Raw genomic sequence first — 144179 nt, 5'->3', positions numbered from 1 at the left:
GACAAAAACGTCTCTTGAGATTATACAACAAATACTTTAAAAAGAGATTGTTACCAGACTCAAGAAATGTCAAGGCTAAGAGTCATTCTGGGACACGTCAGAAATACAAGGAAAAACATTTTTTTTTTCAGTAAAGATCAACTAGACATCTTAAAATAGGTATACTTGTGTCTGAATTGACCCAGAAGATCAGACATTCTGTTATGCTCTGGTATAAAAGGAGATATTTGGTGTAAACATAAAAAAAATAGACAGACTTTGCAGGACTTTAAAAGAGCTTTCTGCAGTGTGATTCATTATTTATAGAGTTTAGGGGTCAGAGGTTACATAGGAAGGTTGGAGAAGCAGGCTTTTAAAGCATCTCTGTCTGTTCAAATCCTCTGACTGCCTCTCCTTGAGCCTGGCTTACCTTCCAGCTGCTGCTCAGCAGCAAACAGCAGACGACGGGCATGTATGTCAGAATAGTTCCCATTCAGTACAAAACACACAGCAGACAGAGCAGACTATTTGGGGCAATTTCATTAAATACCCAAATACCCTTGTGTACTACTTTGCTGGAATTGGGGATGTCACAAGAACCTACACTTTGGTACAAAGTCGATGCAAAACTGCTGAAAAGATGACGGTACTCATTCTTCAACTGTACCACAGGTACTGTAGGTACTAAGTCTGACGGTGTTAATGGAGGTTATCCTGAGTTACATTATGATGCATTCTAGCTTTATTATGTAAAAATGAGAATTGCGCGGAGGTCAAATCTAACACTATCATGATGTGTTCAAATGTAATCTTGTAAAATTTAGAATTTTTCTTTTTTTTTTACCATGATATCCAATTTGTTACCGAGAATTGTGGAATAGGGCTGCACCTATGGATTTTTATTGATTAATGGAATTACTATTTATTGATGAGTCAATTAATCTAGTGACTCATTTATTAATTATTTGAAAGATTATGTTCAAAATTCCTGATTAATATAACAAGTAATTTATCAACTTTTTCTATTAATATTTTGGTATTTAAAACCAGATACACCCGAGGGTCCCCCATTTGGACGCAGAGTACATCAAAACTTAGAGAGTTTTGTGTTAAAAGTAACTGGCAGAGAACCCACGAAGAACGAATATAGTGATGTTATAGTTCTGCAGAAACCTCAGCGTCCTGGGAACAACATGAACTAGGTCACTTCTACATGAGACAAACACATCTCCCATCAGCCAAGCAAACAAATAACAAAATAGCATAAATCATACTCGATATGACTGGGACAGACCGGAGAAAAAGGCTGCTACACTCCGTTAGCAACGTGCTACCTACGAACATGCAGCATGAAAAAGCACGAGCGCCTGACGGAGATTACGGACATAGTTTCCATTTCTCTCCCCGGTAAACCATCGCAGAGATATTCAGCTTCGAACACAAAAAGTCACACAGCTTTCATCGAATATTGTACTTACTTTTGGTCGAATCTCAGCGAAAAAATGGAATATCTCCGTACTTCCAACGCATGTTTGTCCAGCTGCTGGTGCTCCGTGTGAATCCGTTCGATTCGTGTCTCTCCGACACTCCTCGGATTCTTGGGAGGGTTGGAAGCTCAGCAAATCAGATTTCAGAGCTGGACCTTTTTGAGCTTTATTGGCTAATAGTGCTGTCAATCATCTAGCTTTCAATTCCAGGCAATTCTATTGGCTCCTACGGTTCGAAGGATGTCTCAATGGTGAAAATCGGAGAAGGGGGGGCTGAGATACAGCCCTGAACAGAGAGTCGAAGCAGGATTTGACCTTAAACTAAATAATTAAAAAGGGCATAGAAAGAGCTTAAAACACTCAAAAAAGGTCCAATCTTCGGTCTATTGATTCAATGAACATCATGAGTGATACATAGAAGTGATATAGAGTGTTTTTGAATTTTAAAAATACTTTTTTATTCAAATATTGGAGTATTTGATCAGTTTTCTAATTTGAAATGCTCTATATTTCATAAATGTTTCACTGTATCTATGTATAGCTGTGTATATAGAGCCTATATCAGTTGTTCTAAGAGCCCAGCATATTAAAAGTCTTGGATACCCATACTTTCCAAAAAACAATACCCTAAAAGTGCTGTTTTTCAAGATCGAGCTTTTGAGTTTTCCAAGTTCTGCTGTGTTCCATCCTTATCTTATGTGAACCAGTAACATGTATTCTGATAGTTCCATGATTTTTCTCATCTCAAAAATATATTAAAAAAAATTATTTTTTATTTTATTTTTTTATTTTTTTATTTTTTTTTATACAATTAATTAGGTATTTCTTATCTTTATTCGAGCTGAGGCCTGCAAATATTAATGCAATCATCTTCTCTCAAAAACAAACAAAAGGAACAACATTACATAATAATCAGAACAATACTGGCCCTCAAATTCAAAAGGATTGCTGTCCCTAGCTGGAATTACACTGACTGACCAAGTGTTTTGTGTTTGTGGTCACTTGTGAAGGTGGTAACCATGTGAGCGCAACATAAACAGAAATTACATCATAAACTATAAAGGCGTTAAACAGATTTTGCGTCAGTGACCCTCTATAAGACAGGGCAACATGTTGAGGTAATAACGGTGGACATTTAATAATGTACAGTTTGAAATCAATCATATTGCCAAACCGCTATTTACAAATTGCATTGTTGGTAATCCAGCCTCATAGATAACTCGACCAACCCACTGTGCTGTTCTATTGAGAACTGCCACAAACTTTCTAACATACTTTTCTGCGAGGTGATTGGCTATGTGCGCACTGTCTAGAAATGTCAATGTATACTGACATTTCCCTTTTCTGTATAGTGGATTGTTTTTGTATTTTTACTGAGGTTAAGTATATATATTTTCTATATACTGTGTCTATCCCTCAGCCCCAGTGTGCACACACAGATGCATTCAGAATGTTAAGCAGGTCTTTTCTGAAAAGAGCCAACTTTTCGAAAAACATGAAAGTTGTGAACTCCAGATCCCTGAGGTGCATTGTACACCTCTGTATGCCATCGGCAGCTGAACATATAATTTCCCAGCCCTCGACCGTGCCGCTATCTGGCCTACAATGTCCGTCTGGAACTCATGAGACGATCTCCAACACAACAGCTCTGCAGATTTATTCAGCCTCACTGAACTGCCTTTGACTTGCGATATGGTGCTTTCCGATTATCGGTCCAGCAGTGCAGGTGTAAAAGGCTGGCGGAAGCTGCTTCCTATTCGCCGCTTCTCAGCTGAGCCCAGACACATCAGTTGGGCCAATTAGGTTTTGCCGTCACTCTGCTGTCACACGCGGACTTAGAGAGGCTGGATGTTACACTGAGACACCAGAATAGACCCAGTGGAGGCTGAATCCAAACCTGTGGCTTCACTGGAATTCATTCATCAATTCATCCAGTCTGCTTAAATTGTGAATTGATGTGTGTACACTGGCAACAGGTTTTAGATTCAAGTAATTGATGACCTTAGAGATGACAAACACAATGATTTGATATCATTAAATAGTGTGTATATGACTGTATATGTTCCAGCATGTACATATTCTTATTTTTCTGTCTGTTTTATTGCTTTTTCTGTATGACTTACACACAATTTTCTTTAGATATTTAGTTTTTTTAGAGTAAAAAGCAGCAAATCAGTAATATTTAACATAATAATTAAATACCCTTAAATAAAACTGTTTGAAATCTTTCTAGAATAAGCGAAGGACATCCAACAACTGTGTGTACTACGGGCAAATAAAATTAATCTTATTTCATATGATCCTGAAAAAAACAAGTGAATTATTTTTCTGTCTATTTTTGTAACATGTTATAGCAAGGAGAGAACATTTCAAAATGTCAAAAAACTGAAATCTGTAACTTTCCACACTGTCAATTTCTCCAGCAGTGAGAAGTACCTGCAATACAATTACAACTTTGACAAAGGTGGCAAAGTTGTGAAGGAAACTATGTCGAATCCTGCTGTTTTTTCTGAATCCACCTCAGGAAAACCCGAAAAAAAATCATCAGCTTGTGTGTTGCTATTAAAGTTCAGTGTGGAGGATGTATCATTTCACATTTCCTCTGCAGGTGAATCCCTGCCATTTTTCTCTCACTCCCTTTATTACATTTTCTGACCGCTTTCAACTGAATTCAATTTCGAAGCAGACTCTAAAAGCTTCTCTCATTCACAAGAAAAAAAGAAAATCTGTTGTTGGACGCTGTTCTTTAAATATCACACTGATGTTATCCATCTGTCTGCCTTTCAGACTGAATATTGTGAAACTCTTCGCCTCCTTCATTACCTTTATTATCCGATTGTCTCAGGAGGTCTTCGCTTCTCCCGTCTTCATGGATCTGCATTTTATGAAAATGCGACGCTTCAGTGACGTCAACATTCCTGAAACGCTTCTCTGTAGCTTTAAAATCGATATATACATTTGATGTGTTTCAACTTTATGTTATCTCTCCTTTTTGAGCTAATCTCAGATCATGATTGATGTCAACCTTATCACTTCCACTGGCTCTGACCCAACCCCAATGGGTGCAACTCAACGACAAAAATCACATTACCGTTGCATTATATTTCTGTAACAACAAAATGGGTGATACCAGCTTTAAAATGCCAATGTGCCCACAATCCTTCCTCCATGCACGCGAGCAGTTGTGTTGTTTGAGGTCTGTTGCATGGGGAGAGCCTCGTGTTCTCCACAGATGCAGTGGGAACCAGCAAAGGAAAAAAACAACAACAAATAAGCTAACAACGCATAAATAAAACATGAGAGTGAACAAACCTGGAACCAAAGGCGGAGCTTTGCAGCTTATTCAGCAGCAGAAAGAGCTTCAGAGTAATTGGGTTTGGTTGAGGTTACATTCGGGGTTATGCAATGTAAAACAGAACATAAACACTACCAGATAACAAAGACGGCTACTACACAAAGACAAATACATCCGTGCACATTTACACATGTGGACAAAGAGATTTGCACATGGTGACATGGAGTACAGCTTTCACTACTTGAGGTCACAAAGTTGATACTATATTAAAATTTTAGTTGTTTGCCTTACAGCCTCACCATAGGAGGCCGGGGATAATTTCCAGTACAACGTGAATTTCAAATCTGTCTGGAAGCCTTTTTGTATTATCTTTAAATATTTAATAACAAAGGATGTTTCTTCATCAACTTTAAGATGTTTAATAGTAAAAATGTTGCTGTTGTTGAAATGCTAACCGAGATGCAACACATCAAACATCTTCATCCCCCAGGACCAGATGTGTGCGCACTAAAAACTTGCATTTGTAATTTCCTACACATGAACTGGTATTTGTACATGTCGTGGAAATGTGTCACGCATACTAAAGGGTTTCTGTAAAATGTGATGTAGGGCTGCAATTACAGTAATGATTACTTTCCCAGTCAATTAACATGTTTACTGCATTAATCAATCAGGTAAATTGTTGATTTGATTAAACAAATGATGTTTTACTCAATCTATAATGAGAAAACAGAGAGACACGGCAAAATCTCACATTTGAAAAGCTGGAAACAGAACGTTTTATTGATTGACTTCAGCTCATCGCTTCATCACCTGCTAAATTATTAAATAAAAATAAAAAATAGGGTGAGATGAAATCTAATATGTAACATTATCCTTATAGTTTATTATTCTTTAAACATGCATTACACTCTGAGGCAGTGGAAATACTAATGTATTATAATCTTTTAGGTTAATATGGCAAATTTATTAGCAAACAGTTGCTTATTTACTCCTGACTATCAGTTGGTGGAGATGCTCTGATTGCAATTTTCTTAGCCGATTCTGATTTTCTTTTTAATTGACAGCAAAGCTCCGGATCAATTTATGGTTCAAAAGGTCGTCAGTTACATAATATTCTGATGAAATTGGCGATTGTTAAAATTTCAGTCCTGGTTGATTTAAAATTTATATTTTAGTGAAAATAGAGAAACTGTGCTGACAGTTTAGCCATCTGGAGACTTTGACTGCGTCCTGAATTCCATATTAACATGCTAATTTTCAGAATTGTGTGCATGGTTTAATTCTTTTTGAGTATCCAATGGAGAAAAACTGTAATAAAGCAAATTTTCTAGGAGCGTGGCCACAGACACCCAGTTGGTAATATTGCAACTATATGAATATTGCAATATTTTCATCAGTGGGCAACAGCCTCTATCACCATTGTGTGACTGAGCCTCCTTCAGTGATAGATAGTGACTTACCAGACATTTATTTAAATCGACACTTTAACACAAACAGTAAAATATGACTTTATGATATATTGCCTCCTTTGATATCTTTTTCCCAACATTCTATGTAAACCTACAGGTCCAAGTATATTTTAGCCCGGCTGCCAAATAAACTATCACACTATTCATGCTTGAGTTCTTAGGAATCCATGTGACACCACTAAACACAGTGCAGACACGTTAAAATACACTGGTGGAGATCCAAGGGGCCAGACTCTTGCAGGGAAATCAAAAAACATGGAAACAAATCCACATGGGGCAATCGAACGCCATGGAAACAAATCCATTGTGACGCCACAGATTCTTGCTGGGTTTAGAAGTTTGCGAGCAGGCAAGGTGAGATTCTTTTCTGAAGAGAGGAATACAAAACGTTTTATCCCCAACTACACACACCCTGTTTTTCTGTGTCTCAGATGAATTCAGTTTAAGCAGTTTGGCTATCAATGCCAGGATAAAGTAAGATATTCGCAAGTCTTTTCAAAGGTGCCACTGCTTGCCAAACATCCCACATCCCTGCAGTCAGAGAGAGGTCAGAAGGACAGAGGACCAGGGGGAAGCCACAAACAAGCGCTGTGAGGCATGCTGGTGCCCATGTTTATGTAAAAGTGTATGTATTAATCTTTCAGATGCTACATTACCTGTGAACAACATGGAAAAAACACAATACTGCAATGATGCAACATGAAGACTTAAATGTATGTGAGAGGAGGATTATTGGTAGGGTTATTTCTTTGTTGGGGAGGAAATTCAACACTTATAAATGTGTTTTAGGTTGTCTTAACATTCCATTTTAATCCAATTCTGCCAGTTAATTAGTGGCTGTGAGCATTGCTGTATGATGCAGCAGTGTGTTGGTGTCACAGCAGACTGGAACGATGCGGAATGTGGTGTATCAGAGCCTCTGTTTCAGTGCTTTGCCAAGACTGTGAGTGGGCTGAACGTGAAAATAGAAAGGCATTTATAGGGAAGGTCAGATCGCTGATATTAGCAGCACACAACAGTATATGAAGCCTTTCGTCATGATATTCACTTCTTAAGTTATCTCTCAAATATATAATATGCATTAGTCAATTGACAGAGAAGCAAATGTTGGGTTTTGAAAGAAAGCTATTTGAAGGCTTTAGAAAACTGTGAAGGGCTTCCTTAGCTATGCTAGCGGCTAGCTGGCTTCTCATGTCAGTTTTATTATTGACATGCAAGTCAAAGTGTGATTGCACTCATTTGAGTTTTTGAAACGCCAATACTGATTCTACTTTCCCAACAAAGACAAAAAAAAAAAGCTGTTCAGTTCAGTCAGAACGGTTAGCGATGAACTCATCGGCATATTACTTTGGGGATGAAGTCAATCCATGTCATAACCATTTTAAGTTTTGATTCCTTAAAGTACTAAAGTAAAAATACTGATTCTCCAGTTCAGGGAAAGGGTTGCTATGTTAAACAGTCATTCAATTAATCTATGCCTCACAGAAATCCTTTGGAAATTGAGGTCCAGTATTTTTCTCATCAGGTATCAGGTATGTTTGATTCCATATTTTGGAATACATAATGTTTTTTAAATTATTAACATGCTCTTACAAACTAAATCCCACATGTGCCTTATAAAGCATTGACTGTATCATTATGAAACAGTTGAAGAATTCATCAGTGCAAATCGAAACAAAATTGTACGTTTTTTGTCGTCACACCTGCAAGTCTGGAGGCCTTTGGTTGAGTGAGCCATAAAAGCTCAAGAATAGCAATTCAATTAGTACAAAACAGCTCTGGTTGTCAGGCAACACCAAGGACACGGCATTCTTTTGCACCTCGGCATTCAGCTGCTTTGCAAACTCTAATGACATTAAAGTGAAATTCACAGCCAAGGATGATTACAAACCTTTTGAAAAGCTTGGATGAACCGCGATCCTCACCCACGCTCTCTTTTGTTTGATTCAGCCAATTGATGCGGGAAAACCGTGACTTGTGGTTTGACAGCACCACCTCGATGACAATGAACACCAAGAACTCAGTCGGAAGGCGTACAAGCTGTGAAGACAATAATATATCCTTTATTCATACGTACAGTTTGCAGACACTTTACCTTGTCACTGAGTAGAACATTGAAAAGTTATGCTAAAAGAGAACTGGGTTGAAAGGCTTTTACCTGAAGTTCAAATTGATATTTAAGTTCTAGCACACTTCAATTTTCAGTGTTGATCATTTTATCTTCAACCCAGAACAGAAACCAATTTTGTTTTACTATGTGTGACACAATTCTGACCAATTCTGCACTCACATGAAATATGCACCTTCTTTTGCAAGGCACGATTGCAAACTAACAATGGTTCGGTCCATCGGTTTCGTCTCTGTGCCCACTAGAACAGGGTCACAGGTCGGTTGGAGCCGGTACCAGCATGCACTGGGGGAGAGGAAGGGTTCCCCACGGGCAGGTTGCCAGTTCATGAGCCCATAACGTTATAGGACATCCTTCTCGTAAGACACAATTCTCTATTTAATGTGGTATTTACCTCAAGTTAAGGTTTAAACAAATCATAACTCTCTAGTATTGTAATATATGTATGTATATGTATACATATAGCTTAGAGGTGAGTTGTCTTTGGCCAAGTGTGACCATAAACAGCTTGCTATATTTGTGAGCTCATGAAGAAGCTCTAGTCTTTTAATAAAGGAACAAATAACATGTAATGCTTGAATTTTCATGCCAAAAAGAGAACAAATAAAATGTTAAGTTAAGTAAAATAAACAGGAAAAATGATGATACTGTAAACCAGACAAACAATCAGAATGTTGTGTTTGTGCTTTAAGCCCATTAACCACAAATCCAATATACTTACATTACTTAACATTTCTAACAAGAGGTCAAAGCATCAAATACAAAGTTAGATTTAGGGAGTGCTAAGGGCTATTTGTAACCTTTAGAGTTCATTGGATGGCCAACAGGAAGTTGTTTTTTTTTGCCTTAGCTACTGTTAATGTGGTCAGTGCCAGGAGCATTGGCAAGACGCAGGGTGTGCAAACACACAGATCACAGATCATAGAGATCAATAAAAAATAAACACATTGGCACAGTGCCCTATAGTTCCAACCAGCGGGTTTACCGGCACCATGTTGCATTCAATACATGCAACTAATAAAAAGCTCTGCATCCACATCTCGTCAACACCTTTACAGACCACTTGAGGTTCTTGGGTTGATTAAACGTCAATGGATTAATGACGACAAAACACACACAATTGTTCTAGCTTGCTTGTTATTAGTGTAAAAGTACACAGAGCATGACTATCCACCCTGGCAAAGTTACTCTACAGTGTATCACCCCTCCTCTGGCAAAACAACCTGCACCCAGGCAGTATCACCCTACAGTGCAGAAATATCACCCTATATTATTATTAATATTATATTATTATGCAGGGTTATTCTGCATGTGTGTCAGCACTAGGTACAGCATTTTGCAGCAGCTACGATATACAACAAAACGACGGTGAGAAGAACATCATTCAAACTGTTTCATGAATACATTTCATTTCCTAAACTAATTTAAAACAGACAAAAGAATACAAGACCTATGTTTCCACTTCACCAGTGAAGAAAAAGACTCAGATAAATTGCCAACACCTGCTATGAAGTCATGTTTCTCGGCTGTAAAAGAGTCATTTTAATCCCAAATACTGTAGACCACATACTTTAACAGGGGTAAACAAAAACAACATAACCAACGGCCACTTTCCGGTTTCAATAAATCAACAGGGCTTCCACACTCCTTTGATCAGCCATGCCGTCCCTTCAGAGGGATCAGCCAGTTCTGTTTTATTAGCTCAGCCACTCGTGGACAAACAAGGAACAATATAAACCATAGGTGGTCGAGCTGTCACAGAGACCAATAACAAAACAAGGCGTTATGAGAAATGATGCCATCCCAACTTTTCGCTTGTCCTTTTCACTCCCGACAACAGCATGAACACGAGTAACAGTAATAAACAGCAAACAGACTCCCACACACACATATGCCATCGGATTCTTCTGACACCTGCAGTGTACTTGTAACATTTACCATAATATCAACAGTCACAAGAAAGTCTCTTTTGACTCACTTTGCAGGTTTAAGTTCAGTCCACACTTTTACAACGAACGATACACACAAACTTTAACATTTGCTTCACGGTCCGCTCGATGAATAATCCTCTTTAGGAGGATTTATTTTATTTACAGGGGACCAAAGAGGTCATGACGTGTCTTCAAATTGAGAAACTGAGGTCGCTTTAAATGGATCACTTCAAAAATATAATAGAATCTGGTTTGCCTTCATTGGCTATGTGGAGAATCTATCCTTTCTGGCATCTTTAATGTTAATTTCATTCATAAGTAGACATTCTGACCTTTTGTTTTTGAGTGATAAAAACATGTATTTGTTTTCTTATCCCTTTCATTATATTGATGTTGTTGGTTTCATTTTAATAGTATTTATTTATTTTTGATTGTGAATATTGTTTTTGTTATATGTACTGCCTTGATCCCTGTATTTTTGCTGTACACTCCTATACACACAGACTTATGATATAGCAATACGACAGGGTTGTTCTGTCATTGAAACATAGAATCCCTTTAATATGTGGAGTCAACAACTGTCAACAAGTCAATAGAGATGCACCGATTTTTTTTCTAAGAATTAGAATTGACTAACTTTTTTCACCACTGTCCTGGAACCGTCATTTGTGTGTGTGTGTGTGTGTGTGTGTGTGTGTGTGTGTGTGTGTGTGTGTGTGTGTGTGTGTGTGTGTGTGTGTGTGTGTGTTCTACCTATAGTATGTGCGTGGAGTAAAACCAAAGCTATCATAATGAAAACCTATCCTATAGACTGCTTTGTTTGCCCCACTTGCCATTTCCATTACTTTCCTGCAGTGGCTTTTAAAAATAGACATTATAGCAGTGCAGCCTGCTAATGAAGAATGATTTCACAACCACTTTAATTGACCAATCATGTAAAACAACCCTACCAGCTCGGCTAAAGGTTCCAAGAATTCTGCTTTAGTATCACCTTTTGAATAGGCTGAGATTGACACCTATGACATACATGACAATTAGTGTTGTTTACAATTGCCCTTCATGGTGATGATGGAGGAACAGAGGTGTGTGTATGTGTGTATGTGTGTGTGTGTGTGTGTGTGTGTGTGTGTGTGTGTGTGTGTGTGTGTGTGTGTGTGTGTGTGTGTGTGTGTGTGTGTGTGTGTGTGCATGTGTGAAGAAATATCTTCTGTTAGAGTTTGTAATGTTCAAAGATTTCTCAAACAGAGAGGAAGAAGGCCATAGTGGAGAAGAAGGCCACTGAGGAGAAGAAGCAGCAGCCCCCCCCTTTGCACTCTTTGTTCCATCAGCAAGCAGGGCAGGAGTAAGCAGGTCCAGGTCAAAAGTATTTAATATTGTTAACAGAAGCCAAAACAATCACAAACCAAATTACACTATCGATAGTAAAATATTCAAGAAATATGAGACCTCGTTCATACCACAGGACAGATTGATGTATCTGCCCCATGGTACGAAGGAAGTCTGATTCTCTCAGGGGACAAACAGCTCCTTTGCCCCCCCAGAGTTACATTCCTCAACCTATCGATCAGCTCCACGATTGGCTGAAGTCCAATGGGCTCCTCCTTGGATCCTGACCCATTGTCCTGGGTAGACACCTCTGTGAACTACCCACTTCCCCCGCAGATTTACACCTCCTGGCATTCCTCAAACCCCCATCACAGACACTCAATATACATTCAATGACCACACTCCTTGGTTTAACACTTCCTAAACACACTGTGACACATAATATCCAGCACTAGGAATGCTTTAAAACTTAAAATTCCTCACAAGTTGTACAAAGCAAAGCACTTTAAGTGAGGTAAACAACAGGTTGTTGTTGAATGTGTTGCTTTAATTGACGCCATGCTTTGATTAAAACCTGTTGTGTGACCTAAGCTCTTAATAATGTAACTGAAATCCAACATGATTACAGCAGCATCACATTAAGTAAAGTGAAACCTTGCAATTACCTTACCCAGGAGGAGCACTGTAATTATGTAATATTGTAAGATGGGGGGTTAGGTCACCTCCTCAATGGCGAGGACTTTCACAAAAAACAACAACTAAGTAGTAAAGACATAATCAGGGAAAACAAAGGTTTAAATACCTGTTATGCTATCAGCTGAATAATAAATCAAGTCGTGTATCCATACAGATATTTTTGTGCACCCTGAAACTTCTTTACCGCTAATCTCCTCTGACTTTGTATTACGTGGAGGTCCCTATACATCACGATATATATATTTCGTAATCTCCGTTTCAGTCAAACTGTATAAAGTATCCTGACACCAACACTGGGAGTCTCCCAATGCAAGTCCATCAATATCAAAACACATAGCACACATATTCAGTATGTCACATACATCTCTAAACTAGTCAGTGAATGTCAGAAGCTCTGGACCCATCATGCCTTTGAAACTGGTTGTTCCAAGAAGTGTTTGATTTCTCATCCTAAGTAATTTGTTAGAATATTGCTTTCTCTGTAATGTGATGGCTTCAACCATCACATTATAATTATAAACCTCTACTTGTAAAAAACTGTAAGCATTCATCTAACCTCCTGCTGACTGTCAATGGCAAAGAGGTATTTTATTTCTTTCATGTTGTAACTCTCATCACTAATTTGAAAAGACACACTACAATTACTACTATTAAAAATGATACAAGACACAATTTCTGCTATTTTTTTCAGTTACAGCAAGGTATCAAGTTGTTTTTTTCATAAGATGGCTCTGAAAAATACATCACTTACTTGATTAATATAGATAGATAAGATATTTCATATTTAAAAAATCTCATCCAGTCTGCATCATTTGCTGTGAGAAAGTTATTAATTAATTAATTAATTGTCACATATATAACCCAGAATGATGACAGTGACAGCACCCCTGTGGCCTAAAGATTAAGCCATTTCTCAATTAATTTCCAAGAAAATCTGTTCTTACTTCCTGTTTTAGAAAAATAATTTGTTATCCCCCAACTGTGACTCTGAGAAACAAATCTGAAACCACATTTCTAAACACGAGGACCAATCCTGCCAGCAGGGTTCGTCACGATGTGGCCCACTGAACAGATTTCAAGGTGATACTTAGTCCTGGCGGAAGTTAAGCCAAAGCTTTTCATCTCTAATTAAAGGTGAGGTGATGAAATAGTCATTACGTGGGAGTCTGGGGGGGGGGGGTAGTTGTATCAGGTTTGAACCTGACACCACCTCTCCCACGGGGCAAGGTCTTTTTCTATCTTGCACTACATTACCCAGAAGTCACCAGACCAAAACAGCAAGGGAGTTTGTGAACTATAATTTAAACACATGGCCGCACCCCTGAGTAATTAATTCACCAGGGGAGAGCCATGTGGTTTGTCAACAAGAGCAACAGGTAAGAGTTCATTTTTAGAAGTTCCTGTTATTTGCTGCCTTTACTGATTGCAGTTCTGTTTCAGTCTTAGCCTTTAAAAATAGATGAGATAAACACACATCTCCCCGAGAATGTTTTTGTCATGTGATCGTCAGCCTCTTAACCCTCACTGCTTTGTAGTTTTCCATGATGTGTCACCGTGTACGCAAGCAGCTCATAGTGGAACAAACAAACGTGTGCCGGTAAAGCCTATACGTCCAACTCTGAGCTTTACTCACTCGGGAGTAGTGGAGGATGGTGACGGCTGTGGTAGTCACCGTGAACGGTGAGAAGAAAAACACTCAGGTGTAGTGATGGAAAAGTTGAAGGGGGGAAAACAAATCCATGCACAGCATCATGACTTTTGTAAGGTGGGTGGGATTCATTAACCCGGTCTAATAAGAACTAATAAAGTTGCTTTGACATTGTTTGGTGTCAAATTTCTTTTTTGCCCCTCCTGATGACTGTAACGCCAGCCCTCAGAAAGGTGGGTGGATCAATATGTTGGTTCATATGTCTGTTACGGCCGTGGCTTTCGATGGTTTTTCATGGTGAGTTATTGGCTTTGATGCATGAGGCTTTTATTAAGGCACCTGTGTGTTTGAGGAGATCTCGTCTCAATTGACCTGTGGTAAGTCGACGTTATTAAAACAGTCCCTTCTCGCCTTTTTCCTCACCAACCTCATCCCTTCGTTCCCACACCTCCCTCAGAGCCGCACACCTACTTGATCACTTTCTCTCCGGTTTGACAGCTCCCTCCCACTTGCTCTCATTCATCATTATTACTCTTTCTCTAGGTCCATCTCTCACCCTCTTCCTCTCCTGCTACCCGCTACCCACACTCTCCCCTGGGGTGTTCTCCAACTCTGTAAACTGCTTTCAACTCATCTTCTATCCACCGTCCTGTCAATTCAGCCGCCCTTCGTTGCCTGAACTTGCCACCGCATTGTAACAGGGGATCGTTTCCGAGGGTCTCGTGACAGCTAAAGTGAACACTTGTCATATTACTTTTTGTGACAGAGTGACTCTTTCTGGCTCAGAAGTGTCGAGGCTTGTCTCTTTGTTCTGTTTCCCATGGTGTTCCCGTCTAAATCCAAAGGCTGGCCCTAAATTCACAAACACATACGTACAAAAGATACATAATACTTAAATTGTATTTATCATTTTGGAGCAGAATCATCAGCCTGACTGGATCGAGGAAAGCGAAGATTTTCTATGCTTCAAGTGCAACACAAAGAATTAATCTCAAGAGGCTTAGCAAGTCATCTGCAGAGACGTGACTCTGCAGATGCGTTTTGGACTAGCTTTCTAAAAGGTGTCCGAGAAAACAAAAAACACTTTTGTTGGTTTCAACTTTTCGTGAAAGGTTACAGAAATAATCAGAAGTTTTCTGCTTGGGGAGGAAAACACTGCAGGCAAACCCGGGCCAGTGAAGGCACTTACAAAGCACTAAACCTAATAGCTACATTAAGTAGCAAGAGTGCTATTAAATGGATCTAAATATAGTCAGAGGCATCATGTTCCCAAAATTATAAATGTTTTTCCATGTGTAAGCAGATATGTTAAGGAAACAGGGTGTAGTGCTGTTGTAGAGACTGGAAAGAATAAGATTACACTCACCATGTGTATTGTTCTGCTTAAGAGTGAGCTCTAGTGGCAACATGCTGAACCACAAAAGATTGTGTGGTAAATGGTAAATGCATTACACTTGTAATCCACTTGTAACACAGCATGGATCTCATTCTGCTGGTATCATATTGGTGGTGGTTTTTTATTTTTTTTACCTTCCTTTTGTCAAGAAAACTCATCTCGCAGATATTGGCACATTGGTCAATTTGAGTGTTAAGTAATAAGAGCACCAACAGTACATCCACCCTGCTCTGTCTCCTGCCCGCAGACTTAACACCCACTTCAATTTGTAGCATCCACGAGGAAAACCAAAAGACATGAACTTTCCTTTATTCTTTGTGCATCGAAATTCTATTAGAAATTATGTATTTTTTTGACCTTTTTTTAGTCGTGATGCTCTTAAATTGCCTTAAACTGTTTTATGAAGTGTTAGAATTTGCCTTAAATGCCCTTGTATGCAGGGTTTATGCTCTTAAATCGATGTCAATGCCGCAATGTGCGCTGAACACAGCACAAACCGCGTTCTGTGTGATTGAATGCTGCCTTGTCAGACTTAAATAAATTAAACTGAAACCAATAATAAACCTTATTTTCCCCCCACTAGACTGCTGGATCCACTTTTCCCAAACTAGATTTATATCTTTAATAATTGCATGTCAAAGTGTCTTATGTTGATGGGAAAACTGCTACCATTTCATGCATAAAGGAAAAGTTACAGCCTTCCTCAACACCAAAACAAACACTTCATTCTTTGACAATAAACATTAAAACATTCACTGACCAGAAAACATTTATTCAAAATGACTTGAAGAGGGATTCTGGTGAAGGAAATGGAACTTTAATGGCTCCCGCAAAGTGCTTCTGAGATCACAATCCTCCAAAACAAAACAATAACCAGCAGTGTGGTAGCCTGGAGATTTGGCTAATGAGGAGAGAAAGCGATATAAACTATTTTACTTATATTACAGGCGCAGCTGAAAGCACTTTAACTGCTTTCACTTGGCGAAGATGGTGTATTCAATAACTAAGTGGGGGCATAAGTTATTATGTGAATGCTGCACTGTTGCCAGTTTCTGTAAAAGACAGACTCAGGAGCAATATTTGATGATCAACAAAAAATGAAATGAATCTATTTGGAACTGCAGTTTTGTCTGTTTAATGCGTTGGATGCTTTCTGACTAACAGAAACCGTTTTTGTGATGAGTAATAAAACAGAATTAAGAATGAACACCTTAAGTTTTGTCTCTCTGTCTCGCCTTGACTTAAGAGAACATGCAGCTTTCCTTCAGATAACTCTGATTGAAGCAATTCAGCAACCGATCTCCTGCTGGACGCGTCCTGATTGAACCTTCAGAGGTCGGTTCCTCCCCATGTACAAATCACTGTAGATGCTCGGCTCTCTCACTCCCTGTGTGTCTCTCTCAACACTGCCTCTGCAAAAGACAAAAAAAACTCTGTTTATTATTCATGTTTATCATCACACCATGTCTACTGTTTGCTACCAGTTTCATGGATGGACTGGCAGCAATTTAGAGTTGCTACATGAAACCCAGCTTTACCGTCAACACTGAAACGGATCCCACTTAGTTCAACACAGCCAACCGCATTGATGTGTGCTTGCAGAGAGGCTTGCGCACGCACACACACACACACACACACACACACACACACACACACACACACACACACACACACACACACACACTTAGACCAACCGCCCACACACGCCAAACATTCACATACAAACACACACATCAGTTCTGGGAAATGCCTGTCGTATCACCATTTGAGTTCATGTGTTTTCTCAACACCATGGGTTCTGGCTTCTCAGTCTCCAGCCATCATTCAGCACAGTGGAGGGAGGAGAAATGAGAGCAATGCCGCAGTAATTGCAAATCTACTGAGATGGTGGGTAATTACCTCACAATGACTTCCTGGGTATATTCTAAACCTATTGAGGGTCTGATACCGTTTTTTTCTGGGTGCTGATGTTATACATGAAGAGATGAAACACACAGGCAGGTGTGCACCATTATCCTGTTACATTCTCACCTCGACTCAGTGTGTCTGAACATCCGCTGAGCGTCTGCTTTATGGTTTTTAAAAACCATAAAGCAGCCGATGTCGGCTCAGCAAACTTTCTGCAAAAACTCTCCACAGACTCCTGTGATTTAAAACCTCCTAATTCTGATTCATGGCTCTAACTTTCCAATGAGATGCAAAGCAACAGCATGAGAAAGTCAAGGTCCAGTTCAGACTCCAGACATAATCAAAAGTAGCTCTGATAACAAACAAAAAAAGCCAAATGCAGAACAGGAGACATATTTCATTTTGACATTGATTAAGAGAAGTCTGTACACAAGATGACTAACAGCGTATGTCAACTGCATGAGATCATTAGATCTGATATTTCCAAATATAGACAAAGAAACAGTCGAAGGACTTTGACTAATGATTATAATGTTATTACAATCCGTCTTCAATCAAACCTTTTCAAGGAGGATCGTGTTTATGCTAGAAGTTTATCTTGTCCTTTCCCAACTTTTGGGTCAGGAGTTTAAAACTCTTTGTTCCCTTAGACTGGATTAAGTGCTCTTTGTAAGAAAATCAGTACTGGATCAAAACTGAACCATCATCACCCATGACATCAGCCTTTGACTTTAGGCTGGATTACGACATGCAAAACCATCTTGTGCGACATGGTGAGTTCAAACGAACATCAGGTAAAGGTTAAGTGTTAAAACAACAAGTTGCAGAAGTATTTTGTGGTCCGGGAGCAGAGAATTCCTGGAGTCTGATGGATTCCTGAGTTTCAGAGGTGCTGGTAGGCAGATTTAGTCATTGGCTAACGTGAAGCGCTAGCACTAGCTAGCGTTAGCTCACATTACGTGTTTGTTTACCAGGTGATATTTTAGCCTGACTGCTCTACCAGTGTTATACTGTGTGCCACACTAGCTAAACTATTTAAGCTGCTCATCATTTGAATAGGCGCCAAACCAAAACACAATGCACATTAAAGATTTATGAATAATAAAAGAACTTTGACACACAGTGCTGAGCTGCATCTCAAATTAAATCCCCAGGCTTTCAGATGATGTACAGCACTTCAATGTGGCGTATACTTTTCACCTGCTATCTCCCCCTAAAGACCACCTGTCTCCTCTAGAAAAGACAAAAATGGGTCCATGGTAGCGAGAGGGGAAGTGGAAGAGCATAAGCTAAAATGATTTAAGATGTTTTCTTGGGGTTGTAGAATATATTGTAGGCCAGGACATTTCGGCAGCAGGACAATATTTAATTCAAAATGGTATTTTGACACAAATATCGCCTTTAACAAATACTGCACCTCATGAGATTTGAACGTTTTTGTCGGCCATGTTAGGCCATTTTGATAAAAATCTGATTCATTGTTAAGCCTTAGTTTTAGTGCAATGATGCAATGTCCTGTTCCATCATTTAAAACCTGGAGGGAATATGTTTACAAATGACCACAAGCGCTACAATGTTCACCCGTTGTGCATTTACACCTTCCAACACTAAAAGCTGAAAGTCACAACTTTACCTTTAATCACCAATTCAACTCAAATTGCGACAAAGATGGTGTCACACTGGAGGAAATATGCTGCTTACACATCATGAAAACTGTGACGGATTTGGTGGAAAGCAGTTGTTCCACATTTCCTGAAGAGAACAGAGATAGCATTTCGATTTTTTAAACAATCAAATTCACATAAATGCTCGCGGGCTCGCTGGGGACAAAGCTCTCGGTCGGGATTCATCAAAACAAAAATATATCCTCGCTCGAGTGTCGCCGTCACTCTCATCCACATAAATGTCATCACCATCATCAGAGAAGATGTGGCAGTGATAACGGCATTACGCCTCTCAAAACAAAATAGGGCTGTCAAATATATGGCTGCGTCTATAGCCGTAACCCACGCTTGACCAATCGCGCCGCAGCCCGGGAGCTCAAAATAGCCCGAGTAAATGAGTTGACCCTGTGTGCACCACGGTTTAATAATAAAGCCACCTCTCACTATTCCCACTCAACAATAGGGAGTAGGATTTCACATGCACTGTCTTTGTCCAGCCTAAAGTAATTTCCTACTGGCAGGAATAAGGTCAATCTATTCAGTGAAAAAGCCAAATTAAAAATGTTAAAGACATGGTCATTGTCGCTCTATGAAAGGATGTTTTTCGCAGTCTGAACAAATCCTGTTGTTGTTGGATGCCTAAAGTCAGAGCACATCCATACTCTATCTATTACAATTTTTTTTTCTTCCTGGAACAGAGCAGCAGCAGCAGCAGACTTTTAAAAATGATCCTCTGGGTGGGAGGAGTGATTTCATTTTGTATCACACATATTTATTTCATGATGCCCTAAAAGTTCATGTTTCTCCAGACCCGCAGCTCACATTTCTACCTGCAATCACCATTCACGGCACCCGCCCAGGGTAAAATGAGAGCCTGTAATTCCTGACAAGCACCGTGTCTTAACAGCCACCTCCTGAATCTGAGGACTTATCCACCCAACAATCCTTCACCGGTTTCTTTTTCCCTGCATCTCAGAGGCCCGTGCCGCTCTCACTCCACTGAGGAGTGTCTGAGACGACCACTTTCCACCACTCTCACTAGCGGGAAATGAGATGGTGTCATGATGAATGTGGTCGATGCCTATTTTACACTGATGAGCTCAAGGATGACTGTGGCTTTACCGCTTCCCACATGTTGAGTATGATGTCGTAAAAAAAATCAAGCTTGTAGCAAATAAAGTGGCGATGAAGGAGAGAGAGAGAAAGGGGTATTTAATAGCACTGCAGACAATAGACATCACCGTCAAGGTTCTGCTTTTTCATCCTTTCACAGTCTGTTACCGTATCATCTGCAGAGTAACACCTAAACGCACACCCACAAGCGTTCACACACACACACACACACACACACACACACACACACACACACACACACACACACACACACACACTCGCCAAAAAAGGCTGTACTTTTTTACAAAACTTTGTCACAAGTACATTCCATCATCTTGCAAATCCTTGTTCTCATACAATTTGTACCCCCAAAAGAATAATTATGTACGTGCCCAAATGGCCTGCACCAGTATGAAGCTGTGAACGATGGTGGACAAAAGGTAGTAAACAGACATGAACCCTCACTGGTTTCACATCCACATACACTGACAAATGGGAACTGTACTTTCAAGAAAAAGAAGAACAAAATATTTTCTGGTAATTTTTTCAAATGGCCTATATTTACAATTCAATGCTCAGTGCTGTTACAGTATAACTCGCTAAAAAGCAAATGATTTTGACAAAAAGGATTATTTCCATTATCAGTTAATCTGTTGATTATTGACTTGCTTAATCACTTCATTGTTTGGGTCAGAAAAGGTCACACATTTATATTCAGACAGACAGAATGAGAAAAAAAATGTGTTGTTTAAACATTAAAGCATGTAAATATACATGTATGAACCTGAAAATGAGCAAAATATATTCCTCTGTAAATTAATTTAGTAACCATACCTTTTATTCAGGGTGAGTCATTACACATTCTCACACACACACACACACACACACACACACACACACACACACACACACACACACACAGCTACACACTCATGAGGTGGGTTATGATCTATAATATGCACCACACTATTTAATGTGAGAGAGAGCAACATAGTTTCCCAACACCACCGTCTATGAGAAGATTTCTAATAAAGGAAAAGAGCCTGGTCTGCTCAGAAGTATATATTTCCTCTGCAGAGATGAGACTATCTAATAATATAAAAAAACAAACACACACCAGCACGTTGTGATTCTAAATTAGACGGTCACACATGGCATTGAAGTGCCACATCTACACATTTACAGGCACAGAGAGAGAGAGACGCTCACGGAAGCCGTTTGAGACCTGCCTTCAGTAAATCAGTTTATGATTAGAATTCTATTTAGTGAGTCAATATCTGTGAACTTGGTCCACATAATGAATTCATAATGGACAAACACGTGAAAACACATTAGTGCGAGCATCCTCTTTTCCTTCCCTTGCCAACAACTTGATTTGCCGTCGGATGGTTCGCGGCATCAAAAATGCATCGGTAAGCACACCCTGCGGACGCATCCGCCATGACACCGCTGCTCCACATCGTTCTCAGCAAATTGGCTGCAATTGCATCAGGAGGTAAAGTAGCTTTCATTCAACCCCATTATCCTTTTATCTCCTTGGTGATGATATAAACTAATCCTCACAGAACGTGGTGGCAGGCCGGACAGGTTTTCAATGACCTGACAAAGTGAAGCGGGGACTTTTTAAGCGCCGTTGTACTCTGTGGAGGAACATCTCCACCATGTGCTTCGACTCTAACCACTGACTCAACTAACAAGAGAAGGAAGTCACCTTTTTCTTAATGTCAGCCGAAAAAAAACCTTTCCCCAGAAACCAATTAGTGGAGAGTGAGTTTCCCTAATTCGGCGTGACATGCCTGGCTGCGCAAAAACACGAGAAGCCCGAGACAGAGTTGTGATGAGGGATCAGAGGTTCGGGCCACTGTGAGATGAATTGTCTTTTCGTTTTTTGTTTTTTTTTGCACCCCATCCCGGTTTCTGTCACTGCGTGGTGACCTTAAGCTATAAGCCAACTGGGTCCGGTGCCTGACAACAGCAGCTTTAGTATTCTGCATTCAACCCACTCATCCATCACATTTTTAAGGTCAGCTTCTATTTCCAGTCAATCTATCAAATGATACACAAGCTCACTTATACATGCACAAAGCAAGTCACGCACATACATGACAATAACATGCATGCAGATCAGTTGTAAACATCCGCAGGCACACGAGTGCTAAACAGATAAAGCGTGAAAGCCACACACTCAACCATACGACTAATAAATGACGACGCATAACATTTTGCACGATCACAAGAGGTTCTGGTTTAAATTGCTTTCAATAGATGCAGAATAAATGAGGAAATATCCCCATCACATATCTAGTGTCTCCTCCTTGTACATTTTTATGCGATACTGAAAGAATCATCTTCGTACCAGAAGGGAAAAATAAAATTTTTAATCGAAACGGAAATTTTCCATTAAGTATTTGGGATTTTATAAAGGATATGCTCAAAAACATCTAACTATCCACTGGAGTATTGTGAATTTAAGATATAACATAATAGGTTACGTATAAAACTTAACTCTCCCCTAAGCACCTGCAATAATGGGGCCGTCTTGCAGCAATTTAACAGCACCCTAATTGTATATAACCACAATAACGCAAAAGATTTCCCCCATTCTTTTAAGGTGATATTATAAAATATGATTCCTTCAAAAACTTCAATCAAAGCTTCCGATATAAAATAATGACATTCGATACAGCTCTAGTAATTACAAACAGCATGAGAGGTGAGCTATTCTAGCATGTTGATACATTTTTTGAAAAGCATGAAAAAAACAACAGAAAAAAAGAGAAAGAACGGGACTGAATATAGCGCAACATGTTGCACAGATGTTGCATAATTAAATGTCTTTCTCTTTTCGAGGCCAACCAATATTTTTTTAACGATAAGCGCGTCATATTGCCCGAGCCCACCTCCATCACACTTTAACGGTTCACGTGTGACCTCGACAACTCTCATGTGGCATCACGGTGTTTAAATGGCTTTGGACTCCCTTACAAAAACAGAAGAACCGATCGGTCGTATTTTGAAATCTCAAGATTCAATTCAGCTTCGAGGTGCCATGATTCGATTCAGAGTGGAGTTCACAACAGATTCCTGATTAAAGGGGTAACTAGCTTCAGCCTCTTGCTCCTCTACTCCAGTTCCGTTCCAGTGTACCAAAACCGTTCAACTGAACTCTGCACAATTTCAATATTAAGATTATACCCCTTAATAGTGCAGTTATTTGGTGAGAAAATACACAAAGAGCAACACCAGTTCTTATGGCATGTTTTGTTTAAAAGTCTTTTTCTTTAACCCTCTGCATGCACAGTGCATTCTCCCATCACATCTGCAGCCAACACTACTGCCGTAAACAACAGACTACAAACTATAATAATAATAATACTTTAATTTTATATCGCGCTTTTCTAAGTACCCAAAGACGCTTTACATAGGGCAGAGACAAACTGAACAAACAAAGCAAAACAAGACAAAGCAAAACAAGACAAAACAAAACAAACGAACAAAACATTTTGGTAAAAAAAAAAAAGAAAAAAAAAGAAAGAAGAAAGCTGGAGAAGCTGTGCGGAATGAGTCATGTAGTGGAGGGTAGGGTGCAGGGGTTAGCAGGTGAAGGCGAGTTTGAAGAGGTGGGTTTTGAGGGCTTGTTTGAATCATGATAGGGAGGGAGCCTCACGGATGTGGATGGGGAGGGCGTTCCAGAGGGGGGGTGCAGCAGCTGAGAAGGCCCCGTCACCCCAGGTCCGGCGCTTGGTCCTGATGGTCTTCAGAGTGTTTGCACCGGCGGACCTGAGGCAACGGGTTGGGGCGTGAAGGGGGAGGAGGTCTGAAAGGTAGGGAGGGGCCAGGTTGTTTAGGGCTTCGTAGGTGGTGAGTAGCACTTTAAAGTCTATTCTGTATTTGACCGGGAGCCAGTGGAGGTTGCGAAGGACCGGGGTGATGTGTTCATAGCGGCGGGTGGAGGCGAGCAGTCGAGCGGCAGAGTTCTGAACATCTTGGAGTTTATTGAGGATTTTGTTGGGAGAGCCGTAGAGGATGCTGTTACAATAGTCGAGTCTGGAGGTTATGAGGGGATGGATGAGAATTTCGGTAGTGGCAGAGGACAGGGAGGACTGGGAGGGCAGGGAGGGACGAAACTGTCATGCAAGTTTTGATTGTATTACTGGACTGAATATATTTGATATTCCAGCTAGCCAGCAGATAGTAGCCTAAAGCATATTACACAGTTATAACTTGTTAAGGCCTTCTGCTAGTTCGTGCTTGCTAGCTGTTATAGTGTGGAATGTAGCTTGATTGAGCTAATTGAGGAGTTTAATTAATATATTTCCATTCATTCTTCACTGTAAAACATTTATTTTATGAATTAGTTGTTTTAAACTGAAAGTTTGGACAAAGCCAACATTGTAGTACCTTTCCTTACTTGCTAGCTACCTAATTCACCACATAACCACAAATGAATTGATTATGTCTGCTAATGATATGGTAAAATGTTTGTGAACTATCTGCAGATGACATGGTAAATACAGCCTAAGCAAATAACCCCTATTTCCATTTTATTCCAGTTATTACCCCGGTAATTAGATTACATCAATTCCTGTTAGTTTCCAAGGAAAGTTTCCACCTTAAATATTGCCAGAAATTTGCCGCTCTAATTCAAACCATAGCCAAATGAATTGCATGAAACATAACTGATGTTAAGCTAACTGGTGTTGTTCAATCTCTCTGACAAATAGTGAAAAGCAGAGAAAAGTGCAATTGTAAAGACTAATTGGTGTAGTTTTCGACTGTGCGCTACTCTATACACTGCATATAGACTGCAAACCCTTTCCATGCCTTACTGGGTTACTTGAGGTAGCAGCTGACGCTTCACCTAACTTTGTCTCAGTCTCACCCTGGAGACGCCCCCCAGGATGTGCAACTAAAACAAGAAACCTTTAGCTTCAGTGTGCTGCTGCTGGGGCTCCATCAGTCAAAGCCAGCATGTGTAGATGCAACAGTGTAAAGTATGTGTTTACTACATCTCAAAGGCAGTGAAGGAGCCTTTAAAGAAATGTCTGCACGTTTGCAGAAAGGGCAAAAAGTATGTAATGGATGAAGATTTGTCTTTTTGTTTTAGTTATTTTATTTTTTTGACAACATTTTAGATGCATTATACAGCAATCTAGGTTACATCTGTAACAGAGGGAGGAGAAAGTGTATTGATATACACCGCTGAGATGTTTCCTTGGTTAAAGCAAAGCAGGACAGGCAAGTCTCATTAGCAACGGATTGACATGATTGGAGGCGGATATGTCCAGATTAGTGGGAATATGAAGAAGGAGAGAGTGTGACACAGCGTTAGCGTGCTCCATTAGAGAGCATTGTCATCCTGCTTATGTGTAATAAAGCTAGCTATTCAAACTGATAGCCAAATGTTTGTGTGTGTGTGTGTGTGTGTGTGTCCGTGTGACATAACAGGCGGTACACACAACTGCCATCCATCACCCACACACTGTCAGCAGGGGAGCAAAAGAGTACACGTACACACACACACACACACACACACACACACACACACACACACACACACACACACAGAGTTAGAAGAAGAAAAGTTCTCATCATTTCTCAAGAATTGTTCCTCCCCACAGTCTCAGACATGCTATTTTTGTGATAAGTTAATAACCAGCAACTGACTTCCAACTCTCAAACCCTAAGTTTTTAACAATCAATTACAAAATTAATACAACATCAGGACACGAGGCAAAACTAAGCGTTATTATTTTTGTCATACTGAGCTGGCATACCCAAAGATGAGGTCTGTATTTATTATAAGCAGCGGTGAGTGTTAACTTTCCATTCAGCCACATCATGATCATTCCCCTACTTTTAATTGGATACACTTTGTAACCTTCCGCTCGCACTGGCTGGTGATTTACTGGAAGTGAGATCTCTATATTTTAGAGGTTTGTTATTTCACACGTAGAAAACTTTGCCATGGTGTCCTCAGAGAAGAAAAAAAATAGATGGATAAATAAATATATAGGTGGATAAATGTATTTAAATGTCATGCCATGTTTGCCAAAACGTCTCTTGGTATCTCACAGGGAAGCCCTTGTTAGCACAAGGCTCTAATTAGACTCGAGAGTTCCTTTGTGGTTGTTGTGTTCTAGGAAGCAGACAGGCATTGAAACAGGTAAAAGGTAAATAAATAAATAAAGACATGCCGTGTATGGACTTTTCTAATGGCTCGTTGACGATGTTCAGCAAACAGATGAAAAATTACTGCTCATTAATAATGTCAATCAGGAAGCGGTAACTTTAAAGTGAAGAATAACACTGAAATGCCAGGCTTGTGTGCACTTTTATCTTAAATGTTGGGATGTTAATAGTGTTGGTTGGGTCTTTTTTGCACCCTCCCAGTATTTGTTTGTGGTGCTAAACCACTAAAATGCTAAACGTCCTTAAGGGCCAACGCTGAATACCTGAAGGTAAAAATGTAACAGGCACACACAGAGAAGTGAGATATTGTAATGCAGATCATCTTATTGATGAGGGAGAACTCACTATACCTCTGTGGCATATGGGTTAACATCTTCCTCTAAGTATATGTATCCTATAGTGGGTCTTCAAGCAATAACAACATCATGCAAGAAACTGAGGAGTAACATACTTGAACTGGATGCACTTGCTCGCAAACACATAATCATACTTTCCACTCGCGCTTATAGGTCTCATTATCTTTCATGATCTCCTGTGCAATGTATCTCTTCAGATAAAGGTTGACTCTTGTTTCAGTGTCACAAGGTGGAAATCCACCTTTACACATATAAGTGAAGAGTGCAGCGCCAGGGAGGTGTCACTGAGAAAGAAAAAAAAAAAAAAATGTGCTCTTGACTAAATATCATATTTTATGTCTTACTTCCTCCCCTCTTGTAGAGTGCAGCAAACGCCTTTGGCACAGCACAGTCAGTCAGCCGAAGGTTTAAAGAAGACGACAAGGTGTAGGCCACATTTATGAAGCGCTCCAGAACCCTGAAGCTGGGATTTTATGAACTGGATGACATCTGCGATATCAAAAGTTTTTTTTAACGGAGAAATAGCTATCGTGTAAAATATGTTTTAATGGATCTCAAAGATAACAAGACAAGAATATCCACATCTCTCAGTCCAAGATCAAAATATAACCGTAATAAACCAAAGCGATGCATCGAGAGAGTATGAAGCATGCTTGCAAAATGGTAATGGTATTACCATTACTCTGGTAAAAAAAGAGTAATGGTATGAAAGTGATGTCATTATGTTCAATCAAGAGCGTGAATTACTCATTCCAGAGCATGAATTATGAATTGTGTACACAATTTTTTTTTTTTGGGGGGGGGGGTTCTCCATCTGTTGTGACAACCAACGTTATTTTCATAATTATATTGTTTGATACAGCACAATCAATTTTACAGTATGCAGAGCGAAAACAAAGGGTCTATTGTTAAGTGTATTTATTATCTGGCTTCCGTTATCGTTCATTTCTTGGGGAATATCATCATACATAAAAGATCTTTCGGCAAAGAGACATGCACGAGCGTCACAAAGTGAAATTTTACACCACTACATTTTAAGAGTAATGCCAATATTTCACCAATAAAGGAACTCTTTAATCTTTCCTTTCCCCTAACATACCCCTCTGTAAAAACTATATATACATACATAGTGCCTTGTTGCACTAGAAGGTGAAAGGTAGTTCATTGCCCTCGTTCAGGATGCATCTGACACCTGTCAGAGTTTGGCCATCTTGACTTTTAGCCTTGCGGCAGCAACAGTCCCGTTTTTAATGAGCTCATTTGTGGCTACCGATCTACACGGGGGTGGACTGTCAAGAGGCCATGGCAGGGCATCAGAACATGGTGGTTTATCCTTGGCCAACCTCATCAAGACACAAAACCCCAATCGCACACTCTTATTTGTCCTGTTCTCAGGTCTTCTTTAAATGTTTTTCTTTAAATCATCCAGGCTGTTGTTTTCATTCGGTCCGTGTCGGTGCTGCTATACATTTGATCTGTTTGAGGGCACTGCTGCTGCTAACAAACAACTTGCTGGACATTTTTGTGAGAAAAGATGAAATTTAATCATCATAATTTCATCATCTGAACACTGATCATGGCTTCTTCATGCAATGGAAATCAGTAGTCAAGACAACACCTCTGGTAGGCTGGATTCCAGTAGTGCATTGTGGGGGAGTTATGATTGATGACAGGCTTCTCTCTCTCCTTCAGTGTTTCTTTGGTGTTTGATGTCTCGGCCCTGCCCCGGGCCTTTCCCCAAGCTCTCGCCTCGAGCAGATCATCTCATCGCCCGAGCAGGCTGAAATAAGAAGCTCCACATACAATACAGGCCAACTGGCCACAGAGAGATTAACAGAATGTGTGATTAAAGCAGCTGTGTGCAGAGAGGCGATCAGAGCGGAGGAGTGAGCGACCTGAAAATAAATGTTGGAATCATTTCACTGTTAAAGAGTGTGCGCTTTAATCTTTGCTTCCTGGAGGACGGAGCAAGTGCTCATCTACTGCCCTCTTGCTGCTCAGTACAAATCTATGCTAGTAAATTATACAACACTGTCTTTATACGATGCAGAAGCTGTTGAGTAGTGTTGTAAGGATGTAGAATATGTGCATCAGGTGGCAGTGGAAATATCTAAGTGAAATTTGTATCACCAGAAAAAAATACTTTTTGTTATCCGGATGTAAATCTACAGCCAAGGCTGTGGTTGTATCTCAAATACATATTTCCTGTGCATTCAGGAGGACAGACATGAGAGCAGACAGACGGAGCTCTTAACATCACGCTGAAAGAGTTGTGATTCGTTGAAGGTCAAGCTTTCTTGCCTTACGGGGAAGTCTTTGTCCGCGATTTCAATAGCAAAGTATTGACGTGACAACATGTGGTCCCCTATTCAGATGGAGACATGGATCATTTCTTTTTCCAGGAGCTCTTAGTGGCCCTGAACAAATAACAAGCAGCAGCTTGGCCTCTGAATAAACCCCAGTATGGTGCATGTGAGGATCTTTGATCACTTTATTTCTAACACGCACGTACCAACTCACTTGCTTCTTCTCCTCCTCACTATTTCTTTCAAAACCTTCTTGATTTTCTTCTAGTAGTTTATTTATAAGTATCAATATTTCCACCTCATATAGATTAACAGACTTGCACAAAACAATGACATACTTGACACTCACAATATTAGCTCGTAATATCGGTGTATACTCTGGAGGTCCCTGAAATGGCAATACACTTCAGAAATGCCATGGCGAGTTGTCATCATAGGTGGAAATGTTCTTGTGCGGCAATTGATCCGATTACTGTGATTGGTCATAATGCCAAGACTGACATTTCATCATCCATTAGGGAACATACAATCGGAGGGAAGCACTCTCGTGGAATTTAATCAAACAACAACAAATATCGCAATCCTTTATGTTTGGCTGAAGCTCAGAGTCCACACAAAGGGAGTGGCTTTGTTGTTGAGAAACCAATATGAAAACCAATATGAATCAACTAACACATATATATATATATATATATATATATATATATATATATATATATATATATATATATATATATACATACATACATATATACATACATACGCTGACACAATTAGTTGCTTCATTAATGGGCATAAAATGTATCAACTAATCGTTATTTATCAAGCAAAAATACCATTCACTGTCTCATGGTTTCAGTTTCTTAAATGTGAGAATTTGTTGCTTTTCTCTGATACTATTGTTATTTTAATATATTTAGGTTTTGGCTTGTTGGTCTGGGAAAAACAAGACATTTCGAGAAATCACATTGGGTTTTGGGAACTTGAAATCAGCTATTTTACACAGACAAAGTTTGACAAAAGATTAAAGGATACAGCTGGTGATATTTCCATTTTAAGCCGATGTTCAGCAAGGCACAATGGGCTTAATGCTGCCACAGACAGGGTAGTGAGTTCAGACAGCACTGAGAGACAGACATGTTGGTTTGGGTATTTTTTGGGCATTTTGTTTACATTTAGAGAGAGAAATAAATAAGCCCCATTGTATCTGCTGTCCTTTGCGGTTGTGCTCGTACAATGTTTGTCGGTATGCAGCGTGAAATGCTTCAAGTAGTCAATATGTCTGAACACCAATGTCACCGAGACAAATCTGTCATTTGTTTCCTCTCTGTGACTAAAGCGCATCAATAAAGGCTGAAGAATGAGAACACTGTACACTCTAATGTGTGTGTCTGTACAGTATGTGTGTGTGTGTTTGACACCTCCACAGCAGACTTCTCCTTTTAGACGAGCCCCCACAGCTCCTCTGTGTTTCTTCACAGTGACGGCGTAGACACAATCAATGTGTTATATGCACATTTGACACTTCTGACACTTCTTCACAACAAAGAACAATTATCATTTTCTTCCAATATGAAGCGAGAGCAGATTACACTCCGGTCAACCTTTCTTATTGCCAGGTGAAACCTCAGCGGAATACAGTTGTTGACCCTTGGCTCTCTTAACCCCACCACAACAGGCACTTCACTCGGAGAGTGGAAGAAAGTTTCACAGGAAGATTAAATAAAAGTGGAAGATAAAATGTTTGTTTTTTTCTTTCTCGCTTTTGTTTGGCTCTAGTCGAGAAAGCGAACTCACCTCTGTGTGAGTGCGCTATTAAACTAGCAGAGATATTGGCGTTTTGAGCCTGCCAGCTCAGTGAATCTCAGCATCAACCGACGACTGTTCAAAAACAAAGAAAACCAAAGCTGCAGCCTCCGGGCCCCCCTTGTCCCTTTTTCGGCTCACATCAACCTCGACTCAGACCCGAGCGCTGAGAGGCAGCCCGCTAATCAAGCTGACCATAATGCTTTCAATCAGCCCTCTCACTCGGCATTTTCGACACCCCCTCCCCCCTTCGTGGCCCCCACCTCTCAGCTTCTTCACTTGGCTCACTCTCTCCCGCCATCACTCCCACTTAAACCCAGTACGCAGGAGGCCTGACCGAGCGGATTGATTTCCAGTAAGGCGGTGTCTGGAGCGCGTTCTGGAGCTTTCCGGATACGTTCATCCTCCTTTATTGCACTCTAATCTCAAGGGGCGACCATGTCTGCTTCTCAGGCTTTGCTGTAGACACACACACACACACACACACACACACACACACACACACACACATATAAAATACATAAAAGCTTACACACATCAACACACTCACACATCCACGTGGAGCCCACTGTCCAGTATTTTTAGTATTTGGCACTTCCCTCCAAAAGGCCCCTGCTTAATAGCTAAGCATTGTTATTGCCTTCTTTGTCTTAATGATTTCTATTGGCCTTTCACAGTCGAGTCAGTCTTATTGAAGAATGAATAGGCATTTCATCCATAGCAATATATTATACTTATATCAGTATTAATGCTCCAGTACAGGAGGCTCATACTCAGGTCAGGTAGCCTAAGTGTGAGAGACAGGATGCGGTCTCTTTTGACCCTCATCCCTCCGCCCTCCAGCTGTCGATGGGGAAAAATCCCTCCGCCTCTCCCAGTGCAGGCGCCCACCAAGTCATGTCCAATTAATGCCGGGGTCAAAGTTTTAATACACAGGCCGAACGTAGTTGCTATTCAGTCCGGTACCCCGAGATCAAGACCCAAGAAAATGAGATTTCTTTGCACCTGGTGATTACGCTGAGCAGCCGACCAGAAACACACCAGAACAGGAGGGCAGGATAAGCCCATTGATGGTTCCATTGCTTCAATCGACCCAAACAGCCTCGCTCTATTCTTAGCCGTGTCCGGCCTGCCATTTCCTCCAGGTTCAGGGTTTTGGGGGAGTATCACAGAAGTCCTGAGGTTTTCTTTTATACACACTCTGAACAACAATTACCAAAAAGGATAGAGGGGAAAAAAGTAGAGCTTGGACTCACCAACTAATAAATGAATTGTGTGGTGAATAATGTCAAAAAAGTCCCTCACAAGTTCCCAAACTCCAAGTTGATGACTTCAAATTGCTCATTTTGTACAGCCAAAAATCTAAAACAAAAAGTTTAAATGAGAACATTAAATTGACAGTGATGTAAAAGCTGAAACTAACAGTTATTGTCATTGTTAATTAATATTATATCATAACAATAGTGAAAAATGCCCATTGCAGTTTTCCATGTGACATGGAAAACTGGATGAACTGAATGGATGAACGTTAATCAATGGATTAATCTGTTAAACCTTTAGTCTAAAACACATGTAAAAATAATGAAAAATGCTCAGAGCCCAAGTTTTGTATTGTTTTTTGTCCGACCAACCATCCAAAGATATCTGGCTGGAAGGGAATGTTTTGCTGTTGTGCTTAATAAATAATTTAAACAATTAATAAATTGTCAACATTAGTGTGGGATATTTTTTGTTGACTAATTGGCTCTTGATTTCAGCACTATAAACGTTGCAAAGCAGCAAAAATTGTGACATTTCCTATAAAACGTCCTTCAATAGTTAATCAAGTCCTGCTTTCTAAAGTCCAACCCTATGGGAGACAAAACCTCAATAGGAAAACACCACATAGAAAGCCAAGAGGCTCTCGTCTACTGTCATTGAATCTGATCCTGCGGACTGCGGTTGAATGGAAATGCTCGTCGTGTGACACGAGGCTGACGGGGCGCCGCTCTCAGCGTCTCAATAATGATGAGATAGATGTATGACAGCCACTCACAGGAGAGTGCCAGCCTATTTGTCTCTCTGTCTCCACAGAAAGATGGAGGACCCTTCAGCCCTGCACCGCTGGAAATATTCACAGTGCCGCCATGTCACAAGAAGCCCATCATCATCCCTCACCCTCACGGCGGTCGCCCCTCAAGACTTCACAACTTGTTAAGACGGCATTAGTGAGCTGGTTTTGACGTCTGCTGTGAATTTAACCAGTCTGTGGGCAACTGCCATTTAGTGGATGGTGATTACTCATGCTGAAAACCCAAACATAGTGAAGACTATTGAAGGGATGCTTTAATGAAATCATGAAATTTGACACTTGATATTTCTTATTCGATTTGTAGAACACAAAAAAAACATGTAATATCACAATTTGTTTGTCTTTAATGCTTCTTTAGAAATAAAACTAGGTCTAATCCACATTGCACTAAAAACCTCCCTCATGAATGAAATGCAAAAAAAATAAATTAAATGTGTGAATGTACATTTTAGTAGTGAATTTATATATTTAGTAACTTTTTCATTAACATTGTATTATTTTCAGTAACAGCATCATCTGCATGTGAATGTAATTCCCCATTTTGCTTTTTACATCTTGTTAATCAGTAACGATTAATTACTGAGCAGGATTATGTAGACACATCCTCACACACACACACACACACACACACACACACAAGTCTCTGGGGATCAGAGGTCAGTCATAGACGGGACGCAGAGGACCACAGCAGAGGGCCGGCCGGAAGATTGGAGGAAATAATTATCTCCATACATTTCAGCCCCTCATTTCCCTCGGGGGGGAAGCATCACTCATGTTCCCAGCCCCCAACATCACATCAGCTGTACAGCCTTCCTACAGCTGATCTTATACAAGTGACATCCACCTTTTTGTTGAAAAGGAAAATTCACTCCATAACTTTCCAGCTTTTGTCACTACGAGCATTAAACTCTAAGACATGTCATGTGATCGACTTCAAGGACATTGTGCGGCGCATTGTTTGGTTCAGACTCGTTTGGTTGGCTCCCACAGTTACCTTGGTAACAGCAGGTTGTGCTGGGGGAGTTCAGAGAAGGTGCGAATTGAGTTTGTTGATGCAACAGTTGTTAATGAGAAAATAAGTATGGGCGGGTGCGTCTCCTCGTCAGATCTCTGGAGCCTTGACAGGCTATCACGGCATCCAGTACACCACATCCCATAAGGTTATTCCATGATTACTTTCAGTCATTCAAATTAATCAAATATTGAATTCTGCATAGTTTTTTTCATTCCATTACCTTGAGAAAAAAGGATCCATCCCATTTACATTTCAAATGGATGAACAGTGGCACTCTTAAGCAAGACTTTCAGCACAAAAGCCATTTAATGTCCCTTAAAATTCACAATGCATTTCATCATGCACACATTAAGGCCTTAAAGCTTGGGTAGGTAACACTCACAAGCAGAAGAACGGTAGATTTTTCAGTGTTGCCAACTCTTTTCCAATGAAAGCAGCTAGCAACAGTAGGTCCGAAACAATGCTAAATCCAGAGAGAAAGTCGCCAACTCGGCAACACTGACAGCACGTCCCATCAGGCCTCCCTCCTAAGCCACTCCCCCAGAAATGGTCGTGATGAACGTAAACAACAGACATGGCTATTGTTAGCACTAACAACTGTCAAGCTAGCAGCTTAAGGAAGACTCCAGTGAAGCAGAACATATATTCATTTATATTATGATGTCTAATTTATCCCAGAGATGTGTTTTTGTCTACCGTTTTATAATTCAATGAAACTAAATCTTGTTATTGGTCCATTAAGTTTCTGTTCTCATCTAAGTGACTTTTATAGACCACTGTGAGCATGAAAAGATTTAGGTTTGGTTGTGAGGCACAACCAAACCTAATCCTTACTGTCAAGCCACTTCCAACAGTTGATTTGGTCATTATTGTTTTGGACTTCAGAATTCATTTTTTAACACCTAACGATACATAAATGATATTCATAGCAAACAGACATTAACAAAAAACGGTAAACTTCATTAACAGCCAAAGCCTATAAAAGTCCATTCTGTAATGCCAGGGAACAGCAACCTCAGTGCGGAGTTTTAAAATGTTACTGTGTTTTATTGAGGTGGTTTAAGTGTTGTGGATCCACTGGAGGTAGACTCTTCACCATCCCCAGAGACAGTTTGATGGATGTGGATTTACAACTGAATAAGATTTGCTTTACAGTTTATGTGCGGTGTCTCTGTGTGTGTGGAACAAGAAGGTAAAGTTGTGTTCAAACAAACAACACTGTGGGAAACTGCCATCCAGTTCCTGCTCAGAACAACAACTAAAACATATAAGGGTAGTTACCTTATTTAGTTTACATTATTGTTGATGTTGTGTTTGTATGACTTCATACATTACAGATGTTAAGGAACTTTTTGAGACAGAAAGTATTCTCAAAAATCAAAAAAAAAATTCAAGTTCTTATGCCCAACTTATTCCTCAAGAACTTGCGTAAGATGTCAAACTATTCTTATTGGCTTTGAGCTAATGTAGGTATCAATGATTTCTTATAATACATGCAAGCTTTAAAGGACCAGTGAAACAAGTGATTTTGAAAAGTTAGTTGCAGAATAACATTTAGACAATAAAAATGGCAAAATAGGACCTCTGGCTGCATAAGGCTTTAAGACACTTTCCATCAAATTGCAACATCTCCAATTTGAGTTCATCTATGTAGAGAGTTGTCTTGGCTAACTTGTTGCTAAAAACAGAAACTTACTCACAGTCAGACGTCATGTAACTAGGAGGTTGTTACTTAATTAGCTGACAAACATAGCAACTCACATTCTCCAATTATTTAAGAATCTTTGCAGGTGAGAAAAACTGAATTTGTGAACCCTATTGCCAGTAAACAATCAATAGATTCTGCAAAACCAATGTTTTATATGTCCAACGTTTTTAAAATGATCACTTTTTACAGTATCTGTGTGTGGCAGCTATGGTATGGTTAAGGTAAGAGAAAGATGAAATCATGATTATGACTAAATTAAATATGGTACAATTTTGGTTAGGCTTAGTAAACTTAAACACTTTGTTAGAGAAAGATGGTGATTATGGTGGCAAATAAAAAGGCAAACATGCACGTCAGCCATGGCACATTCCTGGAGATACTGAGCTGGAACACATTGATAAGAAAGCGACACGTCACTGCTTGTCTTGTTTATCCCTTCCTACCAAAGACAAGCAGAGAATCAGAGTTCAGGAGCTGGATCATCACGACGTGACGACCCATTTACAGCAACATTAAACGTGGGTTTACCCTGGAGAGCGTCACTGCTGCTTGTGAGTGAGCAATTTTAATGAAAAAACCATTTTCAAAGGGTAGTATTACTTACAGGGATTGGAGCTCAAGAGGATACACTGCCCATTTAAATACATAAAAACTAACTTTTAAATAAGTGAAGGAACTTCAGATGAATCCTTCCATCCCACTCCCACTCGCCATGTAGTAACTAACTCTGATGAGCCTTTGTACAAGCGTGAATCACGACCATTGCCCAGTAAAAAGGAAAGCTACCTTTCGCATGAGAAGTGAGTGCTTTGACATATCACTTCAAAAGGGTTCAGCTGCAATACCGCTCTGAATTCCAGAAACATCCAATTATCATGTGTCCATTGTCCACTTTCTTCCTACCGGTAATCAGAAGAAACCAGTGACACGTGCAACAGAGTGATAGATCTGCTCTGAAATACACACCAAGGTACCTGGAAGTGATGAAATGCTTGACTGATGCCACCACGTAATAAATCAAAGCACCAACACCAACAAACAAACATATCTTGTGTTGCAGTATTACTAACAGCTGCTTCTCACACGAGTCGTGGCAGCTGACGATGATTAGATCTCCACAGTCTTCCTGTTAGAGCTGCACCAATCGATAGACCACTGGTCCAAAATGGCCGGTTGTCAGCGTGAAAAAAAAGGCCGTGATCGGTGACCAACCGATCTGTCTCACACATCCAATTTCTTGCTGGTCAAATTTACACACGTATGGCGGTTTTACGTTGCGCAGACAGCGGCACAGACAGTAAGGTCACAGCGTGGAATGGTGTTGAATAGCGATGCGCAGGTCAGGTTGGGTTCTGGGTAGCATACTGACTAGAAAACATCACAGGTTCAGACGGGTCAATAAGGGACAAAGCAGCGCAAGTACTCTGATCACTGCAACACATTGCCTGCAATAGTCTCTCAAACACACACACTAAGCGCCGCGGTGCTCCGCCACAAGATATAGTTCTGTATTTTCTATAAAGTGGGCTAAATGTTCAGTTGTAAGCATTACATTACATTACATTACAGTCATTTAGCAGACGCTTTTATCCAAAGTGATTTACAATAAGTGCATTCAACATTGGTAATCAAAAGAGCTACTAATCACCAGAAGTCATAAATACATTTCCTTTTCCAAACAAGCATCTAAGAGCATGAAGCAGAGCATAACTCAGAGCCAAAGTACAGTGCAGAAACAAGAAAAACAGTTGGTGCAAAAAAGTATGTATGCTAGTATGAATACAATAAGTGCTAAGTGGAAGGCTCAGGGTAGCACTGTCACACCTGTATGTCAAGCTGGGTTTTTGTCCTGTCTCCACGTTTGTTTTGTGACTTCCTGTTTTATTTTGGAAATTAACTCTCCTCTCGTTTCAGGTTCCTTGCCCTTCCCCATGTGTCACCAGTCTGATTGTCTTCCCTGATTCCTGATTGTGTCCACCTGTTCCCCACTTCCCTCATGTGTACTTATAGTCTGCGTCTCCCCTTGTCCTGTGCCAGTGTGTCATGTCCTTTTGTCTTGCACACCCGCCTTATGCGAGTATCAAGTCCAAGTCATAGTTTTGTCTGTTCCGAACCTTGTTATAGAGTCCTTGGTTGGCCTTGTGCCGTTTTTTGCTTCACAGCCTTTTTGTTAGTGACTGATTATTTTCTTGTTTCCTCGGTAAGAGAGATTTTGGTTTTGCCTTTTGCCTTTTCGACTATTCAGCTCTTCGAGTTAAATCAGAGCATTTTTACTTGTAGTTTACTACCTTCCTCGAGAAGAGATTTTTGGTTTGGCTTTTGCCGTTTGACTTTGCAGCTCTTTTGAGTTAAATCAGAGCATTTTTAGTTCTACTTTGTTATTTTCTTCTTTCCTCGCTAAGAGAGGTTTTTGTTGGCTTCCCGTATTTAATATTGCCCAGCTCTATTAGTTTAGCCAGAGCATTTCCCCGTTCTTCCCTCTTCGGAGGAGTTTTTTGTTTCTAGGGATTTCCCTGTGTTTTTTTGTTGGAAATAAAAGATTGTCAGCTGAACCTCTACTCTGCGTCCGAGTCCTCCTCAAGAGCTCCCTTCGTGACAAGCACTTCCTGAAGAGGTGGGTTTTCAGCCAGCGCCGAAAGATGGGCAGCGACTCCGCTGTCCTGACGTCAGTGGGAAGTTCATTCCACCACTGTGGGGCCAGGACAGAAAACAGCCGTGACCGGGTCGATCGGCCGCCAGGACCTCTGAGCGACGGGGCAACCAATCACCCCGAGGCAGCAGAGCCACATGTGAGATGTCACAAGCACGCTAATTTAAACAGCTACCATATTAGATGGTTATGCTATGTTTGAGACAAATAATTGAGGACTGTTTGAATTTAATAAATTCAACAATCATCCTATTTTCAACAGTTTTTAGTTCTGGAGAAGTCGTCTAAAGTGTGATTGTGTCATTTGTGTACTGTGTTAAACAGACCAGAGCTAGTCTAGGTTGCATCCCATGAAGATTCGGAACATCACAATGTAATATCTATGGGCCGAGCAACGAACTTGCAGGAAGGGCCAGCGGGCAAAACACTGCTGTGCGTATTCAGTAGGCCAGTTGCCCTGTAATAAATCTCTGGGTACATGCTGTCAATCATAGTTCTTAGAAAGAAAATCGCAATCAGCAAAAAATCGGAATCGGCAACAAAATTGCTACCGGTCGTCTGTACCTCCTGTGTCCTATACCTCTACTCTGAAGCGTTGCACAGCAGCTCATCGTCTTGTGAGGGAATGTTTGGCATCCCTTCAGGCCGAACGTTGAACAAGACATCTATAAGGCTGCAGTCAACCTTGTCTCATTTCTAAAGCCTGATTGATTTTTCTTCCACTATTTTTCTCTGAAAAGATAAATAGATAAATGTCAGCCGAGGGACGCAATCTCCCACCAAAGTGTTTGATCACAGGCTAACTGGGCAATTCAATAAAAGAGTTTGTCTCAGCTGAAGTCTTGCCAGACTTTTGTATTAAAATGCTATCCCTCTGAGTCAGAGGTGTTGCACTCATTGTTGCTCCAATACCTTTCACACTGCCAGGGCCCATACAGCTAAAACCAACCCTGCTGGAAGCTGTGAAACTATTATTGGCAGCACTGTTGGCCAAAAGGACATCGGTGATCAGAAAATACATTAACATTTACCAGCCTTATTGAATGGATCGTCACTCGTCAGAGGGAGGGCAAACACAGAAATAATTGGTTAGGTTGGTTTAATAAAGTTTCTAAAAGTACAGCTTGGATCTGCTTTCAGACTCTGGGGAAATATTCTCTCATTACGTTGGGTGTGGGGGAGGCGGGAGGCAGCAATAAGGTGGATTTCATCCGAGGCTCGGGGGGGGAAAAAAATGAGACCTTCCGATGACAGCAGAGCATGTAATGTTTTCAATTGGTTCCACCCATGGATGCAAATTAAACGCAAATTACTGTTGCATGTTTGTTTCTTACTTTTACTCAGTCTACTCTGTGTTTGATTGTTTGCTTCACAACAGGACAAATACATGGTGATATTCAGTCTTTATCTTAATGGAACTAGTACAAAAAACCTGTTTGATCAATCCGATCACCTTTGTGCAGGACATGTGAGAATAGGCTTACAGGTTGCTCCCATCCACACTGCAGTCTCTGTCATCAAGTCTTCCAATTGTTTACTTTGTCTGAACAGCAGCAGGACAGTTTCAGCTCTTCTTAGTTCAGTTTTTACTGAATCCTCCTGACTGGAGAGGTGAAGGTCTTTATATTATATGATGGTGAGCCAAGAAGGAGGAAAGACAAGATCAGGTGAAATAATGATATATTATTAGAGCAACAGAGGGAGAGTTGAGCAATGGTGTTTCCAGAAATATTCTCCCAGAAGAGCTGAACCATCACCGAAACATTAAATGTTTGAGAATTAACCAAATGTACGTTGGAACTACTGGGAGCTTTAGAAAACAATCTGCAGATTAAATCAATAATGAAAATAATATATAGTTGCTGCCCTTACAGTAACATTTTCGAAGATCTTGGTTTTGTTTTCTTTGGCGACACCTGTAACCATAAGCCGCAACTGCAGGTCTGTTTTTCGGATTTCACTTCCCAGAGAGCGCCGCTTGTGTTTTTTCCCGGGAACGTCACCACAGACACTTATAATATGTAATGCAACATCAGTGGGCCACAGACTCAATCAATGGACAGTGACTTAGTTAACAAACATTTATTTAAATGAAAATCCTTGAGATTGTTACTTTAAAAGTCAAATATTTCCAATTCAAAGAGATCAACAAGCCAGGATACAACTTGTTTATTTGGTGTAGTTTATAGTAAAATATATAATAGAAAACATCCTGCAAGAGAAATCAATTTGGTACATCTTCAATAAAATGGAATTGAAGATTAATATTTTTCCTCCATTTCAAAAGGTCTTTTATCAGTCCATAATTATTAACATAATTATATTCATGCAGATGCAAATCAAAGCAATCCAATGCATCATCCCATGGCTTCCACTGGCTCCCAATGCATCCAGATCCGACAGAGGCTTTTTTGACATATTTTGCATATTAATATAGGTGTCCTCAAATTGAAATCCTTTTCTATTTCAGGAGATGGCTTTCTGACTGCGTTTCATTACAGGGATGTTCGCTATGGTGTCAAATAAAATCGTCATCACGGGGTGTTCGTGGGGGAGGGGGGGGGCCTCTCCGACACAAACAAGCGTCCCTTTACAGTTTAACCTCCTTCACCGAGGAGATGATGAATCACAGAACCCAGCGGAGGAGGAGCTGCACGGCGATGGGAGGCTGAACGAGCGCTTGACGAGGTGCCAATCAACACGTTTGTGACAACCTTACACGCTTCCTCCACTGGTACTCACCGGCCGTAACGCTTTAAGTCAGAGAGTTAGGCTCGGGCTTCTCAAGCTGGCTTCTTTACAAGTTGCCTCTAATAAATTAAGGAAAACCGAAATTACACATTGTAAACTGAGAAATACCTTTGTTCTTTGGCAAAGTGTAAAATGATTAGTTGACTAATAAATGGGGGATTTACAGTAAACAATGCGGAAAGTGAATCAATGAATCATTTAAACCATACTTGCTAGATATTTGAAAGTCAAATTATTAAATATCAACAACCAGCAGAACATAAAACATTTCTGAAAAGGATTAAATTCATATTTTAAAAGAATTGTACTAAGCATGACACTTCACAACATAAAAGTTGGTTTGCTCAATGAAATGCAATGTCTAAATTCGGATACTTTCGTTAGTACACTTCCATGTAGTACACTGTGTACACTATGTGTACACTATTTACTTGCGTAGTGCATGAATTTCGACGAGGTAGTGTTGTCTCAAATCGATCCCAGCTGTTGTGACATTTGCAACAAGTGACGCTTCTTCTTCTTCTATTAAATGGCAAATCGTAACTGGACTGAGAATTACCACCAACATTTGGCCGTGATTGTCTCTTATCAAAGTATCTGACATCTTGTTTAATCAACTGACAATTCTATTAAAACAGAATACAAATTAATGTGCTTTTACTTTTACTTGCTTGTGTGTTTTCCCCTGTTTCATACAAGGTGGAAAGTACAGCGTCATCTTCGCTTTTTTTACGTTGAAGTTTGACGGTCCGTGCCGTTCCACTACACAGCCAATATGCCGACCATTGATGGTGAGAAGTGTAACCAAAAGTACATAATGGAGACATTGTTTCTGAACACATCATTGGCATGTATGTAATTTGTATACTGTTACTGATCAGCTGCCACATACAGCAGTATCTGCAGTAAGCCAACATTGACCAACATATTGGCTAGACACAGATGATTTATCTCAAATTATACACTCATGTTGAGAAACCTATCATTTGTAAAAAACCAACAGAACATTATTCTAAATTCTAATGGGCATCCATAAGAGAAAGTGTTTATGAAGTGATATACAAGACATCTGCTATATTTCAATTTCAACTATTTTCATAATAGATCATACCATTTTGGATATTAAACATCTTTGGAGAGTGTTGGCTGGCTGAACAAAAGAAGCACTTTGAAGACGTCATCTTGATTCTGATCAATATATTAACTGAAAATCAACGGATGAATTTCTTTTGTATATTCTTTTGTATATATTTATTTGATATATTGTGAATATATAGTACCTTTAATAAACAGCTGGAACAAGAAGATACAGAATATACTGTATATCGTTTTATCGTCATACGAGTATGGAGCAGGAGGATTTTTACAAACTGAGGGTTAAGAGGTTAAAACATGAACCAATACCAAGCAAAGGTGCAGGATATTTCTAAAGTGTAGACATTTGGTTCATTGAGTGTTCTGAAACGGGGTTACACAAACCAAAAACACAAAACGCTGTAAGTTTGACACACTCTTTCTCAATGAACCCGAGAACACGGAAACCAGCCGCTCGTGTCTCTTGAGCTTCACATTCAGCTGCATCTGAGTCGAGGTTAAGAGTCAATACACTGCAGCGATTTCACCTCTGTGGTAACACATTGCTATAGCCTCAACATACACAGCTTCCTATTCCCATCCTGCTCAAGAACGCCAATGTCTGTATCCTCTGACTAATGATTGGCCATAGGTGGCAACCACTTTTTAACATATAATAATAAATAGGGAAAGCAAACAGACAAATGTGTCTATGTATTTGACATAGACACATTTATATTCCAGGAATTGAGGTGGACACGTTAGCTGATGACACCAATGATTCAAATTCTGGAAAGATAAAACACAAACTACAAAGAAATATGTTTGGTTGTTGTAATAAAGCCGTCATTCTTTTTGTCACATTTTCACTATCAAGTGGATGTATAACTACACAAAATATAAGTTAACCCAAATAGGCAACCAGATTTTCAGTTTTGGCAACCATCAAGTTAGTGTATACAAATACGAAGCTTGTATATTTTCTTGTTGAATCACTGCTTTGCCGCGTTTCCGTCATGATGGAGTGGGAGGTCACGGTCTGTGATGTTACACGGGAGCGCTAACAGAGCCTGGTCTCCAACGCTGCGGCGGTTTGAGCTGCGAAGAGCGAGTCGAGCAGTAACGAGCGACCTGTGGAGAGTCCATTCAGTAACGAGGCTTTAAGCTGAAGCTGTGTCAGGAGGACATCGGACCGCTTTCGTGCGGACAAACATCTTTCCGTCTCAATCCGTAAACCCGTGTTTGTGTGTGTTTGTAATGATGAGCGGGTCTTGGGAATGAAGACGGAGAGGTGGGGGTGTAATGAAGAGGGAGCGTACTGTGTGTGCGTGGGAGGGTGGCATTCAAAAGAGGAAGCGTGCAGTTGTTCCAATCACTGATTAATGAGGCCATCATACTTCTCGTATGTATGTGTGTGTGTGTGTGTGTGTGTGTGTGTGTGTGTGTGTGTGTGTGTGTGTGTGTGTGTGTGTGTGTGTGTGTGTGTGTGTGGGATCATCCAGTATTTCTGGAGCTGAGGTCAGCGCTGGCTGACGTGGTGCTAGTGTGCTAATGCAGAGGAGGCATTAACCCCAATCTCTCTGGATGAGAGACCGCTTGGCGAGCATCCGTCCCCAGAGACTGGTGGCATGCTGCTGTCCGCCTGCCCGTCTTATTTCCCGGATAGCTTGCACACTTATTTCATTTTGGCCTGTTTCACAGCCCCGTATTGATTTTTGAAACATCATGCTGGTGCGAGGATGAAGGGCTCTGTAATAAGCTTGCTGTGTGTGTGCTGCTGTGTGCGTTTCTTCTCAGTAGTCAATCGAATAGATTCATTTGTGTTTATATCACGAAAGGATCATGATATGTGGATTAAAGGAAATTATTAATCAAAATCGGACTTTTAATTTTAATCCTTAATCAAGTTATTTTTTTGCATTTCCTTCTATAGTACCTGCATGTTGTTTTTCTGTGCTTTCAAACTCTTTAATCTCTATGCGTCTAACCTTTCTCTTCCCCAGCTTTTATTTCCCCTGTTGCTTTTCATACCTCGTGCGCTCGCTCCGTCTGGCTTAGTGTGTCGAAACCAGCGGATATGAGCCGGCGGGCCGGGTATCGGAGACGTCGCTGTCTGTCTGTCTGTCGGTCCCTGTGGTACATTAGCCGTCCCTTACCATGTATTATTGATTTCCCTCCCTCTCTAATCACCAGTCCAGTGTTACAGATGAGCCTTTACTGCCAGCAGCGCCTGAACTCTGATGAGTTTCTCACAGCCACAATCCTGGCTGAGGCACAACTCTGAAAGACACTGCGGTTTTCGAGTAGCAGTAGCCGCAGGAGCAGCAACAACAACAACAACAACAACAACAACAACAACAGGTGAGGTATCCTGAAATCACCGCTAACAATTAACATTAAATGGAAGTATTTTCCAACCTGGGCCATACTCTCATAATTGTGTTCATTTTGGCTAATGGGTCAATGCATTCAGGCTAAACAATGTAGCCAACATAAAAGCCACCAGTCCGACTTTTACTCATTGCAGATCCATGATCAGCTTTACAAGGTCTGTATTGGTGCCGAAACGATTCCACTGGATCGGTCCGTTCAAAAGTAGACCACAAAGGCCTAAATAACCAGTCATTGGAGCCATGCGGGTCTCTGGCTCAGTAACCACAAGAGTCAATATGTGGAACTCTTAACCTGAAAAACAGGTTTATTCAGATTATGGACCTTTTAAACTCAGGTTAAAACTACTTGTGAAGAGAGATTCAGTTGTGTACGTACATAAGATCATATACTTCATGGTATTTTTATTATAACACAGTATTTAATAATATATGTTCCTGTTTTCCTACTGCTAACCAGCTCACAGTAGGCTATAAATGCTGGCGTTTGGAGTATAGGTCCATGCCGTGACTTGTCCCTGTAAACATGAATTATTTACACAAAAGTTTCTCCAAAGAGACCGCCGTAATGAAGCCATGATGGGCATAAGACGGCCATGTGTGCTGCTATACTGTGCCTGTGCATGTGACGAGGATAAAACGGATATATAGACAGAGTGAGATAAAGCCCAGATTTCCTCTGCCCTTTCAACTATTCAGTCAGCGTTTGTTCTGTGATTCTGAGAGACAGATTCCTCACAGCGGGAAATCAATTACATTCACACCAATATGGATCAGAGACCATTGGTGATCTGCATCTCCCCCCCCCCCCCCCCCCCCCCCCCTTCTTCTCTTCACTCTGTGTCTTGCTGAAGAACAGAGAACTCATAGTTTCTTTATTTTTTTTAAAGAGATGACTACTTTTGTGTGAATCCCTGCTGCGCGCTTTGGCTCAGAGTGAAACACTGCACACAACGGGGGGGTGCTGCATGTGGGAGGAAGGGACACTGGGGGAATATGTACAGTAAAAAGGGAGTGGCGGTTGAACTCATCGAGTCACAGGTCCCTTCTGACGTCATGCTGACATCATCACCCATGACCCCTGGCCCCACCCGCCAAACACTCAACACACAAAAAGAAAGAATCACTCTGAGTCATAATGCAGCATAAAGATGTCGATGAATACTGTTCGGATGTCACTCAGAATTATTTAGCTTCATCACTTAACAGCAACGTTAAGCAGGTTCACACGAGTTCGAGGTGAAATGAAACTTAAGAAAGTACGTCAGATTTTTTGGAAACCGGTATCCTTTTCCAACAAACGGTGAGGCATTCAAGCCAAAGCTCAGGGTTACTTCTTTCTTCACACTTTTCGAACAAAGAAAGCACAGACGGAGAGGTGTTTACTCCCTCCGAGCAACAAAAGTCTGAAAGAGGCTTACATCACTTACGTCTGATTCAGAGTAGTCCTTGACTAAATTATGTGAGAACGGAGGCATGCGACTGCTTGACAAAGGAGTGAATAGAAAAATAACGAAATTTTAAAAATGGGATAAAAGAAGAAAATATAAAAAAGGATGACACGCGAAAAGTTGAGGTTGACTAATGAAGTGCGTCTTTGATTTAAATTACTTGAGATGTTGAAGAAAGTACTTTAACCTTTTCACAGAGTTTTGTAACATTTTTGTTGCCAAAAAATGCATTTTTAGCACTCTGTGGTACTTAGCTCCACCCTCTCGGGTCACCTCTGGTTGCCAAAAAAAGAAAAAAAGATGACAACAGCCAAAAACTAAGAAGATGATGATGGCCAAAACTGCCAAACTTGAGGCTTTAAAACAGCAGTCCACAAACCAGTGGGTGAAGTAACGGGGACAACGTCAACTTCTTAAACACGGTTTTCTTGAAATAAACCCATAATTTGCTGAGTTTGATGTAAAAAGAACAGCCGTTACTTGTGCTCCTCAAAGCTACAAGACTGCATTGACAGAAATATTAATTTGACCTCGCTGGCCGAGCGTTTTAAAACTCATCGAAACCATTTTTGTTAGTCTTTCCACAACAGTCACCAACTGTGGTTTGAGAGTTTGAAAGAGAGACTGAATAAATGATATTTAAAAAAGAAACAACTGTAACATTTTCACTGTTTACTAACCCCGTCTTCCAGCACATTTGTTACTTTACAAAGAGGCATACTTGTCTACTGGCAATGGAAAAGAGTCCGTCACCTACTTTAAGAAGGTTTTCCCATGTTTTAAACACCTGCACATAAGTGCTAATTTTGTTGGCAAAAGGATGTAGAGTGCTGGAGGAATGAGTCCTTAAACCTGCATTTAGGTTTCGCCTTCACAGCCTCATTATGTGCCATCATGTGACCGTCGTATAGTTTGTTTACAGACCAACGTTAGCCTTTTACTTCTGCTGAATGCATTCAAAAATCATAAATGTGGTGTTCATGTGTGAAGATTATCTTGCTGAACAAAGTATCATAAACTTGTGTTTGTCACAAAGCTTATTTTCTGCAACAATTCAAAAAAGCCCTTTGTCGAGGGAGCTAGCTTGAAGCTAACTTCCAGCGTTGGCCAACAAAAATACTTCATGAATGTCCGTTTATTGAAAGAGCTATTTTCCGCTGTTATCATTCCTCCTGTACATATTATCATGCATACATAAACCTGAACATACTACCAGTACAGTGTGGCAGACTTCGGCCTTCAGCAGCCATCACGTGGCCATTCCCCCAACAAAGCACCTTCAAATTCGACTACTGTGGTAAATAAATACTATCGTGTCAAGTGAGTTGGATCAGTCCAGACACAGCTACCCACCTGATATAAGCAACCAAGGACACGTCGGCTATGCAGCAAATCATTCACTCACACAGATCACACAATCACCCATCAGCGCACAATGAAAGCCTAATGCTGCCACTGAGTGAGCTCAGCAGCTCAGATTTTATTGTGACACGAAGCAGCAAGAAGTCACATAGTCCCGTTGCTTTGAGTGGAGTTATTGCTGAAGCTGATTGAGAAGTGCGTGAAGAAAATATGATCGTGGTGTAGAGTTACAAAAGACTCTGACATTTGCTTTTAAAAGGAATGAAAAGGACCCAAGAAACAGTTGCGAAAGGTGGATTTAAATGCACTACACCAAATTTAAAAAATGAGCATTTATAGTACAACAGTAAAAATATTTTAACAACTGAACACTGAATAAAAAGCATAAAATGCCAAAAAAAAATAAGATCATATAGTCCAAAGCAGAGATTCACACTTAGTTAATACCAATGCTGCACATAGCTAGTATATCGTGGCACAAAAGAAACTAGCAAACACCAACACATAAACAACAAGCCCTCAGCTGTTGACAGCCCAGATGTCTCTCACAACACACGTGTTAGCATCAACAGCAAACACTCACCTTGGCTCCATGAAGTGAAGCAACGATCCCCCGGTCCTTTGGGGACGAGGACACCGAAGTCCGAAGCGAACGTTACGGGATGCAGGAGAAGGAGAACTCCGGGGTTGATATTATTCCTCCACTAAGCGACATTGTTGCAGCAACGTTAGCAACGTTAGCATCACAAACAGTTTAGCAGAAGCAGCAGTCTGTCAAGCTAAAGAGTGTTGGAGGTTCGATAGCCCGCCTTATTGTGAAAGGGTGCGTTAGATATATGGTCCTTTACAGCCCGTAGAGTCGGTTATTCTAAGCAATGGTGGAAACTAACTAGGTAGCATACACTTACTCATAATCTGTACAAATTTGAGGTACTTTTATTTACTGTTACTTTATTTTTCTACTCAACTATTGTACTTTTTTAACTTAATACACTTATTTGATAACTTAAGTCAGGCTAAGATAGTGGATTGAGATGAATATTACAAAATATAATCAACAAATAGATTATGATACCATTATGTGTTAATGGTAAATATAATACTTAATTGTTTCCTGAGGGGTTGGAATTCTACCATGTAGTATATAAAGTAATTAAATATAAGCCCCACCAGCTGCAACATTAAAGTGATGTCATTAATATGTCAATGATTATCTTCCACTAATAGGCTTTAGATAGATAGATAGATAGATCGATAGTAACTTTATTGATCGAGGGAAAATTATTTAGTTACAAGCAGCAATAGGTTACAGTAAAAATCTTAATATTATACAAACGCTATTGTCTGGGTGAATACTCCATTCTGATTGGTGGCAGGGTGTCCATTAATTCCTGATAATAGACACCTGCTATGTAGTTGGGGTTAAACTGTGGTTTGACATGAATGGGCTGGCTGCATTAAATGAAATAAATGAATACATTTGAATATCTCATTTAAAGCATTGAGTGTTGTCCTTGTTTTGTAGCAGACAGTGACTCATATTTCACAAAAAGTAGTGACATGTAGTTGATTATATAGGGACTGAGATGAATGCAAATACATATCCAATAGTTGTGATTGCAATAAAAATGAAAACTTATTTTTGCTTAGATTTTATGCATATGGCAGTGTGTTCCTCATACGATGACAGTTTTCAGATTTAAAAAAACTTTATATCGCCAGCTTCTAGTCATGCAATATATCACAAATATTGAATTGTTACACCTGTATGATGTTAAGTATCCCTGATAAGAAATATAGTTCAAATGAGCTCCAACTTGACCAGCCACAACATTAATTATTATCAGTTAATAGACTTCTCTCTCAGCAGGCACTTGGACTTTTCAAACACAGGTGTATTTAATTAATAATGAACTGGCTCACGCACACCTACATGGAAACCAGCCATCGTTAATGTTACTGAGGTTTATCCGCTGTGGAAAGTCAAAGCAGGGTTGGTTTTTTTGTTCTCATTAAAGTCGCTAAAATATAAGTCCCATTATCATCAAAGTAGCGATGGAACCTCATTGTTTGGTGTTCAAGCTGCAGTGCATGACCAACAATACTACTCACCCACCAAGGTGCACCACTGAACGCCACAGGAGACCCCTCCTGTAGCCACAGGTCTCTACTGCTCCTCTCTAACTGATAAAGAACTATCTACGAATAAATATCATGCACTATTATTATAAAGGGTTCTAGTTTGTGGATGCAGCTCATCCGTTGTATTTGCTCAGTATTTCACTAAGACCTCACAGCCCAAACGCAATCTCACCTCATTAACATTTTAGGTGACGAGTCTGTCGCGCCCTTAATTAACAATTCATGAGCCGGGCTTATAGCTAACATTCTACAACCAATAAATCAGCTTTCCTAATCTGCTCTGTGTGTCTGCACGCACAGGCCCATGTGTTTGTGCATGTGAGAGACTGGGGGGGGGGGTACTTTTGAGTGGGTGGGTGGGTGCATTATTTGTGTACATCCACAACTACAGCAAATATCTCTCTCCCCTTGTCTCCGAGTCTCTGACCACAACATGTCTTTGAACTTTCTCTTCATCTTATGTTCTGATCACGACAGTGTAGTGAAGAATCCCCGTTGTGCTCTTTTTTACTCAGCAAAACAAGATCAATTCAAACTGCAATCTGATCCAGGGTAGGCCATTCAGAGTGTTATGCCAATTAATTACCTAAAAAAGATAAATCCCACGAAGTAATTGTCACCCATAATGGAAAGGTCGACTAATTAGGGAGCTATTTTCGATCAGTCGACTATTATAAAGCGACAGCGATACAAGTCAGTCTCTGTCAAGACTTCTTTTTTTCTGTGGAAAGCGAAATAAATGAGGAGGGAGAGGAGAAACGGGGAAACGAGAGAGATAAATCTGAAATAATGGTGGAAGAAAATCTGGTGGGGTCTATTCTCTGAGGTATCATCATTTCTGCTTCTCTTACGCCTAACACATATTCAAGAAGCCTCTGAGAGTGGGTGTAACAGCATGAAATTGGGACTAAGAAGTCTTTAGCTGCTTCACCGTGCTATGAAATGCTATGAGTATGCGTGTGTTCCTATAGTATAGTATAGTATAGTATAGTATAGTATAGTATAGTGTGTATCTAAAAGGGACAAACAATCCACAATCTTCACACCAGGACTAATAGACAGGGATCCTAAATTTGAAGTCTATAATTTAGGCCTGCAGGGCCTCAGATTTTTTTAATTCATTCAGCTCAACATCTTGCAATGACTGAATAGAGTGGAATATGTGATCAAAACACCACATCTCACACTCTCTCTTTCAGTCTGTGGAACTAAAAGAGAGAAAGGTGAAAATGAAGTCACAATCTCACCGCAGCACCCTCAGGCAGCCCCTTGACCACACTTTGAAATCTACCTGTGTGGGCAGTGTGTGCATGCCTTGGTTCTCCCACTGACTCACGCAGTGTACGTGCAGCGCTGTCAAAAAGCCAGTATTTTATTTATTTTTTTGCTAAGTTTACAAGAGCATGTTTACTGTGAGGAAGCCACAATGTCCACAAAATCCACACTGCACCCACATGAACAGTTGGCTATGGCCGAATTTAGTTTGATCCACATAATATGAAGCGGTGTATACCCTGACATACTGTAAGTGGCTTAATGACTCACAGCACAAAACTGGTCCTTTTCAAAGAAAAACCCTGCTTAGTGGTGCCTCAGTAGCAGCCTTGAACGCCCCCTACCCCCTACCCCAAGGTGAACCTGCACATTTATTATAAGTTAGCAAAAAGATCAGCTTCAGTGTGAGCACGTTGGATTCAAAAGCAGTCTTGTTGAGGGGTAGCCTTGGAAAGTTCATGTCTCAATGACAAATGCATTGTGTTCTGCAAAAGACCCACCCTGGTTCAGTGCAGTTCCAATTTCAGTCAGCCCTCCAACTTCTGAAAATTCGAGAAAAAAAAAGAACAAAGAAATCGATCCCAGAGAGGTGAAATGAGGAAAAGTCCCCTGGATTTATGGCAGAAATCAAAGGGTATTTTTTTGTTAAACTGAAAGATATGGCAGGGTATCTTCCTTCAGTCATGACTCATCTTATTCCCTGTTCTGCATGAATATCAGGGCATATATGAAGATAATGTCTATTTTTAAATTGAGCAGGACCCATAGGCTTCATGTCCTCATTGAAAATGAGTACAGCATAAGTGAAGAGCGAGGGGCTCCAGCTGCAGTCAGAGCACTGAAAACAGATTGCGTGGCTTTGCTTGTGATTCTCCACACTGGTGACAATAATCTCTAACTATTAATTGTAAAGGTACCATTGACAAATAACCAAAGACAGAAATAGAATTTGGTTGATGAGGATTTAGCCTGAGAGATAACATGATTCCAATAAAATGGACTGTACTTATATTAGGGAGGATGAATTCAGAGTGCATAACACAGATAATTGACATGAGCAGAACATGGCAAGGTGATGGAGCTGGAGAATTTTGGGCGCTCATACTGCCTCAGTAATGAAATGTCCTTTTCTCACTCCAACAATTTTGGAAAGGAATTGCCATGACTACACAAGACAGGGTTTTTTTTGCTTTCTTTACTGCTGCTGTGCTGCCCTCTTCTGGTGACTAAACAAACAGCCGTATACGGTCCACAGATCTGGCTCCCAAGAACCCCATTAAACAACCAATTCTATCCTCTATGAATAGCCTGAAAATGTCTAGGCTTGCAGAATCTATAATATGAGAATTATGTGTAAATATAACAAAGTGAGAGGAAATCAACAGAAGGAAATCAATGAAATTGTCACTAATCTCCTTAAAAGGATCCTATGTGTGGGAGGTATGGGTTGTAATAATGAAATGTCAAGTTTATCTGATGCTCATGTTGATAAAACACTTGAAAATCAAATCCCAGTAGACATCATTCACTTCTATAACCAATAACCAGCATCTCTCAATTGGCCGGCCCTCAGTGCACACTGCCTGATGAAACAGTGCAGGCTTATTTTGGGAAGGGTTATCTCTGGTCTGACACCAGTTCAGATAAGAAAAGAGCTTGTTCAATGGTGAAATGTTGGTTCTTTTGGAGGAGGGTCCACATGTGTGTTTATACATCTCCCATAATGCTTTACAGCATCCCTCTGATTCATTATCACCCCATCTTGACTTTTCCCGATGTCTTTATCTAAGTCTCTTTACGTTAAATGACAGAATTTATCTGATCGGGAGAGAGTCATCCGGTGTGGCCCACGACAGGGGAACTGGAGGAGAATGGCTCAAGGCTCACCAGAAATAATTTCCACAGCAGCACTGTGTGCTTGGAAACTCTTCTCTTTCTTACACTGTCACACAGCTCTAAAGCACAGACAATGAATTCCTGCCTCGAGTGCTGTGAATTGAAGCTCTTATGTAACTAATGTGCTACTTTCTGTCTCCCTCCACAGTAAGATGTTGCTCAACAAATTGCTCAGTTTGGCTCTGGAAAAAAAAATATTGCTCAGTGCAGAAAAGAACAGACTGCACACTATATATTCCCCCCCCCCCCCCCCCCCCCCCCCCCTAACTACTGTTATCTCTGCCATGAATATCATCAACACCTTTCAACTCAGGAGGCTGCATTCAAAAGACATTATCCTGTCATGTTCATCAGTAAGGTGTGAATTACTGGCTGTTGGCAGATAAAGAACTAACCAATTCCCAAATCGTCTCTGATGGCAACATCCTGTCCTACATTAATTACTGACTTAATTAAAAGCATAACTTAATTAAAGGAAAACGTTACCACAAAGAAATGCATTTTTTTTAAAGGTCGGGACGGGACGGGGGGGAGTTTTTCTCCTCGTGAATTTTTGGGAGGAGGGTGTTGGCCCCAAACGTCATTCCAAAGGAGTTGCAGTGGATGTGGACTTCCCCAAACTTGGAGTTTCATCAGTCACTGGGGCAATGTGACTGTGTTTTTTTGGGAACGTCGCGCATGATAATAACAGAGTAGCCTCTTTTTTTCTGTGTTAGGAGTATTTATTTTGAGGCATTTGTTTAGTATGAATTGCAGAAGCGGAGAGATGGACTGGCGGTGGACAGTTTTCACACTGTTTTTGAACTTTCAGTTCACTTACGGGTCTCCCTCCTCTTATGACTTGTTCCAAGGGTCTGCATACACTGGAGTAGTACAGAGACACAGAAACAGGTACGTTACGAGTCTTTATACTCATGTGGCCCACCATTGAAACTTTTCTGTTTTTGAGAAAGTCACAACAACAAAATCAGCGCTGGCGTTTCTATAATCCCACTTTTCCCGAAGGTTAAAGCTGCGTGCATTTTGTTGCGCAGTTGCCAAAAAAAAACAACCCGCGATGAAGTCCAAAACTTCTCATTAATCGGAATGATCTCAGACCGGTGAAGATTTAGCCTCTTGTGGTCATCTAGGCTGTTAATATCCACTGTGCTTTTATCAGCCTGCGGCTAAATTTGGCTGGAGTTTCCCAGTGTTGCTAAAAGGTGATAACATTTAGATAAACGCTGGAATGGCAGTGAATTACTCCAATCCCTCGTTTAAAGGAGACCATTAGTTTATTTGCAACTCTTATACAGATAAACTAAAAAGACGCAACGTTTAGGGGAAGCTCCGTAAAGCATTAGGGCCGAATTGTTATGTTTTATTATGATCTTAAATCCCTAAAAACGTCATAACTCATTCTATTTGCACACTACTCCTCCAGAAATGTTTCTGATAGTTCTTGGTATATACATCTTGTTTATTTATGCCTTCCTCTCCTCTCAGGAACTGGTGTGCCTATGTGGTGCGCAGGAACGTGAGCTGCGCCGTGCAGGGGAGTGTGGAGAGCTTCCAGGAGCCCGTAGTGGCCCCCTGCCCAGCCTACCAGCCCGACTGCCAGCAACAAGTGACGTGAGCATCCGGGGGACGAGAGCATAGGGTCGCGGGTGCATGTTCAGATGTATGAGATGGACCGGAGTTCTGATACAAAATGTTTCTCTGAGCGAGAGAAACTGAAAATATTCACAGTGGCGTGAAGAAACGCTGTTGGCAGAGCCATAAGCACAGCATTTTTTTTTAGCAAGTTAAATAGCAAAGGCTTAAACAGGAAATGGAGCGTAAAGATAATGAGGACTAGAACTCTCTCTCTCTCTATAGCAATAAAACTGGTTACCTTAGTGTTAACAGCCAATAGCAACCAGTGATCACCCGTGGACACGCTCCACTTTTGAACACTCCTGCACTACTTCTATTTTCTTTAAAACATAGTTCTCTACATGAAACTGCTCACAACAAGGTCTGTTGATTATCTTCAGTAACAGGGTCATGATCTCTGGAAAGAGTCAATTGCTGTTGAGTGTTTCAAATGTATTTTTTGGCGCTTTGAGCAACACAAGCAGAGTGGAGTGTAGTTCCATATATTGGAGAGAAGGCAGACATCTCTGTGGCCGATAGCTCCCAAACTATGCAACTCACATCTAAACGGTCCCTTTAACGTGTAAAAAAACCAGAATATTCATGATGTTCAAAGGATGTGGTTTCTTGGAGTGTTGGCCAAAGTAAGACGCATAGTAATTCAATTTAACTAGTGCCTCTGATATGTATGATGACACTTGCCTTATATCATCCTGTGCTCCAAAAAATTACACTAATAAACTGTAAACAATGTCTGAAATTGATCTATTTGGTTAACATGCTTGTGGTGTTTAGCATCACAGGGACATTTTTTTTTAATAAATCTGCACATTAGTCTCCAGATATGTGTTGTATTTCACTTACAAATGCTTTGTTTTATTTTTTTATTAGCAGATGGCCCACAATGCTATATTACATAATTCAATGTCCTGTTTTAGCCTTTATCAACATAACACAAAAATAATAGACCTCGCTATGAATCCATTTGGAAACTGCATCAAAAGGAATCTCATACTCAGGAGCTGCAGAAACACAGTTATGAGCAATTCATGAGAGTTATTATCAGAAAATCTGAAACAGAAAACTTAGTAATAAAACAAAAAAATCAGTTCCTCTGATGAAGTAATTGTGTTTTGTAAATGCGTGTACCTACACCAGTGATTAGCAACAGTTATTATTGATTCTTTACTGGAACATGTTGTGTTGCAATTTAATATATTTAGTTTCGTGAATTGTTTTTAGTTGTGAAACAACACATGCTGTCTGTTGTTGAGCTTTGTGATCCAAACAGCCACAACAGCCACTGTGTGGTGGAAAAGATCCCTGGAAACAGATCATTAGGTTACAAGAACACATTTCCAAGTTTCTGCTTAAAGCAAGAAGACCTGGCAGTGAGAAGAGACACCTCTGGATTTTTCCATTTCTAAGTGATCACATAATGCATTGGCTTTATCTCATGTGCAGATGACATTTAAAGTCGAAATGAAATGAAAAATCCCTTTTTTTACCCTTTTAGATCACATCCAGGGTCGTATTGTGCACTTATTTAACAATATTTCAAAAAGATGAAAAAACATAAATTTCTTTGTATTTTCATATCAATATATAATCATCTTGTCTTCCAGTCAAACAATATACGAGGTGGGCTTACTTAAGCTAGTACCAACCAATTTCAACCAATAATATCAAGACATAATTATTCTGTTTCACTGATGCTAAAGGCGCTTTTCATTGGGACTTTAAGCATACATATATTGGTTACAGCTCTGATGTCAAGGATTATAGTTTCCTTTCTTCTATTTGTCAAGCTAGAACAGTGTTATCAACGAGGGTATCAGTTAGGAAATGTGCAAAGATGATTGTTTCAGTCATCAACTTTCCAGATGTTCTGTATGACATGACCCCTGCCTTCAGGGAAGTGATGTCATCTATTGTTTCTTTGGGAACTGTTTTCTTTGGCTAGAAAGTTGAAATGTTCATGTAACGTGATAAAGTAGAGAAGCTCAAAAAGTGTTCCCAAAGGCAGATGTTTTGGTGATTGCAGGAGTCAACAGATCCCAATAAAAATACACATTATTGGAACAGTTTCTTCTTTTTGGAATGGCAGATTAGATGTAGAATAACATCCCATAAATGGTCTGGATTTGATCTTGGAAATTAAGCTCAGTGTTCCCAATTTTATATTCATGTTTGTTTGAGCTTTTGAAAAGTTCGATCCTCTGCCCGGTTACACAGATACCAAAATCGGTTTCGACCTACGTACAAGATTGCCTTCAAGACGGTCACAGAGTTGGAGTGGAGGTGCTGTCCTGGTTACCAAGGTCTGGACTGTAAAGATTTAAAACCACCGCCAGACCGACAAACTGTTCAGGGAACACAGCCTTACCTCCCACCAAATCCTGGATATACATACAGACACACACAGAGTAAGAGGCATTTTTTCTTTTCTTTTTTTAATTTCTGCAAAATATCTATGTATTTTCAAATGTAACTAAGTACCACTAAACAACTAGTTTGAGCTACCTTAGTGTCTTTCGCTTAAAAGATGAGAGAATGTAAACAATAATAATCTAATAACTTATTTTCTGATCACAGGGCCAGAGCGGAGAGAGACAGGGCACCATGAGGGGAGGCATGGTGGGACAGATAAGGTGCGTCTTCTCGAAGGTGAAGTTCAGCGCCTGTCTCAGACAGTCCTGGATCTCCAGTCTGCTTTGACAGGGTTAACTGCCAACCTCCGCACAGATCTGCAGGAAGACACAAAGAAGATACTGGTGACACTTCTCAACAACATGCGTCCACCAGACAGTGCTACAGCTACAGGCGCAGAGGAGAGCCCAGCAATGCTGGATGGTCATCAGGCTACCAGAGGTGGGATTGCTGGAGACAAGGCTATAGAAAAAATAGTGACCCGGTTGGATGATATCAACAATGAACTGAAAAGCAAGGATGAAGCTTTGGAGGACCTAAGAGGAACCATGACAAGTCATGAGGGGCAGATCCGAGTCCTGATGGATGCCTCTCAATCTCAGACTCCAGCCATAGCGGAGTTTGATGTCATACAGACCTATGTTGATGGAAAATTTGAGAAGCTGAAGACAGAGCTAGACCAGAACGTGGAGGAACAGATGGCCAAGCTGCAAAGCTCATGCAACGACAAGATCAAAACCTGTGAAGACAACCGCGATCAAGGCTTGGTCAGCCTGACCAAGCTGGTGGATACCAAGGAGGCTGATCTGAGAAAGGAGATCCGTGCACTACGTCTGGACATGGCAGCAGCAGATGGACCTATACGAACTCAAAGGCAGACTGATCCATCCAAAGTGGAAGAGGAGCGTAGTGACCACAAAGACCTGTGGCGGGAGATTGACCGTATTGCAGCGGCTCATCGCATCCTGAATGTCCGCATTGACAACGAGCTGGCACACCTGTCAGCTCCTCGGGAAGACAATGATTTCGGCTTTATGATTGAAGAGCTGGAGGCACGCATTAACGTCACAGAGCAAAATGCAGAGACTCACTGCTTCTATATCGAAGAGAAGCTGACCCGAACGATCTCGGACGAAGTGGCTGCACTCCGGCGGCTTCTGGAGGAGCGTCTGGATAGCATGGAGGACCAGTTTACGAACATGCTGGTAGAAATGAGCAACAGCTCCTACCCTGGGATGTTTAGTGACTCCATGGATGGCATCCAGACAGAAGTGAACAACAATAAGTTCCTCCTCAAAGGTTTGGATGATAAGGTCAATGCTGTTGGAGAGTTGTGCTCTGCAGGATGTTTAGGCTCAGGAATTAGTGTAGGTGCAGTGAGTTCCTCGCCCACACATAAAGGTCTAGAAAACATTTTGACGGACTTGAGTCGGTACAGGAATGAATTGGACGTTCTCAACACAGATGTCAATACCAATGCGGACAAGCTCAGGCAACTGGAAGATCTGGTTGGACGGCAGTCAGTCGCAAATGAGAGACGTGCGAAGACGATGGATGACTTCCAGAAGGGATTGATTAATCTCCAAGATAATGTGCTCGGTCTGGCTGGTGCTGTCACTGGGTTAAGTGACTCCTTAAGCAAATACAACCAGGATATGCACAAAATAAACTCGACATGCTGCCATGCAGAGCAGAGTGGCTTTGGGAGTCCAGCACGGGACAACTGGGCATCAGTGATCGCAGCACCCAGTAGCCAGGCAGAGGACACCAGACGACATGTGGAAGAGCTGAAGACCAGGTTTAATGCGCTCAGCAGGCAGGTGTCATCTGAGCTGAGTCAATGTAAAGAGAACACGCAGGGTGTTTCTGATGGCATTTCTGCTGTGGACGGACGCGTGTCCAGACTTGAAAAGATGTGTGGAAGGTTAGATGGGGTTTCTGCCAACATCAAAGAGCTGAAAGAAGGACTGGAGAGACATGTTGGAGGTCTGCGGGACAGTGTATACAGGATGAACGTCACCTGTGGAAATCATGGCGCAGACATCATCGCGCTGCAGAATTCCTTGCAGAGGTTCCAGGCACAGCTGTCTGCGATGGCCAAACATGTCTTGAAAGATGTTGCCGCCAAAGAGCCAGGTGAGTTTGTGGTTCGGTGATGGTTTGATGACATCATTGGCTGTCTATGGTAATGTTTGCAGAAGAAAATGATCATTTGGCATCGTGAGGTCATATTTACCAATATTTCTTTGGAGTCAATATTCAGAGGCTTTATCTCTACAGAGCTTCAGTTTGCCAGCACACGTTGAATGGATTATTGTTTTAATGTTGAATATGTACAGTATTCGGTATTTGGCTCTGACTTTTCACTTCCCAAATGGAAGCAGCACACTCAACACAGCGGGAAGTGTGTGTGTGTGGGGGGGGGGGGGGGGGGGGGGGGGGGGGGGGGGGGGGGGGTGGAGGAAACATCTTCCAACCAAGGGGAATGTAGACTCAGAGCCTACAGGAGGAGGGGCTTATGAAATGCAGTAGCGGTAATGTGGCAGCAAGGGACAACAGGTTAAGTACTGCTTAAGTACACCACAATGAAAAAGAGTCCACTGCATGTATGTTACAATAAGAAGAGTATATCATGAGAGTGTCGAATGAGACTGACTACCTGAACCATGTTGCAGGCTTCGCTTCATTAGTGAATTTAAAGGAAAAGTTCAACATGTTGACAAATAAGCTTGTTTGCTTTGTTGTTGTCTTATTCAGCATTCTGTTGTACGCAGATCCACCCACTCTTGTTACATCTGGTGGCAAAAAGCTAAGATGGCGAAGACCGAAATTCGAAACTCGAGGCTTCAAAACGTGTTGTGTGCTCGACATTATAAAATTAATTTTGTAGAAAGGCAGGCTAGCTCTTTCCCCCTAATTCCAGTCTTTGAAATAAGCTAAACTAACGTGGTGCTGTCCATAGCTTCATATTGAATTTCATCTAACTCCCAGCAAGAAAACAAATAAGCACAATTGTTACTTTAACCTATTATATTTCAGTATACTATATGACAGTAATTAGATGTAGATTATGGCACAGTTTCACCACTCAAAAGTCTATGGATTCTCCCATTAGCGCACGCAGGCACTTAAATTACTAAATACACTCACTCCTTTGTAGCTTCCTCTCTAATTTCCACCATATGATTTTATCAAGTGTGATTAACATCTGTGTAAACACAAACTTTTCCTGAAGAAAATCCTCCATATAATGCATTCTGCTTGCTTGGCTTATATGGAGGCTTGGTGGGAAGGATCAGATCCCATGAATGGCCGCAGGGTATTTCCCGGAGAGGGAGGACACGGGTTCACTGGGCCTCCCGTGCTCGCCTTGAATATGTCATTCAATATGTCCCAGCACCAACAGGCAGAGGCCCACGATGGAAACTTCCTGCGACTTAGATCCATGTTTTCCTAAGAATTCACAAGTTTTTATATAAGGAATTACATTTTTAGATGACAAGAGGTCAGCCCCTCCTAACTACTCTGATGATTTACTCGCACTGTTTTGTGCCTCATTGCTCCCTCATGTAAATGTCAGAACACCCGAGCAGACTGGTGCATTCACGTTGAGCTGTGAGGTCTTTTTTCTTGCACCGTGACATTGCTTTTTTTTTTGTTACTCATACCACAGAACTGCAGACCTCAATCTCAATTCTCGATCTCTCAGTACACAATTAAACACACACACACATCCACAATACACCTCCCTCCCTCTCTTTTTTCCTTACACATACCAATCTCCAGAGATTCCCGTAGGGTGACCTCAGCCTGATGTGTGGAGTCTGGTCCTCATTAAGGGCCCTGACTCACTGCTGGAGCCAGTCTTGATGGAGAGGGGAGAAGCAGGGCTCCACACCCAGGACCAGATGCTTCGACTACCCTCAGCTGTGATGTCATGGCTGGGGCCCCATCACCGGTGCCTCCCTCTCGCAAACCATCCAAAACAATGGTATGATAGGGACCTGAGGAGAAAAGGAGGGCGGCTGGATTAGTGGTTGTGGAGTAGACGGAGAGAATGAAGGCATTTTCTATTCCATTTCACTCTTTGCCAAATTTGGGCAGTTATTTCCAAACTGTGATATATGATTTCATTACTGTAGACGTAACAGCACACTGCACCTCTGCCCAGCATTTAATCAGACAGGCCTGTGCATACTGTAACAAATTGTCGGGGCCTCTTGATTAGTTGTTTATCCCTAATCCCTGTATCAGTTTCTGGCTTTTTTTTAATATGAGGGAGCATATTTAAAGTTTGACATTTTGGGAAATACAATAGACTGTATATATCTAGTCACCATCACATTACCCATTGGTTTGTGGACTTGGTTTGTGGTTTTGAAGCCTCAGGTTCGGCATTTTGTCCGTCTCCATCTTGGTTTTTGGCTGCGCCACCTTGTTTTTCTGCGACCAGAAGCGACAAGCGAGGGTGGCGCCAAGTAAAACATTGAATGAGACATTTACAGGTGACCAAAATGTTGCAATTCACTTTCATAAACTAAAAACACACTGTGAAAGGGTAAAAGTTGTAAGATGAAAACACGGACAACTCCCAGACCGAAAAACTCCATTGCAGCGACCTGTCAGTCCATCACAAGATAGCAACGCCCTAAAGCATACCCTGCTTTATTGTCTATGTTGCTCTAAATGTGACTATAATTTACTAAATGAACATCATGCTGTATTGTAGAAAACTTGAAACTAGCGATTGAGTCCATACAATCATGTTTACAATGTTTACTGAGGTAATAAGAAGTAGGGTCCTTTTCTCATAGACTTCTATACAATCTGACTTATTTTTGCAACAAGGGGAGTCGCCCCCTTATGGCTGTTAAAATAATGCAAGTTTAAGACACTTCTGTTTTGGCTTCACTTTTTAGCTCCGGAGGTTGCCGCCTGGGAAATACGCATATTCACTTTCTTGCAAATAGTTAGTTGAGAAGATTGTTACAACTCACATTTCTTTTTGCTAAGTGTGAAGCAACTGCCAGGAGCTGGCTAACTTAGCTTAGCATAAAGGCTGGAAACTAGCTAGCCTGGCTCTTTCTAAAGGAAACAAATTCGTCCTGCCAGCAACTCTAAAGCTCACTAATTATTTTTTTGTCAGGAAACCAGTCTGTCACATAATGTTTTTGTACAGATTGAACAAACAAGATACTTGTTAATTAGTGAGCTTCAGAGTGCTGGTAGACAGATTTAGCTACTTTGGACACAGCCAGGCGAGCCGTTCCCTGTTTACTGTCGTTGTGCTAAGCTAAGTTAGCTTGTCGCTGGTGGTGGCTTCATATTTACTGCACAGACATGTGAGATGTTCCATTGTTTTCTTCTAACTCTTGGCAAGAAAGTGAATAAACGTGTTCCCCAAAATGTCAATCTTTTCCTGTAAGAGCAAATAACTTGATATTCTCTCTCTTTGTGCTCATAGTCTGTATCCCACGAGAAAGGGAGTGGGACTGTGTGGCTGAGGTAGCATGAGGATTTTATGTTTTCCTCAAGTACGGGAAGAAGATAATATAGTCTAAATGGAGATAAAACATTTCCGTGAAAAATCCCATCTCTGCGGGTGTGGTGGTGGTGGAGAGCCTACTGAAATGTTTCCTCAGTCATATGAAGACCCGAGGAGGCTCCGAACAGATGAAATGTTGTAATAACAGAACTGAAAGATTAACTGGAATAGCTTTGCCCTTACTCAATGTAACTGCTGAATGGAATTTGTGTGACTTCGGTTGCAAAATGTTGGCACTGCTTTGCCCACAGCAGCTGCAGCAGCGAAGGTCTGCTGCTGCAGCTCGTCAGTGTTTGTTTCTGGCAGTTTGCTTTCCGAGAGGGAGTCGTGGTTAAGCAGCAGTGACTCTATATAACACAGGTGTATCAAAGTGATTACGAAATTAGATGTGATAAAGTTTGATATAGGTTATTAGGAAATATGGGAAATGCTTCTGTTTTCAAAGAGCTTAAGCTTACTGTTCCTCATTCAGACAGTGACTAATCAACTGTCTTGTTCTGAATTTTCTCATTCGATTCTCAAGATGTTTTTTCCTCCTTTTTTTGGAGGTGATCCCAGTTTAGCTCAAATCACTACCCTGTTTCTTTCTCCCTCTCTTATCTCTGAACTACTCTCCCTTTTCTCGCTCATCACTCTCTCCTTCTGTCCAGTTTTTTTTTTTTAGTCCTTCCGAGAATACCAGAGGACTTCTTTTCCTCCTCTCCCTCCACCCTGTCCTTTGAGTGTTTCTATTGACAGACGAGGCCTTCAGAAAAAAAAAAAAAAAAAGCAGTTGTATTAAAGCAGGGATAAATTGAAGGCTTTGATTTCATGGATCAATGCTTTGCAATTGATCATTCTGACTTTATACAGGAGAGACAGGCAGTAAGATTAACTGTCTACAGTGATGAAGGAATACAAGGAAAAGAAGATATCAAAGGCTTTTTGAAGTCAAAGGGTGTCTGCTTGGAAAAGAATGAAAAATTGAACTCGACACCACAAACACGCACACTGTATATATTTAGTGCGCAGCAGAATTTTGAGGAGGCGCTTTGACTGCAACAGCTTCCCCAGAGAGATATCTGAAGCCCCGACGTGAGGTGTTTCCATCTCTGACCGATGAGTCCATCTGGAAGTCTTCAGAGGAGAATGGACTCAGATACACGATGGGAGTCCCCGAAGGTCTGCCATGCAGTGCACAATTTGAACCTCCCATCATTAATATCACTGGGTGGAGGATGAAATTGTGTCCATGTGCATAGCAAGAAAAGAAAAATGTATGGTCAGAGTGTGAGCGATGCGTTATTGTGTGCGTAACCGCCACTCCCTGCGCTGTGCCCCTTGACACCATTTTCCATCGCATGATCAGCTTGTCTGCTGCAATATGGCTTGACGCTTTCAGACACTTTTGAACACTCACGCACTGTCACCCGAATCTGTGGACTGCAGCTTCCCTCCCTTTGGGGGTGTCTCAATCTGCTTGTGAGTAATAACATCTGTTTTTGGTGACGCTCTTCTTGGTTGCACCAGCACTAGTGTTTATGTGTGCGCCAGTCTGTGTGTGTGCGTGTGTGTGTGTGAGTGTGTTTGTTTTTTTGTTCGACTTTGTGGTTGCCCCCTTAGTGAGACACTGGCTGAGAGCTCATGGGAAATATGTACTCAGCCAACCAACGTCCTGAAGGAGGCACGGGAAGGAAATGAGGAAGTGATTTCTGATTATCTCAGTACAACATGATGCTGGGTTTAATTTGTTTTTGATTATACATGTGGTTTCTGAGTAGCTTGTGGTACCACTTGCAGTAAGAAGGAGGAGTTTTGATGGTTGCTGATGTTTTATTTAATAAGAACAGAGTGGATTTCATAATCCGGAGCAACAGGCAGACTTTAATGTAATACCGTTGCTCTCAGGTACTTGGATTGATCGCTTTTCCTCAGTACAAGACTGGATGTACAGTTGACTTCAGTTGATTCATCGTTCAAGCTGAAAAGTAATTTAATGGTACCCCGTGGGTTTGAGCGTGAATGTTCATTCATGATTCATCAGTCTGGATTGTTTTGGCGTGAGAATCCTTCAGAGATGTCTGCCTTCTCTCTAAGATACAGGAACTCGGCTGAGCTGCTCAAAGCGCCAAAAAAATAGGAACTATTTACTTTCATCCAGTTCTCTACATGAAACAGCTCACAACAAGGTCTGTGGATTATCTTGAGTAACCGGGTCATGATCTCTGGAAAGAGACATTGCTGTTGAGTTTTTCAAATGTATTTTTTTTGGCACTTTCAGCACCACAAGCCGAGTACCATATAGTCCCATTATACTGGAGAGAAGGCAGACTCCGATATCTCCAAAACTAGGCAACTCACACCAAAACAATCTAGTTTGATAAATAGCACTACAGCTAAATAGAAAAATATGTTCTTTTAATTTTAGCGTAAACTAAAGGTTCACAATTTTTATTTTTTATTTTATGGTCGTCATTAGCGGATGGAGTTCGAGCAGAATTCCATCTGCTAATGAGGTATGGTTGAAAGCTTTAAAGTGGATTTTAGGATTAATTTGTGAAAGTACCCAGTGGCGTTCTCTCTCTCTCTATGTTTACATTAAGTATTTCTCACTGAAATACATGAGACATTATCCTTGAAGGGCCAACAAAATGGCTGATTAAACTGCAAAGACAATTTTGGAAGAGGCACTTGCACCAGCTGATCGGCGATCAGCTGTTCATTCCTGCTTCAGCATCTTTTGACCTATTGTCACGACAGCTGATCATCTACCAGCTGATCAGTAGCATCAGATTCTTAGCCTACTTATGTTTTAAATAACATGAAAAGCTAGCATGCATTCTGTTTGTTAAACTGATGAGAGGAAATTAAAACAAGATGAGAAAGCCTGTTAATTCCACCCAAAGGCATTTATTTGCTCTCATTTATAAAATGTTAAACATGTGCATATGATTTCAATAACACATGCACAAAATTAAGTTGTGATTTATCACTCTTGGAACTGGTTGGTTTATCTATTCAAGAGAATATAAGGTGATGCGGAAATGGCGATGCGTTCTTTTACGCAGAAATATGCTTTATCCTTTTACGTAAAACCTCTTCAGTGAATCTTAAATGCAGCTTGACACAATCAGCCTGACACTTGGTTGTAAGAGCTGACACAAAGCAGGTACTGTAATTATTTTTTGTTATTTGTCCTCAGGACACTCTCACAGCATCAATATGCCCACCTCAGAGGCCCAGATGATGTCTGTGCCCTCAGGGTGTCTGGCAAGCAGTCGACTAGTTTCCGTTCAGATGGTTCTCGTTGCCTAAAACTCACACCGACCGCCTGTTCCGCTTTTATGAACGGTAATAATGGTACCGGTTGAAAAAAAACAACCTCAGAGGGCCACTGAAAGCCAGGCCTAATTTGGCCTGTCATCAAAATTGAAGCTGTTAAAAGAGAATTCACAAGAGAAGGGAGGGATGTGGTCTGAATCTTAGAGAGGAAGTGGGACTTACAAACATAAACGTTCATTGGAGGCTTGTGCCTTTGCAGAGAACATTTTACATCACTTTCAGTTGTCGTGACCAGATGGTACCGCCTATCATATGGTCAGAAAGTGAACTGTAATTTGATTTATTTACAATCTTCCCACTCTCTGTCTTTTTCTTTCTAAGGAATGACCTTAAGACCAGAGAGGCCCGCTTCTTTGCCAGATTCCACCAGAACCAGAATCCAACAAATCCACATCCCTCTCATCATCCCACCGCTGCCATCCATCCCCAGGCAGCCGCACAATCCCAGCCAACCACTGCAGCCCAACATGCACACGATCAAGATCAGTCCGCCAAGCCAACCGTCCAGTCCCCGGCAACCGTCCAGCCCCCGGCAACCGGGCCACGCCACTCTCCCGCTGGTTCCCATAAGACCGGTGGTGGAGACGGGCGAGGCCGGACCTCCAGGGTACAGCCGCAGGGTGACCGTGCGGAGAGGGTCTGAGGACTCGTCCGGCATGCCTGTCAAAGGATTTGCTGGAGCACCAGGTGAGAAGTGTTAATAATGGTGACGATCTCCTTCACACTGCAGCTCTAATTTGGATGATTTTAATAAGTAAATCTGTGTGAACACCATGGATTTATGGCACAAAACCTGATTTTGTAATTATAGCCACAAGTAATTATACACATAACATAGGTACCTCTTGGTATGTACAAGTTGACCAAGTCAGTCAATCAATCAAACTAGTATAGCACCTTTAATACAGGTTAGTGCAGTTCAAAGGGCCGCACGGATGACTGGCCACGCCAGAAATAAGATAAACCAAGTGTGAAAACAAAGCTAAAAAAAAGTTACAAAAACTATGAGTAAAATGTAACAATTTGAAAACCACTGCACATGAGACATTAAAATAATAAAATAGAATTAATGGCTATTAAATAACATCTAAAATCTGTTTCAACAAAGGTTTTAGTCCTGCACTTTGGAACAGAGAAGTACAAAAATAAGGGGGTAACAAAAGAATTAAATTACACAATAGCTATTAATAATAATTACAAGCTTAGCCTATATGTCATTTTACAATAGCAATGACGTCATCATCTAGTAAAATATTCACTCAGTAAAAAAAAATATGACATATTGACGTTAGTCGTACAGATACCATTCATTCATATTAATTATACTGTTTGTTGTTCAATATACCACATCAAAGTTTGTTTGTGAGTAAAATCTGATAAAATGGTAAAAAAAACATCCCCAGGTTGTTTTCGAACATCTGTTTTGATTGTCAGATGGATCCGACTTTAGGTCTCAAACCTGCATTACTGCTCCAAAACATTTTAAAACCATAAACAACAGCTTCAGAGGCCCACGTGCAGCCTCGTGCTCTCTGTTCCCCCGGGCTGAAATCTAAAGCGTTAATCCAGGTTTGGATGCAGAGTTGACTCGTATGTATGAACGCTGAACCTGTCATCACTGTTGAGACGAGAAGAACATTTTATGACACCGTGTCATAATTCTGGCACCATGGAGAGCGAGGCTGAACCAGCGTTACCACATGTGTGACACAATAAATGTATGTTCCTCTTTTCAACAGTGCTGTCAAATCCCAGTCACATCAGATTTACTCATCCAAACCACATCAGCATTGACAAAATGTTTTCAGCCATTTCGTTTCACACATGGAACTCATAACATAGGTTTAATTATCCATGTACTCTTTTGTCATCCACACAAAGGAATGCTATACTTAAAAGGCTTTAAACTGGGGCCAACTCAAATTGGACAGAAAAGACAACAGATAGTCACAGAGCCAGTTCTGGATTGAATTAATATTACTGCATATATAGGATGATTAGGGAAAATATCATAGGATTTGTTTTAGCCTCCCTGTGGCATGTTTTGGCAGTAAAATAATAGAGACATTTTTTTAAATATGTCCTATAAATCCATGTTAGTCGAGATTCTTAACCTGAGAATCAAACTCAAATTCATCCAAATCTTCAGGCTTTAATATAGAGCAGTTTTTTTTACTCTGCACCATTGAAGGGCATGTTTTCACATCATCATTACAGGGCTGTGAATCCTTGTGATTGGATGGTTGCATGTTTTATGATTGTTGGTCTTATTCGGTACTAAAACAGCACAAATATCTGCAGGTTTAGATCCATTTCAAGGCTCTGAGGAAACTGTGAACGCCTGAATCTCCTTATAGATCCCATTGTCCTGTAACAGCTAAAACAACATCATACTCATTCAAAAAGCCACTTGTAAAACCAAAATGATGCAGATTACAACCCGTTTTGTTTTAATTTATACCTTCTCTGGGAAAGCCATACCGCAATGTGCAGATGGAAAACCAAACAACTGCCTCTGGCACCAACTTCTCTCTTCAGATGATGATAAAACATGATGTGTTTATCATCCGTTCCTTTTGCAGGCTATCCTCCTCTGCAGCCTGTGTCTTTCAAGCCTCAATCACACAGCCGCCAAGGTATTGTAGCAGTTCATTATTAAGTTACAACGCATGTATCTGCAGGCTTTGCCATTCAACTACATCAGTGTAAAAAAAAAAACAACCAAAAACTGGAAAAGCTGTGAATAATTTGTAGCCTGAGAGTGCGAGGGAGTGGGAACTGGATGTGTTTAGTTTAAGGAGATGTGGGCGGACTATGGAAGGATTTTAGCTCATCTGAAGGCACTCACCAGAAAGTTTTACCCCAGACTGCATTTGGTGACGTTGGGACTTCATTGAGACCCTTGAGCTCACAGCCGTGACTGTAGGCATAAATACACAATCAACATTTTTTTTTATTTGTACCTTGTAGTTCCCATAGCAGCGAAGATGCCCTGGAACCTGATGTATGACGCTCCAGCTGAATCACCAGGTAAAAATCAGCTCTCTCAATTTTAGTAACTGCATCGATAGAGAGAAAAAACAAAATCTTCTCAAATATAAGGGTTTTGTGAAGGCGTCAAGTTATGTCTTTTTTTTCAGTTACTGTATATAAAATGAGAAATGTAGTTTGTCTTTAAAATGAGACGCTGATGGACTTGCTCGTTATCGTTCCAGCTCCTGCCGACATCAGCGCCGATCCCTTCTCCTTCTCTGCCGGCCTCACACAGCAGCCGCTCTCTGGAGACTTTGGCTTCATCCGCTTCAACAGAGTTCTGGTCAACGACGGAGGACATTACAATCCCCACACAGGTACACAACAGCAGCAGATTTAATATCTGTTGCAGTGTCACTACGACACTGTACATGGACTTTTGACATTGTATTATAGTCATGCAAACAAACTGAAGTTGCACAGTAACACCAGTTGGTTTCTTCAAGTCTTTTGTGGTTTCTTTAGTTTATGGTCAGGAGTTAAATTGATCTCTGTTGCTCATGTTCTTCTTCTTTATTTTGTGCATATAACAAAAAAAGAGACAAGATATACAGTAGCATAAGAAAATGAACAGGTTGGTTTAAAAAAAACTAAAAACTGTGGGCATGAACCAATACATATTTAGTTTGTGGTACCACAAACTAAACACACACTTTTAAATTCATTTTTGTACAGAATGAAGACATGTGGATGTTGTCTCTTCCATTGGAAGTCCAGCTATTAGGCTATGAAAACAGGACCAGTAGGAGTAACATTACATTAGTAAACATGTGACTCTACTCTTTGATCCCACCCACTCGTTCCCCGTCTCATATCATCAGGGATCCTCACCGCACCTCTGGACGGCCGGTACCTGATTTCCGGACTGCTGACCGCAAAGCAGGGTGACCGCGTGGAGGCCGTCCTGTCCGTGTCCAACCGCAGCGTCCAGAGGCTGCAGAGCTCTGCGGGGCCTGTGGCCGGCCAACACGGGGGCCCAGCCGGTGGTAGCGGAGGCTCGGTGTCCTTCAGTCTGATCCTGCCCCTGAGGAAAGGAGACCGCGTGGGCCTGGTGAGGACCGGAGGCCAGCTGGCCACCACCGGGGCCAGGGAGATCCTGTCCACCTACAGCGCCATCTTCCTGTACGCACCACAGGACAAGAGATAGCTGGAGCTCAGCTGGACTAGTTTGTTCCCAGACAGTTGGACTGGAGATGTTTGAGAAAGCATAGTTTTCACTGTTTTGCTGTGATGCCGCTTCTTTGCCACACAGTGCCGGTGTGTGAAGATCCTCACTTATAAATTCAGCTAAAGTCATTACATTGCCATTTGTAAGCCATTTGTTTCTAATATATTTGATTATCAAGATGCCTTTTTTGTACCTATTGTGAATGTCTTGTGTAAATAAGTGTTTGTAAATTAACATAAAAACTCAAAACATTTTATTTTAACAAAGCCATCTCAGAGACTCAGTAGGCAAGAATGTGATGTCACTGGTTAGGCCATAAACCGTGATAAATCAAAGCATAAGCTCACTTCATCTTACTCTGTAATCCACACTGTAGAAGGAGAGAACGATTAATAAATACACATAAAGAGGTTTTGAAACACAACTTGCTTTGATTAATATTACAGACTCAACTGGCTTCAAAAACTGCACTGAGAAAGACGGTCAGAAGGCAAAAAAAACAACCATGTATGTCATTACGTAAAGTGGGTGTGGATGAAAAAATAAATTCCCCCTCAGTTCACTCCCGAGACTTAAAATATTCGAGCAGCAAACTGTAAGAAACAGCAGCAGAGTATTTAGCCTTCAGTTCAGCCTCTGTTAACCTTTAAAGAGGAGAGAACTGCTGATTTATATTCACAGTTTAACAGTAACTCAGTGGGCTGTTATTTGGTTACGTGATTCAATAAAACAAATACAAAATGTGGAATTACCTGAGGTATTTTAACTGTATTAACTTTATTCAAGTATGATACTTCTCTAGCCTGTGGTTACTGTTGAACTTCTTAACTCAGAGTGGAGACGGAGAAAAGCGCAGCACACAAATGTATTCAGTTAGAAACTTTATTCGATACAAATATGACCGCAAGCCACACTTTGTTAGCTTCATTAGGCCTGTATTTTTCTTTTCTTCTTACAACTTATTTTGTTCTTTAAACATACTTTAAACCACATCTCTATACAAATCAAACACAGCATACACGTAAGGTATTTCTGTTGGTCAGACACAATCAAATAGCAAGCATTACCTCCAAAAAAGAATGGAACAAACCCACAAACGATCATACGCTTCATAAGAAATAATAAAACGATAAGGCATCGAAGACAGAAGAATGTGATGATCAGCACACACACTGGATCATTTTCCACAGCAGTTAAGCGAGAACAAACAATATTATATATTTATATATATATATATATATATATATATATATATATATATATATATATATATATATACCACGTATCCCACGATCATAGAGGATGAAGTGTGATTCTTCCACACGAGATGCTTTACTTTCATAGAAAGAATGGAATTCATTTTGTTAATCATAAAGATATATATCTATTTGACTTCACCAAACTTTGAAGAGCACAAGCAAATTAAATCAACGCAAAACACGCATCTTAAATCATCACAAAAACAACTGAGCTACAGAGTGAAAGCGAAATAATGACAATAATAGTGACAATCTGGACGTAGCCATGATCGTAAATTGTGCTTTTTTGTATTGAATGGTTTTCGTCTATCAAGTCTCCGTCCGACTTTTGTCCGATTTTTTAAATCCTCAATAGCACACACTATCATGACACTGTTACACTTGTGCTGGAGGTATGATCCATGTCAGTGGAACGGCACACAAGTCTTCTCCTACGACACAACACACATAATGCCAGTGAAGCGCTTTCAAATAGCTTCCTCAAGTATTTCCTGTTTATCTCCAAACAAGACCCAATGGCTCTTCCTCTGGCTCCTCCTCACCAGAGGCACGGGATCAGTCTTTTCCCTTTCTCTCACTCTCTCTCTCTCACACACACACACACACACACACACACACACACACACACACACACACACACACACACACACACACACACACACACACACACACACACACACACACACACACACACACACACACACACACACACACTTTTAATAATTGCTTTTATTGACATATTTCAGAATAGCTGCGTTGTTGTGGTGTCAGAAGGTCACTCACATAATAAAAACTAGAACTCCTCCACCCTGCATTGATTGCATACTCTGGTCTACTGTCTATGGAGACCTTCAGTGAAGTGCATGTGGGTGAGAGGTGTTCCGGGTTGCACCTGTGGGTGCAGCTTAGACAAAGTGTGTTGGATAAGTCTTGGCAAAGCCACTGAGGGAACATAAGCGCGCGCGCGCACACACGCACACGCGCACACGCGCGCACACACACACACACACACGCACACACGCACACGCACACGCACACGCACACGCACACGCACACCTTCCAGTAGTCATCCTGCAGAGGACCTCCCTAACAGAAAAAAAAGAATCCTTCTTTTAAGCCCTCTCTCTAGATCGGCTCATTGATCCAACTCAAGCGTTACCTTTTACATTTACACATATTTTAATACTTTAGGTTTGCTGAGGAATGTGTATGTACCTTGCATGGTGAAAGTTTCACTGTAAAACAAGGAATACAGATCGTTGTGAAAATGGGATACAAATCTGAAAAAAATTAAATAAAAAATAAGATCGCACAAGGCCTACCAGTTACTGTTAAGTGCATGTTAATGTATGATCACCCATACAAAATACCAATTGGAAGTATTTCCACATCGCATTGGTGATTACTTTTTTCAGACAAGCAAAGGCATCACGATAGAAATCAATAACTTAAACATACCAATTATCATAAATAATGACTGCATTGTTAACAAAACACACTTGATTCGCCAGAGCTCGTATAACAGAAGAATAAATTTAAAATAACAGCGAGACGATACACCACAAAGCTCCTTCATTTTGTTTTTAAGTCACATCTAAATTAGCTAAATGTGCATCTTCACATACTTGTTGGCAAACCTTGAATATTAATACCAACATGACGCATTCGGTACAAAACGTACGCTCTCTCTGGCAATCTGGAATCTGTTCCAGCAACAGTGCACTAATGACCAGTCAGTCAACCCAAAGTCGAGAGTCTGGAACAAAGCTGAGCACCTAAGTAGCTTTCTTAAACCTGCTGAGTATGGTTCATGGAACTTCATGTTTGAGAACAGGACTGGATAACTGTGTGTAGGCAAACATAGCAGCCACAGCTAAATATTACCGGCATATGACTCGTGGCCAGTGTTGATTGCCTACCCTGTGTGTCTTTTTCTTTTTTCTTTTTAGCTTTGAAGGTTTCATTTCACTACTTCATGGCGCTCAGGAAATGTGAAAGAATGTCTTTTCCTTGTGCACAGCTCAGACTCTGGTGCTAAGGGCTAATACCTCGCATGGGGCTTCAGTCGCGTCCCTGATGGCAAATGCAGACCAACCAGTTTGCTAGAAGTCACAGATCTTTACCCCTGTACTTTGATGGGGACTACATAGTGCTCGTTGGGTTAGGATGCCTTCACAGGCACGAGGGAGGAGGATCATTTAGTCGGTGATAGTCTCTAGGGATAATTCATCAGGATTTATTGTTCTGGAGATAACTTCCACTCATCTTGATAATGGGTAATTACTGTTTGTGTCTATGGTCATAACCCTGTTACTGTGTGAGCATGTTTAAGTACTATATAGCAAAAGTTTGGGTTTCAGTCCATGTGTTTCCTGGAGATGCATTCAAGTGCACAGTCCAGCTGCATGTATACGAGCACCTGGGTATCCATACGTGCTGGATCAGACCAGCTCCTCGGGGTCGACGTCTGGTATGGGCTGTCTCCAGTAACAGAAAGAGCTGTACTCCGGCAGGACAAAGGCCTCGTTCTGCTCTTTACTCAACAGAGGGAACACATGCTCCACCAGCTCACTGAGCCGGCTGTACCTGTGGAGAAACACACGAGGTTAGGAAAAGAGAGACAGAAAGGTAGGGACAGACAGACAGACAGAGAACAGAAATATTTATAAAGACTTAAACAATGATATTAACAGGTATTTCTGGCTCATTAGCAATCAAAGAAAAAAAAAATGCAGTAATGCAGGAAAGCTGACAATAAATTTAAGTCCAATATACACTTACTTATATACTTTTAGCTCTGTTTTGGTCTCCACCAACTCCTGAGGCAAGTATCCGTCTCTTTAGCTGCTAAATGCTCCACTATGTTTAACATCTAGTCACTAACTAGTCAGTAAATCAGAGGTGTTTTGGTCTGAAAGGTGCCTTCTGTTGCTGGAAACAAGGAAACAATGAGTTGCAAGACACTAAAAAGCTCTATAAATCTGAGTTTATGCAGAGTTGCATGATAAATCTCTGTGGGCTCATCACTACGATGGACCACTTTCACATTACACAAAGTAATTGTAACTCTGTTAAAATAACATAACCATTAGGGAAGCTTTATGCTTTTATTTCTCTCTCATAAAATATCCCATTTGGTGGGATATGTTTTCGGTACCCTTTTCTTTCTGTGCCAATGTCTAATCCTTACTATTGGGATCTCTACAGTGACACAGACAGAACCAGTCAGTTAATGGACTTACGAGGACTTGTTGCCTTTGGTCTGCTCCTGGATCAGCTCTCCCTTGGGGTTGACTGTGAAGATCCTACATACTGGAACTCCCACCTCCTTGTAGGCAAACACATCCTGGATGGAGACAAATAATCAATTATGATTCATTAAAAAATACATTAAATGCAAATCTTCTTAAAAGTATGAGACTGAAACTTAGTTATATATGATGAAAAATGAGCCACTGGGCATTTAAAAGCCATCTGAGATCATACCATTTTCAGAAAGTAGCTTTCATACATAATACACACTGACATAACAGCCTTAATAACATTAACCACATTTCCTGTTTGTGTTCCACCTAATGCACGTAATGGCAATATTTCCAAATGGAACATTTTGATGCGAGTGCAAGACTGTGTGTTTGCTATTTTGTGTTTTTCTTTTCTTTGGCGAGCGTTGGAGACAGACAGAGGTTTGATGGCCGGCCCAGTGCTTCATCTGGGTGTTGGTGTTTATGCAGCTGAAGATGGGATGCTGTGCACGGCTTGAGCTCTTTTCCACAGACGGTGTCACATGGGACCGAACTTCGCCAGTGACCTCAGCTCAGGTTCAGCCCAGTCCTGATTTCATATGTTTGCGTCTGCTAATTGACAGCCAACGGTTCATGTTGTACTTGCAATACATCACGTCTGCATCGACTTCTGGAAAAACAGCTCTCCCGACATGTGAAAGCAAGCGCTTTAATGTCTGGGAGTGTGACATCTTCAAACATTCATTAACTCACATTAGCTCTATTCCCAAAGGCGGCGTGGAATGGCTGCTTGTTATGCTGGAACAGGTTCTTGATATCTGTAAGGCATTCAATCTTGAAGATCTCCGGTTTCTTCTCAATGACCTCCCTGAAGCAAACAGACAGTTTGATTAGAGCGACACACATATGCATGTCCTTACCACAGGTCACTTCTGAATGAGAGTTGTTAGCGTTCTCTCTTCTGTATTGTTATCTCCTTAGATTAGATTCAGCTTTTCTTCCTATAAAATGAAATCAAGAGGACCATGTAAATAATGCAAAGACAGTATCCGCAACTTAAAGACATGGCACAAAAATCCACATGCTGTAGACTGGTGACACATTACCCATGGCCCCATTTACACCGGCCATTACCATGCATCTTTGGCGATCATCTCTAAGTATGTCACTTCACACATGGCATTGGACTGCGTCTCCACATGTATCTCGAGTGACCACTTGTGAGCGGACCTCAATTCAGCGCTCTATAGGCCAATAAACACGAACATCGCTTCTGTTTGCAAACACAACATGCATGTTGTGTGCACACAGTATTTAAGCCAGAGGGTGGGAGATGTAACCATATGTGTAGAGTAATAGTTGTTTAATTATCTTGACATCGCAAATCATTGTTGCATCCTGTACTTCATATTGTTAACCAAGGTCAATAATGTTTGCATCAATTACCAGCTAAATTGTGCAATGAATAAATGAAAAAAAAAAAAAATTTCAGCGTCACTTTGTTTAGTTCTCCTAAAATAATCCATCCACAGCTCAGTGAGTGGGCTGTGGAATTCTCAACTGTGGAAACCAGGAAATAAAGATGAAAAACTAAAGTTAAGAGACAGTAAGGAGATGAATGCAGAATATATTTCTAGTAGCTGATGGCAAAGCTACCAACTAACTAACTAACCAATTGAAACATTTTGAGTTAGAAACTCACAAGTTTGAGTTTTGTGTAGCTTCAGCAACCTCTGCATACGAAAGGCTTATTATAATGAATGAGGATTTGGAGTCGGAAAAAAACAGAAATATTAAATGTGAAATTAAGTTTGCAGACAAAAAGGATTATACTTTGAGGGGAGACATAAGAGATTGTTTCAAATTGGAGTGATGATTTGTGATAAGGAAGATTTAATGTACGTGATGACTTTAAGGATGTAATTGGCTTCATGACACTGAAACTGGAAGACATTTATATTGTATGTTCTTGTACCTGTGGAAGGCAGAGAAGAGGCTGCTGGGAGACAGCATGAGAGGTCCTCGGGGTAGAATGGTGCCGCCGTCATTGACCCACTGCAGGTAACCTCTCGTCATGTCCGCCATGCCGATAGCTCGTGCTGAGCAGTACAGGAACTTGTAGCCGTTCCTGCCAGTGGAGAGAGCGGTGCTCATTAACAGTGGTTCAAATACAGCTTAATATCACCACCATCATTAGCAATTAGTAAAAATAGCACTTTAATAAGATCACATGCTTTCACAATGCAGTTTTCATGCATTCCAACCATTAGCAATACCCACTTATACTTCAGGATTTCCATATATTCCTGTTATTTCCTGTCAATTTCCATAAATTCCCCATTCCTGAAAGTTTCCACCTTGAATATTCCTGGAATTTTGCTTTGGGGGGGGGGGGCTCACATTTATACCTAGCTGTTAATAATTAAGTAAACCTGCATCAGGGTTCCCAGTCTTTTCGAAAGATAATATTCCAGGAAGTTTTCAGTGATGATGTAGCTGTTATGAGTGAGGGATTGTGTCATACACTAATATGTTCCTCTCTGTGCAGTCTATGGCTATAGCTTCTATGAAATCATCCCTCAGACGCTTATAAATGATGACAAGCTGATCATAGAGTAATGCAAACACACCTTCAGATGTACAGCACTTCACTTGTGTAGCTACAGCTACAAAAGTAAAAACATGTTGTGTCTGGTTATGGTCCATTTCACATTAATAATGCAGCATTGCAAACAAAGTACCGTTAGCCAGTCTTTAGCCTGTGTTTGACTCCCATACAGTTGGGCTGCCATTCATTGATTTCACCCAGCAAACTCTACACACAAGCCTTCTTGCTGCAAACAACAGAGCCAACAACTGCCGTCCTGAAGTTATGCCAATTCAATGAAAAGTTTACTTATATTTATTATAACTACTAATGTCCTGACAGAGTATTTCTATTGTTTGCATGACTAAAGCAGCAAAGACAGGTCGAGATTAAAGTATCGAAAATCACAAAAGGAACCTACAATGGAAAAAGTGGTCGAACACTGACAGTTTCGACAAGTTTTAGTCAAACTTTCTGAGTCATTAACCTCAAAGCACCCTACGCAAACACTGCCAGAGAATATCAACCCCACAGAGAGACTATTGGGAATCAAGCTCAGACAGCGCTAACCACAGACCGACCATCCAGCCTTCCTCTGTGATTAATCAGTGTTGTTGTGCACTTACTCAGCTACTGAGTGGTAGAGCTTGGCAATGCCCTGGTGGGTCCAGTCCTTCCCCAACTGTGGCAGGATCTGTCCAAACACATCCGACCTAAAATATTAAAACAAACACATATGGATATTAGCGACATTAAGGAAGATATATCCATCTATATATGCATTTACACCTTAACTACTCAACCAGTTCATCATAAAGAGAACATGACTGTTCTCCACTAATGAGGATTACGAGCCCATTGGGCAGGAACTGTCTCCACCACATCTTATAGCTGCGTGCTTACAGACTAAAATGTAAATGAGCTCATTATAGTCCGTGTGCTCTTCACCCTGTTGCTCAAAGAATATCACATGTCACAGGTTGGCCTAAAAGGTCACAGAGATAATAAGCTTCAGTCAATGTGGACCTGTTTGATGTTGACCACCTATGGAATTCATAGAGAGGGTGTCAGGCAGACTTGCGGCTAAAGAGACGGAGCTAGCCATTAGCTAATAAACTGATTCTGCATTCACATGGAGAATCTGAAGGCAACAGGACAAGATTTGGGCATCAGAAACATTCAGGTTTCCGTTTGTTTTCCAAGTAGTATTGACCGATTGTGTTCAGCTACCTTTCTGTCGATGATTTTGCTTCTTTTTTTTTTATTGGTTTAAAATGAGGTCTATCTGCTGGCTACACCAGATCCCTAGAAATACAGCCCCTTGCACCCAGAGGCTTATCCGTCGTCAGACCGATAGCTGATGGGTTCCCAGATTGGCTTTGAGCTAATTAAAAAGATTAACATAAATAAAGATGGATTATGGACTTAATATCTGCTATTTGAGAAGGACTTGAATTAGTCTGTGTCTATGAAGTTGCAGAGAGAACTGCACAAAATGTCTAAGAAGGGAAATTAAATATTAAGTGAAACTCATTCATCATCTTTCTTTCTTTCAATAATCCAATCTATCCAATGTTCTACAATAACTTTAAAAAGGGAGAGTTTGAGTTTTTGTAGTGGGCTTGTATGAGGTACTTATCCATAGCTGGTGTTTAACCTGCAGCAGATGGCTTCCGGCACGCCCCCAGTTTGGAGAGACATGGAGTTGGAGCAAAACAATGCACTGCTGTGAACGGGGGCAGCAGCAAAACATATTTAATCACCTAAAGAATAATCTATTTTGAGAATATTTTCACTGCTATGTCTTGCTGTCAGACAGCAGTTTCCATTTCACTTAGATGAAGCCGAACTGACCCTTTAAAACTAAAATCAAGGCTGCAGCAGATCAGCAACTCCAGTGTTCTGTGCGGTAAAATCACTGTTTTTGTCGACAGAGTCTGGTGCCTTTGATGAAAGCACGGATAGCTTCAGTTCCCCGTCGCAAAGAGACATCTGATGACTAGGTAGAGCAATTGAAATACTCTTAAGTATAGCGCACCCTTAAACGGATATTGATAAATCTAGGTGGACGTTTTTTATGGTGCCTAAAATAAGTTTTGCTGATGTCCCCGTCCACAGCAGTAGATTGCTTTGCTACAATGGTACTCCCGTCTGCTCTCCAAACTGCGGGTGTGCTGGCCGTCTTCTACAGTAGGTAAAACACTGATTATGAATAAGCACCTCACAAAACCCCCACCTGTAGGCCTCCATCTGCAGTGATCACACTAGTCACCAAATAAGGAGAAATATTTCACAGTATGTGGCCAATTTATAGACACGAGACTAAAAATAACACAACACCTCTACAGAGGCTGCCTTGCTAAAACTCAAATGACTTTCTTTCTTGCAATACGGACGCTTACAGGTCATGATCAAAGATGAGCATATATTTTTTTTTTTTATGTAATTTATTTATAAGAGTATATATAATGAGCACACACAAGCAGTTGATATTATAAGCAACCTAAGGGAAACAAAATGGCATGCAGTGGTGGAGAACCCATGAGCCCTGGACAATGTTACGTGTTGTAACAATAACATAGTGATTTACTGTGTCGTTCAGTACTGCCCACAATCAGCATAGTTAAAAGAAAGTAGAACTGTTTTCCTTACTTTCATTAAAAGCTGGTTTGTGACAAATCCGTGTCTAGTATTTGTGTACAATCACGTGCTATGTAGTGAGATAAAAGTAGATTAATGCCTCATAAAGGTTCAGCACCATCACTCTGATCAAAGGAGTTGTAAGACGGTTGCTGTGAGTCACGTACTTGGTGATGGTGCCATCAATGTCAGATATAATGACTTTGTCGTCCCAGTTCCACATGTAGATTGTGCCCTCGCAGCGGCATGTGCCCTGGTACTGGGTGGTGATGCTAAACGTCACATCATTAGGTCCTTCCTTCAGTTTCAGACTGGCCTGGTAACACAAGGAAGACGATCAAAACATCTGGAGGCACCGGCAATATCATCCACTGGCATGTGTTCCAACAGCATAGGCATTACTCTCCAGAATGATTTGTTTTTGCCACAGTATAAATTAACATATACTGGTCTTTAGCGCCCCCTACAGACTGTAAGTGGGACTAACACTATGGAGGTCATAGCAAGCCAGCAGAGGGAGCGCTAATCTACAGCAAAAAACAATTAAAGCACAAATCTAAGAGTGCTATCTACTCTGAAAATCAGCCAGCTGTTTTTGAATATGTAACCATCAAATAAAAGTGCAGTTTAATAATGTTATAACAGTACTATGCCATACTTTCAAGAAGATGGCTAGATGACTGAGGAAGGAAATCACGTGTGTAAAGACTGTACTTACTATCTGATCAGAGGAGAGGCGTAGTGACTTCCTGTAGGTGGGTTGGCCTGGGTGGTGCTGAACATCTACAGGCTGCAGTCTCTCCTGACAAGACACAGCGCTCACTTCCTTGGCCTCTTCATCACTGGACGAGTCTCCTGCTTTAGGACTACAGGGAAATGACAAGAATCAGTGTCATCTTTTGCTGTATATATTTAAATGACTTCAGCTGCGAGTAAAATACAGGTTAACGTTACTGTTAGCAAACCTATGCTTGCATATGTATTGATCCTATTTGATTATTTTGTGCAACTTCTAAACTATAAGATTCGAAGCTCATTAAATACATAAAATTAAACTTGACTTGTAACTGTGCCAAAAACACCTTTGTTTGTCGACTTTAATCTCTAACAATATAATGCGATCATGCCGAGCTTGTCATAAAAACAACAGATTTATAAAGCTTTGGATTTTTTTTTACAATGTCATTTCAGAGTTCGACATGTCACTGAACTCACTTGACTTGACTGAGTATTCATAAACTTTGGTACCACTTACGGCAAGGGCAGTTTCTCCTGAGACATGGAGGGTCCTCCCTCCTCCAGATGACACTCCTCCTTGGTTTCAAGCTTAGTCTCTGACTGGAAGAGTAAAAAGGGGAAATATCCCAAGATATAAAGTAAATATAAAATCTAAAGACCATACACATTGACGTGAAAGAAGCCGATAGATTTGAAGTGTTTCTTTAATACTTATAACGTGCACACCTGCTTGATTGTACTATCTGCCCTTTTTCGCCAGAACCACCAGCGGCCGGACTTCTTTGGCATTTTCTCCTTCACCCAGGCCTCCTCTGTAGCCTAGGATAAACAGTTAATGATGAGCTCGTTAAAGATGACAATGATCCACATGTAATCACAACAAACAGAACAGAAAACCTGGATCAGTTACCTTTGGTAAATTCTTCTGAAATGCTTGTAGACTTAAAATCAAAGGTGCAGCAAGAGTCCAATTATAATATCTAAGAAAAAAGGCATTAGTTAAGAGATAATATTCACCACACTCTCTTGTTCATTTCACGTGTGAAAAGAAAAAAAAAAGGCTTACTTACCTATTTCCTATCTTTACTACCAGGTTGGGGTTATCTATAATTGCTGGATTTTCCGCAAATTCAAGATAGGTGATGATATGCTCCATGAACCTTTCTGCAAACACAGAAGGGAGGTGGAACATTAATTAAAGTCAGTAGATGAAAGGTCAGTGGTGGTGAGTCGTATCATCGTACTTAAAGCCACACAGAGAGATCAGGGAACTTTTTTCTCTTCCATTGGCCACATCAGCTGAAGAGTGTATGAGACACAAGAGAGAAAGTACCGTCGGGATTCACACCCATTCAGATCGACACTTTGAGCCTTAAAGGGCAATGTGGGCACAAGCATTTTCACAGTTACACACACCAATCTGACTTTATATGGAACAGAGCCTCCATCAACAGTGGATTGGAGGCCTTCTAATGTGGCCAATAAAGTCAGGTAACTTCGTAGTTACACAACGAATTCAGCACGTCTCTCCTGGCTTAGGTTAACTTTCTGTCCCGCATAAAAGTCCTAAGTGCACATTCGTCTACATTTTTTATGAGAGCCATCCTAGGTTACCTTTGGATATTTCAGCATTTTCTGTGAGGCCTCCACACAGAGAAAGAGTGACGTCAGGGAGGTCACTCGCTGAGTCAGAAAGACACTCTGTCCCGCTGTCAGCTGCTGCGCTGCCCACCGACTGTGGAGACTGTGAACCAGAGTGCATCTCCGAGTCCATCCAGTGCTTCGTCGCTGCCTCAGACTCACTGAAGCAACAAAAGAGAACAACACGTCACGATGCTTCATTTGGTATTAAAAATAGACCACATTTAGCTTCCCATTTTTAATTAAAAACAGGTCAGGCAGTGACACAATTAGGTGCCTCTTTCATAATCTAACCTCTTAGGAAAATATCTTGCAGCAACATCAGGTTCAAGTACATTCAGGTCATCTAGGTAGATATCCTCAGGACCCTGATGCTGGCTCCGCTTTGGGACACCTTCATTCAACGACAGAAGCATTCATCGGTTAACGTGCGATCGCAGCTAACCAGGAGACGATGGAAAAAAGGGGGCCGCCGAACATACCTTTCTTCTTAGAGGGGGAGTCGCTCTGTTGGCTGTTGAAAGGGGTGGAGGTTGCCACATTGGGAGGCAGGACATCCAGGGGCTCTGTGGGGGTCAGAGGGCTCCCCGAGGTTATGGTGCCGACCGATGCGAGAGGAATCACAGGCGATACAGTGGTCATAGGGGTGCGTGGCTCAGGCTTCACAATGGTACACACTGAGGAGGAGGAGGCACCATTTCCCCTTTCAATCTCAGGCTCGTTCTCCATGGCCTCAGAGCTAAGGATTACACGGAAGTGGGTGCTCTCCGATGGGGTGATGGTCACCGTCTTTATAAGCTCTGGCCTCTCTTTTTTAGTGATCTGAATTTTGGATAACAGGGAGAAAAAAAAAGTTACTAAGAGGAGAGTATACTGAGAACTATCTGCCCCTCAATATTAGTGGAGCGAGGCGCTTACCCGGGTTGTTTCTGGAAACTCCCCCCAGGTCCACTGCATGTGGGACTCGGCTCTGAGCAAACTCTCTGAGGGCCTGACCATCAGTTCAGAGTCACTCTTTGGGGAAAAGGCCTGAGACAAGCCATGACTAAAGGGACAGTAGAACAAATACAAACAATCAATAAGATGGAGTCTATTTATGCGTCTCTGGAACATTTTTGCTGATGGCTCCGTGTTCTTGTCGATACATACCTGTCATTTGACGGCCAGTCCCCATCCGACAGTGGATATCCATCAAGGTTGTGTCTGGCTGCAGGTAATTTGGGATCAATGTCCCGCATTGTGGTTACGGAGGGCGACCTAAGTACAGGGTGAAACAGATATACAATAACTAACTCCTCTCTATTTAAACAGATCTCTGCTACAAACAGTGAGCGTTGACCCTGAACCTACCTGGAGACATGTGGTGCAGCTTCCTCATCAGAGGTCATGTCCATCTCAAAGATCTCTTCATTCTGCCCAGAGCTGGACATAGCAGCAGTCGTAGCAGCAGGTGCGTTAGCAGCAATAGCATTACCAGTAGTGACGGACATTGGCGGGGTCAGCTCCTCTCTTCGAGGGTCCCCTTTGTGCTTCTTCCTCCGTTTCTTCTTCTTTTTTGTGGCCCCGGTGCTCGGAGCAGGAGGCTCGGGTGGGTCCTCTGGGTCGGCGGGGTCATCCTCCAGATCTTTTAGTGCCCTGTGCTCAACCTCGGACATCCAGAACAGGTGACTCTCGGTGGGGATTGGGGAGGTGGCCAGGTGGGCGGGGACAATCTGCAAAAAGCATTAAAGAGAATCAGGAGAAGCTTGAGGCTTAAGAAACAAGTGCAAACCAAAAGAGCATTGCTGATTCATAGTGTCTGTTCCTAGCCTATGTTTGAATTCCACAAGAACAGGGTTGTTCTCACTGCTTAGTTTTCACAATGAGAGTTTAAAAAGCTTGAGCAATAGGTCACCTGTCAAATACAGTAACTACATTAGAGTAAATATTATCTCACACAAACATTTCCCTACTCTGAGTCACCGTCTTTCTTGAGTAGTGTGTACAGAACCACGCTGAATCTGATATGATCATCCTTAAGAGAATTAACATTTCCATTGAATAATGCAACAACAACAAATCAGAAACATGTACAGATGCTGTAGTCGATGTATGATAGAAAAACTATTTGCAGTGCATTCAACATCTCACTCAACTTTAGCTGCTATGCTTTACACAGTACAAACCAATCTAAATTAAAGTTAGTGTTATAATTAACCTGCAGCAGTATTGTTATTTCAATGTAATCTCATTGATCTGTAGATAGTCAGGTACTCACATTAAGCTGCTCCGCCTCCTGAACAAAAAAGGCCTCTCCATTGTCACCAAGCTTCATGTGCAGCTCTACTGGCTCTCCATTCACTTCAATGTCAATCTGGAAGAGTTTGGCAGAAGATCAAAGCAATATAATGATACGTTTTATTCGGAAATCAAAATAATATAGAGGACACTGAAAATGGTGTTTGCCTGATGTCTATAATCAGCATGTATGCATCCATCTAGATCTGATTATGTCATTTTAATTGCTAACAATTGGGGTTTTATTATACTTTCAAAATGACATGTCAGGCCACACTTTAGCTACTTACAGCCTCATCTTTCTCCCGGGGCTTTACAAAACTTAATAACTGTATGGGTCCTCTGGGCTTGCATTCAGTCAACCCTGCCAATAGAGCAGGGACATTCACGTTTGCCAGACAGGCAAACCCCCAGCGGACCTGAGGCTATTCAGAAACTCGACACCAGAAAAGCAAAAACCAGATCACGTCTGGTAGAAACTACAGAGGAGGCAGAATTTGACTCACAAGTGCCCAGCCCAGTCTGACAACCTGAAACCAAATCATCAATATTCATTTATCAACTAAATGGACACCAACATCGTCTATTCCAACACCACCACCACCACCACCACCACCCCCCCCCCCCCCCCCCCCCCCTTTCTATTGCAAACCGTCATGTTGCAGCTTTTCCTTTCCTGCCGGTGTGGTGTCTCAGCAGCCTCACGATGTAATTTCAACCCCTCAGTCTTGCTAAGGGCAATTCATGTATGCTGAGTGATGGCTGGGAATTTCAATAACCAATTAATAATGAGCCAGAATAAATGAGATTCCTCTTCAACCTCTCACAGCCGGTTACATTCACTTGGCCGAGTTGTGGATTTACAAACACCATGCTGGATTACTGGAATTACTAAAGGCAATGGCTGCCGGCAGATGTTCAAAATTAGGACATATAATTGGGTTGTTTCTCTCTGACAGAACAACCTGAAGTAACTTTTGAAGTTCATCTTAACTTCTGACCAGAAGAAAATAAGAACTACTTATGCATAACTGACTTATTTTGTTAATATTCCAAATGTTTTAAGAATCAGAAAGTACTTAGAAAAAAACATTGGCAACCAGAGGTACTAGTTTATGGGCACAGACACTACATCAATAGCCAAAAATGTATTAGGATTTGGCCGGAAACTACAGTTTTATTCTCACTCTGAAGTTTTGAGAAACAAATCTGAATAATCATTCATATCACACGCGCACACACACACACACACACACACACACACACACACACACACACACACACACACACACACACACACACACACACACACACACACACACACACACACACACACACACACACACACACACACACACACACACACTTTTGTAGCAGCAGCTCTAAATGATCTGATAAGTGGTCTCAGGGACACATGCATAACTGTTTCTTACACAACAGCCCTTCATGTTGAGGCCTTCTTCTTCACGTTTCCTCCCACGCATTCAAGTTGTAGAGCTGTTGCCATAGAAACCCTATCCAAGCCCATCAGCATTCTGGGTCGGTGGTTAGACAGCATCAATCCCCCAAAAATCATCTCCCACTCTGATCCTCAAGCAAGTAAATAAGCCTTTTTTGAGTCAGAGTGCATCATTTACTGTTCTAAGAATAGAAGTCATGGACAAGTTCACCATTGATAGTGATGCGGTGGGAAAACACACACGCAATTATAATTCCCGTCTTATTTTAGCCATTACTAAACACTAACTGAATAGGATTATTCAGAATGGTTATACAAAACGATAAACTCAAGTAACTTATATTTTGCACACAAGAAAGGTTGTGTTGACTGAGACTAAAGCAGGTTACAGATCTCTGAGCAGATATTTAGCTCTACATTAACTTACAACATCAACAACAGGCTGAACTTGCTCTCCCAACCATCAAGTAGGCCAAAATGTCCTTTTCTCAGGTGAGAATTGAGACTAAACAAGTACTGTTGTTCCTGAACCATGACTAATTGGATCTTATTTCCAAGCTAGGCAAATATACTATCAAGGCAGGAGAAAAGCCCAGAACATCCCATCTGTGTTCTGCAAACAGAACCAAACACTTCCCCGAATGGTTCAAAGATGATAAATTGAGGGCTATTAATCGCTGCAGAAGCCCCTCGACATGCGAATGGGTAACCCGACTGGTAAATGAGGCAATCTATATTCAGCGAGGCATACGGACAACCCAAACCATCGATCCCTTTCCATTTAAACATTCAAAAAGGAAGAAGAACTTGCATTAAGTCTAGTTTGCTCAAAGACAAATGTTAATGGCCCAGAATACACAAACAGGTGCTTTTAGGTCACCAATAACAATGATAAAGCGTGCCATCATCCTGTTTAGTGCAATATTACACAGCAGAATCACTCAGAGAGATTGTTTACAGTTTTTGATTGCTTTGCTCAAATATATATCGTAAAGTAGCCAGACCCATCCAATTGTGTTGAAAGGAAGGCTAACGTTTACCGTACAGCCTTCAGCATCGTAAATAATCTTGGTCCATACTAACACGCCTGAGAACGCATATCACATGACCATTCCATTCATATGCTCGGTTGCAAAAAGAATACTATGGAGAAAATTTAAATCAGAGATTTTTGCTTCTTTGCTTGATGGAACTGTTGCTGAAAGGCGGTCAAAGCTGCAGCAAACATAGATTGGGAGTCTTTGCAAAACAACAAGGTCAGCAATGCAATTCCTGTAATTCGTTTTCCATGTTGAATCAAGGTTGATTTTGTTTGTTTTCTTACAGAAAAGGTTGACCTGATAGAGGCGCAATAAATCAAGGGAGGACACGTCATGACTGATAAGACACAGCACTCATAAAAAGGAAAAAAAAAAACACCAAAAACATCTGGGGAAAAAAAGAGAAAGAAGCTAACTTGGGTCTCTGCCTCATCATAAAGTATCAATTTCCACCCGCCCAGACTAAAACGTAATCCCAGAGTTTTCAAACTACAACAGGGTCAGGAGCGTTTTTAGAAGTCTCTGTATTATGGGGTTTGAAAACAAATATGTTTTAGTGTGGATTTAGCCTAAATTAAGAGTCCGTTTTAAGAAAAGCTTTAAGTAATCTGGCTTAGTTTGGACATAACCATTAATAAACACACTTACTGTATATAAGTTATCTTAAAGATCGAATTGTCATACAGCTTAATTAAAGTGTTCTTCAAAAGGGAAACAAAACATCTGTAGTTGGCACACACACACTTTCTTTCACACTCATCCTCTCAATTGTTTCCTTATGTAGATTCATAAGCTTGTACGTGTCTTGATATGGAGCATTTTAATAATTACATGACTTCCACATGACAGTAAGTACACAAAAACACTTTTTTCAGACTTACCACTTTCTCCTTGGAGCGCAGTACACCCAGCTTGCCAAAGCGCACATGGAATGGTGAGCACTGGTAGGTGCCGTCTCTCTGGCGGACCACCACCACATCAATACAGCCCGACAACGTGGCCTGATTAATGCCCTTGTACAGTTCTTTCACGGTTACCAGCACCTGACCTGCCAGCTGGCCCACGTAGTTCATGGTGTTTGCCTGGATGGGGGGGGAAAGTACAAAATATTAGCTGAGTTAGGGGGGAAAAAAAACACAGGATGAGGAAGTACTGTTCAGCAAGAGTTCAGAGGAGGAGACAGTTTTGGCTCATACAAGTTGTGAAATCGAATAAGTTTCCACTTGACTGAGCACGTTCTCAGTCTATCCCCTGTTGTCTCTTCTTTTAAGCATCTTCTTCTGGACAGTGGGACGATCCCATTTGTCTTTTGATATTATTCCTCAGATCCCTCTCTGCATGCCCTGTGGTGTCTGTTATCTCCTGACCTGCATACAGACTGCCAGAGTGCCACTGTTACCCCGTCACTGGCCGCTGTCCCACATGAACAACATCAGAGAGGGGGGGCTGAAACAATGAAGAGACAACCTCACACAGAGTTCACAGTGCCCGTCTGCAATGGAAGCAGCTGACTTCCTGTTTTCAAGCCATAGAACTACTAAAAGCCGTAGTTCTATGGCTATAATTAGACGGACTAGGATTGACCCTGCAGATCTACTCAAAGCAGTTTTTGTTGCTCGGGAGAAGCGGTTTCTAAGATTGTAAACTATTTAACAAGTTGAAGCTGCTAAATCAAAGAGAAAATTCCACACGGGCCTCAGTTCATCACACAAACTTTCCAGCCTTCTCGTGGCCTCATTACTGAACTAGATTATTTGCAATCCTTTCTGTGCACTGTGTGCAACAGAGTGCATATGACCATTAACCTAGCAAACAGGATTTCTGGTTTGTTCAGGTCAGGGTCTAGTTCAGCTGGTAAACATCAACACTCTGTTGACTTCATTGGGTTTATGCAACATGAAACGTTCCCATGTCACACTGGCCTTTTGTTCAGAGTCTAGCCCTGGGGGGGGGGGGGGGGGGGGTAGATAATAGGGACATTTGTGCAAGGGTGGCATCGTGGAATATATGGGAAACTGGCATGGTGAGTAAGCTAATGAATAGATAGCAATAGCAATAAAATACTAACATGCGGGTTACTCAGAATAATTCACACATGTCTAACCACACACAAGCAAGTAATCAGCATCAAATCAAACAGCAACCACTGTAAGCTGACAGTTCAAAGGGTTGTAGAGGGGTTGACATGAGGCCTGTCAGCAACAGAAAGCTCTCAATCATCTCACAGAACTCCGCTCCACATTTGTAGACACAGTGGATGGAAAAACACGTATGCCTGAGCTGACGCTCTTTGTTGACGTTCACTACAATGACACTCTTCTGGAAGATAACGTGCAACTACAATCTGAAGGAAAGTAACCAGTCACAATTATAAGACAGTAAACAAACCTTTGGAAAAATCTTTTTAAAGTTTATTTTACTACGACTGCTTGTATGGCAGAACAAAGTTCTAAACTAAACACAAGTGTTATTGTAAAGCTGGACTTTATACAACCAGACACATGGTTCCTTCGAATGCCTTCAATGTGTTATTCTGAATGATCCCGAAAACTGAAATCACAACAAGCCGTTCAGTGGAACATTTTTAAAATGTGGAAAAGGTTTTAATCTGTCAAAAGACACCTAAAATAAACAATAACAAACAACAACTCCACGATTACAGCTGATGTCATTATTTGTATCGAAATATGAATCACATCACTTAAACAAAGGCAGTGTAATTACTACCATCTTCAGTTTTATATGTACGTAGTATTCAAATGGCATAGTAGTCAAACGTGTATGGCTACCTTGTTCCCCTTTGGTGTACTTGTGTTATGGTGATCAACGCTGATACACACAAAGTTACTCAAAAGGCATCGATTTAGTAGATGAAAACTGTAATACACAGATGAAGCCTTTAATCTCAGAGGGACCAGGGAGCATAAAAAAGCAACACACCTCAGCTGCAACATAATGTCACTGTGCCACTGTCAGGGGTAAAAGGTTCACATGTGGCAGGCTAATCGTCAATTATTTACATGTTGTTTTTTTCCTTATCTGGATTTTCTGTATTTCTGAAAACCCAAAACAGTCTTGTGATTAACTTTCACTTTAATTTTGACACCACAGAAAGTTACATTGTAGGTGCTCCTGTCCTCTCGACTGAAGTTTGTCATAACAACAAGGCCCTAAATATCTATAAAATAGTCATTACGTAAGGGTGAATATTCTTCATTAAAAGCAAAAATGCAGACTTCATGACCCAGCCATGAGACCATCTTAAATACAAACACTTCACCAGTGTCCCACCCTCTTCTTTCATAGTCCAGAAGAAAAGCAGTCATGAATGTAGCCCTGAAACAATACCTGTCAGGTATCAAGCCACGAGGCTTGGTCACAATGATAAGCCAATAAATCCAAGTAACCTGCCAAACCAAACAATACAGAACAGGATGTCTAACAGTATAGAAGGCCCTCCTGCATCAGGCGAAGGCTGTCGGCGCTGACTCACCAGGGACCAAGACAACTTGAGAGAGGACTCCTCCTGTTCACTGGTGTCTGTGTTGTTGTCTGTGTTGCCTCCCAGGAGCTCCCTGTCCCCCCAGGATCTCTGTCTCTTCATCACAGTCAGTAGAGCACCAGCTCTTACTTGACCTGCCTCAGGACACTCCACTAGGACCAATGTTTTCCTCCCGCGGATTATGATGATGGTGCATTGCTGCCATCCTGAATCCGATCTCAAATGTGGCCCACCTAATCACGTTGGAACAAACCCTTCACGAGGGTAAATACCAGTACACCGCTATCTGAGGCGATTGCGCAAGGCTGTCGTAAACTTTGCCATCCTTCATCTGGGCTATTCTTTGCAGGATCTGCTCGATCCAGTCTGCTGACAGGACACAAAGGGCTCAGCCAATGGGACGGCCTCTTTAAGATGGCGGTGTAATGCTGATAAGGGATAGCGGATTCCTGTGAACGGCTACTCAATGTTTTTCCCTGATAAGGGTACACGCTCGGGGGGGGGGGGGGGCAGTCCTCTGCAGCGTGACGTTCTTGCACAGTCAGTCACATGTACGGTGCGATCGTTGCTGCGCGTGCTTGTTATTGTGCGTGACTAATCAAATGACAGATTGGCTGCAGGAGTCAACCAACCAATGGATCCATTGGACTTCAACTTGTTGCTGTTCTGTCGCTCATTACCCTTGAACTTTTAGACCCCAAACACGTGATCGCAAAAGTGAACAGGTGAAAGTTCTGTAAATAGCAAAGGGATAATCTCTGTGGGGAATAGTCTAGATTAAATATCAATATAGCTTGCTGAAATTAGCCCACGTGCTATTTCAAATCGTATCGATATTTATTACATATGGAATGGGTACGCTCATGAGATGTAGTCCACACAATGATGAATTCAAACATGTTTTTTGACAACAGGAGGTTGTCGCTGGTCCGTCTTCCAGCGTCTGCCTGCCTGGTTTATCTTCTAAACGAATGCTAAGATGAACATAATGCATGAGGCTCTTCCAAAAATGGCCTCATCCCCACTGTCCCATCTGCTAAACCTTTTGTAAACACCATCAAACCAAACACACGGGCCTACTGGGTGAAAGGCTGCTGGTTCATCCTCCCCCTGCTAGGATCGGTTCTGTGTTTGAATACTTGAGAAGAGCCATGAGCAAAAAGACAAATACTTTCCATTTAGAGAGAACCCTCACCAAATAACCCATAAGTGTAGAAACCCTTGCCTTCGTACATTTAAGAATTACAAGACCAGGCATCTGAGTATTATGGTCCGAGTTACTTTCACAACAACATTTTGGTCAAGTGCACATTTGCTTCAACGATGTGACAAAAGAATCAGTCCTGTGACTGAGCAGGCCAACCAGACAACACACGGTTCATGTTACACTCTCAAGTATTAAGTTACACTTGTTACGTGTGTAACATAAACCATAACAACAACAACAACCCCAAACAGACAGGCTTTTGTGTTTACACATCATGCAGTGCTAGAAAAACAAAGCTTTTTGGATGGAGGTTACAGAGTAATAGTCAGAAAGAAAAAGCCAAAAAGCACTTTACAGTGCTTGTTTTTTTACTTTTAGGTGAAGGTACAACAAATCCATTACTTCCTCAAATCTTCTTTAGCTGCAGTAAACGTAGAAAAAGAGGAGACAAATGCTTTTCATGTTTGGTAAACTGCAATTTGTTCAATCTTTGCTGGTAATTGTGTAGGCTGTAGTTGGTGGTGTAATGCGTTTTACTGGCAAGTGTTTTAAATACTAATGTTTTAGTCTACATAACACAGCAAGGTGTAACATCTCCACAAATTACAGCCTACAAAAGGACCATGAATTAAACACCTCTCAGTGTAAACAGCTTAAACAAGAACTGAACAGTCAGGAAACATACAAGGCTGTTGACTGCCTACGTTTTAGCTTGTAAACATAATATAAAAGAGTGCAAAAGAGATCAAATGTACTGCTGTCATTATATAGCTATCAAACTGATTCAAAGTATTTAGTTTTTGTAAGGTTACCTTGGTAGTGACAGACATTTGAACGTCCATAACTAAGGGACAGTGTCAGTGTTGGACTATTTCATATTACACATCTATTTGAAAAATACAGAGGTTTTTGTTAATTGTTTTTTAAACGCAACCAGCCACAGGCAGGTGGTGTATTTGGTGAGGTGGCAACACTGCTTTCAAGACAACACCACGTAGGAACGTGAGCAGTTAACCAACTACAAAACGTGAATTAACGCAACACACAAGCCAGCTGCATTTCGCACAGTTGTTTGCGGCTTAAAAAAATGCTAAGTTCGGAGATTAAAGCTGCCATAGTGCTCGATTGAAATGTCACCAGCAACGTTAACACAAGCGTTGTAACGTCAGATGAATGGAAAACACGGAAATATATTTAAACAGAAACCAAAAAACGGAATTTGAAATTTTGTTAACTGTGTAGTGCAATGCTTGACATTCGTGGATATCTAAATCATAAACGGTTGGGCAGAAAATGTCGACAGGAAAAAAAATGAATGGAGACGAGGCTCAGCTAGCAGCTAGCTTTAGCGTCAATGTTATCGTGGGTTTACAGTTAATAGCAAACGGAGAGAAACGGTTAGGACGGTTAGCCGCGGCTAACGGCAGGTCAACGGATTTTAATGAAAAGCGGTCACGTAAATGTGTTAACGTTACGTGATGAATGAATTCCCCGTAGCTATGTCTCCGGGTTAAATGAATCCACCGTAGCTAACGTATGTTAGCCAGTTTCCAGGCTAGCTAACGTTAGCTGATGGTTAACGTTCCTGTCAGAAATAAACAGCTATCAAGCGGGTTGAAATCATCACATCGCTGACTATTTACCTCTCGGGTTACTCCAGCGGGATCCTGCCGACGAAGCACGTTTATGTCTTCAGCGAGTCCCCATATTTGTGACTGTGAAACTCCTCCAGAAGAGACTCCCTGACGTGTCCGCGTCGTGCCCGGGACCACCGTGGCTGACTGGTTTGAAACCAGCAGGGAGCTGAAGTTGATGGGACAGAGAGCCGCAGAGTGGCGGCGCACTCACACAGCTGGTGTGGCTCTTTTATCCAGGGTTAATTTATCTTCGTAAACAATGTAGTTAAACTTAGAGCTCCATCGTTTTATTTAGTAGTACTTTGCCCTGGGCAGCCCAGTTTGGAGGACATTTATTGACAGATATTACACAAAAGGATTACATATGCGGTCTGAGAGGTAACCTCAGTGACATGTCTGATGCTTGGGACCTTTGGCTTCCCCTTTAACGACCTATTGTTGGCCCAGCACCCCACTTTGGGAACTCATGATGAATGGCACCAGCAATGAACGCAGGCACAAATGAGATGCCGCCCTTCGAGCAACTGTTTTCTAATAGGCCATCATTAAGCCTCCACTCTTGAGCTTGCTGTAAATTAAACTCTAATGAAGTATTTTTTCCTCAATAAATGAACTTTTAATATGGGAAAATGATGTAAAGACAAAGGGCAACCTCCCCAAAGCATGTGTGCATTTATTACAAGGAGTGACCTGAAGGGAAAACAGTCGTATGTTTAACTTGTCAATTAGACACACAACCAAACAATGCTGCAGAGCAGTTTATCTTTAGATTTTCATTATATTGGACTGGAAATACAACATTCCCCTCTCTCTTCGAACACATTTCTATGACAGCGTCTGTCGCTCACAAGTTCTGTTGAAAGACCTCCAAAGGCATGCAGGTCATGCCTGTCCAACATGTAGGCTGTGTCTGGAATCCTAAATGAACCCGTTTAAACTACCAAGTTGTTTGATCTATTCTGCTGAACATCAGGGTTTACCTGCCCCTCCTCTCCTACAAACTGTTCTATTCATAGACGCTTGCAAACAGTACATCAACGACAAATAACACACATGCACACAGTACTATTTAAACATAATACCTGCTTAGATAAACACCAAGAGCTCTACACATGAAGCATATGACATATCCACTGACACCTTTTTTCCAATCTCTCACAATACAAAGCAAATAGCTGGTAGGAAGTTCATGACATCAGTTTTTTTTTCCTTTATTTGTTTACATTGCATAACTTGACTTGGTTTCAGAGATCAAAGGTTTTCCAGATGTAACACTGTCATAGTTTTAATAAAACTGTGTTTTGTTTTGCTGGCTTTCATTGCTAAAACAAAGATTAATGATTCAACATTACATCTACTGGTCAGAAGTGACAGAAGACAAGTCAAGCAACTACTAAGCACACTATTTCCTTCTCTGAATCACATTCATTGTTTTCCTCCGCGACAAGCAATGCCCAAAGCTCTTTAGCCCAGCACATGAAAGAGGCACGAGGAAGCAGTTGTATTAATCATTTATTTAAACTGCTCAGTGCACCGGCATGTGCCGGGGTAAAAATGCTTTGGAGATAACCCAGTCCTTCATCTGTTCTGCTTTATTTCATTACACTGCATTCTCCTTTTTTTAGCCTTTCTTCCCCTCCTTGTTCTCCTCATCCTCTGGGTTGTAGACGCTGACGGTGAACTCTCCAGCCTCTGTGCCGTACTTGTTCTTGACCATGAGGGCGTATTTGCCAGAGTCAGCCGTGGTGACGGCGGCGATTGTGATGCTGGCAAACTTGCCTGCCTCGAACTTGAGTTTGTAGCGCTCGTCAGTTACCAGCTCCTTGTCGTTCTTCCTCCAGCTCACCTCAGGTGCGGGCTCGCCCCAGACATTGCCAGTCAGGTTCAGGGACTGAAGGGAATAAGAGGATTGCATGGGTTTAATGTGTGTCATACAAATCTGGATTCCACAGAGTTCACAGGAAAGAGACGCTCCAATCAATGTGATAACGAAAAAGAAAGAAGAAGGTGAGACAGAGAGTGTATTAACACGCTGAATATCTAATATATTTACCTTGCCCTCTTGGATCGCAACCACATCTGGCAAGCCTCCAACAACACGAGCGCGATCTAAACAAGAAACACAAAGAGTCAGCCAAGAAGCAAATGTCAACCATCAGTCAGTCAGTCAACCTGTGGAGCAGTTGCCTGTTGACAACATAATATTAACCAAAACTGACTGAACTGGTAAGTGAACCAGCCTTCATAAAAACCTATTACAATATTTTAACTCTACTCTATGCATTATTGATATTTCAAATAAGTTTTGGCTTGAAATGTCCTTTCTTCAAGAAATATAGCAACTTAAATCTCCTGGAAAACCATTTCCCTTGAATGAGATCTTGACAATAAGATGACCAACACACTCTTTGTATCTCTGATGCCACTGAACCCAAGTTTAAAATGATAGTAAAACTGAAATAGCTTTTACGGCCAAAGAAATGTTACATCACGTCTCATGGGAGAAACCCAGAACAAACAACCACTTACTTCTCTCGGCGATTGCTGCCGCCCTACGAAGGGAAGGAAGGAAGGAAAGAAGGAAAGAAGGAAGGAGACGGACATTGTCAGAAGCATCTTAAAATGATATCACAGGGCAGAAAGGTTGCAAACATTTTGTATTCTAAAAGCCATACAATTCCAGGAAATGTATTTTGAGTGCCTCTGAAAGAACTCACAAAGTACACATAGTCTATTTTAAGTTTGTGATGACAGTTAGTATTTCTTTGTGTAAACATCCTCTTCTGACAGAATTACACAACAGAAGAATTGAGTCAGATGAGTTTATTTACTTACTTGAGTTTTTGGAATTCTTCAAATGCCTCTTCCCATGCTGCACCAGAAGAAGATCAACATATCATTATTAATAGTTACATACAAAATAGCCAAAGTAAATGGGACTTTTCAGCACAACATCCAACATCTTCCTTGTTTGAAAAGTTCCACTCACCCTTGCCAGTCAGTTCAAAGACTCTCTTCACACCGTCCTTGCCATCGAAGACGTCCATGGTGTATTTGCCTTTGTCCTTCTCAGTGGGCTCATTGATCTTAAGCCAAAGCTGCTCTCCTGTGACTCCAGACTTAACTCTCTCTGAGGCGGCAATCTTAGCATCTCTAATGGAGAAATGGGTAACACAGAGATCAATTAAAACTGGTCTGTGCACTGAAATGCAAGATTCAGACATGAGAGCTTAGAGTCTGCACAGTCATCCTTGTATTATACCAGAGAGAGAGATCTGATACATGTGACCTGCATCAGTAGCAGTCGGTGAGATTTTGTCCCCATCTGTGGATTGTTTTCATATAGGTTGTGAAAAGATTATGCACAGGGATTGACAATTATAGTCAAAATAGTCCAATTTAAACAATTTCTTACAGTGCGACATTAGTCACCAGAAAATAATTAGCAATGGAAGTGGAAAAAAAATTATTATGAATGCAATGATTCTCCCTCAATTTCTTTCCTAATTGGTTACAGACACGTAAAAAACCACCCTAAAACCTTGTGAGATTTGACACATTTGAAGGTCTTTGACAAAAAGCTGTTTGTTTCCGAGCATCACATGGCTGGAAAACACTACCAACTATTTTGAGAGACTTGGACTTGAAGAAACAACTATGCCAACATGATATTTGATCTATTTATTGATAGAATTTGTGCTTCACCTTTTCTTATTGACAATACATCTTTTTGGTCTTTTAGGATGTTTAGTTTATTGTAAAGTTGTCTGTATTTTAATTGATTTTACTGGGTTTTCTTTACAGTATATGTGCTTTGATGTTGTTCTGTCTGATTTTTGTATGTCTTCTTTTATTTTAATGTATAACATCAACCTACCCAAAAACTGCAGGGGAAAATTAGCATTGATTTACATTGTGTTAATTTGTGTTGTCCCTAATAAAAATTTAAAAAAATAAGCGAAGCAACTATTTTATAACACTTTAAAAAATGATTTCACATAGTGTAAATACAGGCGTATTTTATTTATTTTATTAAATTCAGGATCCAAGTTTAGTAACATTTGCATTAAGATACACACTTTGAACGGGTTGTGTTCATACTTGTGTGTGCCTGTGTATTTCATGACAAGTGCACATGTATATGCCACACAGGAGATAGAAAAGGACGTCAAATATGTTGGTGAATGAGGTTGTGTTTACATACTTGTGGAGCCAACCAACACGCTGTTCCTCATTGTAATATGTGACCGTGGAGTAGAGGATGATGCCATGTTCAGTACTGGTGACTTTGATATCAGAGGAGGAGTTGGCTGGAGGGAAGAGAATAAAAGGCAGGTGTTTGGCCATGGAAACCATATGGATTCATGGTATATCATTTAATATTAATTAAATAAGTATATATTTCAAATCATTAAATGTTTCAGTCTAGCATTTAATAGTTCATGCAGTGGAAGAATATTATACATGTGCACATTCTGCTGGTGTTTTTCTAGTGTGTGGTGCGTCATTGCTGCTTGAAGCGTGACGTTTAATGACTCACCAATAACCCTGAACAGCTCATTCATTACAGCTTGGTATCCTGGGGATTAAAAAAAAGGATGCGAACAGAAATGAATCACCTTTTTTTTGTGCAAGACTGACAGCACCACTTGTTCAACTCACAAAATTCATGAAAGAGACTTTACCTGCGTCCGTCAGATTGAAGATGCTCTTATCTCTGCCTCTGTCGTCCTTCAGGAAGACTTCGTAAGTACCTGCATCCGCCTTGGAGATCTAGAGTTTGAAGTAAAAGCAATTTTAGTATCCTTGAGGCAGCCATGAATTACCTTCTAAATCAAACAGAGGGAAATACAGTATAGATCTTGGGACATATAATAGACGGTAGAACAGTCAGACAGAAACCAACTAGGCAGAAAAGGCAAGCTTTTCTCCTGCCCAGGATGCTACAGGCGTTAAAAGGGAAACATGAAAAAGGTGAGAGGTAGAGGACACACAGACAAATTATAGAACTTATGGCAGCAAGGACTATGTCCAGACTTTGGGTCTTGGCGGTGGGGGAACAGCCTCTGCAGTTGGCTTTTCCCCTTCTTTTCTTTTCGGTTTCTCCTGCTTAATAACCCACTGTGAATCAGACACATAAGCCAGTTAATGCGAGTGTGGCTGACAGGAGTGGCGATGGACAGGCCACCTCTCCTGAGCTCATGCAATGACACCAACCCTCTCTTTATGAGTGATGTTTATATAGTTTCAACGTACAGGTACCTTGAAACATCAATATAACTGCATTGGCCCTGAATACCATAAAAAAACAGCTTTCCAGTTTTAAAATGTTTGAGTAAATTGGCCAGAGGAGTTAAATTGAATAGTGTTAGAAATTAAGTGTTTATGAATGAATCAAACAGATAAACCATATAGTGTATTTACACTATATGGGCATAAATGTTGAAAAGCATGACCTATAAGTTAATAATATCAAAATGTACAATATCAGAATAAGAATTAAAGGCAAAAGCTCCAAAATAGAGTCAGTTGTACCCAATGCGTCTACTCTAACTCCCACGTACGACATGCTGACGTGCTGACTCCAGCAGCACTCCAGCAGGACTCGAGAACGTGAACATTTTAAAAAGTGTTTCATCATTTATGATTCTGTGTGTCAGAGAGGGATGGTTGGCAGCCTAGCATCTAGTCTAGGTCTACGATGGAAGCACAACTGCATCAGAAGCGATGCTTTTAGCTCTATACTCATAAAGCTCACGACTCATCACAATGTACAGCCTCAGTCTAATGGGCTGACCTTTCCGATATTAAAGGTCAGATCGCTGTCCTTTCTCTCGATTTTCTTAGCGTTCTCATCACCCTCTGCAATCTCAATGCAGTCCTTAGACCAGGTGATCTCAGTCTCTGGTCTGACATTTCCTATCTGTGGAGGGAACCAAGAGATACCGGATTAAGTTATGTCGCCTACAATGCAACCATTTGTGATGCTCATTCAGTCACTTTTCTTACCTTGCATTTCAACAGCACATTACATTCTGGAGTAACAGTGAACCCAACGTACTCGACAAAGTGAGGACCTGTGGATAGTTAAAGAGAAATGATTACAAAACATACTTGTGCAATTCGTGTTTAACTTGTATAAAGGAAAAGTAAGATCCCTTACCTTGTTTCCTGACCCATTCTGCCCTCTCAAATTCTGACTTCTTTTGAACCTCCCTGAACTCTGTATAGCAAGAAGTGCATCAGAAAAATCAGCTGACAGACATGACAGTGAGGAAAGGTGGTCTTCTGCTGCCTCTCAATGGACACATACTTTAACTGCAGCAAATGCTACACACCCAGTAGAGAACGGCTTTGAGCTTGTAGCCTTCAAAGGTAATCTGTTGGTTGGGGTGTCTATTCCATACCCACAAGTCAAACTAATATGATGGAAGATCTGTAATATAAATGGAAGTAAAAACTGCATTTGAGGACTTACCATCTCCAATGAGCACCAGACTGGTTGTACCCTTAGCCTTGCCATCCACCAGGTTAAAGGTGAATGTTCCCTCATCGGTGATCTCCAGAGAGTCCATGAACATTTCAATGATGCCGGTGGACTTGTCGAAGTTCATTGTGTATTTCTGGAAGCACAAACACACAGAGAAACCCCGATGAATCAGTTTATGGAAGACGATTTCCAACTAAAACTAGGACGACATGACTGCAAGTCATGATTCCTACCTGTCCCTGAGTAACGATGACATCATTAAAGACATACTCCACTTGGCAGGCCGAAGTGCATTTCTCCACCTGAGTCCAGAAACGCACGCGACCTTTCTCCAACAGCTGCATGGCCATTTCACTCTTGAAGGGAATAACTGATAAAAAACACATTTTTGAATTATGTAAGTAACAAAGGCTCGGTAAATACAATTTCTGAGTGAAACCTGTGTTTATGGAGCACATTGATGGTTATTCTAATTCCTCAACTATATCTTAAAACTGTATTTGCACTTGATAAATAAAATCTAACGTCTTGATAAGTGATAAAAGAAAACGTGGTGTTAGCAGTTTATGTGACATGATGGTGAGATATTCACTGGGGAACTTGTGGTCCTGGCTGATGTCCAGAAGACGCTTGAGACCTGTCAAGTGACAACAACAACAACAGCAACAAAATGGGTCAATGTCAAAACCCTTCAGCATCAACTCCTCCACTACTAGCCTGACAGTATTTTATAAGAGAACATTATTAATGCCGACAAAAATACTCACTATCAAGTACAACCCTGGCTCTGACAACAACTTTGACAGACACTCACGGAATAATTTGAGACAACTTTCCAGACAAACACATATACACCAGAGTGTAACAGAGGTCAATTTGATGCAGCTGTTGAAACAGGATAACAGAGACAGTCCTTCAAGCCCTCCTCACACCTTTAGCACTAACGTCACCCAAACAAATAACAAGTAAATCAAGTTTAAAGCGCACAAGAGCCGGGATGCCAACAGTGTGGGCTGACTCACCCTCCTCGGTGAGTGTGTAGCTGGAGGAGAAGCCGTCAATGTTGGTGACCATACAGGAGTAGGTGCCCAGATCCTCCAGGGAGGGACTGTTGAAGATAGCTCTGGACCTGGAGATGAGGACATGTGGCGGGGGACAAAGTATGAGGAAAACATTGCCTTAGCACACAAGCCTGGAACAAGAGCGAGAGTGTCAATTTGGTCCCTGTGCGTTGCATCTGAACACAAAGGACACTTACCTGCCCTTTTCAGTGATAATAGTCAGGCGAGAGGTGTCTGTCATAGTCTGGTAATTCTTGGACCAAACAAACTCAGAGCCCTGCTTCATCTCAGAGCACTCAAAGATCATAGAGATCACACCATCATCATCAACATCCACATACATCTCTTTGGTGCCTGAGGAAAAAAGAGAACATGGTTACAGTGAGTGCATCACTGAGCTCTACAAAAAGTTTATTAATCTATGAGTATTGAGAAATAGACATTTTCCCTACTCTTCCAGACCTGCGTAGGAACACCATGCAACTGAATGTGTGAGTTACATAACAATCACACTCACCAGGGCGAGTCTGGGCCAGGATTGGACCTAAGGCTGCTGAGGGCTTTCCAACTCCAGCAAGATTTTGAGCACGCACACGGAAGACGTAGGATGTACCCGACTTCAGCCCCGTCACCTGAATCGGCACGACAGGAGTCGAGGGGATGGATAGTTAAAAGAACGCCGTCCTCATTATTTCACAATTCATACATCACATGGAGACGCACGCATGTTGTTCAAAAGGTAAATAACTGCATTTCAGTAAAGATCCAAAAAAACAATCTATTCATCATCCTCACCTGCATGTATTTCATCTTGTTGGTCTTTTCGTGAGCAGCCTTCCAGCCTTCCTCTCCGGCAGAGGCCACCTTGACGTCCAAATAGTAGCCATTGACAGGAGTGCGGCCATCGAATGCAGGCGGCTCCCACAGGACCACGGCAGAGGTGTCACGAACCTCCAGCACATGAAGACCAACAGGAGGACCTTGTAGCATAAATAGAGATAATGTTCTCAAACAAGCTGTAATGGAACACTGTAAAGAAAATATATTTGACACAGATTTTCAAGACAGTGAGCTTTTCAAGAAAGGAATACAAATCCATGTGTATTTTCTATACAAGTCATTTCTACTGTATTTTTATAATTCAAATATATCTATTGGAATGGATTGCAGGTTACATTGTTTTTTAAAGTATATAATACATTTTGGCATTGCACAAAATACATTTTTAATTGTATTCTGATGATCCCATGAATAGGCTATTACTGTCTTTACCTGGCACAGTAAGGGTATACTCCTTGCACTCCAGAGCTGAAGTAGGCAGAGAGGCTTTACTCACACCTGCCATGTTCATAGCGCGCACCTGGAACTGGTAGAAGACGTTCTCCTTCAGGTTCTCAGCCTAAAAGACACAAAATGCAGATAATGAGAAAGAATTGAAATACCTGTTTTGGGCTGGCAAATGTTAATAAATCACCAAGTAGATAAACTAATTTGAGCTTCATAAAAAAAAAAAAAAAGGTTCAAACTTCAAAGGCCTTCATTCATAGAAAAACCAAAACAATTTAATTGGAAATTTGATCCACGGGTGTCTAAAATAAGCAAACTTACTTTATAGGAGGTAGTAGTCAATGCCTTGAGGTTCATTTCATGCCATTTTCCAACAACACCTCCCTTCACAGTCCTGTAGTCCACAAAGTATCCCTTGATATCTGCTCCTCCTTTGCTAGCAGGCTCGGTCCAGGCCAGCATCATGTAGTCCTTTACAGCCTCCAGCTGGGTCACACCAGTGGACTTTCCAGGGACGGCTGCGGAAAAAGGTTTTATTTATTATAAAAGAAAAAAAATGATGAAGTGTGTTAAAGAAGTTCATTTTCAGCTATTCAGACCCTATTTGTTTGTTTTCCCTTTCATGAAAAATTAAATCCTATTCATGATCGCATACAGATGGCCTGGCATTACCCAAATATTGCATAGATCTTAGTTCTCATTAGTGTACGGTTGAACATGCTACATGCTTTGGACACACAAGATAAAGTACTTACACTCGAGCCCAGAAGCAGGATAACTTTCACGCTACGAAAATCTCCGAAAGCCAGACGAGTCTCTCATTAGGCTCATGCTCTTTAAGAACACAATGCTTTAGCCTTCACCTTGGCAAAAAGCAAAACAGAACTCAAGCAAAAACAAATCTAAACAGAAATCAATACCTGCATAAAGCAAAAGCATTATAAAGCATTATCTACTTTTTTATTTGACTTTGTCTCTAAAAGATGAAGGAAAAGGGAACAGCAAACTGACAAAATCCAGTGTTAGTGATGATAAGTGAGGCAGGCTCATGCAAATGTATCAGCCAGCAGCCACATATAAACATTGATTAAACTCTAGATATACAGGAAATATAGCAGATATTTGGGCAGCTAATCGATCAGAAGATAATCTTACATTATATCTGTAAAATAACTGAGAATAATGGTTACAAATGTTTGGTTAGGAAAAGGAAAATAAGTGATGAAGAAGGTTATTTCATGAACAAAGATGAGTTAAGAGGGTCTCAGCAGAGGGCTGCAGGTCATGTGTCTGAATGTGTTGAAGCAAATATGAATGTACTTTCTCAGCGATCATTCCCTGGATACATAAATGTTTAAAAATAGCTGGGAGGAAGGAGCAGACGGAGAGAGTATAGCTTGGCTGCTACAGGCAAAGTGAATAATGGAGAGGAGTTGAGAGGACACTCACAGATGGCAGCCTGCACAACCACGGCATCAGAATTGGAGGAGCTCTGGCTGTACCCAGCAGCGTTGACTGCTTTGACCCTGAACACGCAGTTTGACCCGGTAGTCAGGCCGTGGCACACAAACCTGAAAGCAGTTCAGACCAAAGTGTTAAGAGTCATATTATCTTCACACAAGAACTAATAGGAGCTAACCCATTGTTCCTCACTTTAAAAAAGCTGCTCTGATATCCTTAGAGGAAAACAATATCTGTGTCAAAAAACTACCATTAAATTAGAAATAAATATTGTAATTCTAATTCTGATCTAATATTCTATTCTCTAACTTTTACTGAATTAAATATTTTAACCAACTTTCGTCATGATCATCACTAGCAAATAATCACTCATTTTCAACCCTTTAAACGCCTTTGTTTTGGATTATCTTTGATATAATAAATCCTAGAGGATTAGCAACAACATTGATTTTGATGCATTGTTATTTTTTTTTATTTTGTAGCCAGGGCTCTAGATTGAAGGCCTGATATAATAGAATGTGTGATGTGGGATACATTTTTGTTTTAATGGGTCTAAATGGGGACATATGTGCTTTTGCTAGTTTATTATAGAATTATTATAAGAGCTGAGGTTGAACTTCCAAAATTAAAAAAAAATTAAATAAAAAAGACACACCTTTGACAAAATGTATGCTACATGATAAAACACAGCCAAACTGATCAAAAACAAATAAATGAAAAGACAAAAATATCGCTAGTGAGGAGTTGCTATCTGAACACAACTGCAAAAAGACAATAAAAAGATTGCACTTTTAGTTCTACATAGGCTTTACATTAAAGCACAGCTAGAGGCTTAGCCTGCTAAACATTTGGGTGATGGACATAGAATCAAAGAAAAAATAAGTCAGAGACATTTATCATTATTGTTGTTATCATTATTATTTAACCAGTATTTCATTGAAGTTATCACATTTGAACACCAATACAACCCAGCATGTATTTCAACCACGACAGCAGCAACAATAAATGTTTAAATACACTTCTGGTTTACTGCAACCATGAGTAAATTGTGGGAGTGTACTTTTGAATTCAATTAATATTTTTAAGCACTGAATTCATGAACCCAGAATGTTCTTTAACTGTACATACCTGGTCTGCTTGACAGGTTTGTTGTTGCAAGGCATCCACTCATCGGTGCCCACCACGCTATATTCAATATAATAGCCAACTAGGTATTTAACATCCTTAGAGGCCCCCCAGAAGACCACCACTGAGGTGTCGGTGTTCCTGGTGGCCACTGGATTGCCCGGAACTGAGGGCAGGTCTGTTAAAAAAGAGGTTTGTAAGAAAAATGGAAGAAAGGAAGTAAGACTAATTACAGTGAGCTAATTGGGGACGTCATGCATTGGGATCAGACAGAACATAATGCAGGAAGGACCAGCGGTCTCTAAACTAACTAATGGGGGAATGTGGCTGGACAATATATCATGACATGTGACACCTTCACATAATATAGATGCAGGTCTTGCCAGCTCACCCAGTTTATCTCCGACCGTGATCTCTCCTGTGGATACAGAGGGCTCGCTCACACCAGCGGAGTTGCAGCAGCGCACGCGGAAACTGTAGGATTTACCCTCTGCCAGGTCAAACAGGGCAAAGCGGGGAGACTTGACTGGCATGCCAGTGTTCACCCTCTGCCAGGTGTCTGTCTCTGAGATACACTGTGGTAGACAGATAGCCAGCATGTCAGCAAATAACACTGTACAGTAAACAAAGGAAAGGCAAAAGGGTGGTCAAGCGTCAACAAAACAGTCATCACATATCAGTAGTAATATGATCAAACAATAACCTAGAAGAGGCCATAGGCACGTCTTTACCCGCGCTATAATTTCCTTAGGGGACAAAAATGTCTGTGTCAAAAAACTATATAGAAATATTATTTTCTGTATTGGCTACAGAGTTTATTATGGACTTATTATAGGAGCTGAGGCTGAACTTCCAAAAAAGTAAGAAATAAAACTCACACCCATGCCAAAAGTAATGCCATATCCATTAACAAAGACAAAATAGAGGAAACAATTAAATTAAATAGCCCCTACTGATGCATCAGGTTTAAAGCAGTGACTCCCGAGCTATTTTGGCTTGTGGCTTAAAAAGAGACAATGTGTGATTGTGACTACTCATCACTGTCTACCTTTTCAACTCACCTTCTCAATGTAATACATGACTCCTTCATGACCCCTCTGGACTGGAGGCTTCCAGGCGAGCACCACGTAGCTCTTGGTGGCCTCAGTGACCACAACATCAGAAGGTTCTCCGGGGACAATTCCCACTGAGGAGTCAAGAAGAAGTCGCTTCAAACAGGTGACTGTACTTAAAGTCGGTACAAATCCCTTTGGCTGGTTATCACTCTAGAAAATGTCATACTGATACCAAAACATTATTATTTTCCGTACCTTATTTTGAGGAATATTATACAGTTTTTTTTACAAAACTCTTTTAACAAAATATGCCAAACTTTTCTCTGTTCTCTCACACACGGCCATAAAAGAACTTGGTCTGAATAATATTTGATTTAGGTTTGTAAATATCTATTTAAGGAATCAGTGAACTAGGTCAGCTCTAAATCAGAGCTTTTGATACTTCAGTTTTTACGTGAGAATACAGAGACACTTCAGACAGTACGGAAAAGGTACTGAGGTTCTATGCCCAGCCCTATTAGTCAGTATAAAAGGCCATGTCACTTTTAACTGCCAACACATCTGGAAATTAAAATATCTAACATTATGACACTATTTATTTTCCTTGTGTCATTAAAAGAACGTACCAGTGGGATCCTCCTCTGTGAACTTGATCATCCCAGTCCAAGGAGCTAAGGGGCCGGCTGTTGGGGAAAATAAAAATATATATATTTTTAAAAAGTGCAGTTGTTGTTTATTGCAGTGTGTCGGCAGGACTCCGGTGTGTCTCTCACCTCTGAGGCGGGCTCTGTCGGAGGGATCCATGGCAACCACGGCCTCGGAGACACGGGATGGACGGCTGACTCCTTCCTTGTTCATGGCCCGCACCCTGAAGACATAAGAATGCCCCTCCTCCAGTCCTGTGACGGGGAAGCGGGCGTACTTCACTGGGACGTCATTACACTGAGCCCAGTGGTGAGTGCCCACTTCGCACCTGCATAGAAAACACATGTAAGTTAGATTTGTGAACACCACAAGCAACACTGTAAATCTCAGTGACTGACTGACAGAGCTGCAAGAGACCGCTCGGAACACACGTGGGTGTTTTAGTTTAGTATCCGTGGAGATGGCAGTTTGGCGGAAATATAGAAGGAATTTGGAGTTGTGCCATGTGCCTGCAGAATTATCTAACAAACCAATGTAGGAGGGTATCAAAGTAATAAGATGAATCTAAATAATCATTTCCATAATAAAGGAAGCCGTCCAACCTGTCGATGTAGTATCCCAGGATGGAGCTGCTGCCCTCCACTGCTGGCTGCTTCCAGGTCACCACCACATAGTCCTTGTTGGCATCATGACAGCGCACATCCAGGGGGGCCACGGGAACCCCCTCCACCTCCACATCGGCATCTGGCATAGCAGGACACACATATTCAAAAAGGCACACACACACACACCACACACTTGTGAGTAGTGCTGTTTCTAAATCAGGCTGATCTCCATTACATACTCAGTTTCCAGTTTCTGACCTACTTACGCCTTTACAGTGCAGCATGTGTGGCAGCACTATGAAAGACTAGTTTATATCTTGGAAACATTAAAGGGGATTCTGAAGATTCCCTGTTGTGCATAAACCTCCTGATTATCTTTTCAGATCACACTCTCTGTGGCGACTTTTCTGACACGCAGACAGATATAGAATCATTCCTCAGAGGAAACCAAACACCTCATAGAGAGCGTTGTGTCACTTAAAGACACAGCAGACTTAAATGGTTCAGGTCTGTGTGGTGATCTGTAATACGTTGCTTTACCTTGCACATAATGCTGTTGTTCAAAACTGCATAAATCAGCGCAGACTTTAGGGTAAGTTCAATTTTCAATGAAATGCAAAACAAAAGAAGCTCGAAAAGCTTCTATCAGGCACCTTACCTCTGACATACACGTAAGCAGAGTAGGTATCAAAGCCAGATTTGGTGTTGACACGCAGGGTGTACATGCCCTCGTCTTCCTTGTTGAGGTGGACGAGTGTGAGGGTGGCTCGTTCCCCGGACCAATGGCTGTGCACCCATTTAGAGGGCTTCAGGGGGACGGCTGATGGGAGCAGTCAAACACAAAAGACGTGAGAATGGCTACATAGAGTGGATTAATTAAAACAGGTTCAAATGCTATTTCCATTGTTCTTTCTCTACTTACAGTTTCTGGACCACACAACCTCAGGCTGGTATTTTTTCACAGTGGGATAAATGATGACAGTGCAGCCCACACTCAATGTCTCGCCTTCCCTGCCAAAGGCCACTTCGAATTTGTCAATGATGGTTGTTTCAAAGGTGACGCCATGCTCAGCGCAGAAACCATCTGCAGAGGTAAAATAAAGAAATTAAATACAGTACTATTAAAACATTAAACCTTCATTCATTTGCTTTTTGGAACACAACATTGACATATTATTTCCTCATGGTAAATGACATAATCATTCAATTGAAGCTGTGTTTTTTTTCACCCGATGAATGCAAGTCCAACATTTACTCTCCTTTTAGCTCTGTTTTGGTCTCCACCAACTCCTATGTAAAACATATCTGGCTCTCTAGCTTTAAATAATAAAGTGTGTTCAGCTGCTAGTCGCTAACTTTGTACGTCTGCCATTTGATGTTGAGCAGGTAAGTTATCAGTTTTTAGAGCTTGTTTGCTAAAAAAGACGTTAAAACACAGAGATTGACGGGGACTGGAGTTTTGTAACTATGAGAAATGCCTTTATACATTTGACATTTTTCCATTGTTTTGTATAAAAATGTTGATTAGTGAACTAATCACATGGACTCACGTGGTTTGGGATCAAGCGGGCCCACTTCCTCACCCTCTTGGAATCCTGCAGAGAAATATATCCTTCATTCATCTTGTATCAGTAACAAAAGATTTCAGTCAAATAAAACAGTTAACAAAAATCTAAATCTAAAACCAGATCGTGACCAGACACAACTGTAAGACCATGTTTCCAGTGGTGTCAATTTAAACCTCTACTTCAAATTTAGGCCTCTAACCAGAGGAGACGAGAGCAGCTACAGAGAAGACGGACAAGACAAAATGGTTTACCTACTTTTGACAACGATAGTCGCCACACAAGAAGCTTCTCCTTTCACATTGAGGGCAGAGGCGTGATACTGAGCAGTGTCGATGAAATCACAGCTGAAAATAAAAACATGGAAGACAAGCTGAGTACTGGAAACTCATTTGCATTTATCACTCTTCAGATTATTTCCAAAATGAAACATTCAGTTTGGGGAAATGTACATTTTTGGCACATCTCATTAATTCTAACTGACACCGCGCCGCGTGAGCTTAACGACTACCTACTTCTTGATCTCCAGGGAGTGCATGTTGTAACTGCTCTCGACTGTGTACTTCTCGGGGTGGGCCTTGGCATCAATGATCACGTTGTTTTTGTACCTTGAAGACAGAAGAAAGACAGACAGTTTATTTTTACCGTTGTAAAGTGTAATTGCAGAGGATTGTGTGTTCAGGTCGCGGCGGTGCAAAATAGATTTGGCCAATGACGAGAGCTTTTGGATGGAAACTTCTCAATGACACACACATGACTGATCGCCTCTCATCAGCGTCTTTTTTCTTGTGACTCAGAGAAGGCGGGGACCAGTGAACTTGGAAGCGTATCTCACCAGGCAATCCTGGGCTTAGGCCATCCAGCCACAGTGCAATGCAGCTTGACAGTCTTGCCCTCCCAGACAGTCTGTCCGCGGGGCTTGATGATGAACTCTGGAAGGTGTGTCAGGCTGTCTGGGTTCATCTTCTTACGGAACTCTGCCCACTCCTCCATCTACAGCAGGAGAGTGAAGCACCACATTGTCAAGCTCATGAGCATTTGTAGGCTTCATGTGAGAAACCTGATTATTTTTGGAAAATGGACACAACCTTGTTATTGCAAATTCACAAAGAAATGAGGATTTACCGTCCTGCTTAACTCCATACGTCCGACGGACTCCCTGATATGCATTGTTCTGGTTGTCTTCTCCACTTTAACGTCCACGGCCTCCCTGGCCTCCCTGACAAACAGGTTCCTCATGGCCACATAGTTAATGCCCTCCTCCATGACCTCCTCCTCCTGGGCCTCCATCAGACCGCGAACAACCTCATGACTGGCGCACAACAAACCACCAACATGTGAGCGCAGTTCACACTTACAGTAAGATCGGAAAATATATAATTTAGTGTCAATAACTGCAATAAAAATGTACATCATCAATGTTCAGCACCAGTGGTGTCGATTACTTTGCAGTTAAGGACATCAAATCAGTTGTGTTTTGCAGCGTCCGCACTCACTTGGCTCTAAATACGGGAATGACATAGCCGATAACTTCCTTGTCCGTGTCCATCGCCAGGTAGGTGCGTTTAGCTCTCTTGGGTAGTGGGCTGAGTTTAACCTCCTGCCCCTTCTTTGTCTTCACAATGGTCTTCTGGCTTAGAGATGAGAGACAACAGTCACTTGCACTACAAACAACAACTTACATCATAAGGTATTTCCATATGGTGAATGGTGCACTATTTTCTGCATAAAAGCCACATTGTGTCTTAAAGGATAAGGATAATAATATTCTGTGTTTTTCTTATTGTCTTTAAATCCTATGATTGCCATAAATGAATTAATCCTACTATTAGTATTGTCTGTACAGCCAAAGTCTGATATAACTTATACCTCAGCACCATAAACATCCATTGTTGTTCACTGGGCGACACGTTTCATCATTGAATATGAATATGGGCACTGTGGTTTAGTTTGACTCAATGTTATAAACACAGTTCTGCTGCTATAATACTAACGTGTATTCATCTGCAGTTCAAAAAAGTCACCAACAAATATACTCTTTGTTCTTGTTTAATTAACATTTGCTTCAAACTACAATACCCAGCTGTTTTAGGAAATAACTAAGTCTCTCAGTAACGATATATTTGTTGTTCATTTTCAAAGATTTATGTCGTCAGTAGTAACAGATGGGCTGAGGAGCTGAGGGACCGTACTCAGGGACTGATATTCTTTTGGTGATTTTATGCTTTTTGTGTAAATTAAAAATGTTGCCAGTGTTATTCTTTGATTGAATATACCTTCCTGTAACTAACTTTATTTATTGATTAAACTCTTGCAGTCTACGCAGATAAGTGTTACAAACTAAAATCCGATAGGAATTACTGTCGATTGAGCTGATTTTGTTCTATTTAATCAAAGATGAACCTTTGGCTAAATTGAAAAGGGAGAATAAAAAACATTACACACATGCATGTAGTTAATTGAACTAGTACCAAGTAATTTAAATGTAACTCGGATAGTATGCACCATAATGCTCATAATGACATGAAATGAGGTAAAAGAAACCTAACAGAAAGAATGCAAAGCTGCTGTGAAATCTAAAAATTAAAAAAAATACTCAACATTGACATACTGCCTCTCTTCATTTATAAAACTTTAGTACTGAAGTGTGCTGATTATATAAAGACAGAAATGGAAGATGTATTTCTATCCATCCTCGAAGGAAGCTGACCCATATTACACTCTGACTCATTTACCCATCAGCCTCTCAGGCCTCTCTATTGTCAGCTGGGTTTATAAGTGGAGCCGGAACTGGTGGATATGCAGCGGGTCGGAAAGGTTCATTTCTAAAGCTCTGCTTTCATTCATAATCTCTTCCAAGTCTGCCCTAGTCTATCCATTGGGCCTAGAGGAGTAGCGGCAGAAAGTGGCTTTGATTAACTCTCTTCCGGATCAAGTCGATGGAAGGGGCAGAACGCACAGCAGAGGCAGACAGATGGAGAGAGTCTCATAGAGGGTCTCTGTAGTGTCAAAAAGTTATTCATATACTGCTGACTCACCAGGTGTGTTGAAAGGTAGTCTATGTCGAGTGCATAAGGAAGTCAAAAGGTATAAAAAGTTGTACTGCTGATAAAAGCAGCCTGAGAAGCTGAAGTAGGTGTTAATCTAAACACATTGGAAACTTTCTAACAGAAACAAGGTGTACTAGTTACAAATATTTAAAGGTAATAACACTGACTCGTCAAATTAGCGAGTGAATGTGGATACTGGCCCACGATTAGGACTAAGACCAAGGCTACCGAGAGTTATTAACTATTAAACGTCGAAGTACGAAGTACGACCGTTTCATGACTTCTATACAGTGTCTTTACAGTTGGCCTAATGGCAACGTCTCATGTCCTGCCTACAGAAATAGCTTTACTGTCCATGAATATATCTGGCAGCCATCCACTACAGCTGACATTCCCTCCCTGACCCCTGTTTAGAAAGCTCTCATGGTTCCAACGTGTACACTGAGCTCTGCAGCCTGAAGGACAAAGAGACTCTGACAATATTATGTGTTGACACCACATACAAATGACTCTAAGGTGTTGTGTTCCATAGAGTTATACTAGACTTTACTTTGATCAAGCCTCATTTGATTCCAACACAGAATGTCACAAAACAAAATATTTATTCCTGCAGCAGACCAGTTTTATAAAATGAAAATGAAGGCTGGAAAGTGTAAATATCTACATGTGTATCTCTCTATAACAATTATTTATATTATTTATTAATCTGACAACTACTTCTTCAAATGACTGATCAAACTCTTTGGTTTCTAAAATATGCGAAAGCAGTGAAAATGCATGGTGCATTTATTATGATGTCGTCTTCAATGTGCTTATTTTATCCAATCAACAGTCCAAAAACCAAAGATATTTCATTCAATAGTATAGAAAACAAAGAAACACAAAATCAGCAATGCTTATGATCAATTCATCATAAAACATAGTTGCTGGTTTAACGTTGTTGATCAACTTTCAATTTACTGACTAATTGTTTCAGCTGTGTTGTTATTGTCTTTGTGCATTCACTGGGATTTGGATTACTGTATTTCAATACAGCTGCTAATTAGCTCCATACTAGTCTAAGACTGAAGTAAATAAACATAATGTGCTCTTTCTGTCAAATATGAGCACAATACTATTGCTACGTAGAATTTAGTAGTTACCAACGTGAGAAACACAATTAACAGAGGTTTGATACATATAAAGAAGTGAGAGTTGACTTGAAACTTTAAAATGGGCCGTTCTGCAACAGCCTGAGGGAGAACAACGTGTGTTCTTATAAAAATACAAAACCCTGACAGCATCAAAAGTTGAACATCAACTGTATGAGCAGATGAAGACAAGTAGAGAGTCAGCACCTGCTCTACATAAAAACACACTTTGAGCTGCATGGTTTTTTGTTTTTTTTTCTCTTCTGCTGCTGAACACACTTCACACCAGATGCCAAAGTACAGTGTTGAATATTTGAAAGAGGTCCGCTTGAATGCATTCACCACTTCCAAAGTTATGGAAGTGGCAGGTTGCTTTAAGCGAACCCCATTTTTATTTTTTATTATAGTTTTCAAATATCAACCATCTCATAAGTATTTTGGATCTTTCGCCTGCGTCACTCCCATCCTCTTACCGACGGCTGGTGGTCTTGTATGTGGAGAACGACTGCTGTTTAACAGACGACTTGGAGCTCAGGTAACAGCTGCTCTCATACTGATGCTGCTGCTGCTGCTGCTGCTGCTGCAGCTTCTGCGTCACTTGTAATGATGCTGACATCCTGAGGGTCACTCCGCCAACTTATATGTTGACCGTTCTTTACTTAACCAGCTCTGTGAATCAATCTCATTGTTATCATTACAAACTGATTTCTGTATTGGGGGTTAGTTTAAGCCAGGAGATGGTGATTAGGTATTAGAGATGGTAAAGTTATTATGATGGCGTTGGTTAAGATCTACTTCTAATGTGTTAAGTGAAGAAGCAGCAGGGTAATACACATTGATTTTCTTTACACTCTACATATTAGTTTTGTGTCTTTAAAAATGACATTACAATCACCTCCAGAGGTGGAATTCTAGAAGTGATGAACTTGTGATGAAATTGAAAACTACACGTGGAGTGATGTAATCCAGTGACTGATGAGAACATCCAAATGTAAGGCTTTAATCAATAGTCTAGACATACATGTAATATAAATATAACTCTAACAGATGTAACACTCTGTTAGGTACTAAAGCTGTTGATTATTTTGTTGATGAATTAAATAGTCCTTTGGTTTATAAGTAAAAATAAATACCCCTCCCCCACACTTTCTAGAAGCCAGAGTTGACATATTCAAACTGCTTGTTTTGGTCGACCATATGTCCAAGGCCCAAAGGTATTCAGCTGTCATGAAGAACAAGCAAATATTCACATTTGAGAGAGAAGTTCTGGAATTATGACCAAATTAATTATCAAGATTGTTGCAGATACATTTTCAATAATTTTCAGCTCTATGCTGCTCAAGTTATACAGCTTGAAAACATGAGCAGCTCACACTGGGCACAGGGCCATGTCATCATGTCTACTCAGATCAATCAGGTAAGATCTGCAGTTTATTATGACAATAGACTTATGTCCTTGAGCAACTCTTACAACAGGCAGCATGTGGTGTGTGTGTGCGTGTGTGTGTGATTTGTAAAGAGATACAAAAAGTAAACTGGAGAAATGAGGGCACAGAGTTCTCACAGAGAAGATCTGAGTCATAGAAACGTTTAAAGTTAAGTGAATGTTAATGGGAAAGATTAGCAATACTTTTAGGATGACATTTCACTTCAATGACACATGCAGTCTGAACTACAAGGACACCGTAGATATAAATTACCTATAACCTGGTTAGTATAAGGGACATGGAAATATCTGAATTAAATCACATTATTCAAACAAATAATAACAATAAAGAGGTTGAAAGAAAGGCCTCGGGCCTTACTGATTCATGATTTTAAAAATATGTGCACAGGACATAAACCAGAACAATTCCTCAGTATTAGAGACAAACTTGTTAATAAAGAAATATACATATACATCACTCACCAAAACTAAGAATTCACCAATCCGCCGCAGTTGAAAATGAGAGAAAGGGTGCGCTATTCCAAAAAGGAGCAAAAGCAAGTTGAGATCCGGGGAAAGCAGCAGGGTGAGGGCAGCGGACAGGACGGCAGTCCACTGAACAAAAATAATGCTGCCACTCGGCAGAATGCACCAGACACCGTCAGGACCTTTTAAGGCTGGGACAGCTTTAAATTTAGACCATGAGACGGCCCAGCAGAGGCTCCTCGGCTCGCCTGGCCCTCCGTTGCGAGCTGTCAGTGTGGGGATTTCTGGTGTGTGATCGCAGGTCTACTTAGTAGATAAGTCGTTGCTGATGGAAAAAAACCCTGCTGAACTACTGCGAACACACCAGTTGAATTTAATGAATAGTATTTGTCTTCTTTTAGACGAAGTGCAAAAGATACTAAAGCCTCTGGTCACCTGTCTGAACCAAAACCCTGCCAATTCACCAACATGTGACCTCAAACTGCTTCAGATGTCTCTATGTCCCTAAACGTAGAGCTCAGTTTCCCAATGTGCTTGTTTCTGGGTATTCTGTGGTGTGGAGGTCACTCACACTAGTTGGTCTCACTTACACGACAATTGAATATTGAGATAGAGAATTACAGCAAAAATATACGTTGAAGTTTATTAGCGAATGCTGCTACCTAGTGGTGAAACATATAAACTACAGGATCTGTCGTTAAAACAAATATACATATAGTATCAAAATAAAAGCTGTAAATGATTTTGAGTATGGTTTATTATCGCTATTTAACTATCTCATCTGGTCCAGTGTAAAAACAAAAACAAGCAGAGGTGAGGAGGACAACATGGTACAGTCCAGTTTGTTGGCTCCGCCCAGCTCGGCTGTGATTGGTCAGTTCGGTAAAGAGGAAATAAAACATTAATGGTCGGTCTTCATCAGGCTGTGGATGCTCTTGGTAGATGTGCGTAACGGTTACAGCCATTTGGGTTTAAACGCTATTTATTTTTTGAGGTGGGTGATGTCATTTTTTAGCGGCCTCGTAAAGTTAATGTTCTTCCTTTGAGTTGATGTCGGTTAGCTCGCTTAAGCTAGTCTGGTCGGTGAGTTAATGAGGTCAACGTTGGGCTAACTGTTAGCTAGTAGCTAACTAATAACTGTAGTGTGTATTTAACGCTAACGTTACCTGGGATTTCTGGAGTACCTTGGAAAGCAAAAATGTATACTTGTGATAGGTTTCTATCTATTGCCGTTGGCTAATGTGTGGTCGGGTAACGTTGTTATAATTTGGTGTGCAAACCTTGTGACAGGTGACAGTAAATAACATTGTAGTTATCTTACCAATGTAAATTTCCATTACGCAGTTATCAATAACAAAATAGCCAGAAAGCCATATAAGTAAGTTGACAAATAGCAACTGACATCCAACCATTGTTCAGTCGGAAGTCCAGTCCAGAGGTCCACATCTGGAAACTGGGCCCTGTTCTACTCTGGGGCTTGATTTGACACAAACTTTTTTTTTTTCTATTCAATGATGGCTTAAAATGAATCACAAGCTCGTGTCAGAGAAACATGAACATGAGTTCAATCCTGCCAAAAGTGCAGGCTCATTCATAATTAGATTTATGATGATGAAACCTTGGTATAAACAGTCATATTGATTTTAGATGACAGCCTTCATATGATCTGTATCACAGGAGAGGGGGGAGCCACTGACCACCAACATGTCGAGCAAAAGGGCCAAGGGAAAGAACACCAAGAAGCGTCCTCAGCGGGCCACATCCAATGTGTTCGCCATGTTTGACCAGTCTCAAATTCAGGAGTTCAAGGAGGCCTTCAACATGATCGACCAAAACAGGGACGGTTTTATTGACAAAGAGGACCTTCATGACATGCTGGCCTCATTAGGTAAACATAACAATGTGTTTACACATGTTTAGACAGCAATAAGAAGGAGATATATATATATCATATATGATGTGTGTATATATATATATATACACACATCATATTATACATCCTAATGACTGTGACCATTTCCAAGGTAAGAATCCCACAGATGAGTACCTGGAGACGATGATGAACGAAGCGCCGGGCCCGATCAACTTCACCATGTTTCTGACCATGTTCGGAGAGAAGCTTAATGGCACAGATCCTGAGGACGTGATCCGCAACGCTTTTGCCTGCTTTGACGAGGAGGGCACAGGTGAGTCACAAGTTGTTCAACACAAATGTGTTGGCGTTTCTCATCCAGACCCAATGTTGTCAGGATATCGTTTTGTTTTATTTGAAAATATTTGAAGGAATGTCTGTATTCCTGTTGTTATTTCAACCTCTGATGTAAAAATCTATTTAGAAAAAATGATGAAAAAGTCCTCATGACGGATGAATCGACTCCTCCTACAGGTATAATCCAGGAGGAGCACCTGCGGGAGCTGCTCACTACGATGGGGGACCGGTTTTCGGATGAAGAAGTGGACGAGCTCTTCCGAGAGGCGCCCATCGACAAGAAGGGCAACTTCAACTATGTAGCATTCACGCGCATACTAAAGCACGGCGCAAAGGACAAAGATGATTAGTGACAGAAGCGGCTCTAAATCGAGGTCATGTGTATCATTGTGGGTTTCCACTCAAGTTAGAACAGCTGTTATTCGGCTCATGGCAGTCTTCACTGTGGTATAGCTCACTGAGGGTCATTTGTTTAAGCTGCTTGTGGGACCATACTGTACCTCTGGGACCCCACCCCCCCTCCTCCATCTCCCCATCCCTTCTTTCAAAGCTCATTTGCACATCTGTATAAACACTATAGGGTCTGTATAAGCTAGTTAAGATGTATGAAAAGACCCAGATGGATAAAGCTGGAAATAAAAGGAAACAAGGAGGTTGTTGTCGTGACTGTTTGGTTTTTACTGAATCATTTGTTGTTTGTTGGAAATGAAGAGTTTCATGATTAAAGTGTGGTCTTAGCTAAATAATCAATGCTTTATTAATTTTTTCAGTGGCTTTATTTTAAAACAAAGGAAAATAGATGTGATGGTTGAAAGCAAAGACAATTCCACAGTTCACACTAACGTCAAAGATGCGTGGTACACTGGATCAGTCCCTGGATTAAACAGAAGGTGCTAACTTGGTGTAGAGTAATGAATACACACCATATGACCAAAGGTTTGTGGACAGTATTGTCTACTTATTTTTCTATATATAATGGTGTGCAGTTTTCTTGATTCATTTAATCCTTTAGTCTATAAAACGTTGCCCATCACATTTTCCTGATTGCTTCGGAAAGCTGCAAGTCTCTGACCAACCTTTACATGATTATCAAAATAGACAATTTATTTTCGTTCAACAAATTGTTTCAGCTCGAGTTTTGGGGTTGTCCCCTTAGTTCCAATTATTAAAATGTTATATTAGAATATAGTTGACAAAGGACCCTTTCCTGTTCCAGCATGAAAATGTATTCGTGCAGATCTGGGTCCTTGCAAAAAAATGTTTTTTGGTGATGACCTCAACCAACATTTTTGGGATAAACTGAAAAATTCTTATTTCCCTTCACCGTGGCTGACCTCACTGGTGATTTGGCAGCCAAATTAAGAGCAAATCCCTGCAGTCAGGTTCCACAATTCAGTGGAAAATCTTAAAAACCATAAACTGTCAGCATAACAGATTTATGCTTATCAATGTCATAATTTTGGCCATGTGTGTACAAACTGCTGCATGGAACACCCCATAGTCAGTACATCACAATGAGGACAAACATGTTTTCTCTATGTAATTGTGTAGTTTGTGGGTGATTAACCAGTGGATTTTAGAAACTGTTTTCATTTTAACATGGCAGTTCTATTCAGCACTATTTTAGGATGCTTTAAAAAGAGATCTACATCATTTTTTCACAAATCAAAGCACCTGTGATCCTTTCACAGAGTGACTGTAGTTACGTCTTGAGGAGCACTTTCATCTCTCTTTAACCCAGAGGATGTATCCCAGATGTACCAAGCATCAGCACCGATATCCAGCCTCCTGTTCACAGGATCCTCTGTGACGAGAACTCTCTCTCGTACACATCAACCCAACAATAAATAGACAAGGATCGCATCCACACTTGACGCTTTCTGTACACTTTGCAGTTGCTCACAGAGCAATGTATAGCACACGATACGGGCGACTTGGTCCGCCCGCTCTACTCCGCCAGGGCAAGATTCTTCGACTGGATCTTTGATAGGTGGTCCGATATACAAGCCTCGATCTTGTCACATTGGGCCAGGAAGTCCTGTTGACAGATAATAATCCCACTTAGAAATATGCAGTGATTTTCAATTAAAACATGTTGGTGACAAAAAAAAAAAAAAAAAGGGTTTACCTGCACAATCTTTACAAGTCCCTTTTTCTTCAGTTTGCAGTCATTGAAAGTGTCTGGGACAGTCTGTAGAAAAGAAGAAACAATTCTGGGTTTGTGACATAAAAAAATAAAAATAAACACCAGAACAAAAATAAATATAAATTAATTTTGATATGCGATCAATAATGGAGACAATAAGGAAAGCAACTGCATATGAAAAATTAAGATTACCAGGGCATCAATCTGCTCCAGGATCTTCATGAACTGTTCAGCTGCTATTTTCACTCGGTGGTCCAGTTTACCCAAAGCCTCTGCCTGCAGGTCTTTGGCCAGGAAGCCCTGTGGAAAAAATGGGTGATAATCAAAAATTCTAAATATATATTGGAGAAGATCAGGCCACTGCAGGAAAATGATGAATCATAAAAACCACAATTGATGGCTTACATTCTTGAGTCCAGTCAACTCCCCGTCGACCTTCTCCAGCTTTTTAGCCGTCTGTTCCACAGACTTCTCAATGTCTTTCAGCTTCTTCAGCTCAGTTTCTTCCTCAGGACTGTTCTGTTTGTGGATTGTTGGCAGTATTTGATTAAATATATAGTCACACCTCAGATAAATCTCACATGTAAAGAAGGCCTTACCCGTTTTCCAATCAGCATGAGTTTGCAGCCCTCTTTAACGCCATAGCTGGACAGACTCTCTTCCACGTCCTTCAGTGATTTCCCTGGAATGTCAGGATGGATCAGGCACGGTTAGACCTAAATATATAATACATATATTATGTAAAACAAACAAAGAGATCCACAGCCTACCTTTGAAGATGAGCTTCTGTGAGGTTTGAGGAACTCCAGTAGCTTTGGTGAGAGCATCAGAGAGGTCTTTGACAATGGGGCCCTTGTCTTCATCCTGGCCAGTTAATGTGATGCTGTGCTTAGTGGATCCTGGAGTGGGAGAAATCATTTGGATTCATGCATAGCCAGTATTATGTATCATTGTCCCTCAAATGATGCTTTGAAACCACATGTCTGTAACGTTAAGAGAACTAGTAGCCTAGAGTTTAACCCTCGCCAAACCCTTTGTGTGTCAAGAAAATTGATTTAGAAAGATATTATAATAAGAAATACATCTTAATAAAATCACGTCATGCAGTTATGAAACAAAGAAAGACAGTGAAATATTCGAGGGCAACTTTTCAGTCATTTTAAACGTATCGAGGCATTAAATATATTCAACTGTACTAAGTTAAAGCTAGCTTCACACTAGCTACATTAGCTAACCAATTCACAGCTACTTAAACTTACAATCTTTATATATCTAACGTTATTTATCATCTCGCAACAATCGTGTAGCATCGTGCAAAGTCGTATTACCGTATGCAACTGTCACTGTTATCGTTTGCGCTGACATTTTGGTTTTTATCGTCCTTTAATCACAACATGAATCACACGGTTGGTGCTATCAGGCTATAACTGTTGCTGATGGCTAACTAACTACTTCCGGAACAGACCGGAAACAGTTCTTCTAACGTTGGTCTTAATATATATATTGTTAATACTTTATATATATATGATTTTTCACGACATCCGTCTTGTTCAACACCTAACATTGTGGTCTGTGTAAAAAGTTATTGGTTTCGGTGATCAAACAGTGAGTTTAATGTTCAGAGAACAATCCTAATTTGCTCAAAGATTTTCCGGATGTGCACTATTTGAATGTTTCACCGGGCTCTGTGGCGCAATGGATAGCGCATTGGACTTCTAGCATATAAAATGAGTAGTCATTCAAAGGTTGTGGGTTCGAGTCCCACCAGAGTCGGACTTTTAGATATACAGACCAAAGACCAAATGCTTCAAAACGGATTTCTTGTGACTATAAATAATCAGTAATACCTGAATAACCACTTTCATCTACCCCAGAGAAGTATTTGTACTCTGGAGTTAAATTAATTGAACTTTTAATAAGAATATAAATTACTCATGTCAAATGTCATCATATGTCTGGTAATATACCAGATGCATGTGCAAGAAAGATACTTTGCTGTCTATGAAATTACTTTGAAATAGAACCAAAATAGGATAGTTAAATCTAGTTTGTTTGTGTTTTTTTTCACTATGTACATTTTTTTCATAATTCTTTCAGAATTCATTTGACTAATAATTTCATCAATTTGACTTTTTTGTTGTTGAAATGTCTATTGAATTCAACAGAAGAACATATTTTAAATAAAAATAATTGAATCAGCTAAATCAATTGAGCAGCTTATTACAATTTTCCTTATTATTTTTTTCTGAGATAATTCTAAGGTTAAAAGCCTGATGTGACATATCTGTCACAACAATATTTTCATACCTTTTTAGACAAAAATCTGTTTGACGAACAGATTAGATGGACTTCCAGCATACAAAATGAGTAGCCATTCAAAGGTTGTGGGTTCAAGTCCCACCAGAGTCGGACTTTTAGATATACAGACCAAAGACCAAATGCTTCAAAACGGATTTCTTGTGACTATAAATAATCAGTAATACCTGAATAACCACTTTCATCTACCCCAGAGAAGTATTTGTACTCTGGAGTTAAATTAATTGAACTTTTAATAAGAATATAAATTACTCATGTCAAATGTCATCATATGTCTGGTAATATACCAGATGCATGTGCAAGAAAGATACTTTGCTGTCTATGAAATTACTTTGAAATAGAACCAAAATAGGATAGTTAAATCTAGTTTGTTTGTGTTTTTTTTCACTATGTACATTTTTTTTCATAATTCTTTCAGAATTCATTTGACTAATAATTTCATCAATTTGACTTTTTTGTTGTTGAAATGTCTATTGAATTCAACAGAAGAACATATTTTAAATAAAAATAATTGAATCAGCTAAATCAATTGAGCAGCTCATTACAATTTTCCTTATTTTTTTTGAGATAATTCTAAGGTTAAAAGCCTGATGTGACATATCTGTCACAACAATATTTTCATACCTTTTTAGACAAAAATCTGTTTGACGAACAGATTAGATGGACTTCTAGCATACAAAATGAGTAGCCATTCAAAGGTTGTGGGTTCAAGTCCCACCAGAGTCGGACTTTTAGCTATACAGACCAAAGACCAAATGCTCCAAACGGGTTTCTTGTGACTATAAATAATAAGCAATACCTGAGTAACTAACCTAATCTACGAAGAAAGCCCTCGGTGCAATTCTTTGCTCTTCTTTCAGTTAAGGAAATACTTCTGATATAACTGATGCTATTGCACGTAACAGCCAGTAGCTCCTCACAGGACACTGATTAGTCCGTGCTCTGGCTTACCGGACGCAAACACATTACTTGAAGCCTGACAAAGATGTTTTTTTTGTGTGATAAGAGATTCATTATGCTACATACAAACACAATATTACAATAGAAATTGGTAATGACAGTGATATATGCAGATTTATTAAAAAGGTCCACACATACAGGTAATCATCAAACTAAATTATTTTTGATTTTTCAACACCTAATATTGTCTGTGTGAAAAGTTATCGGTTTCGGTGTTCAGACAGTGCGTTTAATGTCCAGAAAACAAATACTACTTTGCTCAAACTTTTTCCGGAAGTGCATCATTTCAATGTTACACCGGGCTCTGTGGCGCAAGTAGCTCGTGAGTCGAACTAATTCTTGGTTGTGAAAGCCAATCACCGTTCAGTCTGTAACCACAAATCAACCAAGAATTGTCCGCTGTGGCCAATCAGTGCTCGTATCGCAACCAATCACCAGTCCTTCTGTTCCCACTGTTCTGGGTCCAGAACCCCGCTTAAGTGCTCTGGAGCGCTTTTCTGGAGCTCCAGGTACCTGCCGCTCTTTTCTGACTTTGTGCAAATTGACTTTTGAACTTCAGCCTCTCACATATCCCACTGAGAGGTCAAGAGTGGCTTTCATGATCACCCAGCTTACTGGGCGGGCTCGGGACTGGGGCACCGCTGAGTGGGAGAAGCAGTCGGCTTTCTGTTCTTCTGTGACTGCCTTCTCTGAGGGTCTTCGGAAGGTGTTCGATCACGCTACCCCTGGTCGAGAGGCTGCTCGTGGACTGTTAAACCTGGTTCAGGGGAACCGGAGAGTGACTGATTATTCCATTGAGTTCCGGACACTTGCTGCGGAGAGTGACTGGAACGCTTCCTCCCTGACTGACGCTTTCTACAACGGCCTTTCTGATGGCATCAAGGATGAGCTGGCGGCTCGGGATCCTCCGACTGATTTGGACACGCTCGTCGCCACGGCCATCCGCATTGACGGGCGTCTCCAAGAAAGGAGACGAGAGAGAGCGCTGATCAGTACTCCCCGGAGCCTTCCACGTCCTCCATCGTCGCCTCCCACTTCAATGTTTTCTCCTCCCACCGGTGCCTCTGGAGACCCGGTTGAACCCATGCAACTTGGCCGGACCAGGCTGTCAGCGGCTGAACGACAGCGGCGCCAAAGGGAGAACTGCTGCATGTACTGTGGGCAGGGAGGTCATTATGTGTCTTCCTGTCCAGTAAAAGACAGGGCTCACCAGGAATCCAGAGGGCGCTGGTGAGCCATATTATGAACTCTGAAATGCCCTCTCGTCCACTACTTCACGCCCAGCTCAACTGTAATGGACAATCACACGCTGTCTCTGTCCTCATTGACTCCGGGGCCGATGCCAACCTTCTGGATCGTGGTCTTGCCATGCAACTGGGTATTAACCAGGAACCCTTGGTCGAGCCTATCAAGGCGACTGCTCTGGATGGGCGCCTCCTCTGCACAGTAACCCACCGCACTGTTCCTCTTCATCTGGGCATATCTGGTAACCACACTGAATCACTTACCTTTCACCTGATAAATACTCCTCAGCACCCAATCATCCTGGGGTTTCCTTGGTTAATAAAACATAATCCACATATTGACTGGGGGACTGGTTCCATTCTACAATGGAGTGAACATTGTCATGCGGTCTGTCTGAAATCTGCTTTGCTACCTGCCTTCAACACCTCTTCCTCTAATGAGCTCCCAGATCTCTCAGGTGTCCCATCCGAGTACTATGACTTAAGGGAGGTGTTCAACAAAGTACGGGCCACATCGCTTCCCCCACACCGCCCGTACGATTGTGCCATTGACCTCCTCCCTGGCTCATCACCGCCAAGGGGGAGACTCTTTTCTCTGTCAGCCCCTGAAACCAAGGCCATGGACGACTACATTAACAACTCACTGGCAGCAGGCATCATCCGTCCCTCTTCATCCCCTGCTGGAGCCGGATTTTTCTTTGTGGATAAGAAGGACAAATCCCTCCGACCCTGCATCGATTACCGCGGTCTGAATGATGTCACCATTAAAAACCGGTACCCCCTCCCACTCATCTCTTCTGCATTTGAACTGTTACAAGGGTCTTCTGTGTTTACCAAGCTTGATCTCAGGAATGCCTATCACCTTGTTCGCATCCGGGAGGGGGATGAGTGGAAGACGGCGTTCAACACCCCTAGAGGCCACTATGAGTACCTGGTTATGCCTTTCGGACTCACTAATGCTCCTGCAATATTCCAAGCCTTAGTGAACGATGTGCTCCGAGATTTTCTCAATGTGTTTGTGTTTGTATATCTTGACGATATCCTCATCTTTTTAAAGACTGAACGGGAACATGTGCAGCATGTCCGCAGTGTTCTCCAGAGACTCCTAGAGAACCAGCTGTTTGTGAAAGTGGAGAAGTCTGAGTTCCATGCCACTGAGGTGTCGTTCCTGGGATACATCATTTCAGTTGGACGTATTCATATGGATCCCACCAAGGTTAAAGCGGTGGCGGATTGGCCGGTTCCCACCACTCGGAAGAAGCTTCAACAGTTCCTTGGGTTTGCCAATTTCTATCGTAGGTTTATCCGCAACTATAGTTCTGTGGCAGCTCCCCTGACAGCCCTCACCTCCCAGAAGATAGCCTTCCAATGGTCCCCTGCTGCAGAAAGGAGGTTCAAGGAGTTAAAATCACGGTTCTCTTCTGCTCCCGTTCTCATCTTTCCAGATCCTGAACACCAGTTTGTTGTGGAAGTGGATGCGTCAGACTCCGGGGTGGGGGCAGTCCTGTCTCAGCGGTCAGCTGAGGACCAAAAGTTACACCCATGTGCTTTTTTCTCCCGCAAGTTGTCCCCAGCAGAAAGGAATTACGACGTCGGAAACCGGGAGTTACTGGCTGTCAAACTGGCTCTCGAGGAGTGGAGGCACTGGTTGGAGGGGGCAAAGCATCCGTTTGTGGTGTGGACAGACCACAAAAACCTGGAGTACATCCGGTCAGCCAAACGGTTGAACTCCCGTCAGGCCAGATGGGCATTATTCTTTAATCGTTTTGATTTTACCCTGTCTTATCGCCCAGGTACAAAGAACGTCAAACCAGATGCCCTGTCCCGTCAGTTCCAGTCAGACAACTGTCCCACACAGCCTGAGAGTATCCTCCCCACTAAGGTGGTCATCGGCGCGGTTACCTGGGACATTGTGGACAAGGTAAAACAGTCCCAGGCCGACCACCCGGCTCCCAGTGCCTGCCCTGATGATCGTCTGTATGTGCCTGTGAGTCTCCGCTCTCAGGTCCTCCAGTGGGGACATTCTTCTCGCCTTGCCTGTCACCCAGGGGTTAGGCGCACCCTAGCTCTGCTAAAGCAACGTTTCTGGTGGGCTTCCATTGAAGAGGACACCAAGGAGTTTATCGCCGCTTGCCAGATTTGTGCTCAGCATAAGACTGCTCGCCATGCCCCTTCTGGTCTTCTTCAGCCACTGCCTATTCCTCATCGTCCATGGTCCCATGTCTCACTTGACTTTGTCACCGGACTGCCTCCCTCAGAGGGTAGCACCACCATTCTGACTATTGTGGACAGATTTTCTAAGTCTGCTCAGTTTGTTCCGTTGCCAAAATTACCATCTGCCAAAGAAACAGCTGAACTTATGTTACATCATGTTTTCCGTCTGCACAGCCTCCCCTGTGATATTGTCTCAGACCGGGGGCCACAGTTCACTTCTCGTTTCTGGACAGAGTTTTGCCAGCTGTTGGGGGCCACGGTCAGCCTATCCTCTGGGTTCCATCCTCAATCCAACGGACAGACGGAACGGATGAACCAGGAAATGGAGACTGCCTTGCGTTGCATTGCATCCCAGACACCGACCTCCTGGTCCAAACAGCTTCTGTGGGTGGAGTATGCTCACAATACGCTTCCAAGCTCAGCAACAGGGCTTTCTCCTTTCCAGTGCTCTCGGGGATATCAACCTCCACTGTTCCCGGAGCGAGAGGCCAGGGTCCCATCTGTCCAGGCGTTCATCCAGCGCTGTCAGCGCACCTGGTGGCGGGCCCGTTCTGCTCTCCTGCGTTCGTCCAACCGGTACCAGAGAAATGCCAACCGCCGTCGGATCCCTGCACCCTGCTACACTCCTGGTCAGAAGGTTTGGCTGTCCACACATGACCTCCCACTCCGGGTAGAGTCTAGGAAGTTGGCCCCAAGGTTTGTGGGCCCGTTCTCCATCACTAAGGTCATCAACCCTGCTGCAGTCCGTCTCCGCCTTCCTCGCTCCATGAGAATTCATCCCACCTTTCATGTCTCCAAGATCAAACCCGTAAAGGAGAGCCAGCTCCAGCCCTCCTCCAGACCCCCGCCACCCCCCCGGCTCATTGACGGGGGTCCTGCTTACTCTGTCCATCGTCTCATCAAGTCACGACCGCGGGGAAGGGGTTTTCAATACCTGGTCGATTGGGAGGGTTATGGCCCTGAGGAGCGCTCATGGGTTCCAGCTCGTAACATCTTGGACCCTGACCTCATCTCAGCTTTCCATAGGGACCATCCTGACCAGCCCGGTGGGACGTCAGGAGCCGTCCCTAGAAGGGGAGGTTCTGTCACAACTTCAGCCAGGCTTTAGTTTTTCATTTGTCTGTCTCCTGTTTTGCCACACTAACTCTCATGTCATTTCAGAATCTGCCACTCCCCCCGCTCTGCACTAATTGCTGATTTCATTTCACCTGGCCTGCCCCACCTCCATACTCACCTGCTCCTCATCAGCAATTAGCCCCTCAGTGTATATGTACCGGCCCATTTCCCTCAGTTCTCTGCCAGATTGTCTAGTGTGTTTCCCTTGCTATCCAGCAACCTGTCATTCCGATTCTGATCCTGATTATCCGTGTATTGACCTGCCTTTTTGGACTTTGGACCTTCTCTTTTGCCTGCTCCCACTGGATTTGTTTGCCACGCGGGTTACTACCTGGTTTGACATCTGCTGGTTATTAAACCCGGTTTCTACACCTGAACTGTTTTCTGTGTCGTGCTATTGGGTTCTTGTCTGTCGTTTTGTGATACCTGACAGTTAAAGATGAAACGACCTTGATCAGCTGATTGCTCACACAATGGTTACACTGTGAGCATGCTTCATACACTCATACTTTATGCACAGCATGTTTTCTGCATTGCTTACAATGTGTGTCGCATTATGTGGGATATATTAGTAGAAATGAAATACAACATTCATAACTATGTTTTCATGAGTGTACTATCACTTAGTTATTATTGTATGAGTGTTTTCCTTCTCTTACAATGAGCCCTTCACATCTACATTGATACGTAGATATGAAGGGTCCGCCGTGGTGACAAACAAACACTGGTTATAGAGAGAGCCTTCTTTCACTTGTTCATGTTGACATGAAGATATGCTCAGATATGCTTGTGAAAATGCAATGTGTTAAAAGCTCAAGAAGAGGACCGCCCGTCTCCTTCCCCTTCTCTTCCATCTCTGGGGCTTCCTATAGTGGCTGGACCCTCACAGGTGATGTTTTTTAACTCCCCCAACCCCAGTTTACCTTCTGTGCCACCTTCCACTCACACATCCAGCCAAGCGGTTCCTTACGGTACTCAACAGTACAGGGAACAAAAGAGGAGATGGAGCAAAGTGGAACCGTCAAGAGAAAGTAGGTGAAGAAGACGGACGTGATCCTTTGCAGAAAGTGCAACAAAGACAGAAAGACAGCATCACACCTTCAGTACTTTGGGAACTGGTACTGTCCAGATTCTGACACTCATTTGAAGAATGGAGGGCTATGCTGAAGAAGCGGGGTTGAGATGAAAACCCTCCAGCATCTCCAGTGTATGTTTTCAAGTTCTTTGCACTGTTACAGAGTTTGGCTTTACAACGGTCACTGTTTTAAGGCTGCATGTGTAAAATATTGTTGGATATCTGATCTGGGACCATCTTGTCTCTTCACTTTAACGGTCTTGTCACCTGATCAATGATCTCACACCAGTTTTCCAATGCTCATAAGCTTTATGTACACAGAATATGTTTTATTTTTTACTGTATTATCGATTATTTAAATTGTTGATTTTGATTACTTGATTTCTTCACTTTATTTATGTTGCACTTTCATTACATTACATTTTTACTTTTAGTTTATTTATACCTTAAGTCCTTTATGTTACACTTTATTATTATTGTCATTTTTGTTTTTCTGTAATAAAAAATATAAAACTGACTTATCTGTGTTGATAACTTCTTCCTATTTATTATTAGTATTATTTAGTTATTACAACAACTTCACTCAAAAAAATTACAACTTTTAATATCTACCCAAGAGAGGATTATCTGAACTCCAAACTATGTTGATAAATAATAATAATCCTCCTATTTGTCACATTCATTGTTTGCTTCATCATCACATAAGGTTTTTAGTCTGCAGGCTTCTTAATTAAACAGTGGTGGACAGTAACTAATTAAATTTACTCAAGTACTCTACTTAAGTACAATTTTGAAATACTTGTTCTTTACTTGTGTATTTACATTTCATTTCACTTTATACTTCTAGTCCACTGCACCTTAAAGGCAAATATTGTACTTTTTACTCCACTACATTTGATATCTTTAGTTACTTGAAGATTCAGATTAATAAAAGAAAATGTAATCACCTTTCCACCAATGCATTAACATAGGCCTGCTATGTTTATTTTAGATGCTGACGTACATATTTCTAGATGATCACGACGAGTCAAAACAGGCCCGAGCGGGACTCGAAACCGCGCAATTAGGGCGCACTTCAGGCTAATCGTGGTCTGTTACATAGACCAATGGGCTACATCTTCGGAGCGCCGCAATGGATAGCGCATTGGACTTCTAGCATACAAAATGAGTAGTCATTTAAAGGTTGTGGGTTTGAGTCCCACTAGAGTCGAACTTTTAAGTATACTCACCAAAGACCAAATGCAAGAGACAGTGAGTGCGACTACTGACAGTGGCAAGCGTCAGCGTCAGTCAGGTGTCACAGCAGCGGCACTCGTTCGGCACTAATCAAGAAGCGGGCGGAGCCACATTTCCTGAGAACACCCATTGTTGTTACAATAGGAGACACACAAAAATGACTTTGATTAAACTATATTACAAACTGTATTGCATCAAACAATCCACAGATTAATCAAAAACTTGATTATTGCTGTGTACATGGATACATTAATATTAAATCGCATGTAGTCAACTATGTTGTTAACATACTCCCATCAAACCACGTTTAATTATTTATGTTAATTTATTTTTCTTCTAATGTTAGCCTGGTATGTGCTTGCATCATAGACTAACAATTTTCTTGCATACGGTCATTCTACTGCCTTGACTTTTATTTTTGACATTTTTTTACTTCCGGACTACCTGTCTTGCTTTGTGTCGCTCTTCAAAAGAAAAAACAAATAAACCATAAAACAGACTATCAAAATGTACATGGACCAGGGGGGCACGCTCCCCTGACCAGTGGTGGCACTCCCCTGACCAGTGGTGGCACTACTCTGACAAGTGGTGGCACTACTCTGACTAGAGGTGGCACTACTCTGACTAGTGGTGACACTCCTCTGACTAGAGGTGGCACTCCTCTGACTAGTGGTGGCACTCCTGTGACTAGTGGTGGCACTCCTCTGACTAGTGGTGGCACTCCTCTGACTAGAGGTGGCACTACTCTGACTAGTGGTGGCACTCCTCTGACTAGTGGTGGCACTACTCTGACTAGAGGTGGCACTCCTCTGACTAGTGGTGTCACTCCTCTGACTAGTGGTGGCACTACTCTGACTAGTGGTGGCACTACTCTGACTAGAGGTGGCACTACTCTGACTAGTGGTGGCACTCCTCTGACTAGTGGTGGCACTCCCCTGACTAGAGGTGGCACTCCTCTGACTAGTGGTGGCACTACTCTGACTAGAGGTGGCACTCCTCTGACTAGTGGCACTTCTCTGACTAGTGGTGGCACTACTCTGACTAGAGGTGGCACTCCTCTGACTAGTGGTGGCACTACTCTGACTAGAGGTGGCACTCCTCTGACTAGTGGTGGCACTCCCCTGACTAGAGGTGGCACTCCTGTGACTAGTGGTGGCACTACTCTGACTAGTGGTGGCACTCCCCTGACTAGAGGTGGCACTCCTCTGACTAGTGGTGGCACTCCTGTGACTAGTGGTGGCACTACTCTGACTAGAGGTGGCACTCCTGTGACTAGTGGTGGCACTACTCTGACTAGTGGTGGCACTCCTCTGACTAGAGGTGGCACTACTCTGACTAGTGGTGGCACGCCTCTGACTAGTGGTGGCACTCCCCTGACTAGAGGTGGCACTCCTCTGACTAGTGGTGGCACTCCTCTGACTAGAGGTGGCACAACTCTGACTAGTAGTGGCACTCCTCTGACTAGTGGTGGCACTCCTCTGACTAGAGGTGGCACTACTCTGACTAGTGGTGGCACTCCCCTGACTAGAGGTGGCACTCCTCTGACTAGTGGTGGCACTCCTGTGACTAGTGGTGGCACTACTCTGACTAGTGGTGGCACTCCTCTGACTAGAGGTGGCACTACTCTGACTAGTGGTGGCACTCCTCTGACTAGTGGTGGCACTACTCTGACTAGTGGTGGCACTCCCCTGACTAGAGGTGGCACTCCTCTGACTAGTGGTGGCACTCCTCTGACTAGAGGTGGCACTACTCTGACTAGTGGTGGCACTCCTCTGACTAGTGGTGGCACTCCTCTGACTAGTCGTGGCACTCCTGTGACTAGTGGTGGCACTACTCTGACTAGTGGTGGCACTCCTCTGACTAGTGGTGGCACTACTCTGACTAGTGGTGGCACTCCCCTGACTAGAGGTGGCACTCCTCTGACTAGTGGTGGCACTACTCTGACTAGTGGTGGCACTCCTCTGACTAGTGGTGGCACTCCCCTGACTAGTGGTGGCACTCCTCTGACTAGTGGTGGCACTCCTCTGACTAGAGGTGGCACTACTCTGACTAGTGGTGGCACTCCTCTGACTAGAGGTGGCACTCCCCTGACTAGAGGTGGCACTCCTCTGACTAGTGGTGGCACTACTCTGACTAGTGGTGGCACTCCTCTGACTAGTGGTGGCACTACTCTGACTAGAGGTGGCACTCCCCTGACTAGTGGTGGCACTCCTGTGACTAGTGGTGGCACTACTCTGACTAGAGGTGGCACTCCCCTGACTAGTGGTGGCACTCCTCTGACTAGTGGCGGCACTCCTTTGACTACTATTGTCACTGGCAGCTGCACCCACTGACACCTACATATATGCAGAGGAAGAGTGAATATTCAGACATGTATTTTTGGATTGGACTTTTTATGGGTTTTAATTTTAAAACATTTGTATATATATACTTTTAAATGATAATAAAACGGATGATTTATTTTCATTATTTTAGCCGATTGTTGCAAATGACTATACAAGTAATAATTTGGAAAGAGTGTATTATGTTCCCTTTTGTTTCTAAACCAGCAAAATCGTACTTAAATAAAAATGAATGAGAAACAAAAAACTACAACGCGGTTACTCTAAGGACGTATACAGAGAACGGGTGGCTCAAGTGACTCAACTAAAATCCATACTATGATGATAAAACTGATTTACGTCAGCTGACCAATCGTAACAACAATGGGTCTTCTCAGAAAATGTGGCTCCGCCCGCTCAGCTCGGCAGCATCTTGACGAGTGCTGCTCGCTTGCCACAGTCCTGACGCTTGACTGATGCCTGACTGACGCTTGCCACAGACTAGCCACTGCGGTGCCAGTGCCACAAGGAAAATCTCGGCCTTGCTGCCAAATGCTTCAAATGGGTTTCTTATGACTATAAATAATCAGTAATACCTGAGTAACTAACCTCTTATACCCCATGAGAAGTATTTATACTCTGGAGTTAAATTATTTTAACTTTTAAAAAGAATGTAAATTACTCATGTCAAATATCATCATATGTCTGGTAATATACCAGATGCATGTACAAGAAAGATACTTTGCTGTCTATGGGAATGTGCAAAGATTCAAAACTTCTGGAGGGATGTTATAAAATGTTTGTCAGAGATGCTTAGTTAACGTCCCTTTAAAACCCATAATAACCCATCTTTCCTTAAAGAAACATTATAGGGGATATAAAACAGACTAAATGGAGCACATTTCTGCAAATATTTTTAAATACTACCCCCTAGTAGCATTGACTTATAGATGTTCTTGGCAACGGTGACTAAGTGGAGAGCAGGGTCATCCTTCAATCAGAGGGTTGACGGTTCGATCCCCGGCTCCGGTAGTCGCATGTCGATGTTTCCTTGAGCTAATTGCTACCCCAACACATATCAAAATGATAACTTTTATGGTTAGATTTAACCAAAAATTATTTTTCAGATTTGTTTTACGAGACAAAAGTTTCTTTGGTTTGGATGATCTTCAGTGCATCCTGAACACTGTATCGTTCATTCTAGACCACACTGCAAAATAAATAATTAAATTACTTTGAAACAGGACCAAAATAGGATAGTTACATGTAGTTTGTTTGTGTGTTTTACTAACTGATATGTACATTTTTTTTTTTATAATTTCATAATTCTTTCATAATTCATTTGACTAATTATTTCATTAATTTAACTTTTTTTGTTTGTTTAAATGTCTATTGAATTCAACAACAGAACGTATTTTAACTAAAATAATTGAATCAGTTAAATCAATTGAGCAGCTCATTACTATTTCTCTTATTTTAACAAATATGTCACATTGTTTTTTCTAAGTCACCACGAAAAGACACAAAACAACCACAAAGAGACACACAGTCACCACAAATAGACAAAGTGACCACAGAGTCACAATAAACAACCATAAAGAGACACACAACCACAAAAAGATGCATTAAGACTTAAAATAGGGCCTTTTGCATGTCTCATAATCCGTCCATGCCTTCACTATAGATAGACAGATATGTCAAGCTGGAGCAAAGTGATGCCACTTGAGGCTGGACTACATACAGTAGTTCGTGTATCTCTGTATCTAGAACATTCATAGGATTCTATGGACACATTAGAATGTTCCAACTGCAGAATGTCAACTGATGTCATAACCGCAATTCTGTCACAGAGAACTCTCCTATCTGCTCATTACCACAAAGCTGCTGAAGTGAAAGCATTACAGTATACTAACCTATACACAAATAGAGAAAGAGCACAACGATCAACGAGACAAGTAAAAACGTATTTGCTGAATTGGAGCTTGCGAAAGGCCTGATGAAACTGTCCCCGGAGGAGAGAAGGACGGAGGTCGTAGGACAAATGTATACAGAGCTCAGAACAATGGAGATGGAGCGCAGGCAAAGAGTTGCTCTGGAGACCACGGAGAAGTGTAAGAGGGACAGAGAGGAGAGAGAGAAAGCGATGGAGAGTCGGAGGAGACAGCGAGGAGAGAAGGAAGAGATGTGGCAGGAGGGCCTGGAGAAAATTAAACAAAACCAGCTACAGAAAGAGCGGCTTCAGTGGAGTGAGGTGATAATGGTGGAGGAGGCCGAAGGGCCTGGAGATACTTTGAGTGCTCTGGAGAAAGAGCACGAGAGGAGGCGAGAGGAGGCCGAGCTCTGCCGTCTGCCAACGGTGGGAGACGAAGCCGACCCAGAGAGCCTGGCCTCTGGCCTGGAGTCAGTCGGAAGGAAAGAAACTCAGCACAACAACTGGGTTGGAGAGGAAACATTGGACAGTGATCCCGTCATAGAAAACATCCGCACAAACAGCTCCACCCATCTCCTCTTTGCTGCGCGGGACCACACGTCTAAAGGTCTGTCTCATGTTCCTGCCATTCCTCTACATTTACCATGTGTTTTAAATGGGTCTTTTGTATTCAAATGGTATTAAACGTTTATCTTCTTCCGTCTTAAGAAAAACCCAAAACACCCAAACACAACAAGATTGTGCAGTGGATGCAGGACAGACTGAGGATCGCCTCCAAGACTGGACGTGTGAGCCAATAGTTTATGCTCTACTGGAGGATTCACCACAGACTGAAATCCACTTTCTAATGTACTTCTTGTTTTATGTATTAAGACATGATATACTTGTGTTAAGTTGAAAACATCAAGCTGTACTGTACTGTCTTGGGTTGGGGTTAGAGGCAAAGATGTGTTTAAATATGTTGAAGTGATTCTATAATAATGTGTTGATTTTGTTACAATCAGCCACAGCATAGCCGTCTCTGGCCTTTATGCTGAGCTAAGCGTCTTCTGGCTGTAGCCTCATATTAAATGGACACTTATCAGAATGCTGTCAATCTTCTCTTCTCGTGTGTGGCTCAATACCGGCCCACATCTCCATGTCAGGTGATCTGGTACTGGTTGAACAGTTACAAAAAAATAACATTCAAGATTAAATTAAACCACATAATTTATTTTGCATGTTTCAAATAACTTGCAGACATTTATTTGAACAGGCTCTAAGGGAATCATCTCCCCAAAATGGTAAAGACTGATCAACACACAAAACTAGAACAGAAGTAAGACAAATACAAAATAAACTTAGTAATACTGGTGGTGGACGAGACAAGTGTTAGACAGGAGGACAAAGGGAATAGTGTTTTTAAAAAAGGTTCAGTATGTTACAAGGCCACATGCTAGCACGGTAGTGGTAACAGTACACAACCCAACACCAGGACAGCTTCCAAAATCCTAGTGTTCTCAGGTCAAATGTTTTGCATGTATAAATGTTACTCTACATATAAAAGTGTTTTCAGTTGAAGTGCAGTTGTTTTAGTCCGCTCCTTGTTTATGAGGCAGGAATCTGGGGCAGACCGAACTCATCCACCAAAACGCCGTCCTGAAAAACAAAAAGAAGAATGTAAAGAAAACGCTTAAATGACGGCCTTCACATGCAAGACAGACCTCTAAACACACACACACACACACACACACACACAAACACTTCCATGTTCTTTCAATGCCGTAAGTTCCCAATCTGTGACCGCTGTGTTACCTTGTTTGTCTTGCTGTCACTGGGGATTCCCTCAGGGATGGACGGGGCAGCCGAGGCCTCATCCAGGTAGGAGCTGTCATCGTCCAGCAGCAGCTCATCACCCAGAGCGTCCAGCTCTGAAAGCACAGTCACACCGTCACTGGAGTACAGGACACACTGGAGCTTTTTTCACCGATTATAATTGACTATCATTCGTCTTTGTTACAATTCTTTTCATATTTGCACTTGACTGTTTAATTACAAATTTGACCAAAAGTATTTTCAATCCAATATTTTGGCATCAGAATGGCGTGAGCCGCTTTTAGGAACTAAAAGAATACCACAAGGATTCTTCTCTCTCACTGAATGGTCTCACTGCTTGAGAGCTTTATATTTGCACTACTTTCTGTTGTATTAAATGTCGGTGGTTTAAATACATTTGAAGTTGCTCTATAGATGAAGGAGTCTGCGCAGACACTAATAGCAGAATATAGATGTCAGAGGCAGTCGGGTATACCTGCTTCCAGATCGTCCTCATCTATCTCTGGAGTGCCGTAGCTGCGGCTCAAGGCCTCTTGCACCTCGCCTGCGTCCTCCATCATGTCCTCCAGTTGGTCCTGTAAATCCTAAAAATTCAAAATACATGCGATCACTTTATACGTCCGACATCTCTGACAGGAACAACTGGAATATTGATTTTTACTCAAGACCAGCAGGAAGATGCAAATACATCTGCTTCTTTTTTTAATTCTGTGTTAGAATGATTTACCATTTGGTATGTAGCATTCACAATAAATAATAACTCGTCAAACATACGTCAATCTGATCAAGTTTGACGTCCTTATATGCTCTTTTCATTTCCTTTGCACCGATCTTCATGGCCTCCACCTGGGAACAGAAAATAAATTGCACAAGTTATATTTAGTCACTGGTAACAAGGACTCTATCAGCACTGGAAAAATAATCAGTTCTGTGTCTTTATTCAGGTACAGACACATTAACCTGACCCGCCAGATGTTTTATAACACTGAACCTTATGAGAAGCCGTCGTTAGAAACTGTTTGGATAAGGCCAAAAACGATGAGATGGGATGAACCATCTGTCAATCAAACTCTTTACTGTCGCGAGTCGGGAGAAAAACATGTTTTCCATCGAAGAAAGCCCTCAGTGTCATTCTTTGCCCTTCTTTCAACTAAGGAAAAACGTCTGATATAACTGATGCTATTGCACGTAACAGCCAGTAGCTCCTCACAGGACGCTGATTGGTCCGTGCTCTGGCTTACCGGACACAAACACATTACTTGAAGCCTGACAAAGATGGATTTTTGTGTGATAAGAGATTCTGCAACTCTACTGTGATCTTGTGACATTGTGAGAATCCAGCTGCCGCACAATGTAAGAGACACATGCTGATGAGGATCTGGAGACCATTATGTTCAGGTGTTCTTAGTAGAAAAATAAAATAAAAACATGAATCTTTAATGTGCAGGAATATTCTAAAAAAACAATGTGTAAAATCATACAAAAATAATCCCTCTCAATCATCTTATGATTCACTAGAAGTAAGTGAAACAATCAGAAATAATGTTTGATTTCTCTGATTCACTGCTTCGTTAACGTCGCTCTCTCTCCTCATTCACTCTATAGCTCGCTCGACCATCGCTGCTCTCGCTTGCTTGTGGAACCAAGAAGGAGTGGCTAAATTTGAATGCTGTGTGTACAAACAGCGACCAACAAAAGTGACATATTATACCTTTAATTTGGGGTATATTTTAGGTATATTTAGCATGCATACATTTACAGCATAACTAAAAGCTGTAGTTTTGAAAAACAAAACAAAAACTAACTAACATCAACCCTAACTACTGAGTGTTTCATGAAGTGGTGTGGCTCTTACTGTGGTTTTGGTGTCCTTTAGTGTCTGGATCGTGTAGTTTGCCTGCTCCATGTTAAAGGACTGCTGAGCCAGCTGCTCTCTTTGACCTTCATACCTGTGTAAAATAAAATGCAGTTGGTTTTAAAACAATGTATTGTGCACATCATCATCTTTATTAAAGGCTCAGATCTAATTACTATGCTACCAATACTGGATACTTGAGACTGATATAGGTTGATATTTGAGCATTTAAAAAAAGTCTGATGACATTTTATCGGCTAATAAGGAAAATCAATCTGTTTGTGCTCTTTAATTGATGAGCTATGTAACGGTGACACAGTTTCTAAATAACCATACTATTAACATACCTGGGAATCTGAATTAAAATGACACAATACATATTGGCCAACATATACCTTCTGTGAAATGTTTAAATTAGTCAATAGTATCAGCCAGATTAACATACAGGTCAGACTCTGTATTAAAACATAACAAAGAGTAAAAAGTGTGTATTGTAGGACTCACATTCTCTTTTGCTTGAGGACTCTCATCGCCTTCTGTTTCACCATGTTCTGCATTCAAACGGGGAATAAATAAAATGGGTGTTTTTCTATATTCTCCAAAACAATCTCGCAACCTTCACAATTCCTTACAGCTGATTGTGTTGTGAGTGTGTTTACCTTCGAGGGCCCGTCCCTCATCTTCTTCATCTGATCCTTGTACTTCACAAGTTCAGCGTCTAGTCTGCCGATCTTCTTCTCGATGGACTCTGATCTCGCATCAACCTGAGTAAGGAGGAGAATAGTTAGAGGAGTAAGGATCTTTTTTTAGCTTCCTGGCAGACCAAACAGTAGATCTATGTTCCCCAGCTCAATATCCTCTTGATATGATTAAGGAGACCTTTCAAAGGGTTTTATATAGTCAAAGCCAACAATACAAGTCCAATGTATGTTCAGACCCATATGTTCAATGCATGTTTCTCTATGTCAGTTACGTTGAAATCACACAGCCCACTGATGTTATACTCCTTAAAAACCTAAAAGTGCAGGCAAGACAGTTTGACAGCTGACTTGACATTCATATCTCCACAGAGTCTGAACGGATTATGATTAATAAATAACGCTTCATCTCTGTTTCACGGTCCAAACCAGGAGGAAAAGACACACGAGAGAGGTGGTGTTTATGTTTGCTAGTATTAGAAGGTGCTTAGTAGTTGTAGCATGTTAGCCAGCTAGCACTGTGTGCTGGTGTTGTGGCTATGTTAGCTTTGTAACGGTACCGTTACCCGTTACCGTTAAGTCACACGACATAAACAACAATACATCTCAGCCTGATGGTACTCACGTTGCCGATACAGTCAGACAGATTCGGAGGAGGCGCTTTCGGCTTTCCGCGTCCAAATATTCTGTTCATTTTCCAATTGACCACGTAGCTTTTTTAGCTTTCTTTAGAGTATACAAAAAAAAGGATCAGATGCAAAAGGATTTTTTCATTGAAGACACCCGGAAGTAACGGTTCAGACGCAAACGGTTCCCATTGGTCGACGTATACAGTTCTGCCCAATGACGTTTTTTTCTTTATATTTTGTTTTTAAATACACGCCTGCCCCCGTGTGGTGGGCAGAGGGATTGCAGAAAACCCATTGTCCCCGGAGACTCTGCATTAATCACCAGTCTTTGTTGCACCTCCACAAATATGACTAGATATGATGATATATTCTTTTACTTAATTGGCTCCTTACATATAGATTAGTAGTAACTGATTCAAAGTGTTTCATGATAATACATAATTAAAAGTTGTACGTTGAAGTTCCTGACATGGAAACTTCTATGTCTATCGAGGATAAACCACATTCTGAATTTATTAAATGGCCTATTTTCCCAAAGGTAATTAAAAAAAAAAAATTAATATGGCTTACTCGGTTGAAGAATTTATAGAGAACATTTATATTGTATTATCTTATATGTACGTGTTCTCTGTTAGATCTTTTATTAACAGTTAACAATGCTGGTATTCAGGTCCTTCACATTAGTTAAAGTACAAATACAACAATGGATGTAGAAATATTTCATAACAAGTAAAATGATTCCATTCAAAATCTTACTCAAGCAAAGGTACAGAGGCATCAATAACAACCAACAAAAGGCACTTTATCCAAAGAAAAGTACCCGTTATGCAGATAAATTGTGTTATATATGACATTATTTGATTATTAATACTGATGCATCAATGCATAAGCAGCATTTGACTGTTGCAGCTGGTGAAGGTGGAGCAGGTGTTCGACTACTTTAGTTTACTCCAGTGGTTACCAACCTGTGGATTGGGCCTCTTCAAATGGCCACAACATAAATCTGAGGGCTCACAAGATGATTAATTGGATTAGAAAGAAGGTAAAACAAATTGGTATTGATATTTTGGACTTTATACTAGTCTATTTTGTAATTATTATAAATTATTTGCCCTCTTTGCAGAGTTATTTAAATGAAACTAGGACTGCAGTTAATTGCAATTTCTGCTTTAAAAAAAGACGAAAATATTTTTTGACTATCAAAATAGAATTGAACTAAAATAGTTTGGGTTGTCGGGTTTTGAAAATCTCAGGTCAACATCACTCTCCTGCAAGACACCTGCTTTGTCTTTTTAGCCTTTTAATTCATCAGGAAGACCCTCCAATGGACCCTTAGACTATACTTCTTAAAATCCTATCAGCATTTATAGCAGCAGACGCAATGGCTTATTATAAAGTGAGAAACCCATTAGCTGATTGTCTGCCAAATGGAACATCATCAGCCTAAAGATATTTTCCTTAGTTTGTTCCCATTAATGTCTTCTAACAGCCAGTAATTATTAATATACCTAATAGTTCATTAATACAAATAGTATTGTTTAAATTCTGCTTCTTTCTACCGCTGTCAGAGCAATGAGTGACTGTGAACAATGAAGTCTATTAGAGCCGCAATAGACGCGAGAACATACTACTGAAAATTACCTTTTAGCTTGCTCATGCACATGGAACTTGAAGGACAGATAGTAGAAAACCTGCAGTAATCTTGGTCACTATGGCAGCTAAATCAATTCACACAGGGACTGATTGATGTAATTTGCCTCTCAAATCTCTGAGAACCTCAGTGCTCAATTAGACCTGTTGGCTCCTTTAGCCTTTGACAAATGCCAATTAGGAAATCTTTCTGTTCTTTGTTATCATATCTGTGGCCACCTGGTGAATGTAAGTCCAAAATTCAGTCTCTTTTATCTCTGATTATGGTCTCTACCAACTGGAGCCAAAAAACAAACAAACAGAACAAAGCTAGACAATGAGCTGAGGATAGTGTAAACCCCTGCAGCCCTTATATCTCTTTATCAATGAACGTGATAAGCAGTGATAAGATCTGAAGTACAGAGAGAATGAGATTATCAAATATGTAGAAAAACTAATGTCAAGGCTACTTTGGCTATTCATCAGAAGTATTTTTTGTCTTGTTCAAAGTCAGTCAATGAGATATTAAGCTGCACGAAGAACATCTTAACAAAGGAGATATTTGTCCTTTACTGGAACATGTGCCCTAAACGCCTCACTAATTAAATTACTTTGCGTCAAAGTTGAAAAGAATTAAGACAGGATAGAAAAATCCAGGAGGTCATAATGCCATGGCTGATGCTAGTCCATATTTCTTTTCATTGAACCCACCTTAATACTATGAAGGACAGAAATGAAATCCAATTAATTTAAATTGCAAGTTTTATTTTGACTTTGTTGCACATGTGAAGCATGGTTTCACTTTCAAAGCGGAAACATACGGCAAAAAATCCAACCGATACAGTTAATTTACAATGCAGCAGCACATTATACAAACAGTATATATGGTGCTCAAACCTGGGCTGAATTCGATCATTTGTTTATGAATACAATCATGTCTATCGAATAAATTACAGTATTAGAGGAATAGTTAAGAAACACATGACCAACAGCAGGACGTACTCAGTAAGACTTCAGTTTTCTTAGAGATAATGCTACAATGCTTATACCAGCTTTAATGCTTGTAAAGGGAAAACAAGTAATTAGAAACATGAATGTGGCTAATTGCTGATCTTTTAGAGCAAGCATAACAGCTAGAGGCCAAATAAGATAAGGCACACAAAACCAGGCACAAAAACAAATGTTCTGCTATAACTACTGTATCATTATCAGATTTAGACAAATAAACACATTCATGGGTTGCTCGACAAAAGCCTTTGATTTCATGACTCCTATAAAAGCTACAATAATTAAGGAAACCAAGACAGTAAATCAGTTTGTTTAAGCTTTTATGAGGATAAACTCATACATGTATTGTTAATATTCCTTCAGATGAGCAGAGATTTACAGTATAAACACTCAATTGCACTAAACACCCAAAGGCATGTTGTGTAGATACAGTATAGTATTCTAATGGAGCCCTGTTACCCAGTTTTCACATGTACTAGTAGTTCAGACAAGAACAGGTCAGGATGGCAACGCTATGTACAATATTTGACACCTCCTCGATGCAGCATCACGGCTGGAAATCTGTAAAGGTGTGGAGCCGTGTCAGATGTAATAATATAATAATAGTTTCTTAAAGCACAACGTTCATCTAAGAACACACTGAGCGCACTGTTTCTACACCGTAGCCTCATCAAAGACAGCCATCTTGTCAAGAAGGAAATAGTTAGATTCACTATCTTCTTGTGGTGAAATATAGAGGATGATCCCTGAGAGGTTATTAAATATTCTGCATTCTCCAATAATACAAACTATTAAAAAATGTACAATTCAGCAAAGCACCAAACTACAATTCACATAAAACAGGTTTAAAACAATGCTCATAATGAAGTCCCCCCCCCCCCATCAATTACTTGTTTTCATTTTGTGCACAAAATACCAGTTGATCTTTTTATGCATGTGAGAACTTTACTGTATCAGTCACTTTTATATGAAGGCCTATAGGACACTTTACAGGTCAGGTGAACAAAATGTGATCAAGCTACGTACGTGATGAAATACTTTTGGTTTGTGTTGTCTGGAAATCTTTCACCATATTTTCATTGTTGATGTCAACAATGAGAAAAATAGCATGAAAAAGTACCTGTTTTGAGTTAGATTTCATTATACAATACGAAACAATATTCAGTGATTTAGTGTCTAGCTGGTTTGTTATAAGATGCATCTTTGCACAATCATCGTCTCATATGCTTTTAATTTAAGCATAAATTCAAAGGATAAGTCTGGCGTGATTCCATATTTTTCTAAATGTCAACAAATCCCATGAAAGCAACAACAACAATAACATGTTTGTTTGTTTTCTCAATACTTTATGATATATATATATTATAAGAATTTTCAGACAGCTGGGTACTGTAGATTGTGCTAATATAACTCTAACAAGAGTAAATTGTGTATTTGTTCTATTTTCAGTGGTGGATTGATTCATATATGATTGTCCATTGAGTGATTGTGGCAGCAGGACAGTATACATGGGATTTATTTAAGCCCTCAGGTGAGTGCCGACAATAGAAGCAAATCTTTCATTGTGGTAATTTCCCAGTCCGTCAAGTGATGCCATGGGCCCCATTTCTTTTTGCGGTAAATCAACTTAGTACTGACACTTGAATAGCCCTTATCTAAATCTTTAGACCCTAAACGTTGTAAAATGCACTAATACCAGAATCCAATTATTTTCCTTCTTCTGTTCATATGAATGAGCTGAGAACAAGGCTGGACCGAGGGCTCGGAGACGGGGTTTAAGAAAACGCTAGTGCGCTTGCCTTATGGGCCCCATGGATGCCTTATGGGCCCCAAGATTGATATTTTATACTCGTCAAACGATTTATGCTTCATGCGCCACTGAGCAACTTTCATGGGAATGAAGCAGGGCGCCGTCTCCAACGCGGTATCCACTTCTCTTTATACATCCATTGGTTAATACAGATCAACATAAATGCTCATGTCCATCATAAAGAAGGAACATGCCATGTCAACAGTTTTTGGACAAACCAGTATTAACTGCGTCACAGTTAATAGTGGTTAGTAGGATCGATTCTGTGATAGTTTTGGTCTTTTCATGGGATTAGTTGACAATAAGAAGACTATCACCAGATTATCTTCAAAATGAATCTGCTTCTGGATTCTCTGACCAATAAATAAATAACAACTAGCTCTCTCTTTAGCCGTTCTCTCAGATGAAAGTGGTGACTTGAGTCAATCCCAGGTCATTGGAGTCCTCCCAGCCCTGATAGGACATAGAGGACGAGTCCATGGCTAGTCATACGGGCCTGGCCTGCCTCATATCTCCTCTGGCTTCTGTGGGATACGAGTGGTCCCGAAGGGTGCTCCTCACCCGGCTCAACCCATGAGAGTTTCCGTGTCCTTTGACCCCAGGGCAGCAAAAATCCCTGAAGCACCTTTTGAAGTTCTCATCCAGGAAGGCGTAGAGGATGGGGTTGAGGCTGCTGTTGGTGTAGCCCAGCGCCACGCAGAAGAAGTAGGCGGCCATGACAGCGGTGGTCTCTGGCACGTTGCCAGAGAGCGCCTTGACTAAGATGAAGATGTGGATGGGCGTCCAGCACACCACGAAGACGGCAACCACCACCAGAACCAAGCGGGTGATCCGGCGCAGGTTGCGGTCCTTCTCGCGTGAGCCTGACAGCAGGCGAACGCTCTTCAGCCGCATGACCATCAGTGTGTAGCAGACGGTGATGATGATGACGGGTAACACAAAGCCAAAGATGAAGACACAGATCTTCATCAGGGTGTCCCAGTAGCTGTAGGGTTCAGGGAACTGAAGGGCACACTCTGTAGTCCCTGTTAGTTACAGAACAACAGAGTTGACCAGTCACACACATCATGTGTAATCCAGTAGAAAGAAACCAACAAGACTAAGAGTCTGCATCCACGCTGGTGTAACGTAGTTGAAAAGGTTCAGGGTAAATCCCGCTAAATGGGAAAACTACGCCACCTGCTGTTCAAAATGTGTACCTGCACTGAATAGTAGCCGCAAAGGACTATGGGTAATCCTTAATGCGACGGAGGATTCGTTACGAGGTTAGCTCTGAATGTCCGTGGACAATATAATGTTAACTAGCTTGAAAAGTACTTAAGAGTTGAGCTGGCTTTATTTGTTTGAATATTAATTGTCTTAGATTGTATTCGCCATGTTTTCATTAAGTTAACTATAAGTTTTTTTTGTGTTTTATTGCCAGTAAAAATGTTTAGCTAGCTAACACTATCGTGATGCCGTCTTTCTAGACAGAGGTTACACTAGCGGCTCTGTGATGCTGTTCTTATGCTATGAGCTAAATGCTAATGTCAGCATGCTAAAATACTCACAACGACAATGCTAATATGGTGATATTAAGCAGGTATAATGTTTATCAAGTCACATCTTAGTAAGGCGTGTTTGCAAGATAGTTTTGATATTTAGCACAAACACAACACTGAAAGTTTTTACAGGAAAATTACTGCAAATTAATGGCAACAAGATATCGTACAATTTACAGTATATCTACTGTATCAACAGAATACAGCAAT

The 144179-nt window shown here is 41.2% G+C and overlaps 7 protein-coding genes and 1 non-coding gene across 12 annotated transcripts in view; 3 read left to right on the top strand and 5 right to left on the bottom strand.

The window, feature by feature from the left end:
* The first annotated feature begins 53095 nt into the window (after positions 1–53095).
* Positions 53096–70023, top strand: emilin2a (elastin microfibril interfacer 2a). The gene is made up of 9 exons (XM_068701558.1): positions 53096–53379; positions 53974–54099; positions 56338–56528; positions 56698–58668; positions 65720–66085; positions 67981–68034; positions 68369–68428; positions 68614–68748; positions 69253–70023. The coding sequence occupies exons 1-9, from the start codon at positions 53234–53236 to the stop codon at positions 69576–69578; spliced, it is 3375 nt and encodes a 1124-aa protein (XP_068557659.1). The 5' UTR covers positions 53096–53233; the 3' UTR covers positions 69579–70023.
* Positions 70024–70467: 444 nt separating this feature from the next.
* lpin2 (lipin 2) lies at positions 70468–92984 on the bottom strand. Of its 2 annotated transcripts, none has more exons than XM_068701560.1 (20): positions 92838–92984; positions 87367–87567; positions 83967–84062; positions 83060–83421; positions 82859–82966; positions 82628–82754; positions 82192–82531; positions 82004–82103; positions 81683–81870; positions 81139–81232; positions 80979–81048; positions 80795–80887; positions 80586–80668; positions 80049–80196; positions 79498–79646; positions 77317–77403; positions 76079–76231; positions 74857–74971; positions 74101–74204; positions 70468–73444 (listed from the first exon to the last, which is right to left on the bottom strand). In XM_068701560.1, exons 2-20 carry the CDS (start codon positions 87556–87558, stop codon positions 73300–73302), a joined length of 2754 nt encoding a protein of 917 aa, XP_068557661.1. In that variant the 5' UTR covers positions 87559–87567; positions 92838–92984; the 3' UTR covers positions 70468–73299. The 2 variants fall into 2 exon arrangements, with proteins under 2 accessions (XP_068557661.1, XP_068557660.1); XM_068701559.1 differs by lacking the exon at positions 92838–92984 and adding an exon at positions 89979–90351.
* A 502-nt stretch (positions 92985–93486) lies between these two features.
* On the bottom strand, positions 93487–114305 carry myom1a (myomesin 1a (skelemin)). Of its 2 annotated transcripts, XM_068738031.1 has the most exons (37): positions 114215–114305; positions 112779–112974; positions 109622–109759; positions 109251–109437; positions 108961–109118; positions 108641–108733; positions 108384–108472; positions 108111–108155; positions 107483–107644; positions 107219–107380; positions 106558–106699; positions 106084–106283; positions 105937–105993; positions 105317–105441; positions 104647–104830; positions 104259–104433; positions 103119–103240; positions 101991–102187; positions 101655–101781; positions 101178–101362; positions 100900–101014; positions 100580–100736; positions 100344–100450; positions 99914–99958; positions 99555–99691; positions 99310–99454; positions 98995–99054; positions 98841–98908; positions 98629–98754; positions 97517–97604; positions 97372–97410; positions 97036–97141; positions 95821–95984; positions 95667–95703; positions 95361–95383; positions 94885–94940; positions 93487–94722 (listed from the first exon to the last, which is right to left on the bottom strand). In XM_068738031.1, the coding sequence occupies exons 2-37, from the start codon at positions 112919–112921 to the stop codon at positions 94453–94455; spliced, it is 4434 nt and encodes a 1477-aa protein (XP_068594132.1). In that variant the 5' UTR covers positions 112922–112974; positions 114215–114305; the 3' UTR covers positions 93487–94452. The 2 variants fall into 2 exon arrangements, with proteins under 2 accessions (XP_068594132.1, XP_068594133.1); XM_068738032.1 differs by lacking the exon at positions 112779–112974 and having other exon boundaries at positions 114215–114304.
* A 796-nt stretch (positions 114306–115101) lies between these two features.
* On the top strand, positions 115102–117078 carry myl12.2 (myosin, light chain 12, genome duplicate 2). Of its 2 annotated transcripts, none has more exons than XM_068738007.1 (4): positions 115102–115211; positions 115895–116105; positions 116242–116403; positions 116604–117078. In XM_068738007.1, exons 2-4 carry the CDS (start codon positions 115922–115924, stop codon positions 116774–116776), a joined length of 519 nt encoding a protein of 172 aa, XP_068594108.1. In that variant the 5' UTR covers positions 115102–115211; positions 115895–115921; the 3' UTR covers positions 116777–117078. The 2 variants fall into 2 exon arrangements, with proteins under 2 accessions (XP_068594108.1, XP_068594107.1); XM_068738006.1 differs by having other exon boundaries at positions 115112–115161.
* A 73-nt stretch (positions 117079–117151) lies between these two features.
* On the bottom strand, positions 117152–120009 carry bag1 (BCL2 associated athanogene 1). Its single transcript, XM_068738005.1, has 7 exons — positions 119901–120009; positions 119343–119471; positions 119172–119254; positions 118978–119091; positions 118765–118872; positions 118555–118617; positions 117152–118464 (listed from the first exon to the last, which is right to left on the bottom strand). The coding sequence occupies exons 1-7, from the start codon at positions 119935–119937 to the stop codon at positions 118375–118377; spliced, it is 624 nt and encodes a 207-aa protein (XP_068594106.1). The 5' UTR covers positions 119938–120009; the 3' UTR covers positions 117152–118374.
* Positions 120010–120253: 244 nt separating this feature from the next.
* Positions 120254–120345, top strand: trnar-ucu (transfer RNA arginine (anticodon UCU)). The gene is given in 2 exon segments: positions 120254–120290; positions 120310–120345. It is a non-coding gene; the product is annotated as a tRNA-Arg (tRNA).
* A 13830-nt stretch (positions 120346–134175) lies between these two features.
* chmp5a (charged multivesicular body protein 5a) lies at positions 134176–138144 on the bottom strand. Its single transcript, XM_068738163.1, has 8 exons — positions 137978–138144; positions 137314–137418; positions 137159–137205; positions 136655–136748; positions 135574–135645; positions 135275–135383; positions 134779–134894; positions 134176–134622 (listed from the first exon to the last, which is right to left on the bottom strand). The coding sequence occupies exons 1-8, from the start codon at positions 138044–138046 to the stop codon at positions 134572–134574; spliced, it is 663 nt and encodes a 220-aa protein (XP_068594264.1). The 5' UTR covers positions 138047–138144; the 3' UTR covers positions 134176–134571.
* A 2228-nt stretch (positions 138145–140372) lies between these two features.
* oprk1 (opioid receptor, kappa 1) overlaps positions 140373–144179 on the bottom strand; it is a 6440-nt gene continuing 2633 nt past the window's right edge. For both annotated transcript variants that reach the window (XM_068701804.1, XM_068701805.1), the window contains one exon: positions 140373–143453. In XM_068701804.1, coding sequence (XP_068557905.1) covers positions 142915–143453 — 539 coding nt within the window. In that variant the 3' untranslated portion in view covers positions 140373–142914. The remainder of the gene's footprint in view (positions 143454–144179) is intronic.

Source organism: Cebidichthys violaceus, unplaced genomic scaffold (assembly GCF_023349555.1).
Source record: "Cebidichthys violaceus isolate CVI_PGR_0920_01 unplaced genomic scaffold, fCebVio1.0.p SCAF_8, whole genome shotgun sequence".
In the NCBI taxonomy this organism is placed as follows: Eukaryota; Metazoa; Chordata; class Actinopteri; order Perciformes; family Stichaeidae; genus Cebidichthys; species Cebidichthys violaceus.
The sequence above is the reverse complement of the archived record's forward strand: the minus strand, read 5'-3'. Positions and strand labels throughout refer to the sequence as shown.

Coding starts and splice junctions, on each gene's coding strand:
- emilin2a (XM_068701558.1), top strand. CDS start 53,234: ATGAATTGCAGAAGCGGAGAGATGGACTGGCGGTGGACAGTTTTCACA. Junction 68,035..68,368: donor TCAATCACACAGCCGCCAAG/GTATTGTAGCAG, acceptor TGTACCTTGTAG/TTCCCATAGCAGCGAAGATG. Junction 68,749..69,252: donor ACATTACAATCCCCACACAG/GTACACAACAGC, acceptor TCATATCATCAG/GGATCCTCACCGCACCTCTG.
- lpin2 (XM_068701559.1), bottom strand. CDS start 90,089: ATGAAGAGACAGAGATCCTGGGGGGACAGGGAGCTCCTGGGAGGCAAC. Junction 82,967..83,059: donor GCTGCACCACATGTCTCCAG/GTAGGTTCAGGG, acceptor CCCTGTACTTAG/GTCGCCCTCCGTAACCACAA. Junction 80,888..80,978: donor TTCAGAAGAATTTACCAAAG/GTAACTGATCCA, acceptor TGTTTATCCTAG/GCTACAGAGGAGGCCTGGGT.
- myom1a (XM_068738031.1), bottom strand. CDS start 112,921: ATGTCAGCATCATTACAAGTGACGCAGAAGCTGCAGCAGCAGCAGCAG. Junction 99,455..99,554: donor TCATCGTTACTCAGGGACAG/GTAGGAATCATG, acceptor TTGTGCTTCCAG/AAATACACAATGAACTTCGA. Junction 98,755..98,840: donor ATGTGCTGTTGAAATGCAAG/GTAAGAAAAGTG, acceptor TTCCCTCCACAG/ATAGGAAATGTCAGACCAGA.
- myl12.2 (XM_068738006.1), top strand. Junction 116,106..116,241: donor TGACATGCTGGCCTCATTAG/GTAAACATAACA, acceptor ACCATTTCCAAG/GTAAGAATCCCACAGATGAG. Junction 116,404..116,603: donor CTTTGACGAGGAGGGCACAG/GTGAGTCACAAG, acceptor CTCCTCCTACAG/GTATAATCCAGGAGGAGCAC.
- bag1 (XM_068738005.1), bottom strand. CDS start 119,937: ATGTCAGCGCAAACGATAACAGTGACAGTTGCATACG. Junction 119,472..119,900: donor AACAGTGACAGTTGCATACG/GTAATACGACTT, acceptor CTCCCACTCCAG/GATCCACTAAGCACAGCATC. Junction 118,618..118,764: donor TGGAGCAGATTGATGCCCTG/GTAATCTTAATT, acceptor TCTTTTCTACAG/ACTGTCCCAGACACTTTCAA.
- chmp5a (XM_068738163.1), bottom strand. CDS start 138,046: ATGAACAGAATATTTGGACGCGGAAAGCCGAAAGCGCCTCCTCCGAAT. Junction 135,646..136,654: donor TAAAGGACACCAAAACCACA/GTAAGAGCCACA, acceptor TTCTGTTCCCAG/GTGGAGGCCATGAAGATCGG. Junction 134,623..134,778: donor GTGACAGCAAGACAAACAAG/GTAACACAGCGG, acceptor TTTGTTTTTCAG/GACGGCGTTTTGGTGGATGA.